This window comes from Lutra lutra, chromosome 7 (assembly GCF_902655055.1).
Source record: "Lutra lutra chromosome 7, mLutLut1.2, whole genome shotgun sequence".
Lineage (NCBI taxonomy): Eukaryota > Metazoa > Chordata > Mammalia > Carnivora > Mustelidae > Lutra > Lutra lutra.
Window position 1 is genome coordinate 10,042,894 of NC_062284.1, and position 144,179 is coordinate 10,187,072.

Below are 144,179 nucleotides of genomic sequence, written 5' to 3' on the forward strand. Positions count from 1 at the left end.
CCGAAGTATTTCTGCAGAGTGGCTGTACCATTTTGCATCCACACCAGAAACGTGGGAGTGTTCAGGTGACCCCATATCCTCACCAGTGCTGGATTCTGTCAGTTTAAAAAAAAAACGTTTTATAGTTTCTGGAAGATGTGTCGTGATTTCTCATCATGGTTTTAATTTACATTATCCTAACGACCAATGAGGCTGAGCATTTGTGTGTTATTTGTCATCCTTAAATTCCCTTCAGTGAAAGTTCTGTTTATCTTTTCCCTCTGTTTACACCGGGTGTTTCTGTTCTTGCTGTTAAGTTTTGAGAGTTTTGGAAAAATACATTCTGATTATAAGCCTTTTCTTGAATGTGCGATTTGGAAACGTTTATGCTTGTTTGTTTGTTTTGCTCTTGAGTAAGTGTCTTTTCATTCCCTTCATGGTATTTTGCATAGCACAAAATGTTTATTATTTTTTATTTTTCTTTTTGAAGATTTATTATTTATTTATTTAGATATTTATATATTTGAGAGAGAGAGAGAACAAGAGCAGGGAGGGTGTGCAGAGGGAGCAGCGGACTCTCGGCTGAGCAGAAAGCCCGATGCAGGGCTCGATTCCAGAACCCTGGGATCATGACCTGAGCCAAAGGCAGACACTTAAGCCACTGAGCCAACCAGGTGTCCCAAGATTTATTTATTTGTTTTGGAGAGAAAGAGAACAGGGGGAGGGGACTGCAGCGGAGGGAGAAGGAGAAATCAAGCAGACTTCCTGCTATGCACGGAGCCCAATGTTGGGGGTGGGGCTCAATTAATGACCCTGAGATCATGACCTGAGACTAAACCAAGAGTTAGGCACATTAACCAATTGCACCACCCAGGCATCCCACAAAATGTTTATTTTTTTTTTTAATTTTTTAAGATTTTATATATTTATTTAAGAGAGAGAACATGAGTGGGGGGAGGAGCAGAAGTGGACTGTCCGCTGAGCAGGGAGCCCGATGTGGGGCTGGATTTCAGGACCCTGGGATCATGACCCAAGCGGAAGGCAACTGCTTAACAGACTGAGCCACCTAGGCACCTCCCAAAATGTTTGTTTTTGACTAAAATCTAATTTATTGATAACTTTTCTTCTATAGAGTGTGCTTTTAATGGCATTAAAAAAAATTTTTTTTAAAGATTTTATTTATTTATTTGACAGAGATCACAAGTAGGCAGAGAGAGAGGAGGAAGCAGGCTCCCCACTGAGGAGAGAGCCCAACGTGGGGCTCGATCTGGGATCATGACCCAAGCCCAAGGCAGAGGCTTTAACGCACTGAGCCACTCAGGAGTCCCTTTTAATGGCATTTTAAGATGTCTCTGCTTAACTTCAGGTCATGAAGATTTTGTCCTATGTTTTCTTCTAAATGTTTTGTATTTCATGTTTAGATTTACATTACATTTATATTATGTTTCATGTTTAGATTTATAATGCATTTTGAATTCATTTTTGTTTATGGCATAAGGTTTAGGCAGAGCTTTAGTTTTTGCATATTAACATTTATTGATTCCAGCACCATTTGTTGCAAACACTACCCTTGACCCACTGATACACTTGTCTTGGTAATTTCTAGCTTACTTCTATTATGGTCAGAGAATATACTTTGTTAAATTCTTTTAAATTTGTCAACATTCGTTTTATGACCCAGTAATAGTCTCTCCTGATGAATGTTCTATGTGCACTTGAAAAGAATGTGTATTATGCTATCATTGGGCAGAATGTTCTAGAAATTTTAATTGGGTGCACTGAGTTTATGGAGATGTTCAGTTTTCCTATATCCGTGCTCGTGTTCCATCTGCTTATTTGATTGATGACTGAAGGAGTGTTAACGTTTCCAATTATAATTATGAATTTGTCCATTCCTCTTTCCAGGCTTATCAGTTTTTGCTTCATAAATCTTGAGGCTGTGGTGTTGGGTACATGCATATTTCAATTATTATGAGTCTTAATGAATTGACCTTTTCTTTTTTTTTTTTCATTTTATTTTATTTTATTTCTTTTCAGTGTTCCAAGATTCTTTGTTTAAGCACCACACCCAGTGCTCCATGCAATATGTGCCCTCCTTAATACCCACCACCAGGCTCACCCAACCCCCATCCCCCTCCCCTCCAAAACCCTCAGTTTGTTTCTCAGATTCCACAGTCTTTCATGGTTCATCTCCCCCTCCTATTTCTCCCAACTCACTTCTCCTCTCCATCTCCCCTTGTCCTCCATGTTATTCCTTATGCTCCACAAGTAAGTGAAACCATATGATAATTGACTCTCTCCGCTTGACTCATTTCACCAATATGTTGTGTCCTCTTCAGCCCAGGTGATTTTTCTTGTTCTGAAATCTACTTTGTCTGACATTAATGTAGACACTCCAGCTTGCTTTTGATTCATGTGTGCATGCTGTATCTTTCCCCATCCACTCGCTTTTGACATACATGTATGTAGAAAGTCTCTCGAAGGCAGTATATATTTGAGTGTTGGGGCTTAGTTGTTCTCTGGTTTTGTTTTTTTTAGGGATCCTGACATTCTCCATCTCCATCTATTATTTGGCATGTTTAGGCCATATACTTTGGGGAACATGGTTATAAGACCTGTTTTAAATTCTTAATTCCAACATCTGTGTGACCTCAGGGCTGACAGCTGTTAATTATCTTTTCCATTGTGAGTTGAGGCTTTCCTGGTTCTTTGTATGCTGATTGGTTTTGGATTATAGCCTGGGAATTCCAAATATGATGTCCAGAGACCTTGGGTCTTATTTTAATTCTATAGAGAAGTTTGGTTTGGTAGTTCCTATTGTTGGTGGTATTTTGGTAGGCAACCACCAGATGAGGTTTGGGACATAAATGCTGACCTGCTTTCTCTGCATTCTGGTTTTTGCCCAGTTCTGTTTTGAAAGTATTTTCGGAGCTACTCAGATCAGTCAGCATGGCTGGTTTGTGACCCTGTGCTTAGTTCTCAAAGCCTGTGGTATGCTGGCCCAGCACATGGGCAGGTGGTAGGTGTACTCAGGAGTTCATACTCAACTTAATGGAATTGCTCTCCTCTCTGCAACTCCACCAACACTTTCTTGTTCTCTGGGATTTTTCTTCCCAGTTTTCTGACCAGAAATCTGTGGCGTTAGTTTCCCTGCTGTTCCTGCAACTGTGCCCATGTCTATGTCCAGGGGGTGGGAAGGGTAAGGGCCAAGAAATATAGAGCTACATGTGTTCACTGCACACTCTTGGGACCACAGTCCCTTTGATCAGAGAGATGGTTGCCCTTCCTCAGAGTTTCAGGTGCCTGCCCACTACCATTGTTGTCACCGTGCCACCAACTGGTACCACCAAAGGATTACTTGGAGGTGGCCATGGAAGAGGAGAGACAAACAAACAAGCAAAAAGAACCCAGGGGATTTTTCTCAATTGCTTTGACCTTTTTCCACTCCACAAACAAGAAAGGGAGGTGTTCTCTTGATGTTCTCTCTGTCCATCCCTGGTGTGTATTTCTGGGCTTCAGGCTGCCTTTGATTCCTGGCCGCAGATTAGAGGGAAAAAATGATAAATTCACTGCTGGTTCAGTGGGACTTCAAAGTCAAGTGTTCTTCCCCTTCCCACCTGCTAAGATCCATGGTTAGCATTCTCAGAGCCTCCTCCTTGTGGGCTGTTCCTGATCTGCAGGCTCACTCAGCAGGACAGACCGTGAGTGTTCTTTTCCATCTTCTCTACAACCAGGACACAACTTACATCTTAAAGATTTTTTGCATAATTACTGAATAATACCTACTTGTTGTAGATAATGGAGGATATGCAGATAAGGAAAAGAAGTGAATATAACCATACTAATAACATTTTTTTATTTGTGTTTTAAGCAAACTTAGATCATGCTGTACAGGTGGCTTTTTTTCTTTTCACTTAACGCACTGTAGTCATAGTTGCATGATAACATACATTCTTCTTCAGAATCATTTCCTACAATTGCCTGGTAAGCATTTCTTCATTTAGATGTATCCTCATTTTAAAAAACCAGTTTCTTACCATTTTGCATTCAGCTTACACAGCTTTTGTATTGGTCGTGGCCAATGGGTAAGTAGCTGGAGAAATCAGAACAGAAGCTAAACTCTCTGAAACACTCTTTAGTCCCCATTTGGACTTTGGAAACAAAACTATGCTCTTTTACGACCTGGCCCCCACCCTAGCAAGATTTATGCTCTAGAAAGAGGACCACACTCCAAATGCAATGACCAAGATGCTTAGAGAGAGGGAGAAGGAAGAGCCATACCATAAAAATAGCACCTTGCAACTAAGCACAGAAGGAACTCCACCTGGGGTTCGATGCCTGGAAGAGAAGCCAGCAGTGTGGTGTCCTTACAGTGTGCGCATAGCCATTGTTTGTATGTGCCTCAGCTGCTCAGCTCCTGCCCCACATGACAGAGACGTGCCTGTGTCTGTACCGCCTCGATAAGATGCCAGGAAGAAGTGCTTGCCCTGCAGATGGCTGTGGGTTGTTTTTTTTTTAAGCCACATAGAACTCTTTAATTAAGTCTTCCTTTCACCCTTATTAAAATTCGGGGAAGACTGCCATGGAATTTGTACTGTATCTCAGAAACAAATCATAACAATTTCAGAAGGCTGCCGTAGGCTGCCTGGCATATAGCTTATTATTTTGGTATGGCTTGATAAATGGGAAAATGTATATGAAAACCCGCAGCACACATTTAGAAAGCCCTTGGCTGAGCCTGACTGTTCTGCTGATGCTAGTGGAGGACTGGCTGTAGTGGGCCATTTAAATAATAATGCCAGGTAAGGTTACAAAAGCACAGGTCCAGACATCCTCATGCAACAGTACATGCGTGTGTGTGTGTGTGTGTGTGTGTGTGTGTGTGTGTATTTATATCACAGTAACTTCCTCTGTGATAGTCCATCAGGACTGTAACTTGAAAATCTCGAATTTAAGCCTTATTTAAGAGTTATTTAAGACTGTTTTAAGACTTATTGGAAACCCCATGGCCGTGTTGTAGAATAAATATGATATTTAGGTATAAAAGAATGGGGGAAACAAAGAACTTTGCAAAAAATGTGGATCTCACAAAAAATATGAAACATTCTATGAGGTTAATCCATACAAAACCTAATGCCTTGAGAATGAACAAGCCAGGAATTGAGGTCGGATAGTAATAAAAATAATCAGAATAACAGACATTTAAGGAGCATTTACTTTGTGTCAAACTCACTGCTAGCCTTCTAACAGTTTGAAGTCAGTCTTGTTATTTTTCCAGTAAGGATACAGAACTTTAGAAGCATTAAATAACCCACCCACAGCCCCACAGCTGTTAAGTTCTGAGTGCAGGATTTGAACCTGGGTCTTCCTCACCCTAGGGCCCCATTTTTACCACCTGTTTTCTCTTCCCTGATTTCTGTGTTCCAGACCCAGAATTCCCCCAACCCCCGTGTTCATTCGATCTCACCCCAATTTTGGTTTCTGGATTCCATTTCATTATATGCCTCACTTGGGGAGACATCTTTCATGTAGTGAATATATAAATATAAATATATTTATAAATATAAATATAAATTTTCAGGTCTTCTTGGATTTTTCTCTCCTTTTGCTACAGATATTGAAACAGTTTCAACAAGTAAAGCAACTCTGCATAGGTGATAAAAAATAAAGACATTTGACATGATACTGTTTACAACTCTTTCCCCCTTCCCTGCACAGTGGGGCAAATCCCACTTTGGCCTCAGAGCTCCTGACCCTCAGCTCCTACCCAGTGGATGAGGAGGCTGGTGAACTGGCCCCCTGCACTTTGGTTGGGCCTAATCAGAACGATGGCGAAAAAACATAAAACCAAAGATGCAAGGGTGCACGTTTCTTTGGAAAAGAGCTGACAATTATTTGTTGGGGGAAAAAAAAAGAAAGAAAGGTGGAAGAAAAGCTGCAAGGAGAGGGCAAGAGAATTGTAATGTGTGATGGACCAGGAGAGGGGGTCTTTGGAGAGCTTGGGGAAATAGAGACAGGAAACTTCGAGGTGACTCACGGGAGAAACAAATATGAGAAGCAAGAGGCAAGAGGCAGGAGAAGAGTGTGAGGCATTGCTGTGCTCATTCACTGGGTCTCCTTACAGATCCTTCCAACGGTGAAAGAAATGTCTGACAGCATTTTCAGTATTTTCATGGCTGGTCTGTGTTTCTGCAAAAGTGATCCCCACTCAGGGCTGAGCCCCGACCCCCAGGTGTGGGCCCCCGTCACAAATGTAAAACATAAACCTCTTTTTAAATGAGTGCTTTATTTTTTATTTGTATATTTTTTAAATTTTTTAAGACTTTATTTGAGATAGAGCAAGAGAGAGAGAGAGCAAGAGCAGGGGGGAGCAGCAGAATTGAGAGAGAAAAGCAGGCTCTCCGGTGGTGAGCAGGAAGCTCGAGATGGGGCTGGAGCCCAGGACCCCGGGATCATGACCTGAGCTGAACACAGATGCTTAACTGGCTGAGCCATCCAGGCGCCCCTAAATGAGTGCTTTAGTTTATATAGTTGTTTAGTTTGTAAATTCTGAGATTCAGTTTTACCTTTTTTTTTTTTTTTTTAATTGGATTCTGAAATCGCAGTTGTCAGATTAAAATCTCCCCCGGGGACCTCGGTAGTTTTCATGGACAGATTTCCCTCTATGCTGGGAAGAGAAGGCGTGTGTGAAATGAATAAATTCTCCAAGGATCAGAAAGTTTTGTTTTTATGTAATTCCCTTGAAAATAGAATGCTTCTTTAAATGATTTATGGAACCCCTTTAGTGTATTTAAAATTAATACAATCAAGTAGCTCTATTGAAGTGAATAATTAGCATTTACAATGGAAATGTCAAACTTTCTAATACAGCATGCTCATCGTTGAGCGACTACCATGTGCCAGGCATCCGGCGGCATGCCTGGAATTCAGTGATAAACTTAGAAAATCTCTGCTCTCAGGCTCACAGTCTGGGAAGGAAACAGGCTCAGGATGACAGGCAGGCAGCTCAGCTCACTTAGTCCTTGGTCAGACTCTGCACGCTGCAGTGGACCCTGCTCCGTGCTGATGGTTCCTCCGCGAGTCAACTCCATAGGTGCACCATTGCTAACAACAGTTTGGTGAATAAAAAGAAGTTGCAGAGAGTTTCAGACTTGCAGATACAACAACTCCCCCAAAGGAATTTCTACGTGAAGGAGGTTGTCGCAGCCATAAGCACAGAGTTTTAAACCTAAACGGCATCTAGCAAGTGCAACCTTTGCATACTGATAGTCAAGAAAATATATCACAGGGGCCTGAAATAAGGCCATTACCAGTCTGGCCATTCCTTGCCTTAATGTCTTGTCCCTTGGCCTCCCCTTTAGATGTCTGACACTCCAGGAGACCAGAGTTATCTTATCGCTGGCATATTTGAATGCACTATGTCTTCACTTTCCATAAACATGGGAGGAATAAATATTTAATAAACGAATGAATTCAAGTCTCGGTTTATATACTATCTCCTTGACAAAGCTACCTGTGACCTCCTTCAGGCAAGAAAGTTGCTCCATCTCCTGTGTTCCCACTGTTCCTGAGCTATATCAGTGGTAGAGCCCTAACATCGGAGTACTCAAAATTTTATATACTTAAGTCTTTATCTGCTTGGGCGGCTGGAATGAAATGCCATCGACAAGGTGGCTCGATCAACAGTGAGTGATTTCTCGCAGTTCTGGAGAGTTCTAGAGAAGCTAGAAGTTCAAGATCAAGATGGCAGCATGATGGGGTTCTGGTGAGGACTCTGCTTGGCTTGTAGGCAGCCATCTCTTCTCCATGGCAGAGCTGGAGTGTGTGTTGGACTCTCTCCCTCTCACAAGGACCTCACCTTCAGGATCTCCTCTACACTGAACACCTCCCAAAGCCCATCTCCAAATGCAATCACAGAGAGGATTAGGGCTCCCTCATATGAATTTTGGGGGGACACAAACATTCAGTCTATAAAGACCTGTTTCTACCACTCTATGGTCCATTCTTCACATGCTGTGGGTATTTCCCATTCATCTCTGAACTCCAGTAGCCACGCTGAGACACTGCCTAGATAATAATTGAATATTTACGTACATACAACGTGATGTCTCCTTACAAATGTTCAGGTAAATATGACCTCATCTTCAGAAATGTTTGAGTAAATATCATCTTACCCTATTAATCGAATACTGACCAAAAATGAAAAATGAAGAAATTTTAAGATTTTGATTTGATTAAGAGCAAAAACTTAGTTTTTTTTGTTGTACATGTAAAATGCTCAGAAAGCACATTTTAAGGTGGCATGCTGCAAATTCCAAGGGCCTAATTTCTGAATCTCTCCTAAGACACTAGACCTTAAAGAATACATTTTATAAGTTCAATCTCCCGAAGTCCCCAGAGCATCCATTGGTGACATTATCTCTAATCACAGCTTTGGGGACCAAAGTACAGAGAATCTCCATGAGTGGTTCGAGAGGCACAGAGGGCTTTAACCGATACGTGGAGACTAGAAGGTATAATTCCAAGTGTTTAATCCTCTCTTCTGTTCCCTGGCTTTCCACAGGCTTCAGAGAGCTAAGAACAGTTTGGAGAAGGTGACAGGGTTGGAAAAGCAGGGAGAGGCAGCTTAAGCCACTCTGTCTTTTCATCCTCTGCTCCAGCTCACAGCAAATGTCCAGCAAGTAAGGAAGCAACAGCTCTCTGCTCCTGCATCTTGTTTAATTCCGATGGGAGTGGAGTGGAGGCGTATGCTGGCTCATGGAGGCTGTAAGCATCTGGGGGAAGGACAGGGAAATAACTGCTGGAGGGCAGCACTGCCAGGAGACCTGAGCTGGGGCTGAAGTGAAAATAATATACTTTCAGCTCAAAGACTGAAAGAGGAGAGGAAATTGCAATCAATTTTGGAATAAGCATCAGTGAACCCATTTAAGCACAGATCTTTCTGGTAAGAGCAGTAGCCACTCAGGAGGCCAAATAGTAAGAGAGTCTCCCGGGGAAGGTAAACAATGTGGGGTTTGGGAACTCTGAACACCCCAATCAATGGGAATCTGGGCAAGAGGGGGCTTAGCTAGCCCCCTTCTTGCTCTCTGAAGGGTGGCAATCAATTCTTACATCTAAGTAGCCCCTCATGGTTCTCAAAGGGCATCCTAATGCAGCATTCATTTATCCTCACGGTAGCCTGGCCACGTAGGTGTTTCCACTCCTGTTTAACAAGGAAGCAAGTTGAGTGATTTGAGTCAGCAAATACAAGCAGGGAGCTAGGTGTTGAGCTCAGACATTCTGGCTCACTGACCCTTGGACTGGACTTGGCACAGGGATGTGCTAAGCCTGAATGTTCTGGGCTGTGCAAGAGTTTATTAGATTTGGCAGACTCGAAACAGGAGCAGACAGGGAGCTGAGGTTCATTAAATCATCCATTCAAAGCATAATCTAGTATGTTCCAGTCACCAGGCTAGAGGCTGGACATGCAACTATGAACCACACAGATGTGATCGTGCCCTGGTAGATCAGTGAGCCATTCCCAATTCAAAAGAATACAGGGAGCTGGAAGGCAGCTGACACAGGACTGCCCTCCTCTCTGAAATGCCAGAATAGAGGAATTTGGTGTGCAGCTGCTGAGGTCGGAATGGCTGTGGTTCTAAGCAACAAGATGGGCTCTTGGGAGCTAGCCAAGGAAGCTTCCCTGAAAGCACGGTATCCCTCCAATTCCCATTCATTCCCCACCCATCCCTCCAGGGTGCTCAATCTACCCAGACCAAGAAGCATAAGGGAGGCTCCCCATAGCTTTTTGCCCAAAAAACCGAGGATACCTGCTGTGTCAAATGCCTTTCCTTTGCTGCCGAGCGGTGATGAGTGATGAGCAGTGATGCCATAGTTCACAGGTGGCCCATCTGGTTCCATGAGATGGACTGAACTCGAATTTCAGAATTTCAGGATGAAATCACAAGGCCATCGCCATGCTGCACCTTCTCAAACATCACCAGATATCAACATCTTAGTGGTCAAAGAACAGTGCCAGATTCCTTATTGTCATTTTTCTACATTGTAAGAAAAAGTATATGTTAAAACAAATACATACTTGCAAATGAGAATTTTCCACCTAGAACTCATTTGTCTGGGATAGAAAATTAGAGCCATGGGACTTAGACTGAGTTACTGCATCTAATCTTGGAGACCTGAATGATGAAGTTGAAGAAGAGAGCTCTAGGTACAAAGTGTGTTTAAAGAAAAAACCCTCTAGATCACTTGACCCTGTCTCCATGAATATTCTTTCAGAAAATTACTTGTGTGGGTATATAACAAAAGAACCATCCAATGGCAAGTTTATGGCTACCATGACATGGAGCTACCATGGTTGAACCTGACTTGGAAGGAGAAAGCAATTTTTTCTTTTACCTTCATAGCTAGAGAGAATGCAGTGGCAAACCAGCAATTCAGGGGAAGCCCTTGTCAATGAAGGCCTTTCCTTCAGTGAGCTGGGATCACACCACACTTACCTTTGGAGTCCTCCATGTTTTGTGTGTGCCTGTGACTTGGTCACCAGACATGAGTGGTTCTTAGATCCATCAGCATCACCTGGAGAACTGGTCAAAATACAGATTGATGGGTTCCATGAAGGAGTTTCTAATTCAGTAGGTCTAGAGGGGGCCCAGGAATTTTGTGCAAAATTCCAGGAGGTGCTGATGCTACTGGCCAGGGGACCACATGCTGAGAACTGCTGACTTTAACTTTAATAAGAGAACAAGAGGGACATGGGAGTGGTTGGATTACCTGCTTCAAGAAGGACACTAATTGACAAGGACAGCAATTAGGGCAGAATTTTAGGCAGCTCCTGGTCTGGTGGGGTTAGGGTCTTTGGTTCTGTCTTCTTGAAGTTGTGGGCACCAAGAACTTGGGAGAGGGCAAGTCTAAAGGACTTGGATTTATCATGTTAGATAAGACTCTAGAGTGGCAAGAAAGGCTTGCTCTCAACAAGTTGGATGGGATCCATTAAGCTGCAGGGAACACATCATTTAAGTGTTCAAAGAATTTTTCGTATATGATAAAAGTCTGATTTCATTATTCTTCATGTGGTTATCTGGTTTTCCCAACACCGTTTATTGAAGAGACTATCCTCTCCCTGTTGTGTGTTTTTAGAACCTGTAACTATGAGGTGGTGAATATGTTAATTAGCTTGATTTTAGTAATTATTTCACAATGTCTATGCATATCAAAATGTCACATTATTCACTTTAAATGCAATTTTTATTTGTCAAGTTGTATCTCAATAAAACTAGAAAAAGAGATCATTATATTCTTATATCACTTGAGTAAAAAAAATCATTAATAATTCAAAAAGAAAATAAATTGACCTCATTTTTTCCCTAGATTGGTTGAATGAGATACACTGATTACAAAAATAAGATAACATATTTGTCAACAGGTACAGGTGTACAAAACATCCTAGTATTTTTTCAGAGCACTCAATGATTTTTTTAACTTATAAAAATAAATCAGGTTGTTTTAAATTCTGTAGGTTTTTATACCTTTTGAAGTAAACTTCTATAGGACTTACTGAAGAGTTTTCCCCCCTTTTAATGCAAAGCAATAGTTTTCTGGTTCTAGAACAAATATCCACATTCCCATGTTCATTCTTATTGCATTTTTCCAAAAGATGGATACTTTATTCTGTTTCCTCTTATTACTTAAATAGGTCATCAATTATCATGAGATCTTAAAAGCTGGCAGTTAATACTGTACGTATTCCATAATTTTTATAATATAAGTTAGTTAAGCTATCCATCCTCTGGATTTTCCATCTTATAACTCAGTATGTCAGGTGAAAAATTATTTCCTACTTCATTTTTCATCAGTTAGTTAATTAAGACTTACTATTGACTTATAAGACTTCTTTTCAAATTTTAAAACATTTTTAGATTTACCAAAGAATTATGAAAATAGTTCAGAGAATTCCCCATGTACTCATCACCCAGCTTCCCCCAATATTAATAGTCAATATTAATAGTTCCATCTCGCTAAAAATTCACTTGTGTGGGCCATTTGCAAACACTCTGTGTCTCATCCTTTATGTCTTTGATCTATTTTGAATTAATTTCTGTAAAAGTGTGAGTTCTGTGTCAAGGTTCATGTTTTGCATATAGATATCCAATTCTCCCAGCCCCGTTTGTTGAAAAATCTATTTTTTCTTCATTGAATTGCCTTTGCACCTTTGTCAAAAATCAGTTGACCAGATGTCCAGTTTTAGTTCAGAGATGATCAGGACTGAATCAACAGCTGGAAGGAACATTGCTCCAATCCCACAACAAGAAAAGGCCTGACAAACGAAAAATTCAGCAACCTTTTCATGAAACTGTCCGAGAATTGAGATCACAAAGTAGACAGCTAAAATTGAATTTTATCCAGATACAGGTGCCTGCAGAGAGAAATAGCACCTGAGCAAAGCTAACCTGGGGCACAGAACACCAGCTGCTCCATAAACTGATAGGGACATTAAACTAGAATCTAAACAAACTCTTAAACACTAAGAATGGACTAGAGTAAAAGTGTGCAGCCCTTACAGGCAAAAGATGTGCAGGGATTTTCACTCTTCTACTGGCCTTTCCTCCAGGAACTCACAGGGAAAATAAAGGAGAAGTCAACGGAAGCTCCCCATGACATCCTCCCCTGTGGGGCCTGTGAGAGGAATAAACCCTGAAAAAGGCACCCAGGCTCATTGCCCCAGAACAAAAGGCTTCATCTGCAGGGGAAGGTTATTGAGGATTGTTCTTAGGGCTCTGGTAGAAACTCATTGCAACTTGCGTAGGGGTAGAATAGAGTCGATCACCAAAACTCTTGGAGCCTGCTTAACATTCTGTCTCTGCCTCTCCTTTTGCTCCTCCCTCCTCAAAATATCAATTGACCATATTCGTGTCAATTTTGGGCTATTCTGTTCCTTTTTTTTTTTCTTTCAGTGTTCCAAGATGCATTGTTTATGCACCACGCTCAGTCCTCCATGCGATACGTGCCCTCCTTCATACCCACCACTGGGCTATTCTGTTCTATTGATCTTTGTGTCTATCCTTTTGCCAATGTCTTTAAATCTTTATAGTAAGTCTTGAAATTGGGTAGCATAGATCCTCCAGGTTTATTTTTCTCTTTCAGCATTGTTTTGTTATTCTAGTATTTTTTTTTTTTGTGTTGCCATGTACATTTTAGAGTTAGCTTGTCAATATCTACATAAAAAAGGTTGCTAAGATTTTGATTGGGATTGCATTCAGAAAAACTGACATCTTCACCATGTTGAGTATGCCAATCCAGGAATATGTTATTTTAGATCTTCCTTTATTTCATCAGTATTTTATAGTTTTAAGAATATAGCTCCTGAATCTATTTTGTTAGATTTAAATGTAAGTATTTCACAGGGGGGCAGGAGTGTGCTATTATGAATGATAGAGTCTTTTAAATTTAAAAATCCAATTGCTAATTTCTGCCATCCCAAAAAATGATTGATTTTTATAATTCTTAAACCTTGTTAAAGTAATTTAGTTGTTCTGGGAGCATTTTGGAAGATTCTTTAAGAAGATAATCATGTTTTCTGCAAATACAGATGTGTTTTTTTTAAAAGATTTTATTTATTTATTTCTTCTTTTTTAATCTGTATTTCATTTCATATCCTTGTCTTATCACACTGGCTTGGCCTTTGAGTACGATGCTGAATGGGAGTGATAACAGAGGAAGTCTTTGGCATTTTCCTAATCTTAAGGTGAAATGGTGAATTTTCTCACCATTAAGTAAGAAAATATTTTTGGAGAAAGGCGTCCTTTTCATAATACAACATTGATATTGATTTTATTTTTTTATAAAGATTTTATTTATTTATTTGACAGAGATCACAAGTAGGCAGAGAGGCAGGCAGGGGCGGGGGGGAAGGAGGCTCCCTACTGAGCAGAGAATCCGATGTGGGGCTCGATCCCAGGACCCTAGGATCATGACCTGAGCCGAAGGCAGAGGTTTTAACCTACTGAGCCACCTGGGCACCCCTGATATTGATTTTAAAGTGATCCTGTAGGAGAAAGCAATTTTTTCCATGTAAATACAGTATATCGTAACTTGGGGCCAGTTGAAAAAATCTTAAGTTGTAAATATGCATTAATATTCTGCTAATCCAGGAGAAAGTAAAAATGCTCTAGTTATGAAGAAACATGCAGAGTCACTGAATACTGATCTACAGCAGAAAATAGATAACTACAAATCGGGGCACTCAGACCAGCCCTACATGGTATATATGAGGGGGCAGAGAGGGCTGCTGTCTTGGGCAGGTCCTGATTAATCTGCAAGGTCTTTCCAAGTATGAGAAAGCTCTGACCACATTGAAGCCTGTGCTTTGTGAAGTATATGCCAATCCAGGGTTGTTGACCTGCTGCCTGGGCATATATTGGGCAGCTAGGATGGTCTGGTAAAGATCGGCAGGAATCTATCTCCCATCCTTGGCAGGGCTATGTGATTCTCCTGCCCAGATTCTTTCAGAAGTAACTGAATCTGGTGTTCGATAGAAGGTTATGGAGCTGCAATTTGCCAGAATTGATCCGAATGCGTTTGCACCTGGCACTGACCTTCCACTGGCAGAACAGATGGGCATGGCGAGTGGTTTTCTGTGTAAGCAAATGGAAGAGTAAGAAAGAAACAACTATTATTTGTAGATTCTCCTTCTTTGGGGGAATAACTCAGATCACTTTGCTTCTTTCTCATTCTTTTTGGTATTTTTTTTATTATTTTTTTATTTTTTATTTTTTTATAAACAAATAATATATTTTTATCCTCAGGGGTACAGGTCTGTGAATCTCCAGGTTTACACACTTCACAGCACTCACCATAGCACATACCCTCCCCAATGTCCATAATCCCACGCCCCCTCCCAACACCCCTCCCCCCAGCAACCCTCAGTTTGTTTTGTGAGATTAAGAGTCACTTATGGTCTCCCTCCCAATCCCATTTTGTTTCATTTACTCTTCTCCTACCCCCTTAATCCCCCATGTTGCATCTCCTCTCCCTCATATCAGGGAGATCATATGGTAGTTGTCTTTCTCCGATTGACTTATTTTGCTAAGCACGATACCCTCTAGTTCCATCCACGTCGTCCCAAATGGCAAGATTTCATTTCTTTTGATGGCTGCATAGTATTCCATTCTGTATATATACCACATCTTCTTGATCCATTCATCTGTTGATGGACATCTAGGTTCTTTCCATAGTTTGGCTATTATAGACATTGCTGCTATAAACATTCGGGTGCACTGCCCCTTCGGATCACTACGTTTGTATCTTTAGGGTAAATACCCAGTAGTGCAATTGGTGGGTCATACGGTAGCTCTATTTTCAACATTTTGAGGATCCTCCATGCTGTTTTCCAGAGTGGTTGCACCAGCTTGCATTCCCACCAACAGTGTAGGAGGGTTCCCCTTTCTCCGCATCCTTGCCAGCATCTGTCATTTCCTGAGTTGTTAATTTTAGCCATTCTGACTGGTGTGAGGTGATATCTCATGGTAGTTTTGATTTGTATTTCCCTGATGCCGAGTGATATGAAGCACTTTTTCATGTGTCTGTTGGCCATCTGGATGTATTCTTTGCAGAAATGTCTGTTCATGTCTTCTGCCCATTTCATGATTGGATTATTTGTTCTTTGGGTGTTGAGTTTGCTAAGTTCTTTATAGATTTTGGACACTAGCCCTTTATCTGATATGTTGTTTGCAAATATCTTCTCCCATTCTGTCAGTTGTCTTTTGGTTTTGTTCACTGTTTCTTTTGCTGTGCAAAAGCTTTTGATCTTGATGAAATCCCAATAGTTCATTTTTGCCCTTGCTTCCCTTACCTTTGGCGATGTTCCTAGGAAGATGTTGCTGCGGCTGAGGTCGAAGAGGTTGCTGCCTGTGTTCTCCTCAAGGATTTTGACAGATTCCTTTCTCACATTGAGGTCCTTCATCCATTTTGAGTCTATTTTCGTGTGTGGTGTAAGGAAATGATCCAATTTCATTTTTCTGCATGTGGCTGTCCAATTTTCCCAAACAATTTACTGAAGAGGCTGTCTTTTTTCCATTGGACATTCTTTCCTGCTTTGTCGAAGATGAGTTGACCAGAGAGTTGAGGGTCTATTTCTGGGCTCTCTATTCTGTTCCATTGATCTATGTGTCTGTTTTTGTGCCAGTACCATGCTGTCTTGATGATGGCAGCTTTGTAATAGAGCTTGAAGTCCGGAATTGTGATGCCACCAACCTTGGCTTTCTTTTTCAATATTCCTTTGGCTATTCGATATAAATTTTATAATCTGGTTCCATATAAATTTGAGGATTATTTGTCCCATTTCTTTGAAAAAAATGGATGGTACTTTGATAGGAATTGCATTAAATGTGTAGATTGCTTTAGGTAGCATAGACATTTTCACAATATTTATTCTTCCAATCCAGGAGCATGGAACATTTTTTCCATTTCTTTGTGTCTTCCTCAATTTCTTTCATGAGTACTTTATAGTTTTTTGTGTATAGATTTTTAGACTCTTTGGTTGGGTTTATTCCTAGGTATCTTATAGTTTTGGTGCAATTGTAATGGGATGGACTCCTTAATTTCTCTTTCTTCTGTCTTGTTGTTGGTGTAGAGAAATGCAACTGATTTCTGTGCATTGATTTTATATCCTGACACTTTACCGAATTCCTGTACAAGTTCTAGCAGTTTTGGAGTGGAGTCTTTTGGGTTTTCCACATAGAGTATCATATCATCTGCGAAGAGCGATAGTTTGACTTCTTCTTTGCCGATTTGGATGCCTTTAATTTCCTTTTGTTGTCTGATTGCTGAGGCTAGGACTTCTAGTACTATGTTGAATAGCAGTGGTGATAACGGACATCCCTGTCGTGTTCCTGACCTTAGCAGAAAAGCTTTCAGTTTTTCTCCATTGAGAATGATATTCGCAGTGGGTTTTTCATAGATGGCTTTGATAATATTGAGGTATGTGCCGTCTATCCCTACACTTTGAAGAGTTTTGATCAGGAAGGGATGCTGTACTTTGTCAAATGCTTTTTCAGCATCTATGGAGAGTATCATATGGTTCTTGTTCTTTCTTTTATTAATGTGTTGTATCACATTGATTGATTTGCGGATGTTGAACCAACCTTGAGCCCTGGAATAAATCCCACTTGGTCGTGGTGAATAATCCTTTTAATGTACTGTTGAATCCTATTGGCTAGTATTTTGGCGAGAATTTTTGCACCTCTGTTCATCAAGGATATTGGTCTGTAGTTCTCTTTTTTGATGGAATCCTTGTCTGGTTTTGGGATCAAGGTGATGCTGGCCTCATAAAATGAGTTTGGAAGTTTTCCTTCTATTTCTATTTTTTGGAACAGTTTCAGGAGAATAGGAATTAGTTCTTCTTTAAATGTTTGGTAGAATTCCCCTGGGAAGCTGTCTGGCCCTGGGCTTTTGTTTGTTTGAAGATTTTTGATGACTGTTTCATCTCCTTACTGGTTATGGGTCTGTTCAGGCTTTCTATTTCTTCCTGGTTCAGTTGTGGTAGTTTATATGTCTCTAGGAATGCATCCATTTCTTTCAGATTGTCAAATTTGTTGGCGTAGAGTTGCTCATAGTGTGTTCTTATAATTGTCTGTATTTCTTTGGTGTTAGTTGTGATCTCTCCTCTCTCATTCATGATTTTATTTATTTGGGTCCTTTCTCTTTTCTTTTTGATAAGTCTGGCCAGGGATTTATCAATCTTATTAATTCTTTCAAAGAACCAGCTCCTAGATTTGTTGATTTGTTCTATTGTTTTTTTGGTTTCTATTTCATTGATTTCTGCTCTGATCTTTACGATTTCTCTTCTCCTGCTGGGTTTAGGGTTTCTTTCTTGTTCTTTCTCCAGCTCCTGTAGGTGTAGGGTTAGGTTGTGTATCTGAGACCTTTCTTGTTTCTTGAGAAAGGCTTGTACCACTATATATTTTCCTCTCAGGACTGCCTTTGTTGTGTCCCACAGATTCTGAACCGTTGTGTTTTCATTATCATTTGTTTCCATAAATTTTTTCAATTCTTCTTTAATTTCCTGGTTGACCCATTCATTCTTTAGAAGGATGCTGTTTAGTCTCCATGTATTTTTTAAAATTTTTAGATCTTCTTGTTGGATAGTTCCTTTGAGTATGATATAGTGTCCTTCCTCATCTCTTATTATAGTCTTTGGCTTAAAATCTAATTGATCTGATATAAGGATTGCCACTCCTGCTTTCTTCTGATGTCCATTAGCATGGTAAATTCTTTTCCACCCCCTCACTTTAAACCTGGAGGTGTCTTCGGGTTTAAGATGAGTTTCTTGTAGGCAACATATAGATGGGTTTTGTTTTTTTATCCATTCTGATACCCTGTGTCTTTTGATTGGGGCATTTAGCCCATTAACATTCAGGGTAAGTATTGAGAGATATGAATTTAGTGCCATTGTATTGCCTGTAAGGTGACCGTTATTGTATATGGTCTCTGTTTCTTTCTGATCTACTACTTTTAGGGTCTCTCTTTGCTTAGAGGACCCCTTTCAATATTTCCTGTAGAGCTGGTTTGGTATTTGCAAATTCTTTCAGTTTTTGTTTGTCCTGGAAGCTTTTAATCTCTCCTTCTATTTTCAATGATAGCCTAGCTGGATATAGTATTCTTGGCTGCATGTTTTTCTCATTTAGTACTCTGAATATATCATGCCAGCTCTTTCTGGCCTGCCAGGTCTCTGTGGATAAGTCTGCTGCCAATCGAATATTTTTACCATTGTACGTTACAGACTTCTTTTCCCAGGCTGCTTTCAGGACCTTTTCTTTGTCACTAAGACTTGTAAATTTTACTATTAGGTGACGGGGTGTTGACCTATTCTTATTGATTTTGAGGGAGGTTCTCTGAACCTCCTGGATTTTGATGCTTGTTCCCTTTGCCATATTGGGGAAATTCTCTCCAATAATTCTCTCCAATATACCTTCTGCTCCCCTCTCTGTTTCCTCTTCTTCTGGAATCCCAATTATTCTAATGTTGTTTCGTCTTATGGTGTCACTTACCTCTCGAATTCTCCCCTCGTGGTCCAGTAGCTGTCCCTCTTTTGCTCAGCTTCTTTATTCTCTGTCATTTGGTCTTCTATATCGCTAATTCTTTCTTCTGCCTCATTTATCCTAGCAGTGAGAGCCTCCATTTTTGATTGCACCTCATTAATAGCTTTTTTGACTTCAACTTGGTTAGATTTTAGTTCTTTTATTTCTCCAGAAAGGGCTTTTATATCTCCTGAGAGGGTTGCTTTAATATCTTCCATGCCTTTTTCAAGCCCGGCTAGAACCTTGAGAATCATCATTCTGAACTCTATATCAGACATGTTACCAATGTCTGTATTGATTAGGTCCCTAGCCTTTGGTACTGCTTCTTGTTCTTTTTTTTTGTGGTGAATTTTTCCGCCTTGTCATTTTGTCCAGATAAGAGTATATGAAGGAGCAAGTAAAATACTAAAAGGGTGGCAACAACCCCAGGAAAGTATGCTTTAGCCAAATCAGAAGAGATCCCAAATCGTGAGGGGGGAGAAAGGGGATAAAAAGGGGTTCAGAAAGAAAAAAAAAAAAAGAAACTATTAAAAAAAGAAAGCCTATAAAGAAAAAATATAAAAAGGAAAAAATATATATATATATATTAGATAAACTATTTAAAAAACGTTAAAAAAGAAAACGGTAAAAGTTTAAAAAATTTAGCAGAAGAAGAGAAAGAAAAAAATTGAAAAAGAAAAAAAAATTAAATTAACTGCAAGGCTAAAGAATCATGGGGAGAAAGCCATGAGTTCCGTGCTTTGCTTTCTTCTCCTCTGGAATTCCGATGCTCTCCTTGGTATTGAAACTGCACTCCTTGGTAGGTGAACTTGGTCCTGGATGGGTTTCTCGTTGATCTTCTGGGGGAGGGGCCTGTTGTAGTGATTCTCAAGCGTCTTTGCCCCAGGCGGAGTTGCACCACCCTTACCCGAGGCCGGGCTGAGTAAACCGCTCGGGTTTGCTTTTGGGAGCTTTTGTTCCCTGAGCGCTTTCCACAGAGTTCTGGAAGACCGGAATGAAGATGGCGGCCTACCGGTCTCCGGCCCGGAGGAGCCAAGAGCCTGGGGCCCCACTCCTCAGTGCGCCCTCAGAGAACAGCGCCCAATGACTCCCGTCACCCTGGCCTCCGGCCGCGCTCCGAGCCGACCGAGCCTGCGACTGGTTCAAGGTAACCCTGAGCTGAGAGTCACTCCTCGGCTCTGTCTCTGTAGCCGGCTTCCCCGTTCTAATACCGGTAAGCTCTGCGACACTCAGACACCCCCGATCCTTCTGTGACCCTGCGGGACTGAGGCCACGCTGACCCCGCCCGGGCATCACCCCAGTTAAGCCTCTGGAGTGATGTCCCTCAGCGGAACAGTCTTTTAAAAGTCCTGATTTTGTGCTCCGTTGCTCCTCCGCTCGCCGGGAGCCGGCCCCTCCCCCCGCGGTCTATCTTCCAGTCGCTTTGGATTCACTTCTCCGCCAGTCCTACCTTTCAGATAGTGGTTGATTTTCTGTTTCTAGAATTGCTGTTCTTCTCTTCGATCTCCCGTTGGATTTGTAGGTGTTTGCAATCTTTAGATAAGCTATTTAGCTGATCTCCCGCTACCTGAAGTATTCTCAGCCTGCTACTTCTCTGCCATCTTGGCTCCCCCCGCTCTCTTTTTGGTATTTTTAAAATTATCCCAACAAGTCTACTTCATTTTTATAATTAAAAGATAAACCAAACAAGCAATTTCACCTTGTAAAATCTGTGGATAACAATCTGAGTTTTTTTTTCTCCTCCCTGAATAGTCCCACATACAAAAGAAATATAGCTCACTGTTATTCCTGGGGATTTGGAAATCTCATTTGACTTTGGTGTTTCTTCCCCAATTTACTGATCTTGAATTGGAAATTTCAACTCTACTTGGGTAGATTGGAGGGAACATCCAAATCTTGGCTTAGATTTATGCTGATTCTGTGTGGAGCCAAACGGGCATATAATGGGCAGATTTCAGCTGTCTTCCAGTGATGCTGATCCTGTGAGAGAATCCAGAATTTCTTCTTGTACTGAGAGAGCTAATCTGCTATTCCTGTGTATAAACATGCAGACTTGAAGGTCCGGAGAGCTCTGTGACTTGTTCAGATTCTCAAGGATTCTTATAATAAATTCCCAACATAGGTCCTCATGTTTACTCTGTGATTTGGATTCTACAATTCATGTTCCACTAATAGCTAAAATGTCTTTAAAAATAAAAACATTTATATTTCCATAATAACTTCTATTAATTATCAGTATTTATGTTCCAAGATGACTTATTCCTATAGCTAGATACTTAAATTAAATGATGCATAAGTTCATCTTTTCTCCAATCTCTCCAAAAAGAGTTATCCTGGAGTCACCCCAGTCTGTGAACTTTCTCTGTCACCTCCACTTCACTTCCCTCTTCCTGCCACACGTTTCTCTTGGTTTAGTTGGACGAAGTGAACATTCCCCTTGTGGGAGATTTTGTCATCCTTTGGACATTGCTAAGGACCTCCTTCTTATGTTTTGGAAATTCCTCAGTGGGAATCTTGTTGGGATGCAGTTTCCTTCCGCTGTAAATTTCCTTCCAAAAGGCCAGACACTGGAGGAGTCAAGATGGCGGAGAAGTAGCAGGCTGAGACTACTTCGGGTAGCGGGAGATCAGCTAAATAGCTTATCTAAAGATTGCAAACACCTACAAATCCAACGGGAGATTGAAGAGAAGAAGAACAGCAATTCCAGAAACAGAAAATCAACCACTTTCTGCAAGGTAGGACTGGCGGAGAAGTGAATCCAAAGCGACGGGAAGATAGACCGCGGGGGGAGGGGCCGGCTCCCGGCGAGCGGCGGAGCAACGGAGCAAAATCAGGACTTTTAAAAGTCTGTTCCGCTGAGGGACATCGCTCCAGAGGCTTAACTGGGGTGAAGCCCAGGCGGGGTCAGCGCGGCCTCAGCTCCCGCAGGGTCGCAGAAGGATCGGGGGTGTCTCAGTGTCGCAGAGCTTACCGGTATTAGAACGGGGAAGCCGGCTGCAGAGACAGAGCCGAGGAGTGACTCTCAGCTCAGGGTTGCCTTGAACCGGTCGCAGGCTCGGTCAGCTCGGAGCGCGGCCGGAGGCCAGGGTGACGGTAGTCATTTGGCGCTGTTCTCTGAGGGCGCACTGAGGAGTGGGGCCCCGGGCTCTTGGCTCCTCCGGGCCGGAGACCGGGAGGCCGCCATCTTTATTCCCGTCCTCCGGAATCTACGGAAAGCGCTCAGGGAACAAAAGCTCCCGAAAGCGAACCCGAGCGGATGACTCAGCGCGGCCCCGGGTAAGGGCGGTGCAACTCCGCCTGGGGCAAAGACGCTTGAGAATCACTACAACGGGCCCCTCCCCCAGAAGATCTACGGGAAACCCAGCCAGGACCAAGTTCACCTACCAAGGAGAACGGCGGAATTCCAGAGGAGAAGAAAGCAAAGCACGGAACTCATGGCTTTCTCCCCATGATTTTTTAGCCTTGCAGTTAATTTAATTTTTTTTTTCTTTTTCAATTTTTTTTCTTTTTCTCTTCTTCTGCTAAATTTTTTTTAACTTTTACCGTTTTCTTTTTTTTAACGTTTTTTAAATAGTTTATCTAATATATATATTTTTTTTTCCTCTTTTTATATATTTTTTTTATCGGCTTTCTTTTTTTTTAATAGTTTTTTTTTTCTTTCTTTCTGAACCCCTTTTTATCCCCTTTCTCCCCCCTCACAATTCAGGATCTCTTCTGATTTGGCTAAAGCATATTTTCCTGGGGTTGTTGCCACCCTTTTAGTATTTTACTTGCTCCTTCATAAACTCTTATCTGGACAAAATGACAAGGCGGAAAACTTCACAACAAAAAAAAGAACAAGAGGCAATACCAAAGGCTAGGGACCTAATCAATACAGACATTGGTAATATGTCAGATATAGAGTTCAGAATGATGATTCTCAAGGTTCTAGCCGGGCTTGAAAAAGGCATGGAAGATATTAAAGCAACCCTCTCGGGAGATATAAAAGCCCTTTCTGGAGAAATAAAAGAACTAAAATCTAACCAAGTTGAAATCAAAAAAGCTATTAATGAGGTGCAATCAAAAATGGAGGCTCTCACTGCTAGGATAAATGAGGCAGAAGAAAGAATTAGCGATATAGAAGACCAAATGACAGAGAATAAAGAAGCTGAGCAAAAGAGGGACAAACAGCTACTGGACCACGAGGGGAGAATTCGAGAGATAAGTGACACCATAAGACGAAACAACATTAGAATAATTGGGATTCCAGAAGAAGAGGAAACAGAGAGGGGAGCAGAAGGTATATTGGAGAGAATTATTGGAGAGAATTTCCCCAATATGGCAAAGGGAACAAGCATCAAAATCCAGGAGGTTCAGAGAACCCCCCTCAAAATCAATAAGAATAGGTCTACACCCCGTCACCTAATAGTAAAATTGACAAGTCTTAGTGACAAAGAAAAGATCCTGAAAGCAGCCCGGGAAAAGAAGTCTGTAACGTACAATGGTAAAAATATTAGATTGGCAGCAGACTTATCCACAGAGACCTGGCAGGCCAGAAAGAGCTGGCATGATATATTCAGAGTACTAAATGAGAAAAACATGCAGCCAAGAATACTATATCCAGCTAGGCTATCATTGAAAATAGACGGAGAGATTAAAAGCTTCCAGGACAAACAAAAACTGAAAGAATTTGCAAATACCAAACCAGCTCTACAGGAAATATTGAAAGGGGTCCTCTAAGCAAAGAGAGACCCTCAAAGTAGTAGATCAGAAAGAAACAGAGACAATATACAATAACAGTCACCTTACAGGCAATACAATGGCACTAAATTCATATCTCTCAATACTTACCCTGAATGTTAATGGGCTAAATGCCCCAATCAAAAGACACAGGGTATCAGAATGGATAAAAAAACAAAAACCATCTATATGTTGCCTACAAGAAACTCATCTTACACCCGAAGACACCTCCAGGTTTAAAGTGAGGGGGTGGAAAAGAATTTACCATGCTAATGGACATCAGAAGAAAGCAGGAGTGGCAATCCTTATATCAGATCAATTAGATTTTAAGCCAAAGATTATAATAAGAGATGAGGAAGAACACTATATCATACTCAAAGGAACTGTCCAACAAGAAGATCTAACAATTTTAAATATCTATGCCCCTAACGTGGGAGCAGCCAACTATATAAACCAATTAATAACAAAATCAAAGAAACACATCGACAAGAATACAATCATAGTAGGGGATTTTAACACTCCCCTCACTGAAATGGACAGATCATCCAAGCAAAAGATCAACAAGGAAATCAAGGCCTTAAATGACACACTGGACCAGATGGACATCACAGATATATTCAGAACATTTCATCCCAAAGCAACAGAATACACATTCTTCTCTAGTGCACATGGAACGTTCTCCAGAATAGATCACATTCTTGGTCCTAAATCAAGTCTCAACCGGTATCAAAAGATTGGGATCATTCCCTGCATATTTTCAGACCACAATGCTCTAAAGCTAGAACTCAATAACAAGAGGAAATTTGGAAAGAACCCAAATACATGGAGACTAAACAGCATCCTTCTAAAGAATGAATGGGTCAACCAGGAAATCAAAGAAGAATTGAAAAAAATTATGGAAACAAATGATAATGAAAACACAACAGTTCAGAATCTGTGGGACACAACAAAGGCAGTCCTGAGAGGAAAATATATAGCGGTACAAGCCTTTCTCAAGAAACAAGAAAGGTCTCAGGTACACAACCTAACCCTACACCTAAAGGAGCTGGAGAAAGAACAAGAAAGAAACCCTAAACCCAGCAGGAGAAGAGAAATCATAAAGATCAGAGCAGAAATCAATGAAATAGAAACCAAAAAAACAATAGAACAAATCAACGAAACTAGGAGCTGGTTCTTTGAAAGAATTAATAAGATAGATAAACCCCTGGCCAGACTTATCAAAAAGAAAAGAGAGAGGACCCAAATAAATAAAATCATGAATGAAAGAGGAGAGATCACAACGAACACCAAAGAAATACAGACAATTATAAGAACATACTATGAGCAACTCTATGCCAACAAATTGGACAATCTGGAAGAAATGGATGCATTCCTAGAGACATATAAACTACCACAACTGAACCAGGAAGAAATAGAAAGCCTGAACAGACCCATAACCAGTAAGGAGATTGAAACAGTCATCAAAAATCTCCAAACAAACAAAAGCCCAGGGCCAGACGGCTTCCCGGGGGAATTCTACCAAACATTTAAAGAAGAACTAATTCCTATTCTCCTGAAACTGTTCCAAAAAATAGCAATAGAAGGAAAACTTCCAAACTCATTTTATGAGGCCAGCATCACCTTGATCCCAAAACCAGACAAGGATCCCAACAAAAAAGAGAACTACAGACCAATATCCTTGATGAACACAGATGCAAAAATTCTCGCCAAAATACTAGCCAATAGGATTCAACAGTACATTAAAAGGATTATTCACCACGACCAAGTGGGATTTATTCCAGGGCTGCAAGGTTGGTTCAACATCCGCAAATCAATCAATGTGATACAACACATTAATAAAAGAAAGAACAAGAACCATATGATACTCTCCATAGATGCTGAAAAAGCATTTGACAAAGTACAGCATCCCTTCCTGATCAAAACTCTTCAAAGTGTAGGGATAGACGGCACATACCTCAATATTATCAAAGCCATCTATGAAAAACCCACCGCAAATATCATTCTCAATGGAGAAAAACTGAAAGCTTTTCCGCTAAGGTCAGGAACACGGCAGGGATGTCCGTTATCACCACTGCTATTCAACATAGTACTAGAAGTCCTAGCCTCAGCAATCAGACAACAAAAGGAAATTAAAGGCATCCAAATCGGCAAAGAAGAAGTCAAACTATCACTCTTTGCGGATGATATGATACTCTATGTGGAAAACCCAAAAGACTCCACTCCAAAACTGCTAGAACTTGTACAGGAATTCAGTAAAGTGTCAGGATATAAAATTAATGCACAGATATCAGTTGCATTTCTCTACACCAACAACAAGACAGAAGAAAGAGAAATTAAGGAGTCCATCCCATTTACAATTGCACCCAAAACTATAAGATACCTAGGAATAAACCTAACCAAAGAGACTAAGAATCTATACTCAGAAAACTATAAAGTACTCATGAAAGAAATTGAGGAAGACACAAAGAAATGGAAAAATGTTCCATGCTCCTGGATTGGAAGAATAAATATTGTGAAAATGTCTATGCTACCTAAAGCAATCTACACATTTAATGCAATTCCTATCAAAGTACCATCCATTTTTTTCAAAGAAATGGAACAAATAATCCTCAAATTTATATGGAACCAGAAAAGACCTCGAATAGCCAAAGGAATATTGAAAAAGAAAGCCAAAGTTGGTGGCATCACAATTCCGGACTTCAAGCTCTATTACAAAGCTGTCATCATCAAGACAGCATGGTACTGGCACAAAAACAGACACATAGATCAATGGAACAGAATAGAGAGCCCAGAAATGGACCCTCAACTCTATGGTCAACTCATCTTCGACAAAGCAGGAAAGAATGTCCAATGGAACAAAGACAGCCTCTTCAATAAATGGTGTTGGGAAAATTGGACAGCCACATGCAGAAAAATGAAATTGGATCATTTCCTTACACCACACACGAAAATAGACTCAAAATGGATGAAGGATCTCAACGTGAGAAAGGAATCCATCAAAATCCTCGAGGAGAACACAGGCAGCAACCTCTTCGACGTCAGCCGCAGCAACATCTTCCTAGGAACATCATCAAAGGCAAGGGAAGCAAGGGCAAAAATGAACTTTTGGGATTTTATCAAGATCAAAAGCTTTTGCACAGCAAAGGAAACAGTGAACAAAACCAAAAGACAACTGACAGAATGGGAGAAGATATTTGCAAATGACATATCAGATAAAGGGCTAGTGTCCAAAATCTATAAAGAACTTAGCAAACTCAACACCCAAAGAACAAATAATCCAATCAAGAAATGGGCAGAGGACATGAACAGACATTTCTGCAAAGAAGACATCCAGATGGCCAACAGACACATGAAAAAGTGCTCCATATCACTCGGCATCAGGGAAATACAAATCAAAACCACCATGAGATATCACCTCACACCAGTCAGAATGGCTAAAATGAACAAGTCAGGAAATGACAGATGCTGGCGAGGATGCGGAGAAAGGGGAACCCTCCTACACTGTTGGTGGGAATGCAAGCTGGTGCAACCACTCTGGAAAACAGCATGGAGGTTCCTCAAAATGTTGAAAATAGAACTACCCTATGACCCAGCAATTGCACTGCTGGGTATTTACCCTAAAGATACAAACATAGTGATCCGAAGGGGCACGTGCACCCGAATGTTTATAGCAGCAATGTCTACAATAGCCAAACTATGGAAAGAACCTAGATGTCCATCTACAGACGAATGGATAAAGAAGATGTGGTATATATACACAATGGAATACTATGCAGCCATCAAAAGAAATGAAATCTTGCCATTTGCGACGACGTGGATGGAACTAGAGGGTATCATGCTTAGCGAAATAAGTCAATCGGAGAAAGACAACTATCATATGATCTCCCTGATATGAGGGAGAGGAGATGCAACATGGGGGGTCGAGGGGGTAGGAGAAGAGTAAATGAAACAAGATGGGATTGGGAGGGAGACAAACCATAAGTGACTCTTAATCTCACAAAACAAACTGAGGGTTGATGGGGGGAGGGGGTTGGGAGAGGGGGTGGGGTTATGGATATCGGGGAGGGTATGTGCTATGGTGAGTGTTGTGAAGTGTGTAAACCTGGCGATTCGCAGACCTGTACCCCTGGGGATAAAAATATATGTTTATAAAGCTGTAAAAAAAAAAAAAAAAAAAAGAAAGGATGAATCCACAAGTTTTGTAGCAACATGGACGGGACTGGAAGAGATTATGCTGAGTGAAATAAGTCAAGCAGAGAGAGTCAATTATCATATGGTTTCACTTATTTGTGGAGCATAACAAATAGCATGGAGGACAAGGGGAGATGGAGAGGAGAAGGGAGTTGAGGGAAATTGGAAGGGGAGGTGAACCATGAGAGACTATGGACTCTGAAAAACGATCTGAGAATTTTGAAGGGGTGGGGGGTGGGAGGTTGGGGGCACCAGGTGGTGGGTATTGTAGAGGGCACGGATTGCATGGAGCACTGGGTGTGGTGCAAAAATAATGAATACTGTTATGCTGAAAAAAAATAAAAAAATTAAAAAAAAAAAAAAAAAAAAAAAAAAAAAAAAAAAAAAAGGCCAGACACTTTCCCAGCCCCTGGCAGGCAGTTAGGACATCTCACGTGACTCAGGTTGGATTAATCAAATGCATTCACCCACAATTTTTTTTTAAAAGATTTTATTTATTTATTTGACAGACAGAGATCACAGGCAGGCAGAGAGGCAGGCAGAGAGAGAAGAGGGGAGGGGGAAGCAGGCTCCATGCTGAGCAGAGCCCAATGCTGGGCTTGATCCCAGGACCCTGAGATCATGACCCAAGCCAAAGGCAGAGGCTTTAACCCACTGAGCCACCCAGGGGCCCCTTCACCCACAATTTTTAATAGGAACCTATTTAGTGGTGCACAGTGAAGAGCCCACAGTATTAATGGCAGCATTGCCACCAGGGCCAGTGTCCAGCATGGGCGACAGAGGCATCAGGGCAAGCTTTGCCATCCTGAGTTCAATGGCAGCTCATCAATGGGTCCTGTCTACTGCCGGGCCTCCCTCGTCATGATCCGTTTTCCAAACCTGCTTCTCCTGTCACCCTGGCAGTTTGTGAGCTGTATATAGGGCACTGAAAAAAAGTACCTCCTTTGAGAGGGAGCTTGGTTGGGAGAATTCCCACCATGATGAGCAATTTCGCCTCCATGTCCAGGCTGTCTAGGACCCAAGCCAAGGGAAACACCCTGTTCTTTCCCCTTCATCTCCATCACATTGCCTGCAGGCCCCCAGCCTGAGGACTGGGGTCCAGTGCAGCCCCTCCACCAGCCTGCATTTCCCTTTGATGGCTTACCACCAGATCCGTTTCAGAGGATGTTTGGAATTTATGTTTGTAATACTGCCAATTAAGGAATTCAAAGAAGTTGGCTGGAACGGAAATAATTTCAGAATTTTTCTTGTTATTCTCAGGTGGATGGCAATGCAATGATTATGTGTTCCTGTGTTTTAGAAGAACGTTGTTCTGTAACTCTCCCGCATTGAAAGCATCTGCCTATCTTTCCCTAGTGGTTGAACCACATTGCTCAAAGTCAGTGGGCAATGTATAAAACTTTTCAGCAAGTCCCCTCCTATCCCCATCCAAATAAATAAACAGAAAATATGGCATTTCCACCAAAGGCAGCAGGACAAGACATCCTATTTCATGCTTCAACAATCTGACTAAGGAAACAAATATAGATTTTCCTTCCAAACGCCTTCAGGTTATAAGGTAAGTTGATTAAGGCCTTTCTTTAAGCCTCACCAGAGAAATAAATGGATGATGGAGTTTGCCTACCCTTAAAGAGAAAGAGGTCATGTCTAATATTGACTCTCCTAACCAGTCTGACGTGAAGCATATTTCTCACAGATGCGGCGCCGCAACCCATCTCGATTGCAGGAGAGAGGAAAGCCATATGGATTTCAGTTTCCTGTTAGCTGAGAATAAATTAAATCATGTTCTTTTCTCCTCTTTACCACTCCTTTGTGGATTCAATCTCCATATAGACATGTCTGACATTTTTTTAGGAAGGAGTTAATAAATTGCTTTTTATTTTTTTATCAAACTGATATGATTTTTGCCTTTCCTCCCTCCCTCCCATGCCGATGATGTAATACAGAGGATAAGGGGGGGGGGGCGGTCATAGATCGTAGCAGTAGTGTGAACTTTGAGAGGTTGCAGGAGAGCTGATCATAAATCCTGATGGTCCACAGGTTCAGAATTTTTCCCAGAAACTCCCCAAGGGTACTGGTGTTGCTAACAAAGAGACTTATTTTACAGGTTTTGAGTAGGATATTATATTAGTTAAGGTAAAGCTAGTTGTTGTAACAGATGAAATCCAATGTCTGGGCAGCTTAACATGAAAAGAAGCTTATAGTTTACTCATGTAGAGTTTGTTGGGGTTGGATGGAGTGGATTCTGCTTCATGAAGTCACTTCAGAATCCAGACTGATGATGGCCCTACTGTTCTCAACCCGTGACTTTCAAAGCTGCCTTGGGGGTTTACTTCCAGTCCGGGTATGGGAGAGAGAGAGTGGGAGAGAGGGAGAGCCACCTAGAGGGAGGAAGGAGGCCAGAAGAGGGAGAGAAGAGAGTTGCTGGGTAGGCTTTGTGTACCAGACCTGGAGGTGGGGTGCATATCTCTGTACCCATTTTATTGGTCAAACCCTATTGCATGGCTTGGAGAGCTGGAAAATATTGGGTAGCTGTGGGTTGAAGAATAAAGGGTTAGCTAGCCTCTGGTTTCTTTGGAGGGATTAGAATTTTCATCTGAGACCATTTTGGAGTTTAGGACCCAGGTCATTGCTATTAGGTTATACTGTTCACAGTATATCTTTTTATTGTTTTTATTTCCTTTTTTAAAGATTTATTTATTTGTTTAAGTAACCTCTACATGCAACATGGGGCTCCAATTCGTAACCCCGAGATCAAGAGTCACATGCTCCACTGACTGAGCCAGCCAGGTGCCCTTTTCATGAATATTTCTGTTGGTTTCATCTTGTGGTCATATTTTTCATCCTATTATATAGAAGTATTTCAGCTCGTTCCTATACTGCTAGTCTTTTTTTCCACCACACTACACTACACTACACTACACTACACTACACTACACTACACTGTGCTCATAATTTAAATTAATCTTCCAATCACATGGAACTATACCCTGAAGTAAGTCTCCCCCCACCCAGAGGCAGGTTTTATGTGTTTTCTAAGCCCTTATATGCCTAAGACTTTTTTTTTTTTTCCTGTTGTCTTGACAACTTGACTGTGTCAAGTGTTATATGTTGAGGATGATGGCTGATTCTCATATGCGGGCAATCTAAAGCGTACAATAATTTCACTTGTCGTGAATTGACAAGAGTAAAGACATTTCCATGCTTCCTCATTTAACTGTCCGTCAGCAGTTTCTTTCTCCTTTCAGAAAAATAACTGAGGAAGAAAAAAAAAAACAAAAACCCAGAGAAGGAATATTTACTGAAGGTGAGACTGATTTTCTTATGTTGAAAATTCCAGAAAATCCTGCACTTTATAGAATTGTTAAAAGCATAACATTGTGTATTATTAAATTCCTATTCAATATTCTCAGAGTCTATCAGTCACTAATATACCTTGTAGGAACTTCTTATCTAAGGACTTGTTAGTCACTAAAAATATTCACCCAAAGAAAGTTTTGCACACACTTGAGAAAAAAAATTTTTTTTAAGATGTTTAAATCTCTATATGTTGTATTAACATTACTCCTGCTATATCCTATGGTATGTATGTTTTTTAAAAAAGCTTTATTTTATTTTTGGGACAGGAAAGGTTAACCAGTGGTAGCTTTCAAGTCTCAGATTTATTGAAAAAGAATAAGGAAAGCTAGGCTCAGCTGATTCTGCCCCCCTCCCCCTCTAGCTGAACAGATGTCTCAACTCATGCCAGAAATTGAAAGCATATAGATAAGGAGCAATTTTTTATTTATTTTGAAGTTACTTTTCTGTTGCATTTCTTGATCCTATTTTTATCTGTTGTCTCTGTAGTGTGGATATATCTGCATCTCTAGTCCTACTTCAATAGAATGCTTGCATTCTTTTTCAATTTTACAATGTCTGAGATGAGACTTTTTAACTCGGGGGCTTAAAATCTCTTGTTGTCTTATCTAGAACCATTAATAGGAATTCTTACAAAGCTCAGATTGCTTTGGGAGTTAGAAATTGAAAGATAAATGAATATTTTAGCCTCCCTGAAATTGTCTAGTTTGTAGAGTTAATTACCTTCTATAACCCTACCTGACCCTGGTTAATGATGTCAGTAGAGATCTTAAAGGAATCATGGACTTGAATTTGACTCAGGAGCCAGTGATGACGACCTATGGAAGGTCCCCTTGGATTAAATAGAAGGTTTTAATCACAAGTCCCCTTGGATTAAATAGAGAGCTTGCTTCCGTGTCTCTTGCTGACTCTGCTCTGACTGATTTCTCCTCATCTTTTTCATTAACCCTTCTTCCTTCATTAGCCCCTATCATTTTAGGCTTTCTCAGAGGTCAATCCTAGGCTCACTTTCCTTCTTACTCTAAACATCCTCCCTGGGACAATCTTGACTATGTCCATGACTTCAACCACCTGAGAAGACAAGGTCTCTCAAATCTCCACCCATGTCTAAATCTCTCTCCTGACTTACAGGTCTCTGAGAGATCTGTCCTTTGCTTACCTTTCTTTCTCTCTCTCTCTCTCTTTTTCTTTTTAGTATATTTTAAAGTTTTATTTTATTTTGCAATATGCCCTCTGTAATACTCATCACCAGGCTCACCCATCCCCCCCACCCCCCCTTTCCAAACCCGCAGTTTGTTTTTCAGAGTCCACAGTCTCTCATTGTTCGATTCCCCCTCCGGTTTCCCTCAATTCACTTTTCCTTTCCTTTCTTACTATAAACCAACGTTTCAAAGCTAATGTTGATGAAAGTGGTACAGTGGGCATGAGAAATGGCATTCTTTTACATCGATTTGGTAAGGTAAATTGAGATTCTTCCAAATCCTTTGGAGGAAAATTTGGCATGTCTATACAATTTTAAATGGGCATTTCCTTTAAAACAGAAATTCTACTTCAGAATTATCCTAAGGAAATCATCCTAAGGAAATAACTGGATATGTGAATCAATATATATATATATAAAGTATTGCTTTATTGTTTATAATATCAAAAAAGTGGGAACCTTTTCAGTTATGGGATAAATGTAACCATGAAATGGTCACATGCGTTCATTTATAGAGACATAAACAGTTATCTCTTCTAGGTTGTTAATAGGAAAAGGAAGGCTATAAAATATTACAAATGTTATGACCCAATTTTAAAAAAAGTATGTTTATGTACATTTCATCATAAAAATTCTGAAAACAGAATGTTAATGGTTATCTCTGGGTGAATCTGATGGGGTTACTGGTGATTTTCTCTATAATTTATTGTATTTTTCTCATTGTTATTTATAACTTGCTATTTGAATATATATATATGGTAGGTATGTATTGCTTTAATAATTAAGAAAAGCCATAAACTTATTTTTATTTTGAAAAGTGAGTTATTGCTTTAAAAAATATCCATGGATACTTGTGGGAAAATAATCCTTCCATGTATTAAAAATTGTCGAAAGGAAGTCTATCTAGAACTCAGACTTTTCTCTCATGTGTTCTAGTTTATTTTACTCAACACATGTTTATTGAGTCCCTATGATGTGCCACCGCTTTATCCAACTGCTTATTAATGATTTCTACCTGGATGTCTCACCTACTCCTGAAGTCAGTATGTCTAAAACTAAATGTACCTTCACATCTTTCTCCTCCTAATGTTCCCTGTATCAGTTATACAGGATCCCCACCGACCTAAGTGGGAAATCTGGAAGTCATCATGAGGCCTCCCCATACCTCACCCACCACATTTAGTCATGTACAAATCCTATAGCTTCACTATTCTTTCTTTCTTTCAGCTTTTTTTTTTTAATTTTATTTCTTCAGTGTTCCAAGGTTCATTGTTTATGCACCACACCCAGTGTTCCATGCGATGTGTGCCCTCCTTAATACCAATCTCTCTTCTCTTCTCCATTTCCTGTTCAACAGAACTGGTTAAGGTCCTAATTCTTGCTTCCTTGGATTTCTGCAGTTGTCTCCTATACTCTTAGAGCATTCTACTCACAAAATCCTAAAAGCACAGTGCCATCCTTTTGCTTAGATCATTCCTTCTTCTCCCTACTCCTCTTCTTCCTACCTTGTCCTCCAAGAAACTGGCTAGTCATCTTTCAAGGCTTGGGTCAAATGTCACCTTCTAACATTTCTGTTAGAATTGGCAGAACTTCCCCTTGTGCTCCTTCTTGGAAAACCCCAAATAGGTCTCCTAATAATGATAGTAACAGTTAACATTGACTGAGCTTTCACTGTAGGTCAACCACCATTAAAAGTGCTTCATGAGTGTGTAAACCTGGCGATTCACAGACCTGTACCCCTGGGGGAAAAATATATTATATGTTTATAAAAAATAAAATTAAAAAAAAAAGTGCTTCATGTATTTAACTCATTCAATGCTTACAACAACCCGATAAAATATATGCCTTTATTATCTACATTTAGTAAAGAAAGCTAAAAGGTAAAGAAACTAAAGTTCAGAAAGTTTAATTAATTTGCCAAAGGCCAAACACCCATAAATGGCAGAACTAGGCTTGAATCCAGTCTGGCTTGAGAGCCTACATCCTTACCTCTAGAGTGGTCATATATACATGTGTCCTAAACCCATACTTTATTATAGCATAACATCTTACTCTATTTCTTTTTGCATCAATACTTGTGGCTGTGTGCAAAGGCCACATAGAAAACCTCAATAAAGGTATGCTGAGCAATTGGTTAATTAACTAATCTTTCTGAGATGGGACAACTCAACCAAAGGGAATTGGCATCGTTTAAACATTTTTGTTGCTTATTTTGTTTGTATCTGGATGAGCTCTGAGGTCCTTTTTATTGTTAGAATACGATAGCATTTTGTTCTCCCTTGCTTCTTGCTTAAAAGGCTAGATCCTGCCTCATGATAAAGAAAACATCTAGAGAAGAGTCAACTGATCCAGCTCATGCGCATTGAGTGTAATGGAACTTGACCGAGAAATGGTGTAGATGATCTTTGTGGAAAATGCAATGCTCTTAGAAAAATGGTAAAAATTGGTTCTCAATTTATCTGAGAAGGACTGAGAAACCTCACTCAAGACATTATGTAAAAATGGCATCTCTCTTTGTGAATATTTGGAAGAAAACTATAAAACCATTAAGTTGAACACCCACCATTTCAGAGTGCTATAAGTACTAACTATGGTTCAATGGACCTCAGGAGTCAGGTTCACAACCGCCATCTAGGTGCCTTTTAAATCCTTCCTTCCTTGGAGTTGTTACCTCCTGAATGTAGGCCTGGCAGTTGCCTACTCGTTGGTGCTCTTTTTTTGTGCGTACTGCACAGAATGTTTCTGAAACAGAATCATCTCATGTGATGCCTCTTCCTCAAATCTCTGATGTCTACTCTTTGTCCCAAGGGTAAAAGTCATACGCTGTTGCCATCCTGCCTCAGAGGCCCCTGACTCCACATCTTGCTTCTGCTAGTCACTAGTCCACATATGAAAAGGGCTCCCATTCTCTAGATATTAGAGAATGTCATTTACTCTTCTTTACTTAGTTTTCAAGATCCAACTAATTTCTCTATATCTTCAAGGAATTTCTTTTGTATAGTTAGGCATTTTCTCCACTATGTTCCCATAATGCTTTGTATACTTGGACCTTAATTGCTATTCACTTGATACATTTACCTCCTTAGAATATGACTTACTTGAGGTCAGGGCCAATATTATTTTTTACTTTTGTCTTATAGGCTTGTAAACTAGTGCTTCTCAAACTTTAACGTGCACACAAATCACCTGAGATCTTGTAAAATACAGATTCTGACTCAGCAGGTCTTTCATGGGGCCAAGCTAGCATTTCTAACTAACTCCCTGAAGAATGCCAATGCTGTTGGCCCCTGGATTACAGGGGCCAACATTTACTAGAATAAATAGTAGGGAGATGTATTTTGGAAAGTTGTTTTTTTAATGAATGAACCAAAAGAAAAAAAAAGGTCAAAAATAAAACATATTATCCAATTATGTTCTGCTTTATTTTTAACTTTTTAAAAATAAATGATTAGCATTTTCATTCATTCTATGTCTCAGTATATTTTAGAGCTTAACACTTCCTCACATATTATTAAATTATTTTCTCCTTTAAATTTTCCCCCTCTTAAAATTAAATTTAGGACTTGTTTCAACCAAGGCCAATACATAAATCCGTTAGGACAATGGGGCAAAATTTAAATCTTGAAATATAATTCATTTTTGGAAAATACATTTTTGTAGATACTATCAGCGCTATTTTAATCACAGCCAGTACTGCATAGAATCACAGTACCTTGGGCTAAATTGTACCTTCAGAAGTTAATCAGTGTTTACAGGGCATTCCCTCAGAATGTTCTTGACTATGTTTTGAACAAGTGTTTTTTTTAAAAAAGAGTTGAGTTGGACTTTAAAGATGGGTACTTTCTTTTCTTTAATCACTTGCTTATCCTGTTAATATTTTTACAGGTATGCCACACAAAGCAATTAACCTCACTACAATTTGGCTTATTTGTGTTCAAACTTAGCATTTCCACATTCTTTTCCTCTAAAGTTAAGAAACAAAATAAAAAGCAAAGGAGGGGGGATAGAGAGGAAAAGACCAAGTAACAGACTCTCCTTTTTTTTTTTTTTTAAGAATTTATTTATGTATTAGAAAGATGGAGAGAGAACACAAGTAGGCAGAGCAGCAGGCAGAGGGAGAGGGAGAAGCAGGCTCCCTGCTAAGCAGGGAGCCTGATGTAGGACTCCATCCCAGGATCCTGGGATCATGACCTGAGCCAAAGGCAGCCACTTAACTGACTGAGCCACTTGTGTGCCCCAGACTCTCCTTTAAAAAAAAAAAAAAAAAAGATTTTATTTATTTATTTGAGACAGAGAGCACAGAGGGATAGTGAGAGGGAGAAGCCAACTGCCCACTGAACACAGAGCCCCATGTGAGATTCAATCCCAGGACCCTGAGATGGTGACCTGAGCCAAAGGCAGACGCTTAACCAACTGAACCACCCAGATATTACCAAGCAACAGACTCTTAACTACAGAGAATCAACTGATCATCACCAGAAGGGAGGTATTTTGGGGGAAGGGGGTTAAACAGGTAATAGGGATTAAGGAGCACACTTGTTGTGATGAGCACCTGACATATGGAAGTGTTGAACCACTATACTCTACACCTGAAACTAATATTACACTGTATGTTAACTAATCGGAATTTAAATAAAAAACTTAAAAATTAATAAAAATAAATTTTAAAAACAGGGGGAAAAAGTAAAACAAGAGAAAAGATGAAACTCAGTACTATATACCTGGAAAGGGTCTTTGGACATTTCCCACCAACACTGAGTATTTAATTCACTGTCCACACCTCTACCTTGGAAACCAAATAAAAATGCACAGATGAGTCAGCTACATCCCAAAAAATTCAGATCGACTGCCAAGCACTGAATGGGTTAATAGCTGGTTATTTTGATGGCCACATTGACCAAACCAGTTTGCTCTGATGTAACTCTATGAGAATCACCAATCTCATCCAAGAACAACAACAACAAAAGATTAACTCAAAATAACTCATCATCTGGCCGTCTCAGGTTTACTTTCATTGTTTGGCTTAAAAACATTGACAAACAGACTTTCTAAGTTTCATTGGAAAACCTGTATGACCGGGAACCGTCAGGCTCTGAACCTCTGTGACTCTATGAATAATGTTATTATCTTCCCTGAAAGGTTTCACTTTCCTACTTAGATGACAGAGTCTGCTTTCACTGCAATTTATGGGTACTTTTAATTTCAAACATGTAAAACCTTTCATCTTCAGGAGACATGCGTTCTGTATTTGTTTTAGGGTACCTCGGGGAGCAAAGCCAATGTGCACTGAAGATCCAGTTGGCAACAGAGAGGGGTAAATAAAGAGCTTCACTTGTCTGGCTGATTCATTTGGTCTCTTTTCATCTAATTTCTTAGGGACTCAATGTAGCCTGAAATAAAGTTTTATTTTAAATTGGTGTTCAGGGCAACCCAACCAAGAAAGACTGTTTTGTTTTGTTTTTCAAATTTGTTCCTTTGTATACAGAGAAATTCAGGATCAGCTTTCCACCATAAACTGGGATGTACAAAGGTGATCAGTCGCATTACCAGATTACTTTTCACCTCTTTTTTTTTTTTTAAGAAATATATTTTTTAAAGATTTTATTTATTTATTTGACAGAGAGAGAAATCACACGTAGGCAGAGAGAGAGGGGGAAGCAGGCTCCCTGCTGAGCAGAGAGCCCGATCCAGGGCTTGATCCCAGAACCCTGGGATCATGACCTGAGCCGAAGGCAGAGGCTCAACCCACTGAGCCACCCAGGAGCCCTTTTCACCTCACTTTAAAGTGGAAATCACAAACCAGTGATGAGTGGATTGGATCAGTGTTTAGAAACCTGAGTTAGCTGACAACATCAGCAACTGGAGAAGTGTCACATAATCTGGATTTCTGGCTTCAGTGCCAAAGGTTGAGTTGTGTCCGCCCCTTTTTGCTGTTTTCATAGTTTCCACCTGATCAGTGGTATTCATTTATATGGGCTGCCTGGTGCCTAGAACATCTGTTCTAAAGTTTTAGGTTGTGAAAATCTTTCTGATTCCACACAGCAACCCGGGGGTGAAGGACAAAGAATTAGAGTGTGCACCAAGTATGGGACATCTAATACTCACCCATCCAATGGAAGGGCAGAAGAAGTGATGTGGGGGGGGGGCTCCATTGGTAAGGAGGACACAGAGGAGGAGGGGAATTGTGGTGGGGAGTCCTCATTTGAGAAGATTTTTAAGGAGTAGTGAGAAACCTTCCTGCAAGCAAGAGGCTTAAGGTCCCATCCCCAGGAAGGGTAGAAGGAATGAAGCAGAAACCCAATGCTACAAGTTGAGGCTCATGGTGACCAAGACGTAGGACCTTGGGTCTGTTGGGAAAGCAACGTGGCAGCTCCTTGGTAAACGCTGGAACAACAAGATATGCCAATTGGCCAATGCTAAGTTTCAGCGATTGGTAGTCTGAGGCCATTGTCTCCCTCTCTAATTCAAGATTTTGAATCTGACTTTGAGGACCTGGAGACATAGATGCACGGCAATTACAGCAGGTGCTGGGACTCTGGGATGGCTGAAAGGAGGGCAAATCATCTTGATCTCATGCTTCAATTAGATCAAAGTAATTCATTATTTCCTTCTTCAACTCTTCTGCTTAATTAGCAGAAAGTTAGAAAGTATATTATTCTAAAAAAGACTCAAGGTGAAAATCTCTGCACACACGTTATGGCAAGAATAGGAGACCATAAAGGATAATGCCCTTATCCACTGATACCCGTTCAGCCAGTATTGGCTGAACTCACACCGAGCAACCACTTTTTATATCTAAGGAGGTATTAGGGTTTAAGCCCACAGTTCTTGTCCTAGCCTCCAACTTGGTCTTCTCCAGGAGAAAAATGGCCCTTTGCCTCTTGAACTCCTGAGGGTTAATTAGCCAAGAAAGGGGTTACTGCTTAGGTAGAGGAAGAGATCAGAAGGGAGATGATAAACAGGCAGCTCTTGGCTGAGGACCTCTGGCTCCCTGCTCCTGAGAGCATCCCTAATTGATTACAGCATTCTTTCCTGCTGAGCTGGGATGAGGCCTCAGAATCCCTCCCAATACCATGCCCCAGGAGCCAATCAATGAGGGTTGACACTGGAAATGAAATGCATCTTCCCTTCTTTGATTAGGTTTTTATTGCCAAGTGTGTTGTAGAGGAAGCCACTGAGTGAGGTAGAACATCCAAATCCAGGCTGACAGCAGGCAAATCGCCAAAGAGGGAGGTCTTTATCAGAATACATTTAAGGTATTAATTTGTGTTTATCTCTCTTTCCATCCACGTTTTCTATGTAGATAGACAAGTCCCTATAATTTCTTGCCTGTGGCATTATGGTGGGGCAAAAAGTATAAGGAAGAACAACGCCTCCTGTCCTTTGTAAAAGCTTAAACTAAATGAAAATATTCTTTGCTATAGGTTCCAAAGAGAAAGGAGGAGGAAACCACTTAGGCTCATTCTGGTGATATTCCTGGAGGAATGTGTAGGGAAGGAGAATATAGATAAACAAGCTGTATCAACCAGGGTCCCAGCAGGAGGGAGATTATGCCCTCAAATTAGGGTAAGGGAAGTCCCAAGGAAGAAGGACGTACCACTCCTGTAGTAACAGCAGAGCTGTTTTCCCCACTTGGCCCAAAGGGATGAGGGGAGGTGATGGTTGTCAGAGCAGGAAGGAGAGGTGGCATTGAGAGGCTGATCTAGACAGTGTCAGTTACCATTTGAGGAAAGACAAACCAGCCTTAGGAAGCCATACAGGGAGGGAGACAGTATTTTCCTAAATACCCCTCCATCACCCCCTTCCCTCTCTCCTCTCTTCGTTCATCTTCTTGTGGCCAAAACCAATCAGAAACCAAAGGGCAAGGGAGACCATTGCTCTTGTAAGATAACGGGGAGCAGGGTAGAAGAGGGTGGGGTGCAAATCAGAAAAGCAAATTAGAATGCATCTGCCATTCCTCAAACAATTTCCTTTCAACGTTCACTCTTGCTTCAGCTGGGTGCTAAGAGTTTGTGTTGATCACAAAGGACAAGGGAAGCCCTATCATCTACCGTATTATTGAGGGATGCTATAAAATCAGCTGTACTTTCAGCTGAAACCTAAAACATAAGCCACTATCAGTATTCTACTATAAGATATTAGAGGAAAACGGGGGCAACAGAATAAGTAACAAATATAGCTACAATAGTCCCCAGTTTGGTAGCCAATTTTTGGTTGAATTTGGGAATCCTGCATTTGCTGCTTTCTACTCTCCTTTCCCCTACTCTTGCCAGCAATTCAGTGGGATGGAACTCTTTGCTTGTTGAGGTGACTCAAACCTTAATCTCTCTAGTATCTGAGCTCTTTATGGTTTTTTTTTTCTTCTTGATTTTGTTTCCACAATATTCCAGTATGGAGATCTTTTGGGCAAGGGAGTTCCTTGATGAGAAGGAGCAGCTCAATTTCCCTTGACAATAAGTACACCATGAATACCTGAAGACACAGTCCTGCTCTTCTCTGATTGCTGGTTCGGCATCATGAGAAGCTCAAGCGGCCAGCTGCCATTTGAATGCCACCATCACCTGTCCTTGGTGGAAGCATTCTTTGGCAGTAGGATCTCCAACCCACCAATCCCAAGGTCACAGAAATAAGAAGCAAAAGGTCTTCAGGTTACTTATTATATGTAAAAATGAGAGGGTTGCTCCCACTTCTTGATTCTCAGACCCATGCATTCTGGGGCAATGATGCCATATGTTGGCCATTCATTTAAGACATATACCACATATACCACGTCCAGCCTTGAATGGTGTGGTCTTCTAGTTCTTCTAGAAGTTCTTCTAGTTCTTCTAGTTAGCAATAAAACAGAGCCTGTACCAGGGTCTTCCTCTGTTCTATCAAGCACACAGCTAGTGAAAGCTAGTGCACATAAGAAGACATTGTATTCTGTATCCCATCACTGCATTTCTTTGCTTCTAAAATATGTGCTCTGGATGGACGTGATGATGTATGGTAACCCATGGCAACAGGTCATTGATTATGTTAACCCACAAATGGTACTTGTAAAAAGGCGTTTAAGGAGTACCTGGTGAATAGAAACTCCAAAATATAGCATATGTGACCTCCAACTTCCTTCCTCTTAGACATGGGCAGAGTAAGTCGCAATACCTTTTCTCTAAGAAGGAAACTCCAACATTATATTGATCAATAGATTTCTCAAAACTTTAGCATCATGGCAGGCCCCTAAACTTTCTTAAAGTTTCTCTCTCATATTTTTTCATTCATATGTCTCAGTGAGGTATCCAGAATGCTCAAAACCTTCTGCTCACTAGATCCAGTTTGCATCATGTGATCTGTATAAGGAATCACCATGATGTTCTAAGAGCTTCAGAAGGAGCAAGATTCCTTTGGCTCATAGTAGATGAGAGAATGAGAAATTTACACAGCTATGAGACAATGTAGTAAAGTTTTACACCACCGTGAAACAATACCGTAAGCAAATTGTTGTCCCTGCCATACAAATACAACTTCCTTTTGTCTTGAATGGAGGGATAAAGCATTTGTTAGGTCATTAACTACCTACCAGGTAGCAGTAGGTCTGTGAATCTGCTCCCGTAAAGGGCCGCATCTGAAATCATTTCTGTGATTGGCTTTATTACCTGGTTACCTTTATTACCTGAATAAGCTTGTAATAATCTGCTGCCATTTTCTAAGGTCCATCTTGCTTTTGTACCAGTAATACAGGCAAACCAAGAGATTTATGGTAAGATTCACCACTTCTACAAGTCCCAAGTCTTCAGTGGCTGTGCTAATCTCTGCATCTCTTCCAGGGATTAATTCCTGCTTTTAATTTGTTATCATGGCAGAGGAGGCAGATCCAGTGGTCTCCATTTGGTCCTTCCTTCTCTAATGGTCCTCATTCTACAGGTAAGAAAACTATTGTGGACAATGTACCGGTTACTAAGTGATCTATTCCCACTATTCAATCTGAGACCTCAATCCCATTAAAACCCTCGCTCTGAATAACTGACCATCATGCCAATCATGTGTCAGAGGATGGTCATAAGTTCAGAACAAATTTCTTTTTTTTTTAAGATTTTATTTATTTATTTGAGAAAGAGAGAGAGAGACAGAGTGAGCAGGGGTGGGAGTGGGTAGAGACAGAGAGGGAGAAGCAGGCTCTCTTCTGAGCAGGGGATCCTAGGACCCAGGGATCATGACCTGAGCCAAAGGCAGATGCTTAACTGACTGAGCCACCCAACCACCCCTTGAACCAATTTCTAATAACCCCTGGAAGGTCTTTATATTTTCCCTTCCCAGTGCACATGGGTTCCTCTGGGAACTGGTAAAAAGCCATGAATCCATATCAAGAGGACTCATGTTAGGTTTCTTCCCACCAGACCTGAAAATTTTCCAACTATATAAACGTCAAGCATTATTATCTCTTTCATTTCTTGAGATTCCATAATCAATACACTATCATACAATACCTCTGAGAATCAAAACACTCTGAGTCCAAGATAGTGTCACTGGTGAGTTATATTAAATTTTTAAGGAATATATGGTGCCAATCATACATAAGTCCTCCCAGAGGATTAAGAGTATAGACTTTTTAATTTATTTTATAAAGCTAGAATAACCTTAATACTAAAGACCAAAAAATCAGTATGATAAAGGAAAATTAGAAGCCAGTGTTATCATAGATATATTTGCAAAGTTCCTACACAAAGTATTGGTGAACCAAATCCAGCAAAGTATAAATGGGTTAATAATTTTTTAGGACTAAGTTGAATTTATCCTAAAAATATAAGTTTATTTTAAATTTGAAAAAAAAGTAACTTACTGTAACTGAATATAAAAGAAAACCACATGATTATTTCATAAGATACAGATAAAGTACTTTTATAAAATTCTGAATTCATTCATGATAAAGGAAGTATAGAAATGCAAAAATAAAAATAAAAAATTTTGAGCTAAATGGCATATCATACTGAACTTAGTAAAGAATGTGTGATCCTTTCAGTGGTTTGGGTTGAGTCAGCTGGATATCTGTATTTAAAAAATGAACTTTGACTCCTACCTTTCACCAGGCAGAAAAATTCTTTTGAGCTGGAGCATAGGTTGTATCCTAATGCAATTAAACTTGTAAAAGTGAACAGAGGAAAATACTTTCATTATATAGGGATAGGCAATGATTTTTTAAACAAGGTATCAAGTGCACTCATCATAAAAGAAGAGGTTGATAAACTAGATTTTATTTAAAAGGGACACTATGAATAGAGTGAAATAGCAATTCTCAAGACAGGAAAGTTATAATGCATAAATCTAAAATAGGACCCATATCCAGAATATGTTTCTAAAAACTCCTAAAAATCAATTATAAACAAATAGACTCAAAAAATGGGTAAAAGGCTTGAACAACAATTTACAAAACAGGATATTCAAATGTTCCCCCAATACATAGAGAGAGAGACTCTCTATATCATTAGTGATTAAATAAAATGGAAATTGAAACCACAATGTGGTTAGGTCAGGACCTAAATAGGTATTTTGCCAAAGAAGATATCCAGATGGCCAACAGACACATGAAAAGATGCTCATCATCACTCATCATCAAGGCAATGTGGATCATAACCACAAAGAGATACCACCTCACACCTGTCAGAATGGCTAATATCAAAAACACAAGAAATAAATTGGTGAAGCTGTGGAGAAGGTACACTGTTGGCAGGAATATAAATTTGTGCAGCCACTACAGAAAACTATGGAGATTTCTCAAAAATTAAAAATAAAGAAATAACATATGATCTGGTAATTTCACCGCTAGGTGTTTACCCAAAGAAAGTGGGAAACATTAATTTGAAAAGATACATATATGTATACCCCATGTTTATTGTGTTATTATTTACAATAACCAAGATATGGGAACAACCTAAGTGACCATAGATAGATGAAAAAGAAGATGTGACATATGTGTATAACACACACACACACACACACACACACACACACACACACACAATGGAATGTTACTCAGTCATTAAAAAAAGAAAGAGATCTTGCCATTTGTGACAACACAGATAAACCCAAAGGGTAATAAGTTAAATGAAATAAATCAGAGAAAGACAAATACCATATGATTTTTACTTATATGTGGAATCTGAAAAAGCAAACAAACAAAAAAAGCAGAAATAGACCTGTGGGGGCACCTGGGTCGCTCAGTGGGTTAAAGACTCTGCCTTTGGCTCAGGTCATGATCCCAGGGTCCTGGGATCAAGCCCCACATCGGGCTCTCTGCTCAGCAGGGAGCCCGCTTCCCTCTCTCTCTCTCTCTCTGCCTGCCTTTCTGCCTACTTGTGATCTCTATCTGTCAAATAAATAAATAAAATCTTAAAAAAAAAAAAAGAAATAGACCTATGAATACAGAGAACAAACTGGTGGTTTCCAGGGGGAAAGGAGTGGGGAGGGGACAGATGAAATAGGTGAGGGAGATTAAGAGGTACAAACTTCCAGTTATAAAATAAATAAGTCACACAGATGAAAGGCACAACATAGGGGAAAATACATATATACACATGTATATGTGTATGTGTATGTATATACACATACATGCCACAATGTGATACTGCCATACACCTTCCAGAAAGGCTAATATTAGCTGCATGGTGTCACTTAAATGTGGAATCTGAAAAACAAAATGAACAGATAAAGTAAAACAGAAACAGATTCAGATACAGAGAGCAATCCAGTGGTTGCCAAAGGGAAGGGAGATGGGGTGACAGGTGAAATAGGAAAAGGGGATTGAAAGGTACCAAGTTCCAATTTGTAAGTCACAGGATGTAATGCATAGCACAGGGAAAATAATTAATAATAATGTAACAACTTTACATGGTGACAGATGGTAGCTACATTTACTATGGTGAAACTTTGTAATGTATATAAATGTTGAATCACTATGTTGCACACCTGAAACTAATATAATATTGTTTGTCAACTACACTTAAGTTTTAAAAAGCTGATGATACCTAGTTTGGCAAGGATACAGAACACTGGAAACTCTCATACTATTAGTTGGAGTGTTCAATTGCTACAGTCACTTTATAGAACTGTTTCTCAGCACTTCACAAAACTAAACACTTATATACGCTATGACCCAGCAACCCTAGTTTTGAGTATATATTAACAGAAATGAGTGCTTCTGTTCACCAAAGGACATATTCAAAAACGATCAGATAGAGAAGCTTAATTCATAATTATGTAAAATCGCAAACAACCCACTATCCCTCAAAATTATAAGGGAGAACAATTTGTATTGCATTCATACAATGTGATTACACACAGCAATGGGAAAAAAAGAATACAAACTACTTACACGTACAATAACACAGATGAATCCGTAATGTTGAATGAACTAAGCTAGACACAAAGGTTCACGTGGCCGAATCCATGGTGAGAGAAGTCAGGAAAGTGGGGCAGGATCCTGAGGAGGAGGGGATTGTGACAGAGCCTCATCTGTACCTATAAAATGATACAGAATAGAAATATTTTATATCTTTGGATGTCTGGTGGTTACATGGACATACGTTCCTTTTAAAAGTTCATCACGTTTTACACATAAGATTTGTTAACTGTGGGGTGCCTGGGTGGCTCAGTGAGTTAAACCTCTGCCTTCAGCTCAGGTCATGATCTCAGGGTCCTGGGATCAAGTCCCGCATCAGGCTCTCTGCTAGGCGGGGAGCCTGCTTCCTCCTCTCTCTCTCTCTCTCTCTCTCTGCCTGCCTCTCTGCCTACTTGTGATCTCTCTCTGTCAAATAAAATCTTTAAAAAAAATTTTAAAAAAATTTAAAAAAGATTTGTTAACTGTACTATAAATTTTATTTGCAAACTTTTCTGAAGTTATAACTCAATTTTGAAAATGATTTTTGAATGTAGAAGGAGAGGCTGGGTGGGAGATGTGGTAATAGGAAACTTAGCAGGATCCACAGACATCAACACAGGGCAAACATGTCACAGTACTGCAATTCACTTGCCCAGCCGGTCTGCTCCTATTAATACTATGTGGCTAACAGAAAAACAGTAAGCGAGACTCCCCCTTTGCTTCTTTTTGTTGTTGTTAGTCACACAGTAAGTGGTAAAACCAACATCTGAACCCACCCAGTCTGACTCCAAGATCTGTCCAGGAACACACATAAAGATCGTTTCTCAGACCACTGCATAATGAGGTTGTATCAGTGTATTATTTATAATTTTCTGACTATATGGCTGACTTTATTAATTCCTAGTAAATACTACAGAGTATGATTCATTTGTTTGAGTTTTCTTTATAAAGCTCGAAGCTCATGGAATCACTTTGAGTGTTAGTAAAAGTAAAATGAAATAAAATAAAGTCACTTGAATTTTGAGACTTGGTCTGACACTTGCAATCATGTGGCCCAAATTGGGCAGACAAAATAACCTGCTGGGGTTTTTTTCTTTTTTAAAGATTTTTTGACAAAGAGAGAGAGGCTGCACAAGCAGGGGGAGTGGGAGAGGGAGAAACAGGCTCCCTATTGAGCAGGGAGCCTGATGTGGGGCTTGATCCCAAGACCCTGGGATCATGACCTGAGCCGAAGGCAGATGCTTAACAAACTGAGCCACCCAGGTGCCCCAACCCACTGTTTTTCTTTTTCAGAGAAGCATACAGTCTTGTGCCAAGAGGTAAAATGATAACCACTCTCCATAAAAGTAAAGTTCTCTGAGCTACTAACTGTTCAAAATATTGTAATTCTGAAATATTTGTCTTCCTTGGAAAGGACAGTTCTTCTCTCTCTCTCTCAACTACCAGTGCAATGTTCCCAAGAGTTCTTTCCTGAACTGAGAAAAGAAATAACAAAACTTCAATTCACAAATAGCCTGGTGTGCAAATTTCCAAATACCAAATGTATTCTCATTCTGGTAAGCTCAGAGTAACCCTCGTCCCTTCTGACCAGATTCTCTCCAATTTTAAGTGCTCTGGGCCAATGGTACCATCTGGTGCCTGGAGCTAGAAACTGTTCTCATCTGTGTATTTTCTATACCACCCTCTTTCTTCCTCTCCACTAATAGAGTGCCCAGATGAGGGTGCACTTGCTAACTTTGTCTTTCCTGATCTGAAACGGTACCAATTCAGCTAATCACAATTCCAGCCATTCTTTCTTTATAGTTCTGGGTCTCAGGAAGGTGTTAGCAGATACCAGTTGAAAAATACACCCTATTCCTGCCTTTACCTGCTCTTTTTCTTTCAAGTTTTATGTGACTTTCTAAAATGGTTCCATCTAAACCTTAAAGTCAGGGAGACTGAGGATTGGAGAAGTTCATAAACTTTCTTACTGTCACAGAGAAGTAGAAACTGGGCTGAAACAGTAGTATGGATTGTTCAGAACTGCTTGGAGGGAAAACTTGGAGGATTTGGGGCAAATAGAAAGTGAGAATAATCCATGTTTTTTTTTTATTTTCAATTATCTGAGCTTTCCTGAAGAATGTGGTAATGCCTTCAAAGAGCAAGTAAGATGGAGCACTGGGTGTGGTGCAAAAATAAAGAATACTGTTATGCTGAAAAAATAAAAAAAAATTAAAAACAACAACAACAACAACAACAACAACAAAAACAAAGAGCAAGTAAGTAAAGGTACTTCTGTTTTATCAGTGTGTATTAGTAAGGGTTTCCTAATGTGTGGGTTTATTTGATCTGTCCACCATCTCTTTTTCCCTTTTAATGTTTCTGTGTTGGGCCCTCTCTGTTGACCTGAGAAGCAGATGGTCTCTGTCAGTTGAATCATACCAGACCTTTGAATTTTCCCCAGAAGCATGATCCACATTCCAATTGCTTTTCTCTATAGGCCAGAATAATATGCCATCATCTTTAGGCTTACAAATGATACACCAGATGGATGCTTGAGCAGAAATGATATATGGATACCTAATTATTACATAAATGGCACACAAGATACAGAGTCAACAGAATTTAAATCTACTGTGATTTTGGTAAATTTATCAATTTAAGAGGATTAGCTGGTTGCTTTGTCTGCAAGCTTCTTTTTTTTTTGGTCATTTGATCATGACTGGTGAGTTTAAGAAAAATGAATTTTGGATCGCTTAAATTTGGGGCACAAATTAAGCATCAAAGAGAATAATGACCTCAGTGGATTAAAATATATCAAATATGTAAGAATTCATAAAAATACTACCTTAATTGGTCACCTCTGGATGTTGCTAGGATACCAAGTTACTGTTGTAAAAACCGGCAAATAGAAGTAAGAAATCAAGTATTTATCTTGCCTTCTTACACAGATTATATCTCAGGGTAACCAAATAGTTGGTAAGAGAATATTCTTTCTCTCTGTTTGGTAAACGAATATTCTTTACAGGTCAATTCCAGCTAAGAAATGCAGAGGGCAAATAAAGGAGTATTCACTATTTTGCAACTCATAATAATACAGTGTTTGTAAACACTCGTTGGAAAGGTTGGTAGTGAGTTCTATAGTGGATGGATTGGGCTGGTAAAACCAGACCCAGACATCATGGGCCCCATGATGTCAGGTGGTGAGAAGAACATATCCCCAGCTTTGAGGAGGTTTTGCAACAAAAAAGCCAAACCTGAATTTAATCAAGCTTCTAAATCTAACCACTGGTTTACAGGAATGATTAAGGATTAGCATTACTTAAAACCACAAAGATGCAATTGGTCAAAATCATAATGGAGGATCTCTTAAAGATGAATGATCTGATTTCTTCAACAAATATGTGGCATTAGAAAGAGAGGAAGAGCTTTAAAAGGAATGTACCGAGCTCATGTAATGTTTGCAATATGGGGTCTGATTATTTAAGACTAAGCTTATTGAGACATTTCTGAGACTCTAGTAGATAGTATTAAGGATTTGTAATACATTTTTATGTATAATAATATAGTCATCATACTTATAAAAGAAATAAGTAAAGTCTTTGTTAGTTATACACTGGAAAATATGAGTGAAGCTGGATGCCTGGGATTTTCCTGATAACATTCCCCGTCTTGGTCCAGGTCCCCAGAAACAGACTCCGATGCCAGGACTTGTATGCAAGCAACACCGTATGGGAGTGTTCCCAGGAGAGACTGATAGTGAGAGGGGCAGGAAAGCAAGGCAGGAGGGGGAAGAAGTCACGAACAGCATGATTTCAGGCAAAGTCTCATGAAGGGTAGCTTCAGCTTCAACCCTCAGGGGAATTTGTCATGTAAGTTATAGCCTCAGAGCTGCTTTGCCCAAAACCAGGGAGTTGGGCTCTCACTTCCCACCCATCCATCAGCTTGCTAAAGATCACTCCAGAAGGTGTAACCGCCATGTACTGCCTGGGCAAAGCAACTCCAGAACCCACAGAGGGGCCTTGGAAAAGGAATCCTAGATGCAGGTCTTTGGAGGAAAAAACTGAAACTTAGAAAGGGGAACAGGGAAATTGGTAAAGGGATCTGTGAGCATCTTGGTAGAGAATAAACTGTGCCCACGAAGGATGCCCCAGTAGTGAGAGGAAAGAATGTGTGTGATAGAGGAAGAAGCAAAATGCACACAGTATTACAAAGTATTGAAGCTAGGGGTGTATGTTCAGAAACTTCCAAAAAACTTGGAAAAGGAAGCAATCAATCATGATGATCTCACCTGTCAGATACACTGTATGATATAAGTAATTCTAATCTAAACAAAAGATTCATTTGATCCGAAAGTTTATTTCTAATTCAACTGTTGAGAACTTGGAAATGACCAACCTTGGAGAAACAATGTCATATGTTGGTGTGTTTCTAAGATAACCTCCCCAAAACACTTTGGCTCATAGAAGGGAGGAATACCATGTGCTCACAATAAAACAGGAGAAAATAGCACAGAGGTAACACAAGTAATTAAATCACAGGGCACTTCTGAGAAATAGGTTGGTTTGCCTTGTCTTTGATGTTCTAGGGAAAGCAGCTGTTCTTAGAACTCCTTTGCTTTTAGTTTATAGTCCGCGGAAGGGCCACTTTACAGCTTAACCACTGGGTAAGAGTTTGTTGGAAGTATGTGTCTGGGAAGAATGCTTGCTTCTTAATGATCAAGGGCTCTCTGTGGCTGCTGGTGTTCCAGATGGTATCGCACTCAGCACTCAGAGCACAGGCTTCCCAACACAAAGTGTTCCTTTTTTGTTGTGTTTTTTCCCTGATCGAGGTGAGAGTTTCAGTTTGAGAGGAAAGTAGAAGGGGGAGGCTCCCACAAAATGAAGCTGTTTATTCCAAACTACTGTAGCACCCAAGCATGAAGGTTTGATTAGGTTATTTTTCATGCAACCAGGTCTGTTATGAGTTCATCTTTGGTCCACCATGCAATGTCCATTTCAGATCTCCCCACAAAGGTGAGATCGCTTTACCAGGTGTTTCTCTGGCCTCCAGGTCTATTGACTTCTTTGTCCTGTAGACTTTTGCATTACATCATACCATAAGGGAAGTATGCATTACCAGGGTGCCCTGGGTGCACGGTCCACTCCAACCAAGATTTCCAAACATTGTGCAAGCTAGCTCAACTTTTCCTTGACCTGGATGCTCGTTCATGAATGCACTTAGGATTCATATCATTGTTATTAGCTAACTTTTATGACTTTTTCTACTCCAGTAACTATTTCTCATCTGCGCAGTACAAAATACTCTATCATGTGCATTATTTAATTTGGTGCTCCAACTAACCCTTAGTCCCCTTAATATTTGAGGTTCAGAATGATGAGGTGACCTCAGAGTCACAATGCTGCTAAGGAGAGCCAGGATATACACAAAGTCTGTCTGACTCCATCCACATTCTTTTCTTTTTTCCTCTGCCATAAGAAGAGCTGGGGAGATGTGTCATGGCCCCTATGTCCTTCTTCCAGTCATTTTCCATATTTCCTTTGGAAAAGCTGTCACTGTTTTACCAAGAACCAGGAAAATGTTCTTTCTATCAAAAGAAGCAATACATGTAACAAGTAATAAAAAAAAAATAGTGGCTAGCTTGCTTACTGTGTGTGCACTCATATACTTCTCCAGGCACAGTCTTATGAAGTTATGTACTATTACTGTCTCTTTTTTTTGTAGATAAGCACTGAAGCTGAGGAGTTAAATTATTGGCTCAAAGTCACATAGGTAAATAGATGGCAGTGTTAACTCTGACTCTAGGGCCTTAACCCGTATGCAATCAGCTTCCCAAGGACTGAGGGCTGAGCCTACTGGCAAGTCAACAGCATTCCTGGTGGGCCCATCATTGAGTCCACACAGAAACTAGTCCAGGCAATACTTTTGTGCCAGAACATATTTTCCAAAACTAGTGGCAACAGTACTACCCATCATCTGTGTTCTGCTTAAAATAGGACCTTGGCACTCTTCTTCAAGTGGTGGGGTCTCTCTTCTCCCCCTTGGATCCAGGCAGACCTTTGCAGCTGCCCCCATGAATGGCCTGGGACAAGTGAGACCATGTGACTTCCAAGGCTGAGTTGTCAGATTCCCATGACTTCCGTTTGTTCGCCTAGAATGCTTACTCTTCTAGCCTCCCAGCATGCTGTAAGAAAGCACAGACGGGCCCCGGAGAAGTCCATGGAGAAGGAATCAAGTTCCCCTGGTTCAAGGTCCTGGATGAGCTCCCAGTCAATGGGCAGCACCCAGTTTTCAGGCATGTATGAGTGCTACCTTGACAGTGACCCTTCTAGCCTCCAGTGAAGCAATCCCCTAGCACAGCAGACACTGCATGGAACAGAGATGGGCTATTCGCACCCTGCCTTCCTCAAAATGAAGAGTTGTGAGCAAAATAAATGATTATTGTTTTTTTCATGCCTTAATCTTTGGGGTGTTATTTTGTGGTAGTAAGTTATGTAGCAGCTTTAAAAGCATTGTCATCTGAGCATTATATTGGGTGCCTTGTAGTGGTGTTGGGATGTTAGTCGGGAGTGGGCAAAGGAGTTAATATTTATATGTCAGGCATCCTCCAGGCACTGCCATCTACCTTATCTGCTGTTTCCTAAATTAATTCCATGAAGAATGAACTGTTATTTCTGATTTGCTGGGGAGGGAACTTGAGGCTGGAGAGGCCAGCTCCTTGTCCATTTGACACTCACAACACCAGCAGACATGTGGGGGATTGGGACTTAACTGAAGGTCTTCCTTAACCCAAGCACGGTGTCTTTTCACTAATATCTTATTTCTACATTGACTTGAATCTGGATCCACTAAAAGATAGCTAACAGTGGTGACTTAAAAAAAAAAAAAGCCCAGGACTGAAGAGGTTAATGAAAAACTCAAGCTTCCCTCAAGTCTAGGATAGTAGAGTGGACTGCCGCACCCAGCAGACCAAAGCCTGTGGTTTCCAACTGAGGAATAATACCAAGAATGATGACGACATGGTGATGAGAAGCTGGCACTGACTGAGTCCATATCAAAAGTGTGAATACTTGGGGCGCCTGGGTGGCTCCATCCGTTTAGTGTCTTACTCTTTGGTTTCAGCTCAAGTCATGATCTCAGGATCCTAGGATCACGTTGGGCTCTGCGTTCAGTGGGGAGTCTGCTTCTCTCCCTCTCTCTCTCCCCTTCTCCCTTTGCTCCTCCCCCCATCTATGCATGCTTTCTCTCTCTCTCTCTCTCTCAAATAAATCAATAAACCTTAAAAAAATTCTTTATAACAAAGTATGAACACTCTGTAAAACAATGAGCCAAGTTCTACCATGTCCGGTGCTTCATGCCCATGACTGCACCAGCCACCTGTGATGTAGGAAAGCCCCACACCAGGTGAGGACACGGAGATTCACACAGGCCAAATAATTATCTGAATGCCAACAGTGAGGGACTGGCTGTAGAGCCCACCTCATTATACCACCTGAAAGAAGGAACCTAGGAAAATGGAGGTGCAATCCTGATGCAATGCATTCCCTTGACTGACAGTGAGTGAACAAGGTGGGGAGCACAGTGGATGGATAAGTTCATCTGTCAGTGGCTGGATATCAGGTGGATTCTAACTAGCGGCAGGGGTGGCTGCACCAGGGTACCTCAGAAGGCCACGGGATGCTACAGGGAGCTTATGGGTATGACTGGGGGGTGACATTCCCATCAGCGAGGCCCCATTCGCCTGGTATTTGGCATCTGGTGCAGTGCAGAGAGCACTTCTTAGCCCTCTGATGCTTGAAAATGCCAGGGCTTAAGGCCCCCCCTGCTGTTGGAAAAAGTGGGAGATGCTGAAGTGCAATGTTTGATTCTACTTTTAGATATACTCTATGCTCCTGCTCTTATTAAAATCTCTCTGTCAACCCTGGGCATCTCTGATCTTTTCCATAGACTCTTTCAAAGGGGTCAGCCAGCCCCAAAGGAGAACTCCACCCCATCCCAAAGGAAAATGTGGACCCAGTAACTGGACAGCTGTGGGCCTAGGCTCCCCTGGGAAAGTCTTAGCTCAGCTTGTGATTTCCCCAACAACAAATATTTCAGAAGAAAATTGAAGGCAAGGGACAGGAGGTTGTGAAGACGATTTCCCCCTAACCTGATGGTAAGGGACCATTTGTGGAGAAAAACATGTTTTAAAAATAGAGTCACCTGTTCCCACTGTTTATTACAATTCTGAGGCAAAGGATATCTGCTTGGATTTTTAAAAGGGAGGGAGGAGTGAAATAACCTTTGTTGCCATAGGAATAAGAATTCTCTTCCGATCAGAGGAGGATGAATTCAAGTGAAAAATTGGAATCAGGAGAAGGTGAGCTGTTCTAAAGGAACACTCATCCATTGTCCTGAAAAATCCACAGCCAGACAGGAGACGTAAAAGTGGAAGGACACGTGGAGTGCAGAATTCTGAATTTCTGCATCCATTTTATCTTTTTTGGTAACCACTGGGAATCTTTGGTTGATGTAGTTTAGAGACTAACTTTAGTATAATTTAAAATCGATATTCAAATGACTTTTCATCAGTTTCCCTTGTGTTGCAAAAATGATGGGGGCCCAGACAGACACTTGAAAGCTTCAGGGGAGGTCTGTGGCTTTTGAGGGACCAGGAGTAAAGATGCAGGAGTACTTATTTCTTTGAAAGAGTGGGTAACAAATATTCGATTCTGAGATCTAGAGCTGGACAAGTCTAGAGCTGAATGCTGGCTCCATGACAAATCTTCTAAAGTGACCTCAGGCCCCTTCTTTCAACTCTGAGCAAAATGCAGACAGCAGTACCTGCTCCACACTTAAGCACGTGCTCCTTGTGCTCCTCGTGAAGCACGAGGCCCCTGGGTGGCTCAGTTGGTTGGGCATCTGCCTTTGGCTCAGGTCATGATCCCAGTGTCCTGGGATCAAGCCCCACATTGGGCTCCCTGCTCAAGGGAAGACTGCTTCTCCCTCTCCCAGTCCCCCTGCTTGTGTTCCCTCTCTTGCTATGTCTCTCTCTGTCAAATAAATAAATAAAATCCTTGAAAGAAATAAAAAGAAAAACTTGAAGTGATGCCTGGCACATAATGGGAGGTCACTGACTGGCAGTTTTTATGGCTGCAGTAATTCGGTCCAGTTGACTGGGCTTCTCCCTTCTTCAAATCAATTCCAGCCACATATTTGGGGATCGGTTCTCCCGGATGTGGATTACCTGACGTATCAGGTAAGATTGGGTTTGATGGCATGTGACAGATACCTAAAATAATAGCAGTTCGAAACAAGACAGAAATTTATTTTTTTTCTCTTATGTAGAGTAAGACCTAGCATCCGCTGTGCAGAGCTGGTGCTGGCCTCAAGGACCCAAGCTTCCTGGCATCAGACGTTCTGTTTGTAAGACAGGTGGGAGCACAGGGGCTGCTGGGGAGCAAACAGTCTGTGGTATGTGTAGATTCTCTGTCCCTCTTTCTCCTTAGCCCTCATGATGGGATCTCCTGCTGTGTCATCTCTCCCAATGGAAGGAAAAGGAAGAAACATCCAGACTGAGCACTCTAAATAGAACACTTTTCCTATTCTAATTTGAGTGTGCATTCCAACAGAAAGAATTCATCAGCATTGCACCGAGTACAACAAATGTTGCCAATACCGATAGCATTGACATATTATTAGATATCATATTATATAGAATATTGTTTTCCATAGCACAGTATTCTAAAATTAGTCAAGCAGTGGGGGCCAGGAGGGCCACCTGTTCCTGGCCTGGCCTCGGGATCAGAATCCCTTCCCACTGTAGGTCCACACTTATGACAGTATTAAGGCACAGGGGTCTGGTGATAAGCTAACTGTCTCACCAAGTGCGCCGCGTGGCGTCAGGCCCAGATGGCTCTAGGTAGGCTGCAGTGGTTTGGTCCGGGGTCACTTGGAGAGAAAAGCTTATAGGTTTTCTCTTGTGGTTACGCGGGGATCACCCTACTGGAGGGGCTAGAGCAGCAGGTCAAGGGGGCATGGTTTATAACCTTGACTTGCTGCCTTTTGGTTTGGGGGAAGTACAGAATTTTGTATTTATACCATTAACACAGCTAAAACCACACTTCAGATAATCATTGCAAACCTTTTATAACCTGAAAAATGTTGAAAGCACCCACCCTATTTTTGTTTGTTTTTTTAAATTAAATCTTGCACATACTCTCTCTCTCTCCATACACACACACACACACACACACACACACACACACACACACACACATATGTATGTATAAAGGATTGTATAAGGCGTATTTATATGACGTATAAGGTATATATATAAGGAGATTATATATATATATATAAAGGATATACATAAAATATCACATTAATATAAGATTTTATTTAGGGGCACCTGGGTGGCTCAGTGGGTTAAGCCTCTGCCTTCAACTCAGGTCATGATCTCAGGGTCCTGGGATCGAGCCCCACATTGGGCTCTCTGTTCGCAAGGAGCCTGCTTCCTCCTCTCTCTCTCTCTGCCTGCCTCTCTGCCTACCTGTGATCTCTGTCTGTCAAATAAATAAATAAAACCTTTTAAAAAATAAAAATAATAAACAAATTTTTAAATATAAGATTTTATTTATAGGATATTGATTTATAAAATCATATATTCAATATTTTCCTCTCTTCTTTGAAGTTTTCATTCTCCATAAGAACAAAGAAAGATTGAGGCTAATTTTTCCACAAAGTCTTTTCCAGCAATGACAGTCTCTGAAGTCATGTAGCTACATAAGCTCAAGAATGCACTGACCGTCCTCAGTCCTCTTGACTGCTAGTCCATGAATGTGGTCACTCCACTATTGCATCACTTGAAAAAAGTACAGCAGCTTAAGGTCATGAAGTCTGAATGTATAAGGAACTACCAAGGTCAACCAAGGATAGAGGCTACTTTATACAGTAATACTCTTCTGCTTCTTCTTTCTCATGAAGTGAGAACCAGGAAGAGTTTTCTACATTGATAAGACTGGTTTTTGCAGTAAGAACCAACCCATTACTTAATTGATGGTTGGAAGTGAGAAGAAAGAACTAGGATTTTAGGATCACTTGGTAAATCTTAACTATTTTTACCCTGTGAAATGAGTATTGTTTGTTATCTCTTCCTTGAAGGTAAAGAAATGAAGTTCAACAAAGGAATGTTCCCATGGTCACACCACTGGTGAGACAAGACACCACTATTTGAACCTAGCTGTTTGCCTCCAAGGCCTGGGCCATTTCTTCCCTTAAAAAAAAAAAACACTACCTAAGCATTCTAAGAATAAATAGAACATGGTCATAGAATAAATTCAAAAAGCAAGCGCAAGGAAAAAAGCATATAATATTTTATTTATAGTATAGACATAATTGTGTGAAAATGCAGCAAAAAGAGTGGAGATGAACCACTCTCAGGAATTCTGAGAGCAAGTTGTTAAACTGTTGTTAGCTTGACATTGCCATAATGGGTGTATTTACACCATGGGAATTGGCAAAGACTATAAATCATGGCTTTATTTTTTCTTTCTCCAGAAAGCCAGTTTACAAATATAGTACTCACTGGTCATGCCTTCCATGCTTTATGCATTGTGTTTTGCATTAAACCACTTCTTTCTTTTCTTTTCTTTTCTTTTTTTTTTTTTTTTTTGAGAGAGAGAGAGAGAGACAGCACAAGTGGGGCAGTGGCGGGGAGAGAGAGGGAGAAAGAGAATCTTAAGCAGGCTCCATGCCCAGCACAGAGCCCAATGTGTGGCTCGATCTCACGACCCTGAGATAATGACCTGACCTGAAATCAAGAGTTGGGCACTTAATCTACTGAGCCACTCAGGTGCCCCTACATTAAATCCTTTTTATAGTGGCATAAATTAGCTTGTGAAGAAGAAGAAATACTATGGCAGGGTTAACTAAAGAGTGGAATGAACTAAATCCAACCAGTAGTGTCCAGAAAACCTATAGATGATCCAGACATGGTTTTCCCTCAGCCCTTCTAAGATCTTTGAACTCAGAATTTCCTGTGGGTTCAAAGGAAAGATTAAGTTCTAAATATTTTCTCTGGGTGCAGGGCCATTCATAGCTCCTACCTTGCTCACTGGAGAGGGTGTGTCCACAACTCTCTGGAGAGGGTGTGTGTGTGCACAGCTCAAATAAGGGAAACCAGCTGTGTGTGCTGGGCTGTGGATCACACAGCTCATTTTCCCAAATAGTTTTGTTGGAAATTGACGCGTCCTTTTGTCACACATGGTCTTCTAGGACCTTGTGTGGCTTAGAATTTCTTCCTTTCTTTCCTTTCCTCTTTCTTTCCTTCTTTCCTTCCTTCCTTTCCTTCTTCATTCCTTCCTTCCTCTTTCTTTCTTTCTTTCTTTTTTCTCTCTTTCTCTCTTCCCTCCCTCCCTTCCTTCCTTCCTCTCTCTCTTTCTTTCTCTCTCTCTTTCTTTCTTTCTTTCTTTCTTTCTTTCTTTCTTTCTTTCTTTCTTTCTTTCTTTCTACATTCTATAAACCTAACTCCAGTGAGGGGAAAAGTGCTTAACTTAGGAAGATCTGTAAGGAAACATTGACCTCTTCAGCCTGTGCATAGAAGATGCACAGAAAAAGAAGTTGAATCCCTCTGTTCGAGCACTGAAGAGGCATACAAAGGGCACACCTCCAACACATACATACATGGTCATGTGTGGCAGGTGCACCCTCCATGTACTATTAGGCAGTGAAAAAGGAGCTGCATTCAACAGAGGGCTTCAGCCATCTGCCACAGTCTTGACATCACTATTCTTATGCGTAATGGCAAAGTGTGGTTATGGCTTTGGTTGGGGGCAGGAAGCCAAGGCTGTAACAGGACACCTAGTGCAATTGTGGAGTAATATGAAAAAGGAGGAGACCAGATAAAACAGGCAGCCTTCAATCCAAAGTCCAGAAGAGCACACAGAGACTTTTTTAGTCTGTTGCCCGTCTGGTATGCTGAGTCACGGCCCTAACTTCTGTCGCTGGAAAGGTTGCTTGTATCAAATTATCCTGCACCCAGGGAGGCAGAGCAGCCCCATTTGTCCCAGTAGCCTTGCCCCTGTTGAGTCACTGAAGCACAAGACTGAAAAGACCTGTTATTTCCTCTGTCTGTCCTCTGGGGACTGATGTAAACTCGATTATGATATGCATTGCCTCTGTTTCTTCTTCCATCTGGTTCTGATTAAAATAGTGAGAGACTATCCATGGCCTAATTTGGAATCTGCAGAGCATAAGAATGATGGTGGGTGTCAAATGAAATTAACCAGAGGTTACTGAATAACTATACTCGGTTAGGCACTTTGATGAAAAACTTTTTTAATCGAAATTCTTCTTTGCATTCTTTTCTTAGCAGTTCCACTTCCTTGGCTAATTCATTTTTCTCCAGAAAAGGGTAACTCATTGATTTGGGTAAATAAAAAAAAAATGTATGTAATAGTCATTAGATACTGTTCATTGATCCTATGTGCCTGATGTTATGCCATGTGTTTTATATTCTTTCTCATTTAATTCCCAGTGCCTGAAAACTTGTTATTATTCTTCCATTTTCTAAGGAGGAGAGATTCTGAGAAGTTATGCAGCTGGGTAACTTACACCAGGCCCCTTCAAGTGGGGATTCATTCATAGTCAGAATTCACCTCCACCATGCTTTTAACACGTTGCCTTGATGTCTCCTCCCCTCAGGGACAACTTTATCAAGACTCTGGGACCCATCTCCCCCACTGTGATTTTCAGAAATAAATTTGCAAATGCTATCATCATTTTTAGAGGGAGAAGTAAATGGAAATACAGATAGTCCCTAGGAAAGGGGCTATTTGCAAGAGGCTGCAACCAGCTTATGCTAAACGGGAGAGAAGAGAAGCACCCACTGGGATATCACAGGTGCCCCTCACAGGCTGTAAAGGCTTGGAGGGCACAGAAGTCAGCCTTAGAGGTCTGCAATGCTTGCCTGAGTAATGCAATGACAGAGCTCCTGATTCCAGCCATTTTCACTGGAAACACACAGTGCTCTGTGTAGGCAATTACTCCAGCGATAGCATAACCTGAAAGCAGAGCTCCACCGAGGGCATGGAGACATAAACACTCTGCATTCTTTGCTTACATCCCTGGCAAACAAAAATGTATTCCCAGATCAGCTTTGTCTTTCCCATTAAACACATGTGTTATAACAATTCTTCAGGTGTCACATTTTTCTCCAGCATGCAGGTCGATAAATGCTATCACTATGGAATTCATCAGAAGATGATTTGTTGAGATGTTAATCCAATTCAGCAGTGGGGCACGATCCCCTGACATGGAGAGATACTCCTTATTTTTTTTTTTTTAATTTCACCATCAAAGAGTGTAGCAAACACTCACATTTATTATGCTCTTTCTCTCCCTGTGTCGAAGGTTAATCACATAGTAATTCTGAAGGCTCCCTTTCCGTGATTCCTTTCCATTTTATGAGTTATTACATTGGCCTTCAAAGTTTAAATCAACCTATATCAATAGGAATTATAACCCAAATTCCATTTGAGCATTCAGATTGCACGGGTTTCCTGCTGGAATCAATGACAAACATGACCTCCAGAAGAGATGTAAAGAGCTCTTTAGGAAATTTTGGTCAAGTGACTTTTTAAAAAGTAAACCATCTGCAAATTTAAATCCTGGAACTGTAGCGTTTATAGCTGCCTGTACTAGGAAAACAAATTTACTGGGTATTTTCTTATGTTCCAAATATTCTAAGGATCTCTCGTACGTATCATTTTCATTTAAACTTGTGATCTATTATCATACTCCACTTTTTCAGAAAAGAAGAGTGTGAGCTAGAGTCTGAAATAAGGATATACCTTGCTTGACAACTCGTGGTCTTTCCAATACTCTGCTGTAAAGCAGGGTCAACAAACACAGTCTTGTGGCCCTCCACTTGTTTCTATAAATAAAGTTTTATTAAAATACAACTGTAATAATTTGTTTATGTTTTATCTCTGGCTTTTGCAATACAGTGAGAGCTGGTTAGTTGTGACAGAGCCCATATGCCCCACAGAGACTAAATTATATATTGTCTGGCCCTTTACAGAAAAAATTTGTTAACTTCTGCTGCAAGGAACTCTAATATGTTCCAGAATATACAGTGATAAATAAACATGGCTTCTACTTTCCAGTAACTCAAGTTCTCATTGAAGAAAACAGCAAATGCCTAGATGACTCTGGAACGGATATATCCTACCTCAACAAAGTTTGGGCTTCAAAATAAGGGAACATTTTTTATTTCTGTGATGAAATGGCTCAAGCCTCATATCGCTTTGGCAAGAATATCATTTTTCAACCTTTACAATTCCCTCTCCTGGAAAATCCCAAGACTCCCAGGGCCTCCAGAATGCAGTGCATCAATCCTAGATACAATTAAACTTTGCAGAAAGAAAATTGGGGCCATTGGTCAGTGCCTCATACCATTGTGACAGTTGGAATCTGACCATGTCATGCGGTTGTGTGGTCTGGATGACCAATGTGAAGGGGGTCCTTTCCCCTACAAAACCTGGTGCATTCTTTTATACTAATTATTATTCAGTGACCTTAGAGATCTTTCGGAGAGAGTTTTCCTTTGCGTTCATTGTAATTCCCCTAGCACAGCATCTCTTCTTTCTTTGACCCTTGACACTTTCCAAAGACATCCAGTGCTGAATCAGCTGGCTCCAAGGACACTTGTCACAGTTTAAGCCCCAAGTCATTGGGCTCCTGGGCTCCTCAGTCTGGGGTGTCATAAGTTCAGGCTTCAAAATTCAGAGGCACCAACCACTCTGTTCTATGCTGCTCCCAGAGAGGCTTAACATTGCATAATTCTGTTTATTCCCCAAAAGCTTTAAGTGCCCTGATTTCCATTTTCTGGGCTTAGTGGCAGAAAGCTAGCCTCTCTGTCCAGTCTCCTGAGAACAGTAAGTCATTTCTTTGAAATTTTTGATTTGGCCAAACTCAAGGGATTCTCAGCCAACCCATTCTAGCATCCTCTGTTGTTCTACCATTGAGTGGATATAGTTTTCAGCCAGTCAGGTACGTTTTGCTCACCAGGGATGTTCAGATTAAACTCGTTACTTGATACCTTAATAAAAAAATTTTTAAAAAATCACACACATACACATACATAATTTTAGAGCAGTTTTAGGTTCGTAGCAAATTGAGCTGAAGGTACAGAGATTTCCATATACCCTTATGTCCACCCTTGCGTGGTCTGCCCCCACCACTATCAACATCACCCAGCAGAGTGGAACATTTGTTCCAGCTGACAAACTATGTTAAAACATTGTTACCACACAAAGTCCATAGTGTACATTAGGATTCAGTCTTGATAGAGTACATTCTATGGGTTTAGATAAATGCATAATGACATGTATTCATTATTATGGTATCACACAGAGTATTTTCATTTTCCTAAAATCCTCTGTGCTCTACCTGTTCACCCCTATCTCCTCCCAAATGCCTGACAACTGCTGATCCTTTTACTGTCTCCATAGTTTTGCCTTTTCCAGAACGTCATAAGAGTTAGAATCCTGCATTAGGTAGGCTTTCCAGATCGGCTTCTGTCACTCAGTAATGTACATTTAAGCTTCCTCCATGTCTTTTCATGGCTTCAATAGTTCATTTCTTTTCGGGGCTGAATAACATTCCATTGTCTGGATGTACCAGAGTTTATTTATCCATTCACCTACCAAAGGGCATCTTGGTTGTGTCCAGATTTGGGCAATTATGAGTTAAACAGCTGAAAACATTTGTGTGTGGGTTCTTATATCCATACCACTTTCTACGTCTGTCAGGGAAATGCCAAGGAGTGTGTTTCCTGGATTGGATGGTGGCAGTTAGCTTAATTTTGTTTTGGGAAGCTCTTGTCTGCAGATGCAGACGTAACCCCTGTGCGTTACTCTTAACGAGAGCTAAGAAGTAGGTAACTGAAAACTTTCTTGGATTTGCCTGTTTGCTTGGCTTTACACTAAGACAGGCTTCCCAGGCCTCCAGTTCACTCTTGTACCTCAAAGCAGAGATCCATGGATAATTCCATTCCTGCTCATATGTGGAGCAGATAACTATTTTGAGTCATGGAGTGAACGCTACCCATTCATCGTTATCCTTATTTTTAAAATAGTTTTCTATGGTAGCTAATGCCCTTCGCTAAATATTGTTTGGTTAAATACTTCACTTGAAGGTCCCTTGGAGGGGAACAGGGTATGTATGGTCCAGGACATCTTTATCCCAGCCAACTGGAATACTTCACACAGCAGTAAACTCTCAAAGTCTTTCCAGAATCAGAGTGGGTGCCAAAGGAAACTGATTTACAGAGGAACATTTATCTCAGTAGGACTTGGATTTTTATTTTTTACTTCTCATCCCTGCATAGCAATTGAGGTGATAAATCACCGCAAATGTGTTCCCAAGGTTTCAGCTCACAGGTTAAAAAAAAAAAAAGGTTTCCGCACTTAACTAAAGCTATCTGTTTGTGTTATTTCCGCATGAACTTCCGACATTAGAACATTATACTGCTATATGATTTGAGACTTATTCTCACAGTTGAAATGATGTCCTCAGATCTCATGGTACCCCGCCTCCCACCCCAATCCCAGAAATGTTGCCTTCATTACTGGTTCTTTCTCTCCTCGGATGACCAACACAATCAGGGAATTGTCCTTGGGGCTTGAGATGATTTTCCTGTGTCATCCGTCCCCCGCAGCTTGGGTAGAGGGTGGGCGAGGGAGCGGGTGGTAGTGGGGTCTAGAGTGAGAGAGGACTCCAGCCCTGGTAGAGAGTTTTAAGTCAAATGAGTGAATTTAAAGCCTGAACCAATTAAATAATGATCCTAAGGAGACAGTTTGAAACTGGGAGGGATTAAATCACCTTCAGTGGAGATACTAGAATTACTACAGAGAAAGGCTAGAAACAGCTACTTTATTGGAAGGGGGAGTAGGGAAATATGAAGTCTGACATGCATAGAACTTATAGTGATCCCTTTTAAGTGCCAAGATTAAGAAATGCTCAGGGGAAGTGGAGCAGTAAACACTGCTAGTGCTTACAACAGTGTCTGGGTATTCTCTCCTTTGGGACACATATTCCCATAAAGTTTGTGTGTCTGTGTGCATTGTGGCCATCTGACTTGCTTTAAAATATGAATGGAAACAGTGTATATCACGGCTGTGTGGAAGCATTTATGGGCTGTGCTGTATGCAGTTCTCCACATCCCCTTCTTCTACGCTGGCAAACCTCAAAGACTTCCATTAAGAAGATTTTATCACCCTGGTGTTGTGAGTGACTATGATAGACTCACGTTGGACATGTATCATGAGTGAGAAACAAGCCTTTATTAATTTAAGGCATTGAGATTTGAGGGTCATTTTTACTACTGTTGGCATATCCTGATGAATAAAGGAGTTCAGCCGTAGAAAAATATAGTTGTATACTTGCACGTATAACTTTGTTTGTAAATTTCAAATCTGCTACACACTCATTTAATTTATATGAACTTGACTGTAGCAGCTTAGCGAGGAAAATAACAAGGATGGAAAGTGTGGCTGATTTATCCTGATATCTTTCAAAGAACACATGTTCTAACATATGATATAAACCTGCTGCTCCTCCTGGGGGTCTGGGTCCCCTGCTCTGCCCATAGCAAAGAATCTTCACATTGAGGGATGCTAGCCTTTAAAGATACATATTTTTTCATACAAGATAACCCAAACACAAACGAATTACTTCGTCTGGAGTTTTATTTTAAAAATAGAAAAAGGAAAAAAAAAAACCTCTTCCTACATCGAAGCAAAATACAGGTTGTGCAGCTGTTTCCACATGCTAGAGCAAGGGAATGCAGTTTGTGAATGAGAGAACAAGTCTTCCTATCAGGCAGGCTTCTGCTGGTGGAAATCAGGGGCTTCCTGAACCTACTATAGGTGAAGCTGTATGTTCTCAACAGTTGTTCCAATGCAGAGAAAGGGTTGGTGGAATCAGCAAATGGTGCATCAGGCTGCTGGGGAACCTGAGCACCTGCCCATGAGTGGTGCTTGCAGACCACCAAAGGGCTTTAGGCTGGGACACTGGGCTTTCTTCTGGTCCTGGACCTCCCCCTTTCTTGCTGGTATTCCCAGTAGAAACTGAAGGTTCAAGGTTATGTCAATTAAAGGGTTTTGGGGAAATGGCATACTTTTCCTGCAAACCTCCTAAAATACTCACTGAACCTTAGAAGGTCTTTAATTCACTTTAATAGGACCAACCAATCATTGTAATGGTTTGGGCCATGGATGTCTATCCATTTTTTTGGTGATACCATATGCCTTCCGAAAGGTATCCTTTCAAACGGCTGGAACTCTAAATGAAAGAAAGATACTGTCTTTCTTCGTCCTTTTTTGCAATAGCCATTTGATAGTATATACTTCTTAATCCTTTACTGAATAGTTTACTCCCTAACAGGAAGTCCAGAACATTTTACTTTAAAGTGTCTAATAGATTTTGATAACCCAAGCATGTCTCTATTTCACCTGGTTTTGTTTCTTTTGTTTTCTTGCTTGTTCCAAGCATTTGGACCATGGAACACCAACGCGGTCCTATTCTTTGGTGGAGTCCAAGGAGGTCTCGTAAATGACCACCATCACGCTCCACAATGTAGCTAGGTTTTGTGGCCCTATTTGTCGCCATTGGCCCTGAAGACACACATTGTTTTCCTCCCATCCTCCTGGTGCCAGGAATTCACAAGATAAAAGCTCTCTGGATTAAGTTTAAGAGCCCAGTTGGGAAAGCTTCAAGATGCGAAGCTTCAAGAGGCAGCCCTTGGCTGTAGTCTCTGAACACAGGTGGTGCAGGGGAGGATCATCCAGAAAATCTGGCTCTGGGTCAGCATGTTAAAATCCTGGAATGAGTGCCTAGCAATGCAAACATCTTTTGCATATTTTCTGGATCAAGGCATCTAATTGCTCATCCCACCTCTCTATTTAAAGTTTTCCATCTTGGCAATCAGATAATGAAGAGAGACCAAAATCCCAATTTAGTACATTTTTGTAATGAGAATGGCTTTACGGGATTCTACTAAAATGTACCTGAAAGCAAGGGATGAATTCAAGAAAGGGTAGAAAGGACCCAATTAACTGAGTGTGTTAACTGAACACCTTCTGTGTGCTGAGAGAATGGGGCTAGATGTTTTACACACTCCTGCAGTAAGTACCCTGTCCCTGTGGTAGTGTCTGTGATAGAACCCGAGGTTTTGAAGTCCTAGGAAAGTGTGTGGAGCTGACTTTGAAAACTGGAGCAGTGGTTTCTTTGTGTTCCTAGCTAGGACATTTGGGATTCTTCTTCCTAACTCAGATCAGTTCTGCTCATATCAACCTAACCCCCTCCCTCACTCCAAGGCTAGCTATATTTATTTCTAGTGCACAAAGGGAGGCTATGTAACCACCCTGTGACTATTTTTAACAAACAAATCAGAACATATACTTCAAAATGAATGGTGTTGCCTATGACATAGTTCTTATCAGATACTAGATATTTATGCCAGTGTTGCTTTCAGGGCTCAAGGTGGTCATGCACCTGGGATGACCTCTTGGGGATTGTCTCCAGTGTTTTTGTGTCCTTTTAGGATATTCTCAGGACCTGCGCATTGTCTGCTAAGAAGGAGCCATGAGGCAAGTAGCCAGAAGTCAAATAAACTCTGTTACTGTGAATTGAAGGGATGAGGTAAAACCCCCTCTGAGAGACCGGCCAGGGCTTGGCCAGGATGGACATTTGCCGTTGGAAGGTATGGTCTCTGGATGCTTACTGTGCCAGTTATGGAGGGAGAGCTAACGACACTTGAGAGCTGGGGATCAGAAGGAGGTAAAACTGAGGATGTAGCGAAGACTGTGTTAGCCCGAGTCCTGGGAGAAGCAGGTGTTGAGATGAAGTGAGAAGAAATGCCTAGAGGAGAGAAAATGGGAGATGAAGAGAGGCTGGGAAGGTCATCAGACCGCAATACCCCAGCCTGGTCCCTAGGGGTGGAGAAATGGAGGGAAGGTTGGGGAGAAGTTTCCTGGCTGACAGGCAGTCGAAGGCAGGTTTGAGAGGTTATTGGGGAGTCCTCAAGCCAAAGCCCACCCATCACTGGCTATCAGAGGAGTCCCATATCTCCCTGGTGTCCCTTCCTTGCTCTGTGATTGGCTGGGAGTAGCCCGTGGAGGAGGCTTTACCTTCATGCAGAGCACAGCATCTGGAGCAGTGACCCTGCTGATGGAAACCTTCAAGGTGCATTTCCATGGTGTCCAAAATAACCAAGATGAACTCTGCAACAAAAGAACCGCAGCCCAAAACTGTGATGCCTGAGGGGCCTACTGAGTCAGAACTGAGTTTAGAAGCCAGAATGATGACTGGCTCACTGATGAGGGGAGAGGTGGGGGACCCCAGGTGTGGGAGTAACATGGACACTGCAAGTAAAATGGAAGACACTGTGGGTGACACGCTCCTCTGCTGCTGCCTGCCATCTGAGCCCAACCCCAGGCCAGAGCTTTCCTGCTTCCCAAGGGAGCTCTGGAAGCTTCTGATAGATGCTCAAGCTGTGCAGAGTTGGTTCTGATTATGAAAAATGACATGAAATCATCAAATAGGGCTCTTTTCTGGTGTGACTAGTAAACTGGCTTGAAAGATAATGTTCCAATTCCAGAAATAGTTTGATCAATGGCAGCATTGCTGGAATAACGGTTTATGTTCCCAAAGGGACTCCTTTGAAGGAAACAGTGCTCATTTGTACACAGAGGGTCTAGCGGCTTTGTTCCAAAATGGTACTTATTAATACTTAATTAGCAACTGATGACTTTTAAGGGATGGTTCACAACTCTTTTCTTATCTGCCTGTCCATTTACCACTTTACCATCAATAACATCTTTTATTACTTCTGGTTATTTTGGGGAGATGGTTAGGGGCGCAGAAAAAAAGCAGCTTCCCCTCCCCACCTCCACACCCGATCCAATTATCGCACCAAGGAGAGACCCCACGTTAACTATTAGGAGGTCTGGGATAACAAACACACTTCATTCCTCTTCAGGACAGGATGGTGCCGGAAGACAGGAGATTTTTCTTAGCGACTCCTTTGTTCCTTTCATGCTGCTTAATTGTATAAAAATTCTCCCATTTAGCTCACCCTCCTACAGGTATTGCCCTAACTTACAGCACGTCTTCTGTAAGGTCTCTGCAAGTGTGTCTTGGCGAAGGATGAAGAATGCATACTTATCTTCTTAGTATATAAAATCTGGAATTTACAATGTTGAGGTGATTGAGGGCACCTGGGTGGCTCAGTCAGGTAAGCATCTGACTCTAGATTTCGTCTCAGGTCCTGATCTCAGGGTTGTGAAATCCAGTTTCATGTTGGGCTCTGAGCTCAGCGAAGAGTCTGCTTCCCCTCTCCCTCTGCCCCTTCCCACCTCTTGCACACTCTGTCTCTTTCTCTCTCAAATAAGTATGTGGATCTTAAAAAAAATAAAATATTTATTTTATCTTATTATATTTTATATATTATATTTCTATATTACATATAAATATGCATATCATATATATTATTTATATATTATATTTATATATTATGTTTTATTATTTTATAAAAAATAAAATAAATAAAATGTTGAGGTGTTTGAAGTAAGGCACCATGGCTGGCCTATTTAGAATATCAATGGATGAGGCAGACTCTCTGGAGAAACAGTAGATGTCCCCAACTCTCCAAACCACATCTTCCCTTTGTCGTATAGATGGTAGGGCTGTGCTGGGATGGGGCCAAACTAGGGAGATGGGATTTGGGAAATCCAAATTATAGAATTATGGAAGCCCCTCTATGTGTCTGATGTTTGTGCTTGCTTATGATTTGGAGTGAGGAGTTTAGAGTTATCGCACATCCTAATGTGTGTGTGTGTGTGTGTGTGTGTGTGTGTGTGGTGGTGGTGGTGGTGGAGGGGAGATTCGCTTTTCAAAAAGTCCCCTCCCCTTCACTCTATTACTTTGAGAATAACTACTGACATATCAGATTGAAAATCACTCAAAGTCAGATCTCGTTACAGTGTCTCATTTAGCATATGGTAGAAACTCAATTAATATTGCCTTTCAGTACATTTCTGGGTTGACTTTGTTACTGATAGGTGATTTCTTATACCCATTAAAAAGCAGAATTCAGGAATCTGTGTCTGGGAGAGAACAGGATGCTCCAAGTAACGTTATAGAGTCATTAGCCATCTCTCCGCAGTAGTAAGTTCTAGGCCAAGAATGCATTTTTCCTTCCCTTGGGAGAGAACTAGTTTGGGTGCTGTAAGCTCAGAAAACTTTTAAGAGATCGGTAAGAGGTGGGCATTTGGGAGGAGGTAAGAAACAGAGCCTAGGGAGCTCACTGCCCTCCCCAGAAGATCACACTTCCTTCCTGGTCATATCACAGGCACCTAGAATTTTGGGCTGGGTGAGTACAAGCAACATGATCAGAATCTTTTGTCCAGTCCTTTTCAGAACCAGGACCTTAACCCAGCTTAGTGCTTTCCCTTCAGAGCATCTGGACAGGAGGGAGAAGAAATTTCAGTCCTCTAGTAAGGATGAGTATTTAAATGTCAATATTCAACATATTTGTAACATGGTCCCTTTTCTGACCTGCCAGTCCTTGAGCCACCAATGATAAACCACCAAGATTCAAGGAACAAACCCATGAAGACCATTGCCCAAAGCTTCCATCACTAAGACTTTGGCAGGGACAGGGGCCAAAGCAGGTGCTCAATTGAGATGGGGGAGGAGTCAGGGAAATGAGCAAAAACCAAATTCCTCATCCTCTGTCCTTTTGTCCCCGACAAGGTCTTCTTATTAAACAAGTCCCTGCACTTGGTTCCCAGAGGTCTTCTGGTCTTCACCATCTGAAGACTTGGAGTTTCCCTCTTTCTCAATCTCTTATGCTGCCTCCGTATTTCTCACATTCTCTGTCACTACCAGAAGCTATCCTCTTCACTTCTTTGCTTATTTATTGTCTATCTTCCTCCTGTAGAATACATGAACTCGAAGAAAAACAAGGACCAGATCTGTCTTGTTCACTGCTGTGGTTGGCATCACACATTAGGCAGTCATCATGCATTCCGTGCACATCGAACTTCAACAACATAGTATTTATCTTGTTGTTAGATGAGCACTTCACGTCCCTATGAATTTTGAAATCCAATGACCCATGGCATTAATATAGTCACATCTACATTTTTTCTTATAAATCCTCCTTATCTTTCAAAAACAATTGTTTGGGAAAGCCTAGCAGCAGCCTCCCAACACCGATCCTTTCAAAGATCACAGACTCAAGGGCCACAGGGATAAAGCATGGACTATGTGTGCCACACACATATTTTGTGGTGTGTTATTAATGTTTCAAACTTCGGACAACAGAATTCCCACCCCCACCTCCCTACCCCAACCCAACTGGCGAACCATTCTGGTGTGTAAACTCTCAGACTCTCGACTCTCCCTCTCGCAGGTAAGGTATGGGGCTTCTGGCTGCAGCCTCCAGCACTGAAAGATTCAATGTGCCAGTTTCTAGATGTGTTTCCCCTCCCCCATCACGTCAGCGCTACGACATCACACCAGGTAACTCGGCTTTGCAATCATCATCCATGATGGCCTCCCAGCTCCGTCGCTGCTGGTGGAGAAACCACCTCCGGGACTCACGAGATGTCTTGCTGACATCAGTGTTTGTCAAGTGCCAGAAGCTCCACGTGAGCCTCCCCAACCAAAACTAAAAGCAATTGTAGGAATGAGGATGGTGGCAGTATCGACATCCATCATCTCAGAAAAATTACAAAGCTAACTAAGAGAGTTCTGCTCGGATTGAGGCAGGGACGCCACACATGCTCTTTTCATGCGCACTGCCAATCTCAAGTCCTCTGACTTCCTGAGAAGATTTTTTTTTTATTAGGCTCTCAGGGCAGCAGACAGCAGTCACTTGTCTTTTCGACCCCCATGGTGGAGACTATGGCTTCAAAATCGCTAACGGTGATTGTGCAAGAAAGTAAGTGACATTCCGGCCCAGCACTCCACACACAGAAAACACGCGGTGCAAGTTATTGACAGATGATGTGTGGAGTCTAATGATTTTACAGGTATTAGTGGAGAGAATGGTCAACTATGAATACAGTGTCTTGGAAAATATTTTTGACTTGTTGGAATAGGACTCTCCCTTAAATGTTCTATGAGAAGAAAAAACTAGCATATACATAAAGGAAGCAATCTGTCTACTGAAGCCATTGAAGGTGTGATGATAGAAATTGAGTTTTGCTTCCCAGCCTGTCCTCTACAAAGATTGAACTGTCTGATTCTGAAACCTACCGTGGGTTAACAACAGAAAGTAATCTACATGATTTTCCATGTACCTAAGCATCACAATGGACTGACCGTGTTAGCTGTGTATCTTGAAAATTCAATGTGGACTTTGGGAACTCAAAACCAATGTGTGTATTTTGAGTCATTGGGTGCCACCAGTATTACACATTAGCTTCCTATTTGTAACAAGACCGTTCATCTAAACACCACTGAAATGCTCATCTGACAAAGAGTTTTTTTTAAATGAGTTTTTTTGCATACCATTAGGGCAGAGCAACTGATATCCTTTGAGACAGTCGTTCCAGGAAGAATGTTTTTGCTTCTAGATTCCCTCTCACCCCTCCAAAGAAGTAGCTGTGTCGGTCCAGGATCTACAGTGGACGAACTAGTGCCCATCCTCTTCCAGGTTGTGAAGGCACTGTGTATTTGACCCAGTAGCTTCTCCAATATGCCTGAAGATGGTTTGTTTCACCATCACCTATGCATGGTATGATTTCAGATCTTCTCACCAAGCTGGTCATATGTTTATGGGTATATTCCAGACATTTAGTGTCCTCCTCCAATCAAATGCCAGGAGCAAACTCAGCTTGAATGCAAAGCAGAAGGGAAACCCAACTAGTAGCCTTTTTGACAACTAGCTGTATCTACTTCTTTCTCCTTTTTTTTTTTTTAATTATAGTAAAAAGACTTACATGAGATCTGCTCTCTTAAAAGGCTTTTAAGTGCACACGACATATTTTTATGTGCAGGCACAATGTTGGGTTGGTCTCTAGAACTTACTCATCTTGCATAACTGGAATTTTATTCCTCCCCCGCCCAGCCCTTGGCAACCACCATTCTATTCTTTGCATCTATGAGTTTGACTGTTATATTTTATTCTCTTTTTCTTTTATACAGTCATTGTTGGTTTGGATTAAATTCCATATATATACATAATATGGAATTTAATCCAAAAGTACATTTCTTTGCTCCTTATTTTTTCCTCCAGTTCAGATGTTTATTCTGGGAATTTCTCCTTCCTGAAATACAGGCTTTAGAAGTTCTTCTAGTGTAAGAGTTGTTGGTAAATCTTGTTCTTTTTTTTTTTTTCTTTTGCTGAACATGTCTTTATTTCATCTCCATTCTTATATAATTACTTCAGTTGGTTGCTTCTCTCATTGCATTGAAGATATTGTCCCACTGAACTGGGGCCTAGAGTTTGACCATTTTAGAAACCTCATCTACGTGGAATCATGCAGTATTTGTCCTTCTGTGACTGGTTCATTTCACTTAGCATAATGATCTCAAGTTCATCCCTGTCGTCACATTTTGGAGGAGTTCCTTCTTTTTTTTAAGCCCAGTGAATGGCAAAAAAAAAAAAAAAGAAGAAGAAGAAAGAAAAAAATCTACTTTCAGGTAAAAAGCAGAATAAAGAAACATGCTATGTGGATCTTTGATGAGAATGTGAGCTTAGAATCTTATTAAAAGAAAATGTTTTCTTTTTCCAATATATCATCAGCATAATCATTGTGATGATCATTTACTGAATTCTCTGTATGAGTTAGGCACTGTAGTAGTTGATTTACTTATACAGTCTCATTATATGTAAAATGCTCTGTGTCTGGTACAGTTACCCCATTATAAATGGTAGGTAACTAAGGCTAAGAAAAATTAGGTATTTCCTGGAAAGTCATGCTAGTAGTGAAAAGTAGATTTAGAATTCACACCCCATACTGTTTGATTCCAGAACCTTTGGGACCTTGAATATTACACCGTACAATCTAGAAATGAACTGTAACGAACTAGTTCAGATTCAGTTACTAGTTCAATTTAAGCATAGGGTCATGGCTAGATTGAGAATCTGACATAGTCTTTGTTTATAGGGAGAATGGGACAGTTTAGTCTTATGGAAAAAATAGAACCAGAAGTGCCAGATAAAACTAGGTTCACACTTACTAGATTTGGGGCCTCAGCCAAGTGATGTGCTAGATTATGTGCCCTTACCCCTCTACATCCACTCTGTGTCCTTTTCTACCCTGCTCTGCGTCCCAGGAGGCTAAGCTATACAACAGTGTGTCAGAAGTTCTGTCTGCTTCAGTTCTGATTGCTGTAACAAATTACCATACGCTGGGTGCCTTACACAGCACATGTATTTCTTACAGTTCTGGAAGCTGAAAGTCCAAGATCAAGGTGCCAGCCTGGTCTGTTGCTGGTGAGAACTTTCTCTGGGGTTGTAGTTGGCTGCTTTCTTACTGGTTCCACACATGGTGGAAAGAAAGAGAAAGTCTCTGGGATCCTATTTATAAAGGGTACAAATATTCAGAAGGGCTCCACCCTCATGACCTAATTATCCCCCAAATATACCACCTTGTACTATCATCACATTGAGGGTTGGAATTTCAACATATCAACTTTAGGAGGACGCAGATATTGAGATCATAGTGTGAGTTTCCTTACCCCTGGGCCTCCAGTAGTTTAGGCCAATGGGTAGATGGGGAGCACATTGGAGGTAGGGAGGAGAGTGAGGCCAGCGTACTTTCTCCCCTGGTCCTCTTCGTGTCTGGTCACTGTGGGTGCCACTAAAGGCTATCACCATTGACCAATGACCCTCTCAGTATAACAACGCACAGGGGAGTGTGACCACTCTCTCCTTGTATCTTCAGATGTAGAGGTAAAAACAACTCCTCACTGTTGTTTTCCCAAGGGTATGATACCATGTTTTGTTGAGTTCTCCAAATCTTGCTTCTTGTCCACTCTTTCGTAGTTAGCCCCTTTATTAAATGTCCCTAAATTTCCAGGTTTGAGTGTCTCTTCTCTTTCTTGCCTAGAGTCTGATAGAAAGCACCTTGGCTCAGTCTTCTCACTTATAAAATTGACTTAGTGACGCCCTTGTCCTATACTATGAGGCTGAATGAGATGATGAAGGGCCTGGTGCATTCCAAGACTTAACAAACTGAGGGTTTTGGAGGGGAGGGGGATGGGGGCTTGGATGAGTCTGGTGGTGGGCCCTAAGGAGGGCACGTATTGCATAGAGCACTATGTGTGGTGCATAAACAATGAAGTTTGGAACACACACACACACAAATTAAATTAAATTAAATTTTTAAAAAAGAAGTTCATAATCTTGAGCAGAAGACAAAAATGCAATGGAAGTCATAGGTAAAGGGCAAATAATAAACATCATGGTAACTTCTGTAAAAAAAAAAAAAAGAATTAAAATAAGTCAGAATGATGTTCTGCTCTGAAACGTGGGTTATGTGTTGGTGGCCCATAGACTGGAATCAAAGTGTGCAAGTGTTTTACAAGCTAACACACCGCTTAAAAATACCAGAAAATGTCACATGCAATCCAGATCCTAACTTCTCTCACACCATCAGAAGCTCTGGCAACCCTGGGCTCACACAGCCACAGTGACCACTCGGCCGGAGCTGAATGGAGGTGGCCTCCTTTAGACAGGACAGTGGCTCTCTAGTTTGCACAGCTTCCTCAGTGCCTTCGATATATCAGCCGGTGGCACACATTTATATGCCCTGTCCAGTCCTGTAATATAGGATTTTTGAGTCCTGATCTAAGTTATGAATTCCTAGGGGGCAAGTACCTTAGCTTATTCTTCTCTATGCATAACTAACTCAGTGATGTATTTTAGCTGAATAAACAAATCTGCCTTCTCTCCTTGGACCCCAGACATTCCCACTACTGCCACAGCCCACAGATACTCTAGCCACCTGCTGTTCGAACAAACACAGTGTCCATTCGTCTGGGTGAGTATAGAGAAGGAGCCCAGTGGGACGGGGCAGAGGGAAGGAGACTGGGCCGGGAGTGAGATGCAGCTGAGAATACGGGGCTGCACGTGACAGGGATAGGGTACACGAATGCCCTCCCGGCACGGGGGATATCATCTTTTCTTCATCCTTATATGATGTCTCCCTAATTGGCTTAATAAGAAATGCCCTGATTCCCCCTCATTCCTGTAGCTAAATATTCAGAGCTGAATGACTTTTCAGGTTTGAGTGGTTAACTCTCTTAAAGCTGGGAGCCCAGTGCTGCTGCTTTGCTACCAGGAGTTAATTACCCTTCCCACATCCCCAGGCAGCGCCGGCCTGGGTAGAGTCTCTGACAGCTCCGGCAGTACTGGAGGGCCCGGCTCATGATTCTGCTAGCTAATGGGAAGGTAATGACCCAACAGCTGTAGATCACTCTCACCCTTTTGGCCTGTTTTAAAAATAAATAAATAAATAAATAAATAAATAAATAAATAAATACAAACCACCAAAAAATTTCAGGCCTGGCATTCTATTATTCCCTTTCTAATAAGGGCCTGGAAATGTCAGCCTCAGTGATTAGGCCAGCAGGTGCCCAGACTTCAAAGTGGGCACCTGTCACTGGAAAGATAATTGACTTTATTCAACCAATTGTCTCCCCGATGTAATCAAGCCATTCCATTCAAATGGATCTTTCAAACTGTTCTTTTGAGGAGGTGGGGGAGGCAGCCGTGGGGGGGGGGTGGAGATCACAATTACCCTGTCCAGGGAGGGGGAAGTCGAGCAAGCTCAGAAGGAGGCAGGGGTGAAGTGCTGTCAGGCTTTCTGCAAGCGGTGGCTGGCCCCAGGACCTTTTGTGGGTGGAAAAACACGAAAGAGCGGTTGGTTGGGAGGGGTTGGGGAACCTCCCACTATTCAGCTATTCAAGCCAGACACTCCCTGGTTGTTTTTAGCAGCAGGTGCCCTGAGGGGACAGAAGGGAGGGTAGACCTCCCTTTCCTCCTCCAGGGATCAAGATTCAGTGTAAACTTCAAAGAGGAGAGAAAGGGCCTGTGGACAGAAACAGGGGAAGGGTCTCTGCTCTTAACAAGGAGCTAAATCCTTCTTAGTCCTAAAGTGTCTCTCTGGATTCCACTGATGCGGTCTTCCCGGCCGAGAAGGCTAGGATTCGAACCATAAGGTAGCCTCAGGCACCTATAAATTCGATGGTTCTCCCTTGCCCTGCAGTGTAGACAAAACAAACGCTGGATTTTGATGGTCCTGGGAGGTGGGAGCACTGAATTCTTTTTTTTTTTTTTTAAAGATTTTATTTATTTGACAGAGAGAGAGATCACAAGTAGACAGAGAGGCAGGCGGAGAGGGAGAGAGGGAAGCAGGCTCCCTGCTGAGCTAAGAGCTCGAAGCGGGACTCGATCCCAGGACCCTGAGATCATGACCTGAGCCGAAGGCAGCAGCTTAACCCACTGAGCCACCCAGGCGCCTGGGAGCATTGAATTCTTGCTGTGCATTTAGTGGCTGTGCAGGGAGCACTCGGAGGGGTACATGGCTCTTGGGGATTTTTAGGGTAGATGGCACTGAGGTCTGTTCAGGCCTTAAGCTCTGTCCACAATGAGAAACTTTACCTTATGTAGCTGACTTTGGATCTTGGTACCGCCTTTGAGCTGCTCTCTGACTCTGAGCCAGTCGCTTAAGTCCCTGAGCCTCAACTTGCCCAAGTATGAAACGGGGCAATAGCTCATGGTGAGACAGAATGACTCGAGCTCCATGATTCCAATGCTGAATGCCAATTTGGGCGCTCGGGGAAACCGATGTCTCTTCTCTCAAACAGAATAGGGCAGCAAAAACCCCCAATCCTGCATTTCTGCAGTCCCCACTTTGGTCTCACAGTCTTGTGTGTGCACAGACAGGGATGCAGGACTCCAGGGCACCGGGAGGGTCTGTTCCCGTGCCTGAGAGGGCGCAACACCGAAGACCAGGCTTTTCCTCATCTCACCAATACCATCACTCTTCTGTCTTCTACAGCCATCATTTACATCCCAAACCTCATCTCCCCAGAGCGTCCAAGTCCAAGGGTAAGACCCAGTGGGGTGCTTTTTTTTTTTTTTTAAAGATTTTATTTACTTATTTGACAGACAAGTAGGCAGAGAGGCAGGCAGAGACAGAGAGAGGAGGAAGCAGGCTCCCCGCCAGAGAGCCGATGTGGGGCTCGATCCCAGAACCCCGGGATCATGACCCGAGCCGAAGGCAGGGGCTTTAACCCACTGAGCCACCCGGGCGCCCCTGGGGTGCTTTTTATATAGTAAATGTATCCGTGAAAGTCTTGCTAAGCCTGGGCCTCCTGTAGTATGTAAATATGCTCGGGGAGCCAGCAGTATCATCCTTCACTATCAGGGCTGATTAACTTTTACTGAGAAAACCATCCAATAAAATTAGGATAGATGCAACCAAGCTATAGGCAGGTAGGCTGTCTTCCATTACGAAGCCATTAGTCCTGTCGGGTGGAATGCAAAGATCAAAAGAAGCTTTTGTACAAGAAGAGAAACGGCTTCGGGTAAGCTAGTGTTCAGAGCTGAGTTGTAACTGTAGGTGGGTGAGCCAGACTGGAGGGAGAGGGGAAGAGAAAGCAAAGAGAAGGAACACCAGAGTGGTTTTTGCATGGGCTCAGCCACAAGGGGGAGGGTGGTTGCAAACACAAAGGGAACCTGGAGAACTCTGCCCAAGGCCAAAGGTCACCCCTGAATCCCAGGTCTCCCTCACAGCTGCCTTGTACTCTCACTTCTCCTGGCTGCTGTGGCAATGACCCTCACCTAGTGGACACGGCGTCATAATGAGGAAAGTCCCCATGCAAATGACCGCAACAGCTAAGGGGACACACTGTGTGGTTTAATCAATGACATCTTGTGGGAAGGGCTAGGGAGACGTTTGAGAAAAGTTTATACAACAGGAAAAGAATGACGTCCACAGGGGATGAAAGTGGCACGTTCAGCTGAACCCTGACCTTCACTGTAAATCTGCTGTTTGAGTTGGGGAAAAAGCAGTTGAATGTTGAGAATCTCACAGGGTTCAACTCTCCATGTGTAAGGGTTAAAAACTTGAGCCTCACCCCCAGATTTCTAGGTGCTGACCTCTGGACTGTCCGAATTATAACACGTGAAGTCTTATTAAATAGGGAATACTCTAGAATTTTCAGCTGTTGTTAGTACTGCTATGATGATAGCTGTGTTTTCCTCCCTGACTCTGTGAAAGGTACTAGAAAGAATCTTGGATGTTTTCTCTCAAAGGCGTCACTGCTGAAGGAGCCCCTAGAAACCAGAGCCCTGGACAAAGGCACATACCCATCAGGGCCAAGGTCATGAGCATGAGGCCAGTACCGTTACACAAGGATCTGCTCCCAGAACTCCTGCACTTAGGGATGGTGGTCCACGGATGCCGTCTGGAAATTCTTAATACTTGTATCGTTGAATTTGTGTTACATAGGTGCAGTCCAATGGGACAATGGAACATGCACCAGAGGCTTAAAGCCTTGACCCCTCCCTCACGTGGGGCTCTGCTACCTGCTGCCCAGCATCCCCACTCCTCCACCCCCCAGCCCAGGAACAGCTGCTGGCCTGGGGACAGGCTCAGGGAGGGATGGTCTCTGCAGATATGCACCAAGGCACAGGGCAGGGCCAAGCACCTGTGAATGTCAGCTCTCACTCCTCAGGTATCCAAGGGACAAAGGGGGCACAGAATTTAATAGCCAATAATAATAATAATAAACCCACTAGGCACAGTTGAGGAGAAAAGAACAGAAGGGATAGAAAAGGTTTCTTCCTGCTTTTTTGAAGACAGGAGTCTCCCCATTTTCTTTTCTTTTCTTTTTTTAAAAGTTCTCATTTATTTATTTGACAGAGAGACAGAGCACAAGCAGGGGGAGAAGCAGGCAGAGGGAGAGGGAGATGCAGGCTTCCTGCTGAGCAGGAAGCCCAATGTGCGGCTCAATCCCAGGACTCTGAGATCACGACCTGAGCCAAAGGCAGACGTTTAACCGGCTGAGCCACCCGGAGGGACCCCGAGGCTCCTCATTTTCATTTTTCACTGGACCCTGAGAATTACGTAACTGGCTTCCAAGTTCAGTCTTTGGGTACCACGTGTAAAAAAGGTTCAGGGCAATTCTTCTCATTTACTTTGATACATGAGCTCCTAACGGTGGGCTCACGGAGAGAGAAAAGCAGAGCATGGGGTCAGTGTTTGCCTCTGACATATTTATTATGACATGTATATTATGTTCCAGGTAATGGGTAACTACTCATCCTTTTTAGGGACTAGATAGTGTTCCAAATAAAGAGAAGACATCTGAAACCACTGCTTGAGCTATGACTAAACATTCACATTTGGGATTACATCCTTGTAATCCCCCAGATTAGTTTTGGTGTATAACTCCATTAACTCAGGTGTCCGTGAGATTCCTGGAGGTAGGTTTTCTTATGGCTTGTTCTACATTGACTATCAACCGTTATAATACAATATTGTGCCATGTATTAGATTATAATCTTCTTTTTAATATGACTATTTTCTCTGCGAGCCTTTCCATCAGCCCTAGGTGACAGGGAAGGATAACTTTAATGCTGACTCTTTCATCTGTGCACACTCACACCATATGATATTCTGTGTGCAGAATATCATATTGTTTTATTCATCCTTTAGCAACAGGTAGAGAACAGTCGAGGTACTCCCGTCGGGATACACACTCCAGAGGTAGTTAGCATTTTAATGAATTTAACCAGAACCTCCCCTTCTAGGGAAGCTGTTTCAAGCCATCAACTATCTTTAGAGAATTTGCTGATTAGCATGAATTATGTTAGAAATGACTTTTTTTACTGGCGAAATGAGCTATATTCAGTCTTGTAGACTGACTAGAAATCATTCTAGAAAAACAACCTCCCTCCACAGATGGGTTGTGAGTCTAGGTTTCCAGTCAATAATTATTAAGTGGTACCGTGGTCAAAGAGCTCCATTAAATCCTGTGCCCCGGTCCCCTTAGGACATAATTTCTTGTTCTTTTTAGATCACAGTGATAAATACTTTTTACATCTTAACCTAATACACACACACACACACACACACACACACACACACACACACACAGGCACGTTGAAAGGACGAGTGTCCAGAGAAAGCGTTCCTTACCCTCACTTTATGTGATGCATTTTCTTCTACTCTATTTCATTTTGTTAGTTGCGGGCTGCAATGCATTCAATTTATTTCAGAACACCTTAGTAGGCAGCAAACAAGCGTTCTAAAAATCCTAGCCTAGAGAGCGAGCAGAATCCCGTCACTACAATGCTGTTGCATATGCCACACGCCTGTGCTACAAGGTACTGACATTAGCCCGATGTGGCCAGGAGTGAGGGAGTCGTGGAGTTACAGGAGAGACGGGCACATGATTTTGTGTGGAGGAGCTAATGAATGTTTGTGTGTCCACCAGTCTGTAATTTGTCTGCATTGTAACCTTCAACCAGGCAGTGAACAGCTGGGAGGGGAGACCTCTGTTCAACCTCTGTGCTCTCACCTGCGTTCAGCCACTGGACATTCCCAACAGCTACCAGCAAGAACCTAGTCATGATGGATAACTACACTGGTCTAGGTCAATTTGCAAGTATTACTTTAAAAAAAAAAATGATGGATTATCGGGCACTATAGTGAGGTGCCTGGGGACACCCCCAAGAGATAGGTCTGCCCAGAAACTGGAAATGCGATCTTGTTTGGGAAAAAGGGTCTTTGCAAATGTCATTAAGTTGAGGATCTGGAAACAAGATCACCCCAAATTATCCAGGTAGACCCTAAACCCAATGATAAGTGTCCTTACAAGGGAAAGATAGAGGGAGACTGGAGACAGAAGACGAGAGGGGGCCATGTGAAGATAGAAGCAGAGATCGGCGTTTCACAGCCACACAGCCACATGCCAAGGATTTCCTGGAGCCACCAGAAGCTTGAAGATGCAAAGAAGGGATCCTACCCTAGGGCCTTCAAAGGAAATGCGGCCCCACTGACACCTTGACTTTGGACCCCTGGGCTTCACAATTGTGAGAAAATAAATTTCTGTTGTTTTAAGCTACAAGCATGCAGGGATTTGTCAAGGCAGCCCTAGGAAACCAATACGGATGTTCCACAGACCAAGACCACAGAGCTCTCTTTGAAAATCTTGCCGCTGATCAGGCCCAACCAGAATCGCCTCACCCTGAACAAAGGAGCAAAGATCTGTTCTGTATTTTTTTGCAAGCTTATGTAGAATCAGCTCTCAAGAAAATACATCTTGTTTGATTCAAAATATTTCAAAGCATCGCATCTGATGGCATTTATGGCTTCACATTCTTTACTGCAACCATATAAAACTTATTTCAAAACATGTGATGGGCATTCTCAACTATATACAAACAGGGCGAACAAACTTTTTCGAGAAAGAAGAAATAGATGCATATGACCAGAGCATTGCTTCTAGGAGATTTTATTTCCTCAAGCAAAGCTGACCTCATGGGGCATTGTTGAAAGTGGAATTGCTATCTCCATGTTAGTAAGGAAAAAGAGACAGCCTATACATCAGGGTGTAGAATTTCAGAGATTGTCCTTGATGAAACAGCCAACATCCTATTACAAACAGCATGAAGAAGAGAACGGGGAAAACAAAACATTGGGAAGCTCATATTCACTTGAGAACATCAGAATGTTCTCAAAAATCAGAAAATCAGACCCCGATAGAGATCCTCTTAACTTTTTAAAATCATTTATCACCAATAACAGTCCTAGAAAATAACTATTTAGAAAAAAATTTTTCTGAGGAAACTGTTTCACATCCTTAAACCACCTACAGGGCAAGCTTTTTTGTTTTAGCTTCCAATACAATGTGAAGTAGGTGTGTGTTGCAAGGGCAAACGAGGGTGGAAACAGAGATCATTGAAGCCAGAGATCATTGTATTTCTCTTCAACGGTTACTAGCTGGGGCTCTGTTGATCCTTTCTACTGAATCATTAAGTCGGAAGGGTTGCAAAATATCCTGAAAATTGTATATACAAATGATCATTGAGAACACCACCATGCAATTCCCTCTCAAATCTAATAAAGCAAAGATGTTAGACCTGTCCAGCAGCATTATTTACCAGGGCCAGCATGAAACATAAACATTATGTTTAGGAAGAATTTATATGACACAGAAGTCGTTAGGATATGATAGTATTATTATTACCTTATTGTCAAGTGCTGTGGACTTTTTTTTTCACGACTCTGTTTATTAGACAATTTCATTTCATTTCATTTCTCTTTTAAACCTTTTTAAAGGTTTAGGGGCTCCTGGGTGCCTCAGGGGGTTGAGCATCTGGCTTTTGGTTCCAGCTCAGATCGTGATCTCAGAGTCCTTGGATTGAGCCCTACATAGGGGCTCCGCCGTAGGCATGGAGCCTGCTTAAGAGTCTTTCTCTCCCTCTTTTTCTTTCCTTCTCCCCTCTAAAATAAACAAGCAAACAAATAAGTCTGTCTAATCTTTTAAAACAACTTAATTTATTATTAGGGTCTAAAATGAACGTGAGCTAACATGACTCCATCTCAGCAACGAAGGTGGAAAATAAACTTTCCCTATTACAGGCACTTACTCAGTTCCTGGGGACAGACTGCCCACTCGGGTCACATAACAACCACACTGGAGGCTGGGGAGGCTGAGGTTTTCTGACTAGGAGCCCTCTCCACATCTGTGTGGTGGGAGTGGTGAATTGCTGCTTCTCCAAAGCAGAGGGGGCTGGGCTATCAGCAGGGGGAGCAAAGGGCGGGGCTATTCAGAAAAACAGAAAAGCAGGTGTTCACACATACACTCAGGTATATGCACAGGTGTGTCTAGACAAACCGACAAAATACCGGAAGCAAGTGTAGCCCTGTGTGCGTTAGCCCCACGTCTGGCTGATGGCATTATGAGGGTTTGTAAACATCCTTTGCTTACTACCGTTGCCCAGCCCCTTACCACCTCACCTTTTTAGAAAACAAAAGTATTTAAGCTTCACTGACACTGGTTTGTGACTATATACGAATTTTTCGGCAATTTAAAGGTTTGTTTGAGGAGTGGGGAGTAAGAAGAGTTGCATGCAGAGGACTGTGGGTACTCTGGGACTCTCCAAGAAGTCCACCAAGTTGCCCGGGGAATGGAGTCCTTTGATTTTCAAGTTGACCGTATGTTTCTTAAAAAATTGAAACTTCTGCTGGCTTAATAAAAAGTAATATGCTAAGGGGGAAAAAAAAGAAAAGTGTGAATGGCTTAAATGGTTAACCAGCGATGGGGAGTAACAACAGGGGGCGCCATGCAGGGAAGAGCTCCAGGACCAGGCTTTCAAATTCCCTCTCTATTCTCTCCATCTCCTAGCTTACCCTGAGAATGGACCAGTGTCTTTCCCCTTTGGTACTCTCATTCTCCATCCTGGGTTACACACCATCGTGTTCTGACTAATTCACCCATTTGAGCTCTTTTGGGAAGATTTTTTTTTAAAATATTTTATTTATTTGTCCAACACAGAGAGATATCACAAGTAGGCAGAGAGGCAGGCAGAGAGAGAAAGGGGGAAGCAGGCTCCCCGGTGAGCAGAGAGCCCGATGTGGAGCTCGATCCCAGGAACCTGGGATCATGACCTGAGCTGAAGGCAGAGGCTTAACCCACTGACTGAGCCACCCAGGCACCCCTCCTTTGGGAAGATTTAAACCTCTTCCTCTGACAAAGAATCCTTTAATTCAAATGATCCTCCCACCCATGAGAAACAACACATTATTCAATGACAAACGATTCTAAAAGGTATCATTTTCCAAGCATTTATCATATACACACGTGACTTCATTCACTTCAATAAGTTTTGGGCTACTGGCCCAAATTTCAGATGAGTAAGTGGAGTGACGGGAAGGTTATACAACCTGTGCAATGTCACAATGCTTGTAAATGGCTGTCCCGGGATTTGAATATGAGCCGGATTCTAAGGCCATGATCTTGAAAAAGGAAGAGCTAACGTTGCCTGTTGGGGAAGGTCATTGAGAGGACATGACTGCCAGTTGATCCATGAGCTGGACCCAGCAACAGGAGGCTCCTCCTTCCTCCCTGTTCTTGGAATGTGCTCTTTGCTTGGCTTTCCCACTCTCAGAAGCTGCCCCAAAAGTGATGTGGTGTTGAGACCATCAGGGCTGTGTACAAAATTGAACACAGTTAACTTAATAACAGTATAAATTTTTAGGATTTGGTGGGCAAGTAAAGAAAATCTACTTACTCATCTTGAGGCCACCCAAGACATGCCTTGTATGCAAATTCCCTTGCTTGTTAAACCCACCACCCTACAAGCTAGAGTGCACTGCCTCTTTCTTTGGTCTCTTTCTGACCTCTGAGAATGGGGGCCAGGTTTAGGTTCTACCTGGGCAGTTCCAGAGGAGGTTGTAAACCACCACTGTCATACCCTGACTTATCTTCAGTAAGCCATCTCTACCTGAACCATTATTATATTATCTATAAAGTCAGGATATTTCTAAATCCTGCCCAGCCTATTCCATGGGCTTTTGGAAAGTTCTATGAGACGACACATGGAAAGAGCTTTGTGCATTATAAGTCACAGGTGTACATGTGCTGTTTCTTTCATAGATTGAACCTCTAGGAGACTGGATGAGGGAGGCACATCTACTGAGGTTCAAGGACAAAGGCCTTTAGGGGTTGCATACCTGGTGGAGAGGCATACAGTGATGAAACATATATACTAAGCCTCCAGCTGTAGGTTGACAAGAGACCCTATGGGATCCAAGTAAAATAAGGTGATTACAGGTCTTGGTTTTTCCATGACTGAGGGGTTTCCTGCAGCATGGGACTTTCTGTGCTAAAACTGGACGGGTCCTGAGCAAACCAAGATGAAGTGGTTGCCCTGGTTAAGGTAAAAAATGACTGGTCATCTTAATAAGAATTGATGTGTGAACTGGTCATTTAAAAGCAGAGTGGGAAATCGTACCATGGTGGTTAGTCTTTGAGGACATGGCAGCCCTGTTGTTCCAAAGATGCCATCGTTCTAACCTCTCAGAAGAACAGAAGCATGGAGTACATTTTCCATAACCATGAAAGATCAGTGAACCAGCCATTCTTCCACAGAATGGTAGTGCTCTGGAAGTGAACTCTTGCCTTTCCCAGGGCTAACAGGCACACGGTCATCCACTCCTGGCCATAACACCCAGCCTCCTCGAGGGAGATAGGCAGAGCCCTGCCAGGAGTTAAGAGCCCAGAATACAGGCATTTCATAGCTTACACACAGCCTTGCATTCAAATGGTGTCCCTCTAACTTGCTCTTTCCTTAGAAGGCTGTCTTTCCAGAGTGTTCCTCGGTCTTCCAACTAGTGAGGTCCTGAGCTCCTCCCACATTATGTACAGTCGGAATTGAATGCCCCCAGTGGACCTGACTTCAAAAAGAACCTGGCTCTTGTCTCCTCCCCACCCCTCCCCACCCCCACCAAGAGGATTACTATTGGAAAACCCTACAACCTTGTGACTCTCCGGTACCTTCTCACTTCTCAGCACTCTGCCAAACCGCCTGGGTTCACAACCTCATGCCACAAATTCCTATCACTTGCGTCATTTTAAGCAGGGTACTGTATATCCCTTTTCCTCATTAGTAAAGTGAGGATGATAATTATGTCACCTAATTTAACAGGCAGTGAAAGGAACAAATAATTTAATACATGGGAGGTGCTTAGAAGTATCTGGAAGCTAGTATGTGATCAATGAGTATTAGTGCTTTTGTTTTTATCCAACCAAACTACTTGTTGCCCTAGGGTGGTATTCTCATCTCTTTCTGTAGAAAAAGAGGTATAAAGTTTCCCTTCCTTGGTATAGTAGAAGAAGCCTAAGCTTTGGCAGTGTGTGATAATCTCCAACATTTTTGTTTCCTACTCTGCTAAAATGGGATAAGAATCAACTAAGAAGGGTTCAAAGATAAAATGCATGACATCTCTGTCCTTTGGGACCGCCCCCCCACCATACCTTACACCCTATGTACAGTATAGCATTGATCCCCCTGACCGATTTAATGTTTGTCACTAGACCGTAAGTGTCTTGAAAGAAAGGGTTGTGTCTTTTTCATCTTTTCATCTCCAGAGCTTACCTGGTACCTGGTAAAATAAAATGAGAATCAGAGCATGTCTGCTGAAGTGATGGCATCTAGCTCAATACTGGCTTGTATCTGGTGACCAGTGGATTACAGTTTCTCTTCTAAGGTTGTGGAGCTGGTTAGTAGCACATGGGGGCGGATCTTGACATTTTGTTTTTCCTTTAAACTGATTAGTAAAGTTGCCTTCGAGGGAAGATTCTTGAGAAAATGATTATAAAATGCCTTTAGTTCATGAGCAAAAATAGCACTTACATGACACATTTGAACTACCTTTCTATTTGTCTTCCATATTAAGCCTGCTATAGAGCATGCACTGTATCTCCTCTTTAGTTTTCAGCTCCGATACATTTCAGACGAGGTGCAAACTTTCAGGACAGAGCCATCAATATTTCTCAGTAAGAATCCTGCCTCTTTTGTAATTAAATTGCCCTCTCTTGCTAATTTGTGTACATCTATGTAATATCCCTTTCTTCCAATTAAACACATGACTCAGGGACAATGCTTCAAGTCTGAAGCCGAGAGAAGCAAAGGGGACAGGGCATAGAAGCATCCAAATTGGATGCTTCCCCTGAATTAAGGCATTTTTTCTTCCTTTAATCTTGGCAAGTGGTCACTTTGGTGGTGATACCCGCTGTACTATGGGAACAGATCTGATGGATAGTGTTTTACACTGGCACATATCACCAGTGCAACATGGAAACATTTCTAAAACTAAGGAAGGGACATGAACAGTCCATTTTTCTTATCACAAGTCTGTAGTCTAGAGCTATTCATCTCAGCTAAAACCAGCTTTCTATAGCAACTTCAAATGGAGGCAAGTAATGTTTGGTCTGTGACTTTATATTCCACTGATGTGGAATGAGAAGAAGAAATTGAGTCAAGTAGGCTATCATTCGTTTCTGCAACATGAAGTGTACAATTCATGTTCTCATACAATTTTAGAAATTCAGACACTCAACTCCAAAACAATGAACCGTTGGGACCACAGTCACAACTGGAGATGGAATGTGTATGGAGGCGGAAACATCTTCCAGAACTTGCAGCAAACTATGGCATGCCTTTAATTAAATTCTGAATGTTTGTAAATCTAGGCAATTGATTCTCATTGGACTCCCCACACGTAGTTTATTTTTCCATCTTGACTCTCTCAGTTATTCTGTATTTCACTTAATGAAGACAGATCTCCCAATCCTTGTTTCATTAATACTGGCCTCTTGAGACTGATTTAGCTAGAATGGTGGTGATAATATGGAGAGTTTAATAGGGGAGGGAAATAGCTAATTACATATGTTATCAAAGCAAGCCAGGAAGGGCCTGGAGAAAAGATACATCTATAAATCTCAGAGTCACACATCATCGCATGAAGTGTCAAGCCTACAAGGAGAAACTGTGTGGTAGATGTCAAGGTCTCAGCTAGAAAACCTTTCACGGATAGCCCCCAAACTTTTACCTGCATTGTACTCTTCTAGTCTGAGTAAATTGTCATATGACTTTTGAAAAAGATTAATGACATAAATGTACTCCAGATAGAAGGACTGTGTAATCACTGATCTAGTTGGAACTCTTAACAATCCCATGTTATCAGCCAAAGGAAGAGCCAACTCTAGGCAGGCATTCTGTAAGAACTGTATTATGGCACCTCCAGTGGCCTCTTCCCTACACTGGGCTCCCACCCACTATGCACCTCCCATCATGTTTTTCTCTCATATCCTCCAGTCACACTCAAGTCTAAATCTGCTCACTGGATATTAGGCAGCCTCAGAGATCTACATCAATGACCTCATTTCGCTGGGAGAAAAATGAGGCCAGAGGGGATGAATTTGGAACAGAACATATAACTAGTAAGTGCCAGGATTACATCGTTGATGTTTTCTCTGTGATCAATGTCAACAGTTTTAAGAATTATTATAATTTTTCAACATTAGTGAAAATGTTGTAAGAAGCTAGAATAACAGCTATGGGTCAGCCAGAAATACAGTCATGCCACATCAAAGGGGAATTCACGCTAACAGGAGGAGAGGCAGGAACCCAGAAACAATTTAGGGGAAGACCACCACAGTGGAGCAGAAGGGGCAATAGATTTACCTTCTTATTTTCAGCAGACATGACTCACTTACATCTCTGTTTTCAGCTGCTTCACACTCCTGCAAAAATAAACCAGGGGATAACAGTGGTGGCCACAAGTACAGAAGCATGCAAAGCACTAGGTTTGTTAAACAATGTAGAGTACTTCCAGTGGAACATATTTTCCAGAAAGATCCAGGTGCACTCTCCTTTTATCACAGCCTCATGAAATGTATAGCTGTCCTCTGTTCCAAGACTCTATTTTCCATTTATTCCATTATTTCTAAATTTACCACATGGTGGAACCAAGGTGGTGGGGCAAAATAATGCAGCAGTGACCTCTATCCTGATGCCAAGGTCATCGGCATCCTCCATAAACTGTGCTCTCTCTGACAACTGCTTAGTGGCCAGTCCTATTTGTGGTGGTTGATATATTCCATAAGCTCCACTGTTCAAGCTCAGAAATCAAAAGGCTTTTGTTGTGATGCAGTGGATGAGAGAAAAAAATGGGTGCTAAGAAGGCACAGAGGGCCCTTGCCCACCGCATTTAAGCATTACCCCATTGGTAAAGCCCACCTCTGGGGCCAGAATATTCAGGCATGGAGTCATGTTTTGGCTTCATCAAGCACTAGCTGTGAGACTAAGAGTTCACTTAACCTATTGGCTCTTTGTTACCCTTATTTGTAAAATAAGGATAGCAAGAGATTAAATTAGAACACTTGGTATGGAAGAAAGTTTCAGAAAGTTCCAACTGTTGTTATCATATGTGCAAAATGGGAGTCATGACACCTACTGTTATGATTGTTGTCAATAATGTTATCTACACAACACAGCACCCTTAAGTCTCGGTGGCTTTGCACAACCTGAGTTTATTTCTCATGTCTGGTCCAATGTGAGTTGTGGGTGAGGGGCTCAGCACCATGTGGTCATTCAAGGTTCCAGACAACTGTCATTATCTGTTTCCATTATCTTCTAGAGCCATATTATCCTCTGAATTCAGACTACAGGTGGGAAAAGGCAGCCAGGAAAAGAGGGAGTGTGGAGAACTTACACCAGTCTCAACCACACTTTGCTTCTGTGGCTATTTCATTATCAAAAACTCATCACATGGCCACATCTGGATGCAAAGGGATGGAAAAGGTTGTCTAGCTATATGCCTAGGAAGACAAGGAGAGCACAGATGCTGGGAGGCTCTTGCAGTCTCGTCCAGTCCCAGTGGCCCTCCAAAGACGTAGCTATTGTTTCTATTAAGCTCACATCTCCAGGTCAAGTTTCTGAGGATCCTACAGCACACTTGGCAAGAAGAACAGTCTCAATTTCCCTTCTGGTTTGTTTTTGCTACAGAAAGTCTTCACAGTCCTGAAAGTGAGGCAGCCCTAGGTTAGTCTTGGTTACAGTGGCCATCTAGGGACAGATGACCCAGAAAAACAGTGCTAAGGCCACCCCAGGGTGGCTAGTCTCTGAGAGCAGAGAAAAGAACAAACAAAGCAAAGAAAAACTTAATTCTGGCATGTTTGTGTTAAGGTCTAAGGGATTTCAAAATATTGCTACCTTTAAAATTTTAAATTTTTTATTTTTTTGTATTATGAAAATATTTCTTCCTGGTTCCCTGATTTTTAGCTGTGAGACTTTGGCAAGTTATTTGGGCTCCATAAGTCTATACTTACTCCATAAGTATAAAATGAAGATAAGACTTGTTCTACCTCTGAGGGTTGTTTTGAGGATGAAATGAGATGATGAATGGATGTGTTAGTTGCAAGGTGCTATCTTCCTCCTCCTCCTTTTCTTTATCTTAATGTGATTACTATTCCTATTATCATCTATCATCAAATCTAGCGATGTTTGTCTCTTTGGGTTTCCCTTCAGCCAAGGGAAGCAGGATGATATGTTTGGAGGAGCCTGGACTTCGGAATCCAGGAAGGCAGGATTCCTCCCTGAATGTAATACTTGCTTGTGAGTGTGGGTCCTTGGGCAACTCATTTGACTTCTCCGTGTGTAATTCTTCATCTATAAAATAAGGGATGGTTCCTAACAGTAAAAGGTTGCAAAGATTTTGATAAAACATTCATTGATATGCTTGGCATAAAACGAAAGCTCATTTCCTTGTCCTTCATGGGAATTCTCAGGGGACCAAGAATTTAACAAATGATAGTACCCTTGGGCCTCTGAAGAACTGACATATATTCAAGTGAGAATTTTTTTTAAAGATTTTATTTAAACAGCATGAGTAGGAGGGACAAAGGGAGAGGGAGAGAGAGAATCTCAAGCAGACTCCATGCTGACCATGGAACCCAGTGAGATTTGATCCCAGGACCCTGAGATCACCACCTGAGCTGAAACCAAGAGTCCATCTGGGCCACCCAGTTGCCCCTCCCGTGAGTATTTTTATTGAAAGATCCAGTTCTGTGGTGTTTTCTTTTCTTCTTTTCTTTTTTTTTTTGCCTTTATTAATAAGTCCAATAATTAAGTGTAAAAGGTCCAGGGTCTAGAACATATGAAATACTTGTAAGACATTGTCATCCAAGAATGAACAAATAAAGGGTGAGTAAAGGAGTGAGTGAAGAAAAATGTACCTCTTGATCCTGAGGAAATGCATTTATGGCACATGATGGCAAATTTTGAGTTGATATTAAAATCAAGTGGTTCCATTTTTTTCTTTACTCTTTATTTCTAATCCTTTATTCAAAAATAATTGATCTCTTACAAAGGGACAAATTTACTTTTTAAAAATATTTCTTATTGTGGTAAAATATAGAATATGAAATTTGCCGTGTTAACTGAAAAAGTCAGCAGCATTAAGTAATTGACAATGTTGAGCAACCATCAACACTGTTCTCAAAGCTTTTTCAGGACCACAGACAGAAACTCTGGATCCATTAGCAGTAACTCCCCATTGACTCCTCCTCCCCTCAGTGTACTTTCCGTGGCTATGATTTTGCTTCTGCCAGATATTTCCATTTTTAATTTAATTAATTAATTTATTTAAAGATTTTATTTGTTTATTTGAGAGAGAGAGAGAGAGAGCAAGTGAGAGAGCACAATGAGGAGAAGCAGTAGAGGGAGAGGGAAAAGCAGGCTCCACTCACCCAAGCAGGGAACCCCATCTGCAGGACCCAGTGATCATGACCTGAGCCAAAAGCAGACACTTAACCAACTAAGCCACCCAGGCGCCCCTCTGCTAGGTATTTTATATAAATAGAGTCATTTTCTTCACCTATTCAATTGGCCACAGTCACTAGGATTGCTTCCACCTTTAGGATATTGTGAACAATGAACACGGCTGAACAAGTATCTGTGGGAGTCCTTGTTTTTAATTCTTTGGGGGATATACCTAGGAGTAGGATGGCTAGATCATACGATTATTCTGTTTAGCTTTTGGAGGAACTGCCAAATTGCTTTCCATTGTGCCATTTTACATTCCCACTAACCATGCAGGAGCATTCTAGTTTCTCCACATCTGCGGCAACACATTATTCACAGATTATTTTTATTATAGTTATTTTAGTATACTGTCATGAAATGATATCTTGTAGTTTTGATTTGCATTTCTTTTCTTTTTCTTTTTTCTTTTTTAGAGAGAGAAAGAGATAAAGCATGAACGGGTTGGGTGGGGGTGTAGGGGCAGAGGAAGAGGGCTGGTTCCATACCCAGGGCAGAGCCCAGCATGAGACTCAATCTCATGACCTTGAGCTAATGACCTGAGCCAAAATCAAGAGTGGGGTGCTTAACTGATTGAGCCACCAAGGCACTCCTCAATTTGCATTTCTTAGATGGCTAATGGTGTTGAGGATTTCTCACGTGCTTGTTGGTTATTTGTGTATCTTTGGAAGAATGTCTATTCAAGTCCATTGCTCATTTTCAAATTTTTTTCTCTTTGTTTCTGAGGACAAATTAATTTTAAATAAGCTTTCAGCTCATAGTAATTAGGTCGAAATAAAGTATATCTTTAACATTACTTAATTTTGTTTACTTGATCTGTCAGATTTAGAGAAAGAGGTTTAAAATTTTCCCACCTTAATTACAGCTTTGTCGAGTGCTTATATCTCTAAGAGTTTTGCTTTACACGCTTTGATGTGAGGTTGTTTGATGCTTCGGGGTTCATTGTGGTTTTGATATCTTGCTGAAATATACCTTTGATGAATTTAAAACGTTTCTCTTTTCTTTTTGTCCCTGATTTCCTTGAATTTTACCTTACCTAATATTGCATTGCCTACGTTTAAGATCCGCTTATATTTGTTTAGAGTATTTTGGCCAACCAACTTTGTATCCAGCTTGGCATTAAATTACTTTATGTACCATTCCATGAACAGCTTATGGTAGGAGTTTTATTTTTACCCTGGCTAAGAGAATTTGTTTTATAAACTCCGCTATCATCACTGTCTTGTTGTGTGTACTTCTTGCATTCTTTTATGTTTTTTTCCTGAAGTCTGATGTCTCCTCCTTTTTCTATGTATCAACATTCTAAATATTCAAGTTCCCTTTGTTTTAGTTTTTCTCTTATTTACAGTTTTTAAGGTTTATGTCCTATTACTTTTTATTCTACTCGTGGGTACCCTTCATATTTTACAAACACAAGATGAGGAACAGACTTGGGGAGTGATGATTTCTGTTTAGGAAGGAGTTGGAGATGGTACAACATCATTGACGTAGGGATGGCTGATGCCTGTCACTTCAAAGTTTGAAGGTCTGAGCAAGGTGCCCTCCAAAGTGCTCCAGAGTGCTCTTTTCTTGGCTGTCACAGCACTGTGCTATTGTCTTATAACTGATCTTCCTTATCTACCCTTGTCGAGGTGGACGCTGTTATATTGTACCTCTCCTCGGCACGTGGCTAGGACATAACAGAGGCCCAGGAATCTGCAATTTTTTTTAAAGATTTTATTTATTTACTTGACAGAGAGAGATCACAAGTAGGCAAAGAGGTAGCCAGAGAGAGGAGGAGGAAGCAGGCTCCCTGCCAAGCAGAGAGCCCGATGCTGGGCTCAATCCCAGGACCCTGGGATCATGACCTGAGCCAAAGGCAGAGGTCTTAACCCACTGAGCCACCCAGATGCCCCAGGAATCTGCAATTTAAATCTGTTCCCTGTAACATGGACAGAAACACTGTTTCTAGGGCCAGAGACAAGAGAATTGATGTGTGAGCAAGATGAATTTTAGTAGAGACAACTGGGGGTCAGCACTGGGGGAATCTTCCCACATTTCAGGGCAAGAACAGTTTCAGTGAAGGGATTATATCCCAGTTCTTGGGAGGCTTGTCGTGCCCCGAGAGGTCTCATGCCGTTGGACAATTGCTAGAGCACACTGAGAAAACAGTGAGCTTCTAGGCCTCCCTGAGCCACAGAGAGCACAGCAGTGTCCTGAGGAAGAAAATCTGCCTGTGTCTTCTTACTTGGACTAAGTGCAGCAGCCCATGTTCAGGGAATGCATTGAAGCCTCTGGAAGGCACATCTGAGGAGTCACATTGCTTTTCAGTTTGTTCTCAACCATCGCTGACACTGAGGAAGCATATTTACAGGCATTAGCTCTCATTCCCTGTCCTTGGTCATCTCAAGTGCTGAAAGGTCAAGCCGGACACCTGGCTGGACACCTCCTGGAGACCTTCCAATGGTGGGAGCGCCTGGAAACCTGTTTCACCAAGCTGTGCATCCTCTGGAGTTGTCCAAAAGAGGCTCACGCCCAGTTACTTAACCACAGTGACAAAGATGATCTGTGACAAGGATCATTGAAATCAAGATCTCCTGTGGCTTATTCCCCACCCTGGGAGTTCTGCTTACTCCTAAAATGGGCCATAAGGACCGAGGCTATGGAGGTGGATGCAGAAGGGGGCGCCGTGGACAGGAGGAGGTGGTAAGGTGGGCAGAGGGCCCTGCTGAGCCCACCTGGTCCCTCCTTCACCTGCTTGGTGAAGTCTGTGTTACACTGATAGATTTTGCTTCTTCCCCTGGTTGGAAAGCCTGTTTTTATCTCTGCGCTCTCTTAGAATGGTGATTAACACAGTGCATGGATCTCGAGTGATTGAAATTGTGGTATTTACATTCACGACTCCTGCCTGTTTCAATATTAGGTTTGGGGCTTGTTGGGTATAATTAGATATCAGCATGGTGCAATACTTTTGTGTTTGCTTTCACTTCAAAACCCTGGAACCAGCCTCATGTCCCCTCTTAGGAAACTGTATCTGTTACAGGAAATGCATGTGTTAGTTGCCTCCTTTTCACCCTGATGGGGAGGGGGATTTGTGCTCTGGGGCCATGGGGATGACCACTTCTTGGTTCCTGAAGGGGGATGGGATTGGCTTGAGTGGTTCTATGGGATCCTAGGGAACTAAAGTCCATACTTAAGAATAAGCAGGTGCTATGCCTGGTCCCTTGGAAAAGGAGGGTTGTTGGCTACAAGACCATATCCATGGGAAGAGAGTGGGGAGGAGTTGCTCTAAAAGCACTCAAGGTCTTCCTGGTTTTACCAGATGTTAATATCAAGCCTTAACTTGGGCCAGGAATCACAGGAGAGCACCACTGTGCAACTCCGAGGAAGAGCAGCCTATTCATCTTGAAAACAGAACTAGGCACTCCTGGGCATCCTGATGATAGGATATACAGTTCAGTTAATTGTAGCATTCTTAGCTGTGATAAACCTCCCAATCTTTTTAATGCTGCTCTGGTACATAATTTTTTAATTATGTAAAATTAGCATATAACGTCGTGCAAGTTTAAGGTATACAATGTGTGGATTTAATGCATTTATATATTGAATATGATTACCACTGTGGCACTAGCTAGTACCTCACATAATTGTAATTTCTCTTTTGTGATGATTAATCATTACGATCTAGTCTCTTAGCAACTGTGAAGTTTATTATATAGTGCTGTTGAGTATAATTACTATGCTATGCATTAGTTCTCCAGAATTTATCTACTAGTTGCAACTTTGTACTCTTAAACATCTCCCCTGTTTCCCTCCCACACATCCTGAATCCCACAACCCAGCCTCAGGTAACCACCATTCTACTCTGTATGACTTTGGCTTTGTAGATTCCATGTATAAATGATATCATATAGTATCTGTCTTTCTCTTTCTGACTTACCTCACTCAGCACCATGCTCTCCAGGTCCATCCCTGTTGTTGCAAATGGCAGGATATCCTTTCCTGTGCTGAATAATAGTCCACTGTATACACATACCACATCTTCTTTGTCCATTCATGTATTGACGGACACTTAGGTTGTTTTCATGTTTTGGCTATTGTGAGTAATGCTGCAGTATCATTTTTTAAAAAGATTTTATTTATTTATTTATTTGACACACAGAGAGAGAGAGAGCACAAGCAGGGGGAGCAGGGAAAGGAAAAGCAGGCTCCCCTCTGAGCTGGGAGCCCGATGTGGGGCTCAATCCCAGGACCCTGGGATTATGACCTGAGCTAAAGGCAGACCCTTAACCATCTGAGCAACCAAGGTGCGCTGTTTACTGCAGTATCTTAATGCGATTACATACTGCTTTATTTCAGAGGAAGAACGACCGGATAATATCTGCTGCTTTACTTACTTGGGGAGGTAGGGCTACTCAAGGTGTGGTCCCCATCCCTGCAGCCTCAGCATGACCTGGAACCTCAGTTAGAAATGTAAATTCGTGGGGCACCTGGTTGGCTCAGTTGGTTACCTCTTCCTGTGAGCCTCCCTCCACTCACATGCACACACGCAGTCTCTCTCTCTCTCTCAACTGAATAATTAAAATCTTAAAAAAAAAAAAAGAAATGCAAATTTGTAGGGGTCTACCCTAGAAATACCACCATTCCCAATCTTGGGAAAAGGCCTGGGAATGTAGGCTTTAATAAGCCCTTCCAGTGATTCTCCTGTTCTAGAAGAGTCATGACAATTGCTCTCAATCTCAGTTCGTGGAAAAGAGAAAGTCATAAAGAGAAAAAAAATGGTGACTAAAGGCCAGATAGTTCTGCACTTCCCCTACCTCAGCCACTGGTAGATCATCAGCCTCTTCTTTGAAATAAAACCCTTCACCTGTCCCGGAAAAGGATAAAGATGAAAGAAAACTGTTAATCTTATGATTGATATTGCAAAGTGGCAGGAAAAGTAGCGAGAGTAATTTTTTTTTTTAAGACTTTATTTATTTGACAGAGAGAGATCACAAGTAGACGGAGAGGCAGGCAGAGAGAGAGAGGGAAGCAGGCTTCCTGCTGAGCAGAGAGCCCGATGCGGGACTCGATCCCAGGACCCTGAGATCATGACCTGAGCCGAAGGCAGCGGCTTAACCCACTGAGCCACCCAGGCGCCCCAGCGAGAGTAATTTTCAGAGAAAATATTTTTTTTTCCCTCAGTGAAGGTGAATTTATTTATTTATTTATTTTTAATTATTTAAATTAAATTGGCCAACGCATAGTGCATCATTAGTTTCAGAAGTAGCACTCAACAATTCATCAGTTGTGGAGAGAAAACAGTTTTCACAAGAGAAATTGAAACACAGGGGTTGAACTGATGGTACCAGCATAGATGAAGAAAGACACACTCAGTACAAAAAAAATCAGGGTGCATTTGATTGAAACTGATCAATCAATTTGAAATTGTAAAGTTGAGTTTATTAGACCTTCTGCAGAGAGGGAGAATACCACTGCCACAGAGTCTTAGTGGTTTCTCAAAATGGGGAAATTAGAGAAGGATACTTACTAGGCTTTAGGGTCTGAGCTGGAGAGTTTTAAGGCTGCAGGAGAGTTTTAAGGGTCTGAGCTGGAGAGTTTTAAGGAATCAAGATAGCGAACCAGTTGGGACTGGACACAGTTCACAGCATAAGCAGTTTGGATGGGTGGGCACAGCTTGGCAATCTGAAGGGGACCTGATGAGCAAGTTGTTAGTCTTGGTAAGTAACACAAACAAAATTAAGGAACTCATTTACAAATTGCTTCATAACATTTTAGATCACCTCATTTGATTAAAGAGAAATCTCCCAACAGTCAAACATTTCTTTTTTTTTATTTTTTATTTTTTATTTTTTAAGATTTTTATTTATTTATTTATTTGACAGACAGAGATCACAAGTAGGCAGAGAGGCAGGCAGAGAGAGAGGAGGAAGCAGGCTCCCTGCAGAGCAGACAGCCCGATGCGGGGCTCGATCCCAGGACCCTGGGATCATGACCTGAGCGGAAGGCAGAGGCTTTAACCCACTGAGCCACCCAGGCGCCCCAACAGTCAAACATTTCTAAAATAGGACATGATCCGCATCAAAGAAAACATGACCACCACACTAAAATATATTTTAATTCAACATCAGCCAGCCCCATCCTTGAAATTATGAGGCTTATCTAAACCCTGAATATACGTAAAAATGTTTATAAATTTTGTGAACTCCAGCTTCTTTCTGATTGAGAGAGTGTCACTGCTTATCTGGAAGCAATTATGGACTATTTTCACTGCAACCAATTCAAGAGGACTTCTGTTCCATAGGTTTCTTAATTTAGAACAATATTTTTTTCATGATGCTGTCCTCCATCAAAACTTGTGTGTAATACCATCCCCCAAACAACTTTTCCTTTGATGTTGAATTTTTATAATTGAATTTATAGTTAATTTACAATAATTTCAGAGGTGTTTCACTTTTGCAACAGGATGACCTCCAAAAAGCTTTGTTAGAATTTTGTAAACTTCGTGAAAAAATTACACCATTTATGGAATCAACCTCATTTTCTACTTGAAGCATCTCATGCTTGCAAAGTTCTTGTTCTTCCAATTGCACTGGCACATCAACAGCTGTTGCTTTGCTTTTTTATAGGCAGAAGAAAACTTAGAAGAACAGCAAGAAAATTATTTTAGAAGTGCTTAAATGACCTAAATTTTATAATTTTCATTTGATCTAAATGACAACTCATGTTTCAGAGGGATATGTATATATATTTCCTGCAGAACTGCATATGTGAACTTGTCTTCAGGTGTGATCTTCTTTAAATAACTCTGAAATAATGGGATATATACATCTCTGACTCCTGCTCATGCTGATTTTTCATTTTTGACCCCAGTTCCTGACAGAGCACTCATAAAATCCTTGTAATTCCCTGAGTAATAGGGACACCCTTTGTTCTGCTGAGGGGACCCTTGATGGGGCTCCCGGATAGACACTGGTCACCCAAATTTTTATCACCCATGATAAAAATTGTGGAATTTCCAGGGCCACTCCTCATTCTCGAGGAGAGAGGGGCTGGAAAATGAATTAATAATCAATCATGATCTCATGATTAAGACTCTATAAAAATCCCCAGAGTATGGGGTTTGGAGAGCTCCTGAGGTGAACCCGTCTAAATGCCAGGAGAACGGTACAGTCCAACTCCATGAGGAAAGAAGCTTTTGCACATGAAACCCTTCTAGACCTCACCCTAGGCATCTCTTCCTCTGGCTGTTCATCTGTTTACAAAAATGTAATCACATCCTTTATAATAAACTGATAAATGTGAGTGTTTCCCTGAGTTCCATGAATGATTTTAGCACATTAACTCATGAGGGGGTCCTGGGAACTCTGATTCATAGCTGGTTGCTTAGAAGGACAAGCGACCAACTGGGGCTTGTGATTGTGTCTGAAATGTGGGACATCTTATGGGACCAAGCCCTTAACCTGTGAGATCTGATGCTGTCTCCAGGTAGATGGTGTTGGAACTGAAGAGAATTATAGGACACTGAGCTGGTGTTGGAGAACTGGTCAGCTTGGAAAAAACCAACACAACTGCTGTGAGAGGTGTTGTGAGTGTGAGTAAAGGAAAATTGAAGTTTTTCCTGAACAACTGGTAACTTTGACACAAATGTGGTTGCTTCTTCAGTAAACCCATATCTTCTGATTTTTATTGTAAGCTTATCACTGCCTAAAGGGCTTAATTTAAAAAAAAAAAACTACCAAAACCTGAAATGAATGAAAGCCTGCAGTTTGATATTATATAATAAATAGCAAAGCTGCTAATGTAAAAACGCTCCTGCTGTACACTAGACTTCACAGTGGAACTTCTCTGTCTACTTCTGCATATTTGACACACACTTAACCTCCTCCCACATCTTCCATTGGTCTGGCCAATGTCAGCTCAAAGACTTTAATCATCTTTCTGACTGTGACCCAGACCATGGGGTTGGCTGGGAATAGCAGCACAAAATCCTCCTCCTATCTCCTCCTAAAATCAATAGAATTAGCTGTTCCCAAACATTCATGTCCAAGCCCAGTTCATTTTATCATCAGGTAACTTGCTTGCTGTCATTTGAGAGAGAAAGGTTAAGTTTGTTCATCTGGAAACAGTTGGAGAAGGCATGTAGGTTCAGCCATTTGCACATGCATCTTACATGTTGCTAGAGGTTGTAAGAAAAGCTGGAACTGCAAAGCGAAACCTCTATCAAACTTAACTTGCCTTATTTTGATATAATCATTGGTCATGATATTTGATTAGAAAATGGAACATCTGGGCAAATGCAAAAGTTGACAAGACCAGAGGACAACAGAGATACACTGGTACTGAGCTGGGCAAACCTGGTTGTATGGTCGTCCTCCCTCCAACTTGACCTGCATCTATTTTCCTTATAAATATCTCCTTGACCTCTTAAGACCCCAGTAAGAGAGGCTCATCCTCTTGGCTTGTAAATGCCCAGTATCCTTCCTAAAATGTCTGTGGCCACAAGAAGGGCCTTGCCTTCTCATGGTTAGCTCTGGTCCTAACTTTCTGATTCTTCTGAATTATTGTTCACACCTCTATTTTCTATTTTAATTTACACTTTGACGTCAAAGATTATTCAACTCCTTTCTTGATTTCTACAAAACAACAACTTACGTGGAAGACGTTATTGGACATTGGATATTGGATGACAAATCTGGATGTTGAAAGAGAGCCAACAACTTATTTCCCAAGTGACTTAAAATGGAACATTTTATATTATATTTTGTTTCTCAAATTTCTTGGGTTTCTCTTTCACGCTCTCATCCATCCTTTCCCTGCTGTCACCTCCTTCACAGGACTTTCCTCCCTCCATCCAATTTAGACCATGTTTGTAATGTAATGTGATTATCACTCACTAGATTTGTACTCAAACTCAGCTCCAAGAGTCCCTGTGAGTTGAGACTAAGTTTGAAATTAGGATTCATAAGTTAGTACCAAATTAAATACTGCTTTTTTTTCTTAATCTATGGGTGGCCAGTGGGCATAATGTTGTTCTTCCATATATAGATATAGATATAGATATAGATATAGATATAGATAGATACACAAACTTATATATGTATATATATTCACACACATATATTTTTGTATGTGCGTATGTATTTATATATTTCCTCTAAAACATTTCCCTCACCTGTGGGTTTGGGTAAGATCACATGAATATTAACACTCAAATTTCATTCGCTCACATTGTCTATTTCTTTGTAGGACCTCAGGCTCACAATCATTGCAGTTATGATGGTCCCCTGGAGTCTTACCACACAGATAAATCTGCTTTATTGGGTGCAGCTCTGATTCTACCAGAGATGCTCCATCTTCTTTGAGCTTCCACTAATGGTCAGCATGTATTCTGACCACAATAGTCCTTTCTGGTGTGTCGCCACAGTTCCCAAGATCATCACCAAAACAGTGGTGATGGGCCCAGCACAGCAATGATGTGTTCTTCCTAAAGATGGGGCAAGAGCTTCTCTCCCAAACTTCATGTGATAGCTCTTCATCTGGAGACCCAAGCAGTAGGGCTCACAGCTCACCCATCTCTCTCTTGACCCTGTTCACAGGTGTCTGTCCAACAAATTCCTCTTGGCAGTCTCCTTCCCTCACCCCCATTCCAAAGTAAATCAACTGCCATAGACTCTCGTGTGCTTCTGGTCCCACACAGATATGTATACATGTCAGCTTGGGTTCATGTGGGAAATTGACCCTGGTTTTTATTGATTTGTTTGTCTTTTCCCAGACTTTTAGAACCACTGGTATAAAAAGAAATGTTTTCTTTTCTTTCTTTCCTTTTTTTTCAGTTGCTGTTGTGATGGTGGTTTTAGGGGAGGGCTGGGAGAAAGAACTATCATATCATAGATATATTTCCTTCTAAGACACACCTCAATTTCAGAAACTTCCAAATGTGAAAAATGCATAATGTGAAAAAATCAACCTTAAAACTGAAGAAAGAGATATTACTTAGTGGGTTTGGGGTGGTGAATTGGAATTTTGCTTTTGAATTTCCTTCATTCAAAAAAAAAAAAAAAAACAAACCCTAACTTATGCTTTGCCATAGACTTATTATATATTCAATGTATATCTATGAGAAATAGAATTTTAGAGCTAGGAGCATCTGGATGGCTCAGTTGGTTAAGCATTTGCCTTCAGCTCAGGTCAAGATCTCAGGGTCCTGGAATGTAGCTTCACCCTCTTCCTCTACAATTCCCCTTGCTTTGGGCTCTCTTGCTCTCTCTGTCAAATAAACAAATAAAATTTAAAAAAATTTTTAGAGTTAGAAATGATGAATTTCCTTATTAACACACTGCAGCCCAAAGATGTTGGTTATGTTGCAAAGAAACTGAATTGGTATGATTCAATAGGCAAGGTGTAGGTTTTCCACCTTCCTGTTCATTACATTTTGTCCAAAGGAAGGTGATGTACATTTAAAGTAGTCATTTTATCATGAAAACTTTCTTTACAATCAGTTTTGCTTTTATTTTGTTAACTGAAAAAACACAGCATATGCACTTCATTCTTTGGAAGGTGAACCATCTGTAATTCAGCAAAAGAAGTTAGGGAATATTTTTGTCTTACTAATGTAGAAGACAGCTGTAACCAAAAGCAATAGTTTGTAATATTCTGTGTCTTACTGACAATGTGAAATTTTTTAATGAAATAAGCACAAAAACATCTGGACATGGTTTACATAATAAATTAAATATGAAATTCTCTAAAAATCAAAGACTTGTTTCAGCTGAATTTATATGAGAAATTAAAAATATTGTGTTCTACAATCATTTTGGGGCTTACCTTTCCCTTTCAACATTCCTGATGGCTTGGAACAGAAATGCAACCCACGAGAATTCACCATGAAATTACTCATAGGAGTAGGAGAGCTCTGTAATGTAGATGGATACAACAATAAAGACTAGTAATTTTTCTTTCTCTTGTTAATAAGCAGTTATGAAAACAGTAGAGGGGTGCCCCGGTGGCTCAGTTCATTGAACGTTTGGCTCTTGATCTCAGCTCAGGTAGGTCTTGATCTCAGGGTCATGAGTTCAAGCCCTGCGTTGGACTCCACGCTGGGCGTGGACCCTATTTTAAAAAAAAGAAAGATAGTAGAAAAAAGATCTGATTAATAATATCAATAGAAAAATAAATAATCGCATGAATGTTATATAAAAAGGAGTTCATTTGGCTGCAAAAAATCAGAGACCTGAAATTAAGGTTGCTTGTTAAAAAACAAACAAACAAACAAACAAAAAACAAAAACAAAAACAAAAAAAAATGTTCCAAAATAGGCAGCAAGGGGCTAATTAAAGTGGTGGGTCCAGAGGTACCGAGGTACCATTTCCCCTTCTATTCCACCATTCTTAGCTACAGTTTCCAATGCCACAGTGGTATTATGGTCCAGGATACTGCTCCAGTTTTTCCCATCACATCACATTTGCATTAATCAGTTTCTAATTGACAAGAACTGAATCGACTTTAGCTACTGCACACACAAATGACTATGTCCAGCATACGAAAGGGCTTGTAGAATCAGAGGCAAGGCTGAAAACAAAGCCTCTAGGCTAAGATTTCAAGAGTAACTCCCAAAGTCCCATGAAAAAACCTGGCCACTGAGGGTCCTACTGTCCCTTCTGCAATCAAGAAGCTGCTTGCCCAGACGGAAGCCTGTCACTTCACTTGCTGGATCCAGAACCACCCGGCTACCACGGAGTAAGAGCTACCCAGTCCCTAGAAGTCACATAACCCCAAAGTTGCAATGATTGGAAAGTTTGAATCACTGTTGGTGTTTTCAAAAGCAAGTTGTTTCTGCTATAATCTGCATCCATGACTTCGATGACCAAAAATGGGGTCCTCAGCTAGTGCTTCCCCAGTATCACTGGATCCCACACAACAAGGCTTGCCAGCAAAAACACTAGAAGCATCACTTCTGCATTCTGCTTACTTCTGCCCTCCAGATCTTTCATGCACGCTTCGAATGGGTTGAACGTTTACTGTGTTCAGAACCACAGTTGCAAGGAAATCTGGGGAAAGTCATTTTTAGCTTTTCCAGGCTTTGAAATATAGGAAGATACACTTGAAGGGAGTTGCAATAGACAGTAAGCCAGTCTGCCATTCTTCTGAAACATTCCAGGCAAAAGGAAGGGGAAGGAAGGGGGAGGATAAAAGGATAGTCCCTCACACTAGATCAGCCACCTTTAAAAAAGCTTTTCCCAAGCTCTCACCCAACGATTTCCATCTGCCATTTATTCTGCACTCCTAGCTGCAAGGGAGACTGGAAAAGTAGTATTTTAGCTGTGCATATTACTCTCTGTAATAAAACCAGAATTTTATTAATAAGAAAGAAGTAAATGAAGGAGACTCTGGATACTTGGCAAGTAGTTAACAGCTTCAGCTGCAGCCTACCCTTTTTATTTCTCAGCACAGACGCTCATTCTTCTTTTCTTACATAGAACGCATCTCCTCTTTCCTAAGGAGACGTCTCAAGGTCTCCTCCAGGTGATTCACCCTGCTCAAGACCCAGAGAGAAACGTGGCCCTCTGTAACAGGTCTGAGCGTGCTTTCTTATGATACAGTAATGTATAAAAATAGAAAAACAATTATTTGCTGCCAATTATGTGGAGAAACAGTAGGATTGTGATGACTGAGCTCTTTTTTCAGAGAGGGATAACAGGAGGATGCCTCTGTCACTATTTCATAGCAATTATGAGATCCTACTGGGCAGGATTAGCAAGGCCTCCTGCCCTGGTAGAGCAGTTAGCTTATCTGGAAGTTCTGTGCTCCAGGAGGCCCCTTCCCCACTGGTTCCATTCTGAGTTTGTCTCTTTTGTAGAACTCTATTAAATACAGCGATTAGCTAACATACGCCAACAGCTACACTTTGCTTCTATTTTCCCTGATGTGACAGTTTTACACATTCTGACTTTCATGGTCCAACAGGTAATAGTTTGATCATGTGTTTACCACTGCATCACAAAGGTCAATAGCCTTTCAGATAATGGGTAGATTTTTACTGCCCAGAGCATGCTGCCTTCAGAAAACAAATGTAACTGTGTTTATAAGAATGTGCACCTAGATGAAAACAGTCTGCTAAGTTGTTTTTTTTTTTCAGTCTGCTAAGTTTTTTTTTTCAGTGTGCTAAGTTTTATTGTGAGATTAACAGACTTAAGTAAATAGAATACAAATAATTGCTTAGGAGGGAAAGCAAGAATTCTTAAACATCGATTTTCTCTAACACACAGGTTTAACACAATTCAAATTCCAGTCTTAACAGTCCTGCATGATTCTTGGAGACTTAGCAAGTGCTTCTAAGAACATGGAAAAATGCTTAACACCACTCGTCATTGGGGAAATGCAAATCAGGAATCATGCACAACAGGATAGCTTCTCCCACCTGTCAGAATGGGGAGAATCAAAAGGTAAGAAGTAACGTGTGTTGGTGAGGATGTGAAGAAAAAGGAGTCCTCATGCACTGTTGGTGGGAATGCAAACTGGTGCAGCTACCGCAGAAAACAGTGTGGAGGTTCCTTAAAAAATTAAAAATAGAATTACTATTTGATCCAGTAATCCCACTACTGGCGTATTAACCCAAAGAAAATGAATTTGAAAAGACATTTGCATCCCTATGTTTATTGCAGCTTTGTTTATGATAGCCAAGATATAGGAGCAACCCAAGTGTCCATCAATAGAAGAATGGATAAAGAATATACAGTATATATAAAGAGAGACTATTACCAAGCCATAAAGAATGAGATCTTGCCATTTGCAACAACATAGATGGACTTAGAGGGTATAATCCTAAGTGAAGTAAATCAGAGAAAGATTCCACTCATAGGTGGAATTTAAGAAACAAAACAAGGAAACAAACAAGGAAAAAAGAGACAAACAAACAGATTCTTAAACACAGAACAAACTGGTAGTCACCCGAGGGGAGGTAGATGAGGGGATGGGGGAAATAGATAACGGAGATTAAGAGTACAATTATCGGGGTGCCTGGGTGGCTCAGTCGTTAGGCATCTGTCTTCGGCTCGGGTCCTGATCCCAGGGTCCTGGGATTGAGCCCCGCATTGGGCTCTCTGCTCGGCAGGAAACCTGCTTCTCCTTCTCCCACTCCCCCTGTTTGTGTTCCCTCTCTCCCTGTGTCTTTATCAAATAAATAAATAAAATCTTTTTTAAAAAAAAGAGTACAATTATCATGAGCACTGACTTTGTATAGAACCACTGAAGCATTGTATGGTACACCTGAAACTGACATAACACTGGATGGTAATTATACTTTGATAAAAATAAAATAAGAAGAAAATAAAGTGGCTAATTATGTTACATAAATTTCATTGCAATAAGATAAAATAAAGGAATATGAAGGATGACAACATCAGTTTTAAGAACATGAAACAGAGTTCACTTAATGTTTTTCTATCATTGGCCAAAATCTAGCGAAATGCCCATACCTACATTTAAGAGAAATTGGGAAATGTGGTTCCATAGCTGAGTGGTAGGTCACCTGTGCAACTGTCATGTATTGCCAGAGTACTGTGGTATAAAGTTACTAAAAGCAAGAAGGGAAAATGGATGCAAGAAGACAATAGCCCATCGCTTGTCTTTGTAATAACTTGCTGAAAGCCATAAGAAGCAATGAGCACACACTCAACGTTTTGGCTATCTCCAACCATTTTCTTGAATTTGAAAACTTCATAGGCATATGGTCTGTTTTTCAGAGGAATGCTGATGAGAGTTTTACCAGACATTTTCCCACAGCAAACAAGAGTCATCAGGTTTTTAGCCTTCAGACCTGTTTCCCTGCTTCTTATTACTTGACTCAACACCGGATACCTTAGTTTGTGTATGACAGCACCCCAATTCTGATATTTCTCTGCCAATGGGTATAGAGGCCAAGATCCTGAAAGAAACCCAAATTTAATGACTAAGTGGGGTAACTTCTCTCTTTCTCTCATGGGACAGACCAGGTGTGTGGGGAGAGCTTACAAGGTCATCTAATGACCTATGGTAGAAGTTCACACGTGTCTTCCATTGTTGGGTCTAAGAGAACTGCTCCAGGTTTCCTGACTCATAGGATTGAATTCACCTCTCCCACATCTGCATTTTAGTCAGTGACAACACAGGAAGAGTGCTTGAAGATGAAGCAGCTTTGTGTTCAAGGGCACAAAATAAAAGTTACACATGTTCCTTCCACTTATATCTTGGTGACCAAAGCCAAGTCACATGACCAATTTAATTAGCAGAGACAGAATCTAAGAAATATCTATCATGGTATGGCCACATGACTACCACAGTTGTGGAGAAAAAAAAACATAATGAATACTGGAAGATAGAAGCAGTCTTAAACGTGGTGTGCACAAAACATTTCCAGGAAAAGAATTTTTAAAATATGAAGTATATAATCTCCAAGAAGTAAAGGAAAAGCAGGGCATGAGAGAAAATATCCATCAGTCTAACTGAAATCCAGAAAGAAAAAGAAAATGACTCTTAAGAGTTGGGACAAGTGAAAAGCACAAAATGAGATGGTTGAAAAATAAATCCAAATTTGTCAGTCATTATAATTGATATAACTATAACAAATCTCTAGTTTAAAAAGATCGAGAAAGCGCCTGGGTGGCTCCATCAGTTAAGTGTCTGATTCTTGGACTACTTGGCTACCCTCTCAGTAATGGACAGATCAAGCAAATAAAAGTCAGTGAAGACTAAGTTTTGATCAACACAATTACCATGCTCAATTAATGGGCTTGTAGAAGATTTTGTTGTTTAGTGAAAAGGTTAAGCAACTGAAGAATAATATTGTACCATAACACACATAACTACAGGAAGTTAAAAAAAAAACTTGCAAAATCAACAAAAGCATTATTTGGGGAATCAAGCATATCTGGTAAAATTATAAAGAGAAGCAAAAAAATTGAAAGACACAACATTTTAGTTTAGATTCTATCTACTTACTCCCTATAATGAAAGATGGGATAATTTACACCTGTACACTTTATACTTCCTGTTTTTTACCTCGTGCATTTTCAAGCTTCCAAACATCATTGTTCTATTCTGTAAGGACATATGGGAGAACTGCATCTCCCTGTCTTGTAGAGCAGTTGGCTTCCCCCAGTCTTAATAAGATGAATATTCCAAGACTGGTCTCAGGTGGCTGTTGCTTGTACCTCCTTAAGGATCTCAAAGTGATGGCAACGTGTCAACAAGGGGGGGTCACTAATAGTAGAATTCTGGATTCCTGCACTGGAGAGTGCCTCTTTCTACTCCTTATGCAAGAAAAACAAGGAAAGTTTTACCTCCAAAATTTTTTGAACTATTTGAAAGGAGAAATTAGGGTAAGATTAGCTATTCTGGCATGTATGTGGTATAAGTTTACTGGTTTGAATGAGAGTGCAAATATATAAAGAATACTGGTTTGCATTGTAGAGATGCTCTAATCCCAAGTGAATTTGAATCTACTGGCAGCTGTAGGCTTCGTGGCACTTGAGACCCAAGAAAACTATGGTGCCTCAAGATGGGGTACAACTCATTATTTTCCCTGATAGTAAGAGAAAAAAAAATAAACCAAACCCACTGTAATTGCTTTTTATAAACCATACAGATAAACTGTGTCTGCATGAGGCTCTAACATGAAAAGTCTCTTGTCATGTACAGTCTCACCTTTATAAAATCCAAATGTCATTTTAAAAAATCTGATACATGTTTGCATTAAAGAACACCATAAGCAAAATCAAAAGACTGATGGCAAATTAGGGGAAATATTTGCAATTCATGTCAAAGATAAAAGCCTATGCTTCCCCATGAAAAGATGGACAGAGGATGTGCCCAGATAATTCACAGAAAAAGAGAAACAAATGATCCCTAAACACATAAAAAAAAAGTTCGAGATACCTGATCACAAGGAAAAAGCAAATTAAGAGACACTATTTTTTAACCTGTTAGACCAGCAAAATCCAATAATTTGATGACACGTTCTGTTAATTGGCTGTGGGTAAACAGGCTCCACTATACAATAAAGGATAGAGTCAAAAAATGGTATTACTCTGATGGAAAAAAAAAAGTTCAGCATTATCTACCAAAATGAATAAATTCATGCAATCTTTGACTCAGAAATTTCAGTTCTGGAAATTTGTTCCATGCACACACAATGTGGTTTATTCCATACACATTTTTTTGTTGCTGTGGTTACAGCAAAAAATTAGCAAGAGCCCAAGTCTTATCAAATGTTTGCTAAGTGTTGTCCCAAAAAATATGAGTCAATTTGTAATTCTTAGTTTTCTAGTACCCACATCTAAAAATGTAAAAATAATCAGGTATAATGGTTTAAATAATATAGCTGCAATATAAATAAAATATTTTCATTTCAACATGTAACCAATATAAAAATTATCAATGAGATATTTTACATTATTTTTTTTCATACTAAGTTCTCAAAACCCAATGTCTATTATAATCAAAGGGCATTTCCATCCAGACTAGTCAAGCTTCAAGCATTGAATAGCCACATGTGGCCAGGGACAGCACAGTTAAATGATTAAATAAATTATTAGTTAAGTAAATTATTAATCTTAGGCTAGATTTCCCAGAGAGTGAAATCTATGGCAAAAATTTGAAGTGAGGCAAAGAAGACAGGAGAACCCAAATGAAAGAGCTTAATGAAACTAGCAACACTTTGTGTCAAGAGTGTTTTCTGGAGGCTGGATCCTGTAAGATTCTTCCAACTATAATGCGGGCAGCTCAGGTCAGTTCCAGTGGAATAAACAAGGGAGGAAGTAAGAAGAATCTATTCACCAGCTCCTGCTGCCACTGGGCAAAGTCTTGTACCATAGAGCTTCCTTGGTACCCACCCGTCCTGTAGCATCCCAGGCTCAGCTAACAAGGAAGTCTGGGATAGGAAGCATCAAAGGAAGTGATAGGCAAGGCACCGCTAGGTCGTGCACTTGTAAATTTGACTGGAGCACAGATGATTTTCAAAACGGTGAGCCTGGAAAAAGTGGGTAACAGCCCCAGAGACAAGTGAGGCTAAGAGCATCTGGAGTGATTCTTAAGACGTGTCTGAAGTTCACCTTGAACTTTCTCTAAGATAGATGGCATGGTAGGTCACGAAACAAATCTCAACAAATTTAAGATTATAATCATTCATACTTCCCAAAGTGATCTACAGATTCAATGCAATCCCTATTAAAATCTCAGTGGCATTTTTTACAGAAGTGGGAAAAACAATCCTAAAATTTATTTTGAACCATAAATCCCTAAATAGCCAAAGAAATTTTGAGTAAGAGGAACAAAGCTGAACACACCACATTCTGATTTGAAAATATATTACAAAACTAAAATAATCAAAACAGTATGGTACTGGCATTAAAAAGAGACATACAGACCAATGGAATAAAATAGAGAGCCCAGTAATAATCCCACACATACATGGTCAACCAATACTCAACAAGGTTGCAAAAAGTACTCAGTGGCCAAAGGACAGTCTCTTCAATAAACTGTGTTGAGAAGATCAGATATTCACATGCAAATGAATGAAGCAGAACTCTTACCTCACACCACATACAAAAATCAATATGAAATGGATAAAAGATTTAAATGTAAAAACTGCAACAATAAAACTCCTAGAAGAAAACATAGGGGAAAAGCTTGTAGACATTGGAATGGATGATGATTTCTTAGACGTGACACAGAAAGCACAGGAAACAGAGCCAAAAATAAATGAGGGACTACATCAGGCTAGAAAGCTTCTACAGCAAAGAAAACAAGGGACTACATCAGGCTAGAAAGCTTCTACAGCAAAGAAAACAAGGGACTACATCAGGCTAGAAAGCTTCTACAGCAAAGAAAACAAGGGACTACATCAGGCTAGAAAGTTTCTACAGCAAAGAAAACAAGGGACTACATCAGACTAGAAAGCTTCTACAGCAAAGAAAACAAGGGACTACATCAGACTAGAAAGCTTCTACAGCAAAGAAAACAATTAACGAAATGAAAAGGTAAGCTGTGGGATGGAGAAAACATTTGTAGACTATATGGCTTATAAGGAGTTAATATCCAAAATATATAAGGAACTACTACAACTCAAAAGCAAAAAAACTAAATAACCAGGTTTAAAAAGGGGCAAAAGATCTGAATAGACATTTCTCTAAAGAGATACAAATCCCCAATAGGATATGAAAAGGTGCTCAACATCACTAATCAACAGAGAAATGCAAATCAAAACAACAACGAGAGATCATCTCATACTTTTTAGAATGACAATTACTAAACAACAACAACAACAACAACAACAAGACAACAACTGTTGGGAGGTGGAGGAAAAGAAAGCCTTTGTGAAATGTTGATGGGAAGGTAAATTGGTACAGCTATTGTGGAAAACAATAGGAAGATTCTTCTGAAAAAATTAAAAATAGAACTATAATTTGATACAGAAATTCTACTTCTAGATACATATTGAAATCTGAAATCTGGATTGAATTGAAATCTGAATCTTAGATATCTGCACTCTTTTGCTCATTGCAGCATTATTCATAATAGTCAAGATATGGAAATAATCTAAAATGTTCATAGTTGGAGGAATGGATTTTTAAAATGTGGTATACATCTACAGTGAGATATCATTCAGCCTTAAAAAAGAAAGAAACCCCACCATTTGCATTAGCATTGCTGGGCCCAGAAGACATCATGCTAAATGAAATGAAATACAAATGCTGCATGATCTCATTTCCATGAAGAATTGAAAAAAGTCAAACTAAGAGAAGCAGAGAGTAGAATGGTGGTTGCCCAGGGCTGGGAGGAAGAAGAGTTGGGGAGGTTAATGTCAAAGGGTAGAAAGTTTCAGTTATGCATGATAAATAAGTCTACCATACAACACAAGGCCTGTGATTAACAATATTGTTTTGAATACCTAAAAATTTGCTGAGACAATAGATCTTATGAGAAGTGCTCTTACCACAAAAAGAAAAACAAATGTAGATGTAAAAATATACAAAAACCCAAGGGGTCAGGAAGAAACTTTTGAAGATGATGGATAAACCATGGACTATGGTGATGGTTCCACAAGTATACCCTTATCTCATGGCTGAAAATGGTAAAATAAATGTATCTTTGTATTTATGAATTATTATACAAGATATGCTAGAAAGATTTAAAAAAATAAGCAATTTTCTGAATGAATCAGGATAGGATGGATGGAGAAAGTGATGGAAGCAAAACATAATAGATACCTTTTATAGAATTTTTATTTTTATCCCTTGTGACTTTTTTCAGTTAATACAATAAAAATTTAAATAAAATTAGAAGTCTATATAAGGTAGTCAGATTAGTTGTTCTCAAGCACCATTTTTTTAAATTTCTTTTAGTTTCATATTGTAATGTAATCAAAGTTTCCATCAATTGTACCATTTCCTCTCCTTTATTGAGATTTTATTTTCCATCCACGTTCTGATTTATCATAGCTAACTAGATCAAATCAGTTTAAGAGCTCAGGGATCCAGGAAGCAGTAAGTTCTTTTTTGCTCAGGAATGTCTATGTTATTAATTTTGCGGGGCCATGTTAAACATCACTGCACTGTTATCTAACATTGGCTGTTTTGGTGAAGAAGTATGAGGTCAACTTCATTTTTTTCTCCTTTATGTGGCAGGATTTTTTCTACCCAGTTGACCGTAAGATTTATTTTTTTATCCGTGACGTTCAGCAATTCAAGAGGCTATGTCTTGGTACTTATTTTTTTGTATCAGTTCTTCTTGGGAAAGTTTTTTCCCTTTTGATCTGCAGATTCAATCATGTTTCAGACTTGTGGTTTGTGGTTGTACTTTTTCCTTGTTTTATTGATGTCAAAAATACTTATTTTCTCCTTCTTGTTCTGTATTATTTTCAGCGATGTTTTCTTCCAGAATTTTATTAGGAAAAGTTTTGTGCATGGAGAAAAGCTAGAAGAATTTTACAGTGAAGAATCTTGTATCTCCTGCCTGGATTCTATAATTGACACTTTACAAAACACACTTTATTACATATCTGTCCTTTCATCCATCTTCAATAGATTTTATTTTACTGATGCATTTCCAAGTCATTTTCAGACACCAGCGCACCTCCCAATGAGTTCTTCAACATATATTGGATTAACTAGAATTCAATATTTGCTTTCTTTCACAGTAATCAAAAAAACTAATATGCAGATTTTAATTCCATGATTTTGGCAAAGGCATATATCTGTGTACCCTAAGCCCTCACCAAGATACAAAATATTACAATTATTCCACGTCTATTCTCCGTCAACGCCCACTCCTAGTCCTTACTCCCAAGAGGTAAATCTATTCTCATTCTTTCCACCATAGATGAGTTTTGCCTGTTTTCAAACTCCATATACATAAAAACACACAGTGTATATATATTTTTGTGTGTAAAATTTCTCTTGCTCAACATACTGTTTTGGAGGTTCATCCCTGACATGTATGTATCAATAGTTTGCTCATTTTTATTGCTGTGTTCATTGCATGAACATACAAGTTTTTCTCTTATCTGTGCCCCTAAGGATAGACACCTGATTCTAGTTTGATTCTAGCTTTATGAATAAAGCTGCCATAAACAGTTTTTTAAAAAACTTTATTTATTTGACAGAGAGACAGCAAGAGGGAACACAGGCAGGGGGAGCGGAAGAGGGAGAAGCAGGCCTCCCACTGAGCAGGGAGCCCAATGTGGGGTTTGATCCAAGGACCCTGAGATCATGACCTGAGCAGTAGGCAGACACCTAACAACTGAGCCACCCAGGTGCCCCTGCCATGAACAGTTTTTTGTACCTATATTTTTGTAGATATATTTTGTAGATATATGCTTCCAATTCTTTTGAGTAAATATGTGGAATGGTGGGTTGAATGGAGATATATATTTAATTTTAAGAGGAAACACAAATTTTTTCCTAAAACAATTATATCACTTTACACGTCCACCAACAATGTATGAAAGTTACATTTATAAATTTCACATTTAAATTTTTATTTTACCTAATATTTAGTTAAATGTGTGGTAAGGAAAGAAGATTGGCTTTATGTCAATCTAATAATTGGTATAATAAATTGTTTTAATTTCATTTACTCAATAAGTTATCTATCTTTGCGCTGAAACCGAATTGTCATCTTTGCTCATAACTGGCGTTTGTTTTAATTTTAGCCATTCAGATGAATGTAGAATGGTAGTCAAGGTTGGTTTGGGTTTGCATTTTCCTGATGAATAATCATGAAAAAACTGTCTCAGATGCATATTGGCCATTTGTATATCTCCCTTTGTGAAGTGTTGGTTAAAATCTTAAGCCAACTTTTGGGGCGCCTGGGTGGCTCAGTGGGTTAAGCCACTGCCTTCGGCTCAGGTCATGATCCCAGGTCCTGGGTTCGAGCCCCGCATCGGGCTTTCTGCTCAGCAGGGAGCCTGCTTCCTCTTCTCTCTCTCTGCCTGCCTCTCTGCCTACTTGTGATTTCTCTCTGTCAAATAAATAAATAAAATCTTAAAAAAAAAAAAAATCTTAAGCCAACTTTTAGAGAATTGTTTGACATTTTATTATCTTGAATTATAGTTCTTTGTAAGACATATGTTTTGCAAATATTTTCTTTTGGTTGATGCATTCCAATAATTTAATCAAATCTTTAATCAAGTTTTAGATTTACATTGATTTTGGTGCATAGCATGAGAGAGGGGTTGAAATTTCATTTATTTTACACGTTGATATTACTTTACCACCATTTACTCAAAACACTTTCCTTTCCATATGGGATTGCTTTGATGCATTTGTCCAAAGTCAAATGGCTGTATAAGTGCTGGTCTATTTCTGGGTTAAATATCCTATTTCATTCATTTATTTGTCAAACTTGCTCACTGTCTTAATTTCTATAGCTTTAGAGTAAGTCTTAAAGTTAGGTAGTTTAGGTCCTCCAAATTTGTTCTGCAAATAGACAGCAAAACCATATTCAGTTTCCCAATCCATGAACACAGTATGTCTCTCCACTTTGTGGTCTTTCATTTCTTTCAGCAATGTTATCTGGTTTACAGTATAGAGGTCCTGCTGATCTTTCATTAAATTTCCTGAAGTATTTTATGTTTCTTGTATTGTAAATGAATTTGCTGTAATCTCATTTTCTAATTGTTTGCTACAAGTATGTAGGCATATTTTTATTATTATTATTTGAGAGAAAGACAGTGAAAGAGAGCATGAGAGGGGAGAAGGTCATAGGGAGAAGCAGACTCCCCATGGAGCTGGGACCCCAGTGTGGGACTTGATCCTGGGACTCGGGGATCATGACCTGAGCTGAAGGCAGTTGCTCAACCAACAGAGCCACCCAGACACCCTATAGATATATTTTAGATTCAGTGTATTCACCTTGTATCCTATAACCTTGCTAAATTAAGGAATTACTTCTGAAGCTTTTTCTTTATTAATGTAACAATATGCCAGTCTTTTTCTTGGCTATTTCTCAAGTTTAGGTATTGTTTACAAGAGGTCTTTGTTATTCCAAGATTAGGAAAATAATTTCCCATTATTCTAGTACATTTATGAATATTACATTTAGATTTTCATTCTACCTACTGTTTAGTTAAAGGTATGGTAAGGTAAGGAGATTGGCTTTATGCCATTCTAATAATTGGCATAGTAAATTGTTTTAATGCCATTTATTCAATAAGTTATCCATCTTTGCACTGAAACTAAATTGTCATATTTCTTTCATACTAAGTTTCCAAGGAGGCATGGGTCTCTTTCTGAAATCTGTAGGTAGGTCAATTTGTTTGTCTATATTTTTTAAGTAATTAGGGTGGTTTTATTAATTATCAAGGTTTATTTTTAAAAAATATCTTGGTTAATTTTATGCACTGACTTCTTCAGATAAATATAGAATTAACTTAAGTTTTATGTAATATCCCATTGGAATTCTTATTAGACTTGAACTGAATTTACAGATCAATTTGAGGTAACCATGTATCTTTGAATGTTGAGTATGGGAAGTATATGCAGAAATATAATTTAGATCATCTTTTATTTTAGATGTCCTTTTATGACTGCAGTTGGTAGGGCTTTTGTCATTTTCTTCACATAGATCTAGGTTATTTTCCTCAGGCTTTTTGTAAGTATTTTATAATTTGCTCTTGTCGTGGAATCTTTCTACCTTACGTTTTCTGACCGATTTTTGGGAAGCAATTGATTCTCCAATTTATGTCTCTGTTGAGTTTACAATACCATTGAATATAATTGAATTCAAATCAATAAAACATAATAGGATTCTTAAATAGCTACTCGGATAATTGCCACTTCTGTAGAGAAGAAGGGAGCCTACAAGATACCAATGGGTTGCCTTGTACTCTGAAAGCCTTCTACATGAAGCAGCCAGAAGCGCAGCTGCATTTTGTATCTGAGGTTGAGTAACATCATAATATATACCAAGAGTTTTGAATTTAAAGGATTCCTTTCACATTAAAAGCACAAGGATCACAGAAATGAACAATTGTGCTTTCCCTGCTAACTATTTTTCTTTGATTAAGGAGAAAAGCATGAAAGAATGAGTCTCCCAATTGTTCCGTTTTTGCTGATATATTCTTGCTATTAGATCATGTTTGTGAATCTGGCCTGAATATTTTAAGTTGAATTCAACAATTTACCAGACCTAAGGGATAACAAGCCTAGCCCCAAACTTCCCTCCCATTTCTAGAAAATGGCAGCTTTTAATGAAAGAGTGAGCAACCTGAGTTTAGAAAAATCCCAAGGAGTATGCTTATCAGATCTCTTCTTGGGCACAAAGAAACCTTGCTAATTTTTAAACGCTGCCTGTTCTCCAAATTGCAGAGTGGTCACCTTTTTCCATTACATGGTTTTATAATATTTAAGCCAAATACATTTTTGGGGGGTTAACAGAGGGATGAATAGGCAGGAATATATCCCCACCTGTGCCTCTTTAAAAAAAAAAAAAAAGCCCACACATTTGAATCCAGAAATGTCACCCACTTTTTAAAGTGTCTTGCCAGCCTTTTATCCTCATAAAGCTCAATATAATGAGGCTAAATGCAATGCAGATGTCAGGGAGAAATGCACTAACCACTTCCTGTCAGCTATACAGGTTTTCAACAAGCCCTCTCCCCAAACCTTCCTACGGTGTCCCAGGCATTTATCTTCTCTGTAGGAAGCACTTGAATCTGACAGCCCAAAGTGTTTTGTTTCATTTTTAGTATCTCATAAAGCTTTTCTGAGGTAGAAAAAGCAGATAATGTGGCTAACAATGATTGCCACTCTTTATTTTCTTTATTCTTGGGGTGAAGGCTGCCCTAATTTCAAATCTCATTGTCAAAATCAGACAGAAGCTAAAACATTCCCTTGACTTAATGTCCTGTAAAAATTCTAAACTGGCCAATCAGTCTCTTTCCTATGCTGTTCAGTACTTATTAATATCATCTTAAATGATTATCAGTCATTATGACTCTGATTCTTTGAAAACTTTTAATTTTTTAGTACATTTCCTTACATTCCTACATTACTAATGACCCTTGGATTAGCCCAACTTTGTATTAAACGACCTGCGGTCATGGTCCTATGTGTTGTGGACTGTGGTGTCTTCCTTTCAATATTTAACTGGTGAAACCAAAAGGAAATCATCCAGTATATGAGTATTTAATTCTTACTGTGTGCCAGGCAGACTCTGCCTTCATGGGCTAAGTCCAAGGGGGATGTGATCAAGTCAAAGATGAATTATAGTACAGTGAGAGAAGGGTGAAGATGAAGGATGGGTATTCTTAGAAGCTGAGGGTTTAAGGAAGGATTTCTGGAGGGCATCATTCATTTCAGGCTGATTCCTGAAGATTAATATTGAGAACCTGGAAGGGGAGGAGTTGAGGGCAGTAGAGAAGAAGAAATGTGAACCGACTTTGGGGGCAGGAGATAGCTTGGTGTATAAAAGGATGATCAATCATGAAGGCTCTAGAGTGGAGTAATTAAACATGAGTCTGGAGAAGTATACTGAGCTGCAAGTGCCTGGACATGCTACAGAATTTCAGATTAAGGAATAGTCTACATTAGCACTCACTTTTTGCCTTGTACACTCTGTGGGTTTTGACAGATGTATAACAACATATATCAACCATTATAGTATCATATAGAATAGTTTCAATGCCCTAAAAATTCTCCTGTTCTCCAACCTATTCCCTATTCATCTCTACCTCCCCACAACCTCTGGAAACCACTAGTGCTTATTTATTTATTTATTTTTTACTCTACCTGTAACTTTGCCTTTTCAAGACTATCTTATAGTTGGAATCATACAGCCTTTCCAAATTGGCTTCTTTCACTTAGCAATATGAATTTTAATGTTCTTCCATGTCTTTTCATGACTTAACTCTTTTTTTTCTTTGTTTCTTTGTTTCTTTGTTTCTTCTCTCTCTTTCTTTCTTTCTCTAAATAATATTCTATTGTATGGATATACCATAGTTTGTTTAACCACTCACCTATTGAAGGATATCTTGGTTAGGTCCAAGTTAGAGCAATTGTGAATATAGCTGCTGTAGACATTCAATTATAGGTTTTTGTGTGGACATGTTTTAGCCCATTTGGGTAAGTACCAAGGAACGCAATTGCTGAGTCGTATAGCAAGAGTACTTTCCCATCTGTAAAAAAAAAAAACACTTAACTATTTTCCAAAGTGGTTGCACCATTTTGCATTCCCACCAGCAATTTATGAGAATTCATGTTGCTCCACAGCCCGGTCAATATTTGGTATGGTCAGTATTTTGGAATTTTGGCCATTCTAAAATTGTTTTAATTTACAATTCCTTAATGACGTGTGGTGTGGACCCTCTTTTCATATGCTTATGTGCCATCTCTATGTCTCCTTGGTGAAGTGTCTGGTCTGTTCAGATGTTTTGCCCATTTTTAAAATCAGGTTGTTTGTTTTCTTATTGTTGAGTTTTAATACTTATTCATTTATTTGACACCAGTCCTTTATCAGACATGTGTTTTGCAAAAACTTTCTTCTTTGGCTCCTCTTTTCATTTTTCAAACAGTGTCTTTTGTAGAGCACAATTTTTTAGTTTTAATGAAGTCTCACTTAGTCAGTTTTTTTTTCTTTTGTGGATTATGCTTTTGGTGTTTTATCTAAAAAGTCACTCCCAAATGCAGCTCACCTATATTTTCTCCTATGTGATCTTCTGGGAGTATTATCTAGGTATTGTGTATCTTTTACTATGATTTCTTCTTTGACTTACATGTTATTTAGAAATGCATTCCTAAGCTTTTAAATACATGAAGGTTTTAAAAATTACATTTTTAAAAAGTAACTTCTACTTTATTTCAGTATGTTTGGAAAATGTGTTCTATTTATGTTACTTATCCTTTGATATTTGCTAAGCCTTCCTTTATGGCCTGGTAAAGAAAAAATTTTTGTAAATGTTCTATGTGTGCTTGAGAAAAATGTGCCTCTTAATCTTTGGCCAAATCCTACTTGACGTAAAAGTTGGCATATTAACTGTCTTTTTGAAGTTTCTTGTGTTTTCTTTCATTTTTTTAGTGCTTATTTTACCTATTGATATTGGGAGAGCTGTGTTGAAACCTCCCACCTGGATGGAAGATAGATTACTTTCTCTCTATCAATTTTTCTTTGCATGTTTTGAGCCTATGCTCCTAGGTGCATACGTATATATCTCTTAAGTGAATTAAGCATATTACATAAAGATTCTATTGCTCTAAAGATGCTCTTTAAAATTTAAGTCAACTTTTTCTCATTTTATACAGCTTGCTCAAGGTCACCTATTGCATATGGCAGAGCAGAATTCATACCCTCACACCCAGGAAGTCTGGTGCTGGAGCTCATGTTCCTAACCATTGCTCAATCCCTCTATCTCCAACCATCATCACCTGAGCAACACTTTCATGGGTCTTGCTGCCTTCCACAACATCTGTGGCAAGTACCAGCTGTACCTATCAGGTGAAATGGGAACAGGGGTGCTGGGGGTTGTAACCTTTACACTTAGAAGAAGAGCTTCTAAAAATTTTTGGCTCCCTCTTTACCCAAAGCTAAACCTAGCCTACAGATTTCCTATAAAAGTCATCAGTGGCTTTGTTCCTGCAGCTCAATATTTTTCTAGCTCTGCTTCTAATCCCAATATGTATACCTAAGTCATTTCACTCAAGTCACTTTTTTGCTTCCCTTCCATTGTCCCTACTATGTCCCCTTGTCTTCTTTCCGCCAGCCTCCTTTAGGCAATGGACAACTGAACAGTTAGCCAGGATGGAGTTTTTGGATTCTCCCCTGGATGAGACTTGGCTAATCATTATATGGGCAAGACTGTTTCCTACCTAATGTTCAGTCCAGGCTCAGGAAACACAGAACCTAAGCCATTTGGCCTTTTAACCTCTCTTATTGGATGGAAAGATAGGCAAGTTTTTAACAAAAGAATAAATCTATTCTTGCATTGGAAGTTCTTTTTCTCATTCCTCCTACACACAAAATTTTGTACAAATTGTTGTGGACATAATGCAAAAAAAAAAAAAAAAAAGATCCTCACTCAAAATTTGGCTTAGCTATCCAGCCCAATGACTCCACACACTCACTAAGACAGTATGAAAAAGTTTTTAGTTACATAATGTAGTCTTCTGGAAAGTGTAGGGAATGTCTCTCACGCTGATCTAAAAATGGCTTGAGCGAGCAAGAAAAGGAAACTGGTTTGGGGTTTTTACTGCAGGTAGGAATTGAGGCCAGGATCAGGGCTCTTACATATAGGAACAGCCTTATATGGATTTTCAGATTCCCACCAGTGCCAAGGAGGGAGCACCCAGTCTTTCTTATCAGCTTTCAAGGATGTGGAACAGAAGAGGAAGAGGGAAAAATGAGGTTTCAAAGTTGTCATACATCAAAAAAACAAAATCAGACTTGGTATACAAATTTATACTTCTGAGTTGTAATCTCTCGTTTATTTACCAATTACAATAGTTCCACTTAAAAAAAAAAAAAAAGTTCCCCAAAGCCAAGAAATAATTCTGGTTTCCAGAACCAAAGTAAAAGAAAAAGTTGTTCTCCAAGCTGCTTCAATGCCCTGGCATCAAGTTGTTATATCTCTGTGTCTATCTGAGACTCTCCAACAAGACTGCAAAAATAACAACCAGTCACAGGCATGTGGGTAGTGCCTGAAGTAGTATCCCTTAGCTGAGTCTAATATCCTCTTCCTGATCATTGGTGAGAGAGGAGCAGATCAGACAGGGAATAAATGCCAGCCCCTCAATGTGGCAAAAAATGAGCCATAGAAAGACATTGGGGGACACTTCATGTCAGGGACCAAGTTCATGTATCATCTCACCATTAAGTAACTAATCTGATCTGTTTCCATGATGATAGTCAGAGGGCAAATGATGAACCAGGAAGGAAGACTTTGCCACCATGTTGGGAAGAAGGCATGTTGAGAAAAAGAGGGCAGTAGGGAGGGAAGTGAGACCACATCAATCCATTAACCATGCAAACCATCATGGCCAAACTTCCTCCTGGCTGACACATCAAATATTCCAATTGTAACAAATATCCTTGGGACCAAATGTAATCAATCTGCTCTTGTTTAAGTGGCAGGTGGTTGGGGTTGCTGCTTTTGCTTTTGGCAAATCAATAAAGAGGAAAGCTCCCCTTTCATAGAGGAGAGAATCTCCCAATTTGAGGACAGGGACTCCATTCCTAAGAAACTGGGCACCAGCTTGCTGTGCCCCTTCCCTCAATCCCCTTACTGCAAGGGCAAGTGGAGGAGGGGAGGCAGAAGTGTGGAGGAGAGCAGACTCCAGACTCTAGCCTAGCCCTGAAACAGCACTCTGAAGGCTGTCCTACTTCATAGGTCACTGACAAGGCTCTTGACCTAAGTCCGACTTCTGATAATGGGCGAAGATGGCAGGCAGAACAAAGGCAGCTCATGGCTACTTGCAGGTGATTTCTCTTAGGGCAGGAGGGATTCTTTTCAAAGGAAAAGGTTGGAAGGCTGTTACCATGGTAACTCTCCAAGTTCTGAAGTGATGTAATCAGCTAATGCTCTGGAGAGCAGAGGGAAGTTGGTGGATTTAGCACACAGAAATAGCTAAATTCTACAAGTTGGGCTTTTTCTTTCTTTTTTTAATGGTAAGTGCCAATATTGAAGGAAGGAAGGAAGGAAAGAAAGAAAGAAAGAAGAAAGAAAGGAAGAAAAATGTAACCAAAAAAAAGTAAAATAGAACGGAAGAAAGGATAGAAGGAAGAAAACTCAAAAATAATTTATTCTAAACAAATATCCTTAGTAGCAAGAAAGAGCTGCCTACAGAGTGGAAACTGGAGAGGGATGTTTGATTCTCTATGATTTTGCCCCTTGCATTTTATGAACTCTTCTATCAGAAGAGTTACTCTGGATTTCTTCTATTAATACATCTGGATGAGCATTATTACAAGATACTTACCTTGGTACAATTGGGTTATTATCAGTTTAACACTAAGATTTCTGCCATTTTGTCCTCAATGGCTGCTACTAATGGCATTCCGAAATATGATTGTACATGAGCTTTATATTAAGAATGAAACTAATCATAAGCTATTTCTACTTCTAAGACAGTAGAACCCACTCTATTTTCAATAATGAAAAAAAATTGTCCTTGAGACAAGACTTTTTTAAATGCTTAGATATTGTTCAATGAATTCTGAGACATCATAGTCCTGTCAGGTGGGTTGTACACTCAACATCCTTGGCCCCTCTCCCTTTTTCATCTTGCTTGGTAAAACCCCATTTAAGTTCAGCCCCACTCCCTGCCTTTGTTGTGCAAGCTCAGTGTGGTTTAAGAAACACACACCCAGCCCCATTGGCCAGACTCTAATTCATGACCTCACTGAGCGCCCACCACTGCCGAAGGGCCCTACATGCTGTTCTTGTCATAGTCTTCTATCCTCCTGGGTGACTTCTTAACCCTCTTTTTCCTTAAGTCTCCAATATGAAGATGAACATTCTTCATCCTTAGCATCAGTGGGCTGTTGACTCACCCTCATTTTGCTGAGAAAACAGAACCTATAAGAAGAGTGTTTCTTCATCCTCCCACCCAATTTTTTAACTTGTCTTTATCTTTAATAATATATTGCCTGACTCCTCTCCTGATACACGAATTATATCCACACTGTGGCCCAGGACCAGCTCCTCCATATGTAAGTGGATCCGATGGCCCCGGAACACTCATCACCTTTAGCTCCACCATCAATCCTGTCCTCTCTCTCCAATGCCATCGAGTATTTCCTCTCTTCCAGATCCATTTCAGTGGTGCAAAAATATGTTATTTTGTTACTCATGTTTCAGATGAAAAAATAAACACACACTTCTCCGGACTCCTCTAACCCCCAGCCTGCTTTGCACCCTTGTTGCAAAATTCCCGAGAGTTCCTTATTCTCCCCATGTCTCTTTCACATGCTCCTCCTCTCTCTTGGACCAACTCCATTAATGCTCGTTCCTCTCATAGTTCCAGAGAAGAAGCTTTTGTAGCTGTCATCAATAAAATTACATTGCTTAATCCACAACCTGTGCACGGCCTCTTCCTACTTGACTAGCACCATTTGAGGCCAGTCACTCCCTTGTCTTGAAATGCTTTCTCCCCTTGGCCTCTGGAACATCCATCTCCTGCTTTACCTTCAACATTCCGTGACTTCCCTTTCAGTCTCCTTTGTTGACTCCTTTTCTGTCAGCCTCTAAATATTGCACTCACTTGTTCCCCTGATGAGTACTCTGATGATGCTCAAATTTCTAGCTCTAGCCAACACCTCTTCCCTGAACTCCAGACTTGTGTATTCAATTCTCCATGTAACATTTCCGCTTGCATATCTAATTGGCATCTCAAAATAGAGTCCCTGAGTTCTCTCCTGCCCACACTAACCATCCCCTCTTCCCATGCTGTGGGTGATGAAAGTTTGTGTTGTGTCCCCTTAAAATTTGTTATGTTGAAACCCTAAACTGCAGTAGTGGTATTTGGAGGTGGGGCCTTTGGGATGTGATTACGTTTAGATCATGAGGGAAGAGCTCCCATAATGGGATTAGTGTCCTTAAGACAGGAGGAAAAGATCGGAGCCCTCTTCCCACCCCTAATTTCAAAATATATCCAAACTCCAACCACTCCTCATTTGCTACACTGCTGTCAGGCTCTTTCAAACAACTACTTCTATGCCTTGCCTTAATTATTATGTATTTCGTATCTGGCTTCTCTACTTCTACTTTTACCATATCATCATCTCTTGACACAGTAGTCAGAGGAATTCTTTAAACATGAAGTCAGATAGTGGCATCTGATCTTATCAGAATAAAATCCAAATTCCAACAAAGTCCAATAAGGCCCTGCAAAATCTGACTCTGATCTACATCTCAGACCTCACCTTGTACCACTGTGATTCCTATTCATGGTTCCCCACACACACTGGCCTTGTTGACCACATCAAGCAAATACTCACAATTCCATTGTAGTGGCCAGAACACTTACCCCCTAGATATTCCGATGGCTTGTGCCTCATTTTACTGAGGTCTTTATTCAAATGTCTCTAAGAGAGGCTTTATCTTGCCACTCTATATGAATTATTCCGTTCCATCCTCTTAACTCTCTTTACTTTTTTTCACAGTGCTAACTTATATTCTATATTTATCTCTTTCTCATCTGTCACTTCAGAATGTAAGATCTGTAAGAGACTTTGTTTCTTTTGTTCATTGCTGTGTTCCTGGAAAAAAGACAATGTTTTTCACATCGTAGGTTCTTAGTAAATATTTGTCAGATAAACGAATGAACAAGCGAATGAATGAATAGCATGTTAGGAATCTCCGTGCAAACTGTCTCAGTGATTTTTGTGATTTGAATCCCACCATGGGATTACAAGATTCCCAGCCTTATGCAGAGCCAGGAAATGAACAATCAGGTCCTTGGAGGTCGATATACTCACGCATCTTTGGTTACATGATGCTGTTGTTAAACATTGATTCCAGTTCCCATTGATCAGCTTCCAGGGCCTGAGAAATATCTTTCACAAAAGTCATAAACCCTAGGCTCAACATTTACAGACAAGTGCCACCTCTTTTGGATATTGCCTTGTAGCTGATCTCCAATCTCTCCTACTCATTGCCTACCTCCTTTTCATTCTCAGGGAAAGATCAAACCCCTTAGAAGATACCATTTCTGGGGGCGCCTGGGTGGCTCAGTGGGTTGAGCCCTGCCTTTGGCTCAGGTCATGGTCTCAGGGTCCTGGTGTCGAGCCCCGCATCAGGTTCTCTGCTCCACGGGGAGCCTGCTTCCCCCTCTCTCTGCCTGCCTCTCTGCCTACTTGTGATCTCTGTCGAATAAATAGATAAAATCTTTAAAAAAAAAAAGAAGTTTCTTCTTTTATTTATTTATTTATTATTTTTTATTTCTGGGCACCATTCAAAGAAACTCCATCCTCTGGAAATATGAAGAAAATCCTCTCAATGAGGCTGTGGAGGTGAGTTGGCCCTTTCCCCAGTGTTTTCACCAAGTCTTGACAGACTCTGTCATCTTGTTTTCACCAAGATGACAGAGTCTGGAGGGAAGGAGGTGAGGGAATCAGAGAAATAGGATGTAACCAAGGCTTAAGCAGAGACTATCCCTCCTTTTTGAAATAATTATGGGGACACACTAAGGCAAACACTTATAAAGACAAAAGAACTTTGAAGGAGCTAATTCAGAACAAGTTGTTCTTTACTGGAAATAAGAATCTGTTGTTGAGTTGCTTTCTCACCACCCTCACAGTTGGAATAATTCATACAGTAATGGAGCCCACGGCTCCAGAGGGCTTAAGAGATGATACTGAAGATGTGAAGATTGAAAGGGCTTTATCACTCATTTTTGTCATGGCTCTTCCATATAAAGTATCGTGTCATCTGTGAAGAGAGGGAGTTTGACTTCTTCATTGCCGGCTTGAATACCTTTTATTTCTCTTTGTTGTCTGATTGCAGTTGCTAGGACTTCTAATACTATGTTGAACAAGAGTGGTGAGAGTGGGCACTCTTGTTGTGTTCCTGATCTCAAAGGGAAGGCTGTCAGCTTTTCCCCATTGAGGATGATATTCACTGTGGGTTTTTCATAGATAGATTTCATGAAGTTGAGGATTGTTCCCTCTATCCCTATACTTTGAATTGTTTTAAGCAGGAATGGATGCTGTATCTTTTCAAACTTTTTTTCTGCATCAATCAAGAGGACCATGTGGTTCTTCTCTCTTCTCTTTGATTAGTTCTATCACATTGATTGATTTGCAAATGTTGAACCACCCCTGCATCCCATGGATAAATCCGACCTGGTCATGGTGGATAATCTTTTTAATGTACTGTTGGATCCTATTAGCTAGGATCTTGTTGAGAATCTTGGTGTCCATATTCATCAGGGATATTGGTCTGAAATTCTCCTTGTTGGTGGGGTCTTTGCCTGTGTTTGGGAATCAGGGTAATGCTGGCTTCATAAAACGAGTCTGGAAGTTTTCCTTCTGCTTCTATTTTTTGAAACAGCTTCAGGAGAATAGGTATTATTTCTTCTTGGAATATTTGGTAGAATTCCCCAGGGAATCCGTCAGGTCCTGGGCCCCTGTCTTGGGAGGTTTTTGATCACTGCTTCAATCTCGTTACTAGATATTGGTCTATTCAGGTTGTCAATGGCTCCAAAATGCATCTCCTAGGCTTGATGGCATTTTGCTGTGGAAGTTATCTGGGAGATTATCAGTCTGTCTCCCTCAGAGAACTCTGTTAATTGCTCCATAAAGTGAACTTCTAAGAGCTGCATCAGCCCAAGTATTGGCAACAGTTGAAATGGAAACCTTATGAACTCATTTGTGATGACGACTGAAATGAAACAGAAGAGCTGAGGAGCAGTTTTTTGGCTCCATACCCACAACATCACCACCCTAGTAAGTACCAAACACAGCTTTCATTCCCCCATTTCAAGTGGGGGAAAAAAAAACAGTTAAAGCATAACAAAGATGTTGGAATCAGAAAAAATCATTGATTGAAATCATGTTCCAGTTCCTTGTTATGACATCTCCTTAGGTAAGTTTCCTAACCCTTCTGAAGCTCCATGCCCTTCTTTGAAATACAGGGTTAAATAATGTCACCTACCTCACGGTGTTATTCTCAGATTGAAGTGAAATTAATAAAAAGTGCTGAGCATAGTGTCTGTCATATAGTTCACATGCAATGCTTAGTTGTATGGGTTATTGTTACAATGATACTGCATAAAAATCTACCCAAAACACAGTAGCTTACAATGATTCACGTTTATTTCTTTTCTTCAAGAGTCTGCAGGTGGCACACAGATTGGGTTTGACTGGGCAGTTGTGCTTGAGCTGTGGTTCAGCCGAATTGGCCCCAGGATGCTGGTTGAGGTCTGTTCTGTTTCACGTGTGTTTATTCCATTGCCAAGGCTAAGAATCAATAGCTACCTGAACTGTGCTCCTCTCATGACGGGTCACTGGAGCACCACGCTAGGCCAAAAGACATAAGTGCATTTAAACCTTCTGCTTCGGTCACATCTGCTAACATTCCATTGGTCCAAACAAGTCACAGGGCAACCCCAACATAATGGGGGCAAGGTAGATTTCACCCATTGTAGGATAGGGAAGGAAGTGAATATTATTGATAAGCAATAATCTTAACTATCACCCTATAATAATAATGCTCTATTAATTTATTATTGTTGTTAGTAGTAGTAGTAATAGTAAAGAAAAATAATCATTGATTCTTTCCACTGATTTTGTTTGGTTGCCAATCTGTGCCAGGGATGCCTAGCCACTCTCTCAAGTAATATTAAGCTTTTCCCAATCCTATAGTGGCTTGGAGGCGTGGTTTAAAGATGACTCCAGAGGGGAGGAGTCAAGATGGCGGAGAAGTAGCAGGCTGAGACTACTTCGGGTAGCGGAGATCAGCTAAATAGCTTATCTAAAGATTGCAAACACCTACAAATCCAACGGGAGATTGAAGAGAAGAAGAACAGCAATTCTAGAAACAGAAAATCAACCACTATCTGAAAGGTAGGACTGGCAGAAAAGTGAATCCAAAGCGACGGGAAGATAGACCGCCGGGGGAGGGGCCGGCTCCCGGCGAGCGGCGGAGCAACGGAGCAAAATCAGGACTTTTAAAAGTCCGTTCCGCCGAGGGACATCGCTCCAGAGGCTTAACTGGAAGCCCAGGCGGGGTCAGCGCGGCCTCAGGTCCCGCAGGGTCGCAGAAGGATCGGGGGTGTCTGAGTGTCGCAGAGCTTACCGGTATTAGAACGGGGAAGCCGGCTACAGAGACAGAGCCGAGGAGTGACTCTCAGCTCGGGGTTGCCTTGAACCGGTCGCAGGCTCGGTCAGCTCGGAGCGCGGCCGGAGGCCAGGGTGACGGGAGTCATTGGGCGCTGTTCTCTGAGGGCGCACTGAGGAGTGGGGCCCCGGGCTCTTGGCTCCTCCGGGCCGGAGACCGGTAGGCTGCCATCTTCATTCCCGCCCTCCGGAACTCTATGGAAAGCGCTCAGGGAACAAAAGCTCCTGAAAGCAAACCCGAGCGGATGACTCAGCGCGGCCCCGGGTAAGGGTGGTGCAACTCTGCCTGGGGCAAAGACGCTTGAGAATCACTACAACAGGCCCCTCCCCCAGAAGATCAACGGGAAACACAGCCAGGACCAAGTTCACTACCGAGCAGTGCAGTTTCAATACCAAGGAGAGCGGCAGAATTCTGGAGGAGAAGAAAGCAAAGCATGGAACTCATGGCTTTCTCCCCATGATTTTTTAGCCTTGCAGTTAACTTAATTTTTTTTTCTTTTTCAATTTTTTTTCTTCTTCTCTTCTTCTGCTAAATTTTTTTTAACTTTTACCGTTTTCTTTTTTAACGTTTTTTAAATAGTTTATCTAATATATATATATATTTTTCCTCTTTTTATATTTTTTCTTTATCGGCTTTTTTTTTTTAAATAGTTTCTTTTTTTTTTTTTTCTTTTTGAACCCCTTTTTATCCCCTTTCTCCCCCCTCACAATTTGGGATCTCTTCTGATTTGGCTAAAGCATATTTTCCTGGGGTTGTTGCCACCCTTTTAGTATTTTACTTGCTCCTTCATAAACTCTTATCTGGACAAAATGACAAGGCAGAAAAATTCACAACAAAAAAAAGAACAAGAGGCAGTACCAAAGGCTAGGGACCTAATCAATACAGACATTGGTAATATGTCAGATATAGAGTTCAGAATGACGATTCTCAAGGTTCTAGCCGGGCTTGAAAAAGGCATGGAAGATATTAAAGCAACCCTCTCGGGAGATATAAAAGCCCTTTCTGGAGAAGTAAAAGAACTAAAATCTAACCAAGTTGAAATCAAAAAAGCTATTAATGAGGTGCAATCAAAAATGGAGGCTCTGACTTTAGGATAAATGAGGCAGAAGAAAGAATTAGCGATATAGAAGACCAAATGACAGAGAATAAAGAAGCTGAGCAAAAGAGGGACAGCTACTGGACCACGAGGGGAGAATTCGAGAGATAAGTGACACCATAAGACGAAACAACATTAGAATAATTGGGATTCCAGAAGAAGAGGAAACAGAGAGGGGAGCAGAAGGTATATTGGAGAGAATTATTGGACAGAATTTCCCCAATATGGCAAAGGGAACAAGCATCAAAATCCAGGAGGTTCAGAGAACCCCCCCTCAAAATCAATAAGAATAGGTCCACACCCCGTCACCTAATAGTAAAATTGACAAGTCTTAGTGACAAAGAAAAGATCCTGAAAGCAGCCCGGGAAAAGAAGTCTGTAACGTACAATGGTAAAAATATTAGATTGGCAGCAGACTTATCCACAGAGACCTGGCAGGCCAGAAAGAGCTGGCAGAAAAACATGTAGCCAAGAATACTATATCCAGCTAGGCTATCATTGAAAATAGAAGGAGAGATTAAAAGCTTCCAGGACAAACAAAAACTGAAAGAATTTGCAAATACCAAACCAGCTCTACAGGAAATATTGAAAGGGGTCCTCTAAGCAAAGAGAGACCCTAAAAGTAGTAGATCAGAAAGAAACAGAGAGCATATACAATAACGGTCACCTTACAGGCAATACAATGGCACTAAATTCATATTTCTCAATACTTACCCTGAATGTTAATGGGCTAAATGCCCCAATCAAAAGACACAGGGTATCAGAATGGATAAAAAAACCAAAACCCATCTATATGTTGCCTACAAGAAACTCATCTTAAACCCGAAGACACCTCCAGGTTTAAAGTGAGGGGGTGGAAAAGAATTTACCATGCTAATGGACATCAGAAGAAAGCAGGAGTGGCAATCCTTATATCAGATCAATTAGATTTGAAGCCAAAGACTATAATAAGAGATGAGGAAGGACACTATATCATACTCAAAGGAACTGTCCAACAAGAAGATCTAACAATTTTAAATATCTATGCCCCTAACGTGGGAGCAGCCAACTATATAAACCAATTAATAACAAAATCAAAGAAACACATCGTCAAGAATACAATCATAGTAGGGGATTTTAACACTCCCCTCACTGAAATGGACAGATCATCCAAGCCAAAGATCAACAAGGAAATCAAGGCCTTAAATGACACACTGGACCAGATGGACATCACAGATATATTCAGAACATTTCATCCCAAAGCAACAGAATACACATTCTTCTCTAGTGCACATGGAACATTCTCCAGAATAGATCACATTCTTGGTCCTAAATCAAGTCTCAACTGGTATCAAAAGATTGGGATCATTCCCTGCATATTTTCAGACCACAATGCTCTGAAGCTAGAACTCAATAACAAGAGGAAATTTGGAAAGAACCCAAATACATGGAGACTAAACAGCATCCTTCTAAAGAATGAATGGGTCAACCAGGAAATTAAAGAAGAATTGAAAAGATTTATGGAAACAAATGATAATGAAAACACAACAGTTCAGAATCTGTGGGACACAACAAAGGCAGTCCTGAGAGGAAAATATATAGCGGTACAAGCCTTTCTCAAGAAACAAGAAAGGTCTCAGGTACACAACCTAACCCTTCACCTAAAGGAGCTGGAGAAAGAACAAGAAAGAAACCCTAAACCCAGCAGGAGAAGAGAAATCATAAAGATTAGAGCAGAAATCAATGAAATAGAAACCAAAAAAACAATAGAACAAATCAACGAAACTAGGAGCTGGTTCTTTGAAAGAATTAATAAGATAGATAAACCCCTGGCCAGACTTATCAAAAAGAAAAGAGAGAGGACCCAAATAAATAAAATCATGAATGAAAGAGGAGAGATCACAACGAACACCAAAGAAATACAGACAATTATAAGAACATACTATGAGCAACTCTACACCAACAAATTTGACAATCTGGAAGAAATGGATGCATTCCTAGAGACATATAAACTACCACAACTGAACCAGGAAGAAATAGAAAGCCTGAACAGACCCATAACCAGTAAGGAGATTGAAACAGTCATCAAAAATCTCCAAACAAACAAAAGCCCAGGGCCAGACGGCTTCCCGGGGGAATTCTACCAAACATTTAAAGAAGAACTAATTCCTATTCTCCTGAAACTGTTCCAAAAAATAGAAATGGAAGGAAAACTTCCAAACTCATTTTATGAGGCCAGCATCACCTTGATCCCAAAACCAGACAAGGATCCCAACAAAAAAGAGAACTACAGACCAATATCCTTGATGAACACAGATGCAAAAATTCTCGCCAAAATACTAGCCAATAGGATTCAACAGTACATTAAAAGAATTATTCACCACGACCAAGTGGGATTTATTCCAGGGCTGCAAGGCTGGTTCAACATCCGCAAATCAATCAATGTGATACAACACATTAATAAAAGAAAGAACAAGAACCATATGATACTCTCCATAGATGCTGAAAAAGCATTTGACAAAGTACAGCATCCCTTCCTGATCAAAACTCTTCAAAGTGTAGGGATAGACGGCACATACCTCAATATTATCAAAGCCATCTATGAAAAACCCACTGCAAATATCATTCTCAATGGAGAAAAACTGAAAGCTTTTCCGCTAAGGTCAGGAACACGGCAGGGATGTCCATTATCACCACTGCTATTCAACATAGTACTAGAAGTCCTAGCCTCAGCAATCAGACAACAAAAGGAAATTAAAGGCATCCAAATCGGCAAAGAAGAAGTCAAACTATCACTCTTCGCAGATGATATGATACTATATGTGGAAAACCCAAAAGACTCCACTCCAAAACTGCTAGAACTTGTACAGGAATTCGGTAAAGTGTCAGGATATAAAATCAATGCACAGAAATCAGTTGCATTTCTCTACACCAACAACAAGACAGAAGAAAGAGAAATTAAGGAGTCCATCCCATTTACAATTGCACCCAAAACTATAAGATACCTAGGAATAAACCTAACCAAAGAGACTAAGAATCTATACTCAGAAAACTATAAAGTACTCATGAAAGAAATTGAGGAAGACACAAAGAAATGGAAAAATGTTCCATGCTCCTGGATTGGAAGAATAAATATTGTGAAAATGTCTATGCTACCTAAAGCAATCTACACATTTAATGCAATTCCTATCAAAGTACCATCCATTTTTTTCAAAGAAATGGAACAAATAATCCTAAAATTTATATGGAACCAGAAAAGACCTCGAATAGCCAAAGGAATATTGAAAAAGAAAGCCAAAGTTGGTGGCATCACAATTCCGGACTTCAAGCTCTATTACAAAGCTGTCATCATCAAGACAGCATGGTACTGGCACAAAAACAGACACATAGATCAATGGAACAGAATAGAGAGCCCAGAAATGGACCCTCAACTCTATGGTCAACTCATCTTCGACAAAGCAGGAAAGAATGTCCAATGGAACAAAGACAGCCTCTTCAATAAATGGTGTTGGGAAAATTGGACAGCCACATGCAGAAAAATGAAATTGGATCATTTCCTTACACCACACACGAAAATAGACTCAAAATGGATGAAGGATCTCAATGTGAGAAAGGAATCCATCAAAATCCTCGAGGAGAACACAGGCAGCAACCTCTTCGACCTCAGCCGCAGCAACATCTTCCTAGGAACATCACCAAAGGCAAGGGAAGCAAGGGCAAAAATGAACTTTTGGGATTTTATCAAGATCAAAAGCTTTTGCACAGCAAAGGAAACAGTGAACAAAACCAAAAGACAACTGACAGAATGGGAGAAGATATTTGCAAATGACATATCAGATAAAGGGCTAGTGTCCAAAATCTATAAAGAACTTAGCAAACTCAACACCCAAAGAACAAATAATCCAATCAAGAAATGGGCAGAGGACATGAACAGACATTTCTGCAAAGAAGACATCCAGATGGCCAACAGACACATGAAAAAGTGCTCCATATCACTCGGCATCAGGGAAATACAAATCAAAACCACCATGAGATATCACCTCACACCAGTCAGAATGGCTAAAATTAACAAGTCAGGAAATGACAGATGCTGGCGAGGATGCGGAGAGAGGGGAACCCTCCTACACTGTTGGTGAGAATGCAAGCTGGTGCAACCACTCTGGAAAACAGCATGGAGGTTCCTCAAAAAGTTGGAAATAGAACTACCCTATGACCCAGCAATTGCACTGCTGGGTATTTACCCTAAAGATACAAACGTAGTGATCCGAAGGGGCATGTGCACCCGAATGTTTATAGCAGCAATGTCTACAATAGCCAAACTATGGAAAGAACCTAGATGTCCATCTACAGACGAATGGATAAAGAAGATGTGGTATATATACACAATGGAATACTATGCAGCCATCAAAAGAAATGAAATCTTGCCATTTGCGACGACGTGGATGGAACTAGAGGGTATCATGCTTAGCGAAATAAGTCAATCGGAGAAAGACAACTATCATATGATCTCCCTGATATGAGGGAGAGGAGATGCAACATGGGGGGTTGAGGGGGTAGGAGAAGAGTAAATGAAACAAGATGGGATTGGGAGGGAGACAAACCATAAGTGACTCTTAATCTCACAAAACAAACTGAGGGTTGATGGGGGGAGGGGGTTGGGAGAGGGGGGTGGGGTTATGGATATTGGGGAGGGTATGTGCTATGGTGAGTGCTGTGAAGTGTGTAAACCTGGCGATTCGCAGACCTGTACCCCTGGGGATAAAAATATATGTTTATAAAGCTGTAAAAAAAAAAAAAGAAAAAAGAAAAAAGAAAGGATGAATACCCAAGTTTTGTAGCAACATGGACGGGACTGGAAGAGATTATGCTGAGTGAAATAAGTCAAGCAGAGAGAGTCAATTATCATATTGACTCCACTTATTTGTGGAGCATAACAAATAGCATGGAGGACAAGGGGAGATGGAGAGGAGAAGGGAGTTGAGGGAAATTGGAAGGGGAGGTGAACCATGAGAGACTATGGACTCTGAAAAACGATCTGAGAATTTTGAAGGGGTGGGGGGTGGGAGGTTGGGGGCACCAGGTGGTGGGTATTGTAGAGGGCACGTATTGCATGGAGCACTGGGTGTGGTGCAAAAATAATGAATACTGTTATGCTGAAAAAATGAAAAATTAAAAAAAAAAAAAAAGAAAAGAAAAAAATAAAGATGACTCCAAAGACAATGACCCGAGTTTTGCAAATTATTTCCATGAACTTGGAAACAGACAAACAGAAATTAACTGAGGGACCAAATATAGCTCATTCCTTGCTGTATATTGACTAACTCATTTACGGTTTTGATGACCCCTTGGACATCTCTGAGCACTGGTTTTTCTAATCTAAAAAATGAAAAGATCTTTTATTAAATTCCTCCAACTTTACTGAGTGTTTTCCACCCATGAAAAGACTTTTGTTGGCACCGGTCCGTCTCATGCATTTTAGGCAAAACAGAAAAGCTCTGAATATAGTCAACTGGCATTCATTGGAGGGAAGACTGGTGTCAAATGCCAGCTTCAGTTCAGCCACAAAATAACTCATGGACAATGAAAATGACTCACAAAATGCATTGCTCGGTCCTTGCTGTGATGGGATAAACAACTTGAAGAGACTATTCCAACACAAAACCAGGTGTCCTGTTTTAGGAATTCCCTACTAGACACAGTGGAGTACATGGGGTAGAGGTAGTGGAGCTGGAGATGAAATATGAAGGAAAAAAAGAAGATCTTTGTCCGATGTTATTTGGCAATACAACCTTCTTGTTGTCTCTCATTCATTTCTCAAGCCTAAGAGAAGAAGAAGAAGACCTATCAGCTATCCCTGGATGACAGCTACCAACCCTACAGAACCATCAGATAGATCAGCTTCTCAGGTGTGATCATCTCTGCTCCACATTTCCATTGGAAAAAAAAAAAAAAAAAAAAAAAAAACAGAGGAAAAGAGCAAAAGCTAGAACCTGAAAAATTTAAGTTGAGCATGCAGGGAGGTTTCCCATATTAGAAGGCTGATAAATATTGAAATATCTTAAGGTTTAGTTGACAACTTGTCTCGTCCACTCTCTTGGTTTGGAGAATGAAGGAGAGAAAAATGACTAGCATTTATTGTTAATAAGGAACTGCTATCCCATTAAACACCACAAGAACCCAGCCAGGTAAGTATAATAACCTTATACTTTCAAAAAAGAATCCAGGATTATTTGGGTTAAACGCATTATTACCTCCCAAAAATGTTATTACAGAGTGATGAGATTGACCTCAAACCTAGCCTCTGATTTTTCCACCATATTACGTTTTGATCTTTAAGATAAGCACAGAGATTTCAGAAATTTTATTGCTTTTAGCAAAAAGCAGGAAGATAGGCTAAATTAATGTTCACAAAGTCCCTTTCAGTCCCAGACATCTGTGAGTCTATGATATACAGCAAATTATTTCCTCCATGAGCCTAAACCATAGGCTACACTGAACATATTTTTCCCTTGTTTTCTTCTGTCAGCTCCTTGACTGCCCCTCACAGCACTTTGCAAGTCTTGATTGCCAAGCATTTATTTTCTTTTTCCAATTTGTCTAGAGGACAGAAAGCCCCACGAAGGGATTCTTGGGCTTTTGATAGAAGGCACATGAAGTATCTGTAATTATGTATTACTTTTTGTACCCAATAAATGGCTGAAAGAAGTTCTATGATAGAAACTTTTAGAAGATAATTGAATGTGTCAACTGTATCAAAAAATTATGTACTTGCCCCACCTCTGCAAACTGTGATAAATAGTCTATTGTCCGGAGAGTTAGCTTGGCATTTTCTTTTGCATTGCAAAATTATTGTAGCTCTTGTCACTAAATTTTTGGTTAACAACTCAAAGAAACCCTTTAGACTAGAATTAATCTTGTAGATGGCAGATACTGCACACAGTTACCTGGAAAACAACGGATTTTAATAATTGAAGACCAATTTATTTCTACCACCATCCCAGACAAAAGCAATGTATATATATTTAGCAAATTTATTGGTGAAAAATGGGGTGTGTCTCATGCTTGAATAAAAATTTGCATCTCCCTATCTGAATAATGAAGTGAGAGAAAAAGCATTTTTTCTTCATTATTTATGTATCCAATTGTGTCCTTTGCATAATTGCCTTGAAACAGAAGCACCTTATTAAAATGGACAATCAATAGTAGCAACTGAATTCCCAAGCAGAAGAACAAAACAAAATACGATTTAAAATTTTCTATTAAGCCTCAGCAGTATATAGTGTGGCCTGACTAAGAAGAATCGAGCCTCGTTTAAACATTTATAAATCATAAAGAGCAGTAAGAGTAAATGGAAATAAAGAGTGACCAAATCTAAAAAGGAGTGGGAATTTTCTAAGCTCAAAAGGAGAGGCAGAAATAACAAAGGAGAAAATCAGTAAGCACTTCACATACAAATTACAATTTCTCCAAAACTGCTTGACAGGCAAATAAACCAGGGGAAATACTTGTTCTAAAAAGGACAAAGGGTGATATCCTTAATAAGAAAAGAGCTCATGCCAAAAGTTAATAATAAAAGCATTAAGTTCCCCATAAATAAAAGGGGAAGGGAACAAAGACCATTTAAAACACAGACATATCAATGGCTAATAAACATTTGATCATTTTTCAACTCTGTTCGCTATCAAAGAAATAGAAGTTGGAATAACAATGAGATGCTATTTTTAATCTATCAGATTAACAGAACTGTAAAAAAATGAGAGTATTTGATTCTGGGGATTGAGCTCAGTGGCACAGACACAATCCACACAGCTGGAAGGCAGGCAAAGTGCTTCTAGCCCTGGGGAAGGAATGTGGTGGACAGTGTGAGAGCCTTGAAAACATCTGCACCCCTCACTTCCAAAATTCTGTTTCTAGAAGTCTAAAGAGGGAAATGCTCTGAAATGAAGAAAGGGCTGTCGGCCAAAGACATTCATCGCACTGCTGTTTGTAATAGTAAAATTTGGGGAATAAACGAAGTTTCCAAAAATGAGGGTGAAATTAAATTAGAATTAAAAATGCAGCCACTCAAATATCTGTAAAATATTTTAAATAATCTCATAGAATGCCTAGATTTTCAGGTAAAATATCAAATTACAGTGTAAAACGTCATATGTAGAACAAAATCAAAGGTATGAAATAATGGATTAAAAATGACCAGAGTGGATGATAATAAAATTTTAATAAAGGTTTTATCTGGCTGGTAAGATTATGGGTAGAGTGATAATAAAGAAATAAATATAATAATAAATAAATATAATTTTATATATTATATAATAATATAGAATAATAATATGATATATGATAATATATAATAAATAAATAAATAAAATTTATTTTCCAAGAGGGGACACACTGAAGTGTCTGTGAGAAGGGACATATCAGGGAACATTCTTCTGCCAGTAAAACCAAATAGGAATGTTACTTTTTATTAAGGTCCCTATCTTAAATATTTTTCAGGCAAGGACTACTTTTATAAAAGAATTCTTTCTAATTATCAAAGTGATGCGTGCTCCATGTAGAAAATTTAGAGAACACAGAAGAATATGAAATTTGAGAAATTATACTGATGTTAATGGTGGATAAGTAGTGGCTCATTTGTAGGTGGTTTGGGAGAAGCGTGGCTGAGAAACACTTGGGATGAGAAACACAGGAGGGCAGTGGGCAGATCTAATGTTGAAGAAGCATGCACTAGGCCAGAAGGAAATTTTTGCAAAGGAGTGAGTTCCCTGTCTCCGGAGTCATTGGAGTTAAGGCTGGCTGACTCCTTCAGGGGTGTTCTTAAAGAGAACGGAAGGCTCCCTAAGAGAAACTAACCCTGAGACTTGGGGTTCTTTGGAAGACCAGTCACGGACCAAACTCAGCCGCTAGCTTTTCTGCGGGTTGGGGTCTAAGCCAGAGACCCACAGATGTGGGGGCGGGTCATTGGGCAGCAGCCACACCCCACACCAGAGAAGTGTTTGGGCAGGGAGGGAGTGGGCAGAGACAAAACCATACTCAGAACACTACCTTATATTTTAGTAGACTCTTTTCGAAGTCGTTTTACATACCTATATAATTTTTTTAATGTGTTGTTTTTTGAATACGGAACATTCTCAAGATTCCAGAAATCCCTCATTCCCCCTAAATTGTAACCTCCTTTTCCCCTTGAAGGAAACCAATATCCTTACCTCTTCTTATTCCTCTGGCCTATTCCTAAATCCTTCTAAATGGAATCACACATTCTCTTAGGTGTGGTTTCCTTCCTCCACTTGGGAAATTCTCCATACTGTTACTTTATAGCATTTAATTCTCACAGGGACACCAAAAGGTAGATAAAAAGTGATCAGCAGTTTGCCATGGAGGAAAGGAAGTAAACACAAAGAGATTATGTGACTTGCCCAAGGTCACATAAGGAGAGACTGACCAGTAAGTGGTACCTAGATCTCTAGGCTCCAGGTTCGCACCCCCAAAGAAGTATGGTTTTGTGCAAACAGTGTGGGAACTGGGTTTACTCATATCTTGGCTCTCCTTCTCATCATTTTGGTGAGGTTGGGCAAGTCACTTACCCTTCCTGAAACTTGCATGCCTCCCTTATAAAATGGAACCCTGACATCAATGCCTAGTGGGCACTTAGTTCATATTTGTTAAGTGGATGGACAAATGAGTCTGGTTGTTAGGAGAAAATAAGATCATGTGTATAAAATCTAGTATGGTGCTTGTCACTTTTCCGGCACTCAACTAAGAACAGCTCTAGGTGGCCTTGAAAAGGCAGTCTCATACCAGGGGAAGCTCCCAGTGCAGGACTAATTCTGATGCATCAGTTAGAATGCATTAAAATATAAAAACAATCATCTGGGAATTTGCAAAGTCTGAGTACTAGATGTTATGCAGGTGACCCGGATGGCCCACTCTACAGTCATTGTCACCTAGAAGGTTCAGTCTAGTGACAGCTCCTCTCATTAACCCTCTTAAATGCTTTCAAAGTATTTCTCAGACCCCCACCCCTTGCTCCTGGCTTTGGTGCTATGGACGTAAATGCCAGCTTTTCAGAGCTAATCTCTTCCTGAGTTTTTGACATGCATGTAGTGCTAGTGAATTAGCAACAACCTCTGGGACAGCGTAGCTTTGCTCAAGCGGAATGTAAGAGTCTTCCAGCTGGCAGACCAAGCTGAGAAATCCCCGTTCATCTAAGTTACTTTGTACCTAAATGCTCTCTGGGGCATTACTTATTTTTCAACTTGCTCTTGCTGGGAAAGTTCCATCTTCAAAATGTTAAGTCACCGAGCCATAAAAAGATGTGACATGACCATAGTCAGAAGGCAGTGTCAGTCAGTATGCGTGATGCTAGTTGTGGGCAGTTTGGGGATGGATTTCTAAATATTGTGGCATCCTATCCTTTATTATATAATAGCTATTATGACATTTTATTGAGCGCTTAGTATGTGTCAGACTCTGGTGGCTACACTTTCAGTTAAGCTTTACAATAACTCCCATGAGATAGAATTATCATCATCATTTTATAGAGAAGGAAACAGACCCAGAAATGTTAAATAACCTTTTCAAGGTCAAACAATTCCTAAGGGGCGGAGCTGGTAGGTGAGCCTAGTGCTGCCTGATTTTAATGCTAGTTCTTCCCTCTGTGACTTGAAGCAGGAATGAGGAGACTCTAATGAGAGAAGTCTAGAATGTGAGCGCCAGGACACAATCTGACCTTACTAATACGCATGGGTCTATGAGAGTGGGCACCATGTTTCTCCAGAGTCCAAATGACTAAATCATTAAAGAATACGTCTGCCCTGGCTAGAGGGGAACAGATGTTAGCACGCCTGCCAAGAAGGAGGTCAAGTGCCCCAACCTTGACCCCAGCCAATATCTGTTCAAAATAGGCTGCCTTCAGGCTCTCTGGAGAAATGCACACAGTTTTCCAGATTTTTCTTCCACCACCAAAGGGAGGTGCACTCTGTCGGTCTATCTTGGTTCTTTATTTAGTATACCACTTCTGCCAAAACAGCCATTCCAAATATGAGTGCTTAAAATAATGATCATGATAAACAGAACAACAAATGTACCCTTAGGTAACCTCCAATAGTGAGAAAGGAAATAGAAACACGTTGCTTTCTGTGAAGCCCAGGCCCTGCTGCACGTTTGAGGTAAAAGATGTGTCGCTGTGCACACCCTCCTTGCCCCTTCTCCCTTATAGCCACTTAAGTGTTTAAACTGTCCAACCTGGCACTTAGCCCCCAAATTCATTCCTCCTTTTCATATCCACTCCCCCACTATCTCTCCCTAGCCGTCTCTCCCCAGGACCACTTGTTCCACTAACCCAGGCTCCATTCCCACTGTCACCCCCTATAATTACTCTCCTCAAAGCATCCAGTGTTGTCATTTCTAACACACAAATCACATTCTGTCTGGGGCGAATTCTGTTTTCCAAATGAGCTATACCAATACATCTCCTTCCACAGGTTCTTACAAAGTGATACTGAGGCTGCTCTGTCAATAGCAGAATCTATATTCTCTCCCCTTGATGCTGGACAAGTTTGGGGGATGGCCTCCATGAGTAGAACACAGCAGAAGTCCAAGACTAAATTAGACAAGGCATACAAGCTACCACTGGGCTCTCTTCTGGGATGTTGCTCTGGTAATCCAGCCACCCTATTTTGAGGAAACCAAGCAGGAACACAGAAGGGCCAGGTGCAGTCCACCTAAGGTCCCAGGGGAAATCCAGCATCACCTACCTGGGCATGAGAGAGCAAGCCTTCAGATGACTCCAGACCCCAGCCTTGGAGCTGCTGCTTAGCTGTACCAAATGGTGCAGAGATGAGCTGACTCCACCAGGCCCTGGCCACAGGACAGATCCCTGAGTGAGAAAGATGTCTTTGTGTGAAGACACTAGGTTTGGGGGAGGGGGTTGTTACGTACCAATAGGAAATCAGAACTCCAACACTCCTTTGCTTGAAAACCTCTAAGTCTTCCTTGTGCCATGTAAAGAAACTCCAATGTCCTCACTTTGGTCTATAAAACTGTGAGGGATCTAGTCCCTGACAGCCCCTCCCACTTCTTCAGCCCTGTGGTCACTGCACTGCAAACCACATGCTTCTTTCTCCGAGTTGAATCCAGTAAGCTCGTACTGACCTCCAGGCCTCTGTTCTTGTGGTTCTTTCTGCGTGAATGCTATTCCCTGGATAATAGCATACCTGGATTCTGTTCATAATTCAGGTTCCATTTCAAATATTCCTTCCTTCACTGTTTACTGAGGACTCACCTCTGAGCCTCTTCAGATAGAGGTCACATATATAAGATCAGATGGTCATTGTGACATTTTTTTCACCAGCCGTGTTCAGCTGCAGAGAGGCAGGCATTTAACAGGTGCAGAGTAGAATTTAAACAGGTTTGGAGCCTTATCAGGTGAGTTCATTGTTCATGACCACTTTGAAAGTGACTCTGTATCAGTAATCATCCCCCAGCCGCCCCAGAATCCCTAAGGGTGCTTTTTACCAAGACAGTATGCTAATGTTGAAAGAATCAGTCTCAAAGATGTGTTTATCAGGCTTTTGGACTATTTTTTAGCTCACCTACAGTCACCAAGAGAGAACAGAAATTCCATGGCTCTCTTCAATCATCTCAATTCTTTATTCTTCCAAAATATATTTAAATTGAGTGCCCACTATGAGCAAGGAGGCTATATTCTAAGGGGAGGGACAAATACTAAACAAAGAATAAAATCAAGTGTGTCAGCATCTGATAATATAGAAGGGACTTGGATGAAATGTGTCAGTTAGCCATGCAGCTATCCATGGAAGAGTGTCCCAGGAAGAAGGAACAGCAGGTGCAAAGTGCCTGGTTTGTGAGTATGAATGACATGTTCAGGGATTATCAAAAAAAGACAGTTTGACTGGAATGCTGTGAGGAAGGAGGTAGATGGCTACATCTTACATGAATTATATGTCAAGAGCTTTTGCTCACGCTCTGAGGGCAATGGGAAACATCGTTTAGTTTCAAATAGGATATGACATATAATCCAACTGCTGGCTAAGGAAAGACAGCAGAAGGACAGAGAAGAAGCAGAGAGACCCACTTGGAACCTCTTTCAATGATCCAGGAATGGGTGACAGAGGCTTGCATGAAGGTGTTAGAAGCTGGAATAGTGTTTAAGTAGTTGTATTTTGGATATATTTTAAGCATAGAGCCAACATTTGCTGATGGGTTAAATATTCATGTTGAGAAAAATGGTGTCAACAGTGACTCCAAGTTTTCAGCCTGAGTGATTGTGAGAATGGAATTGCCTTATACTGCCGTGATTGAGAGAGGAAGAGAAGTAGGTTTGGAGAAGATAATCGGAAGTGTCAGGGATCCTATTTCATACAGGTTATGGTTGAAATGCCTCCATATCTATTAGACATCCAGGCAGATATATCGTACAGGCAGCTGGATACATGAGTATAGCTTTCAGAGAAGATTAGTCTAGAGATATAAATTTGGTGTCATCAGAGCATAAATGGTATTTACAACCACAAGTCTAGAAGGATCTCACTATGAAATGGATATAGAAAAATGGAAGAAGTCCAAGAAGTGAGATGTGGAGATATCCAACATTTATAGGGATGATTGGCCAATGAGCTGGGAGATCAGAGTGCCATGTGGAAAGCTAAGACTGTGCCTGAAAGGGTGTCAGTTGTCTCAGTTGGTTAAGCATCTGACTCTTAATTTCGGCTCAAGTCACGGTCTCAGGGTCCTGGGATCCAGCCTGCGTTGGGCTCCACACTCAGTGCGGAGTCAGCTTGAGGATTCTCTATCCCTCTCCTTCTGCCCCTCCCCCTGCTTGCTCTCTCTCAAATAAATAAAAAAATAAATACATCTTAAAAAAAATGCTTGGAGAGGGAGGGAGCAATCAACTGGTTGAAACACTGGTGGACGATGGAGTAAGATGCATGTTGAGAATTGACTTTGTTGCATTTGGAGATGAGAGAGTTGTTGGCGTCTTTGACAGGTTCTATCTCAGGGGTGGAGAGAGGATGAAAACCTCAATGACACTGGGTTTAGGAGAAGATAGGAGCAAAGGAAATAAAGACAATGACTTTATTCTGAGGTATTTTTCCTGAAAAAAATGAGTACAGATCTCTAAGAGGGATGTGGGGACAAGGGATAGGTTTTTTTAAATATAAAAAACTTTAGCATGTTTGTACACTACCAAAGAAGAGTAAGGAAAGTTGATGATACAAGGTAGAGAGGGAACAACAGGTACATTCTCCAAGGGAGGAGCTGGCCAGAGAAAGAAGAAAGAAAGTCAAACAACAGAAGCAAGAGAATATGAGATGTCAGTATAGGTTGGCAGATGGATATAGTGATGGGAACTCATGAAATTTACTTTCTGGTTGCTTTTATGGTATATAAGGAGATAGGAAGCAAGGTAACTATTTGGGAGTGAAAATGAGAGAAGAGATAACATGGATTTAGGAAGAAGAGACAAGTCAACCAGGAGAGTGGATGAGTAAATGGATTAAGGAAATGCAGTGGGATTAGTGACAACACTAAAAGTCCACTTCAGGTTAGTGGTTAAGTATTTAAGGTTAGGTCAGTCAGTATAACATTTGCCATGTTCAGCTGCATACATTGTATAAGTATAATGTTGGATTTAAACAGGTGTAAGTTTTGAGCGCCTGGGTGGCTCAGTGGTTTAAAGCCTCTGCCTTCAGCTCAGGTCATGATCTCAGGGTCCTGGGATCGAGTCCCGCATCGGGCTCTCTGCTCAGTGGGGAGCCTGCTTCTTCCTCTCTCTCTGCCTGCCTCTCTGCCTACTTGTGGTCTCTGTCTGTCAAATAAATTTAAAAAAAAAATTAAACAGGTGTAAGTTTTGTTGAGTGATATGAACTGAATTGTGTCCTCCCACAGTTGGGGACCCAATCTCAGAAGTGACTGTATTTAGACAAAGCACTTCTAGGAGGTAATTATGGTTAAATAAGATCATAAGTGTGGGGTCCAAATCTGATAGGATTGGTGGTCTTATAAAAAGAAAAATTGTGATAGAGAGATTTCTTTCTTCCTGCTCATGTACCAAAGAAGGCCAGATGAGCACACACTGAGATGATGCTACCTGCAAGCCAGGAAAGAAAGCTCTCACCAGAAATCAAATGGACTGGTACCTTGATCTTGGACTCCCCAGCCTCTAGAACTGTGAGAAATAGATTTCTGTTGCTTAAGTCCCCCAGGCTATGGTATTTGTTATTGTAGCCCAATCTAAGAAATCAGGTGAGTATGACAAAGGAAAGAGAGCCAAGGTTGTTGAGAGTGTGTACAAGAGAATAGTTATGATCACAGCCCATGGAAACTAGATTAGGTGAGAAGGGAAGGGATGATGTTGTGGGGTGACGGGTAGTACAACTGTTGAATATGATAAAATCAATGAATTATGGATCTAAGAGCCCATAGAGTCTGGTACTTGATGGGGATGAAGTGGAAAGATAGGAGGCAATGGTCAGGAAGTGGGATGTGTTCTGTAAGATCATAGAAGGGGTATAGTAACTGATGATGACAAAGTCTA

General features: G+C 40.7%; 1 long non-coding RNA gene across 1 annotated transcript; it reads left to right on the forward strand.

Moving 5' to 3' along the window:
* Window positions 1-42,371: 42,371 nt before the first annotated feature.
* LOC125104766 (uncharacterized) lies at window positions 42,372-112,914 on the forward strand. The gene is made up of 4 exons (XR_007128727.1): window positions 42,372-42,423; window positions 103,718-103,813; window positions 104,507-104,683; window positions 112,139-112,914. It is a non-coding gene; the product is annotated as an uncharacterized LOC125104766 (long non-coding RNA).
* The last annotated feature ends 31,265 nt before the right edge of the window (window positions 112,915-144,179 follow it).